The sequence below is a fragment of the Pleurodeles waltl genome, chromosome 5, assembly GCF_031143425.1.
Source record: "Pleurodeles waltl isolate 20211129_DDA chromosome 5, aPleWal1.hap1.20221129, whole genome shotgun sequence".
NCBI lineage: Eukaryota > Metazoa > Chordata > Amphibia > Caudata > Salamandridae > Pleurodeles > Pleurodeles waltl.
The window spans coordinates 1,131,500,687-1,131,644,865 of NC_090444.1; the positions used below are offsets into that span (position 1 = coordinate 1,131,500,687).

The 144,179-nt window shown below is 43.3% G+C and overlaps 1 protein-coding gene across 3 annotated transcripts; it reads right to left on the reverse strand.

Moving 5' to 3' along the window:
- Positions 1–21,050: 21,050 nt before the first annotated feature.
- On the reverse strand, positions 21,051–99,905 carry LOC138296312 (zinc finger protein 75A-like). Of its 3 annotated transcripts, XM_069235338.1 has the most exons (7): positions 99,582–99,905; positions 91,833–91,959; positions 83,069–83,179; positions 61,138–61,251; positions 49,790–49,900; positions 34,510–34,599; positions 21,051–22,137 (listed from the first exon to the last, which is right to left on the reverse strand). In XM_069235338.1, the coding sequence occupies exons 1-7, from the start codon at positions 99,624–99,626 to the stop codon at positions 21,542–21,544; spliced, it is 1,194 nt and encodes a 397-aa protein (XP_069091439.1). In that variant the 5' UTR covers positions 99,627–99,905; the 3' UTR covers positions 21,051–21,541. The 3 variants fall into 3 exon arrangements, with proteins under 3 accessions (XP_069091439.1, XP_069091440.1, XP_069091441.1); XM_069235339.1 differs by lacking the exon at positions 83,069–83,179 and having other exon boundaries at positions 99,582–99,892; XM_069235340.1 differs by lacking the exon at positions 61,138–61,251 and having other exon boundaries at positions 99,582–99,892.
- Positions 99,906–144,179: the final 44,274 nt, after the last annotated feature.

The following is a 144,179-nucleotide window of genomic DNA, read 5'->3' on the forward strand; positions in this document are numbered from 1 at the left end:
CACTAGCTGGAGTGTCCTGCTGGGTTGGCACAAAGGAGGTGAGCCTTTGAGGCTCACCGCCAGGTGTGACAATTCCTGCCTGGGGGAGGTGTTAGCATCTCCACCCAGTGCAGGCTTTGTTACTGGCCTCAGAGTGACAAAGGCACTCTCCCCATGGGGCCAGCAACATGTCTCGGTTTGTGGCAGGCTGCTAAAACTAGTCAGCCTACACAGATAGTCTGTTAAGTTTCAGGGGGCACCTCTAAGGTGCCCTCTGTGGTGTATTTTACAATAAAATGTACACTGGCATCAGTGTGCATTTATTGTGCTGAGAAGTTTGATACCAAACTTCCCAGTTTTCAGTGTAGCCATTATGGTGCTGTGGAGTTCGTGTTTGACAGACTCCCAGACCATATACTCTTATGGCTACCCTGCACTTACAATGTCTAAGGTTTTGTTTAGACACTGTAGGGGTACCATGCTCATGCACTGGTACCCTCACCTATGGTATAGTGCACCCTGCCTTAGGGCTGTAAGGCCTGCTAGAGGGGTGGCTTACCTATACTGCATAGGCAGTGAGAGGCTGGCATGGCACCCTGAGGGGAGTGCCATGTCGACTTACTCGTTTTGTCCTCACTAGCACACACAAGCTGGCAAGCAGTGTGTCTGTGCTGAGTGAGAGGTCTCCAGGGTGGCATAAGACATGCTGCAGCCCTTAGAGACCTTCCTTGGCATCAGGGCCCTTGGTACTAGAAGTACCAGTTACAAGGGACTTATCTGGATGCCAGGGTCTGCCAATTGTGGATACAAAAGTACAGGTTAGGGAAAGAACACTGGTGCTGGGGCCTGGTTAGCAGGCCTCAGCACACTTTCAATTGTAAACATAGCATCAGCAAAGGCAAAAAGTCAGGGGGCAACCATGCCAAGGAGGTATTTCCTTACACCCACTTTCCTGACCCCATCCGGGGCAACTAAAGTGATTTGGGCTCTGTTGTTTTTCAGAACGCTGGTCAGCAGAGGAAGTGGCAGAAACACATAGTCTCCTGTTCCATTCCACCTGGAAAGCATCTTAGCAAGTATTTGTGTGGAAACTAACAGGCAAAATGATTGATATTGTGCATTCTCAACTGTGGCAGAAAAATCTAGCCTCTCCTCACTGGTAGAAGATGCCCCATGCCACCACAGGATGCAAGCACCACTAGTGATCTGACAAACCACGCATGCTCAGTTCATCCAATTTGGCGTTCAGGGTCCCTGCCATGTGGTTGGCTACCAGAAAGATGACCTGGAACTTCAGCCACCTCCAGAGGCTCAAAGCCTTCTGGTACAGGACCAAGACCCTACTCCACTCTGCCTGTTGCAGTATTAAATGGCAGTGGTATAACCTGTACCAGCCTCCTCTTGAGGGATGGCGGTAACACCTTCAGGGCCAGACAAATGGTCTGCAGCTCCATATACTGATGTGGAACTGACCCTCCACTGGAGACCACACTCCTCCATCTCTCCCAGTGACCTCTGCAACCCAGCAGTGATGCGTCCATCACCACTGTGAACTCCAGGTGGGGAAATGAGAGAGGCCTGCTCCTGGCTCACCTTGAACTCCAAGTAATGCCTGTGGGATTGCTGGACAGGTGGATGAAATATGCATCCTGCAAGTGGAAGGAGACATCCACTTTCCCAGTTCCAGAGCTGAGGGGATCTGGACCGATTTCAGCATTTTAACTCTGTCATTCTGTAGGAAGTTATTAAGTAGATGTAGATTCAAGATATACCTGAGTCCCCATCCTTTTTCAGGACGCGCAACAGCTGTATCTCCTCTTTCAGGATGACAGATACTCTTTTGAAATCACTTCTGGCGTGAGTTGGATACTGGGTGGGAAGGAAAGAAAAAAGCTTAACCTTTTTGAATAATTTGCATGACCCTTCTGTTGAATGTGATGGATTGCTAACTGTAAGTAAATGCCAGACCTTGCCTCCCTCTTGGTGGGCGTGTGCTGCTAAGAGCCATCTAAAGTGGTTTGTTGGCCACTGTAGACGAGGAGCAGGGGAGCAGGAGATGGAAGACTTCCACCCTTTCTGGCCCACACATTGCCTGCTTAATCCGCATCCACGGCCCGTAAAGTCTGCACCATCTGTTGCATTCCTAGTTGGGATGGATGCCTTTGTGTAAATGCCAGCCCTCTGGAATATCCCTTAAATTTGAGAAACTAGTGTGGAAATTGTTGGGGAGAGAACATGGTTTCAACCAGGGAGTCATGTGAGTATCAGTGAGGGCATCAATAAATGGAAGTAAGGGCTCATATGTTGTTAGTCAGTGCTACAGAATTTCTTCAAAACCTTTGTTTTAGTGTCAAAAGAGGGTAAGTGTAACTAAAGCACCTCAGCTGCCCTCCGAACCACGACTATGAATGAGGCACTCTCTTCCATGTAGCAAGTCAATCTGAAGGCCTGATTTATACTGTTTGCACCGAATTATTGTAATTTGTCGTCATTTGTTTTACTCTAATTCGGTGAAAAACTATCTCCATATTTATACGTTGGCGCAAGACCCATCAAGTGCCAAATTTATGGAGTTAAAGTCATTTCTTGGACGTGGAAACCTACCTTGCCTTAATGGGATGCAAGGTAGGCGTTCCCGTGCAAAAAATGACTCTATGGCCTTAACGCCATATTTATACTCCATGCAAAAATGGTGACCGGGAGGGAGGAGGGGGTCAAAAAGAGGCGCAAAGCTTGCTTTGCCCCATTTTTTAATGCCTGGTTCAGGGCCGGCATTAGGGGATCTGTGGGCCTATTTCCATGGTGGAACACCATGAAATAAGCCCACAGGTGCCCACCCCAAGCCCCAGGGACACTCCCACCCACACCAGAGGGACTGCGGAGGATGGGGGACCCCATCCCAAGTAAGTACAGGTAAGAACAGGTAGGTATTTCATTTTATTTTTTAAAGTGCCATGGGGGCCCTGAAATGGGCCCCATACATGTCAGAGGGTGCAGTGGCCATGCCCAGGGGACCCTTGCACCTGTGCTGGCCAGTGGGGGGGTGGGCATGACTCCTGTCTTTGTGTGGATTGTTTTGCATCCAAAAATGACTCTAGGCAGGTTAGAGTCATTTTTTTGACTCTAACCTGCCTAACGTAATTTTTTGGGTTTTGCACAACCCCCTTCTTCCATACCGCCAGCCCCACCAGACTAACGTCATTTTTTTTTACACTAGCCTACCCTTTGCCCCGGCTCGCACCAATCCATAACTATGGTGCCTAGCTGGTGCACAGAAATGGTGCAAGCTGGTGCTAAACTTTTTGTTGAAAAACTGCATTAGTGCAGTTTTGCACCAAAAGTATAAATCAGGGCCTTAGTCTCAGGAGAGATGTCAAACCCCCTGGCATTCTGTAAATCAAGGTACAAGGCATCATCAGTGTAATGAGGGAAAGAAAGCAATCCCACTGACAATTATCATCATCAACATTCAGGGGTGCACCCTGCTCCAGCAGAGTGTTAGCGTCAGAACCAAAGTGATAATGAAGTACCTTCTGATAGCTGAACCAAGATAGAGGCACAGGGTTAGATTCAGACTGTATGACAATCAGTTGCCCTTTATAATTTCAAGCTCGGGCTGCCATTGGTTTAGGGTCTGACACAGGTGTTGGCACAGGGTCATCCATGGGCGCTGAGGTGGCAGGAAACAGCGCAGATGGCTGGGCCAGAGTAGGCATCTATACAGAAAACGGGACGAAGCTGGTAACATGTCCTAAGGGATCAGATGGTGCCAGGAAGGAGCCGGCTGGCACTATCCCAACTAGGGCCTCTTTGAATGCCTGAATGTGCCGGGTCGGTCAATGACAGCCTGGGAAACTCAGGGCATATCGGTATCAGCTGAGGAGTCGGCTCAGTGACCTGTGACCACAGTGAAATGCTAGTTACATCGTGGCGTCTTTGTGTCTTCTCCATGGAGCTGAGTGGCGGTATGGGGTTTAGTCCTGCTTTGCTTTCCTATGCTTATGTTTGGACTTAGATTTACTGGACGACTTCGAGGCAGAAGTGGAATGTCACATTTGTAGAGGAGTAAAACATTTGGTATAGGAAATAGGTGAACAACAACAATGGAGAGGGAAAACAGTAAATTGTCCACCAACAAAAAAAAAGTTATTAGCTTTTAGAAAAATAATAGATTAGCCTAAATCAGTGTCAGGAAAAAACAGAGGGTGCCCAAGTGTGCTATCATTGCCAGAGGGGGAAAGGAAAAAGTCCAGATTTAAGAAGGACAGAATGACACATGGTCTGGGGGGCATAATTATGCTGTATTGAAGGCAAATAGGTGCCATAGTAGTAAAAGAAAAATTTAAAAAGCACCTATTTATGGCAGTAAAATGGCTAGCAAAATTAAAGCCTGACCTGTTGGGGTACAATGGTACTAAGTTGGCAGTACTAAAATATAGGCAGTGAACTGACATAAGAAGGGCATGGGTAGAACTCATTAAACATCCTATGGATGAACCAAGGTGAAGAAAAGGAATTAAAAAAAGGTACAAATAGTAATGGCAGGTAATGCGTCAAACGGGAAGCACCAAATACGAATTGGGAGACGCTATTATAAATTAAATATTAAACACAGTAGAAGTCAGACTGATGAGAAATGGAAAGTCAAAGGAAGAAAAGTTGTAACAGTTCCTAAGGTGCTACCGAGGGACAAGAGTAATATTTAAAGTGTAAATGGGGGAGCCGGTAGTGACCTGTTTGTCATTATAATACTGCCATGTGGTGGTGCAGCCGTAGATGCTAAAAAAGCATGTTTATCAGAAATTGAGAAAGGACTAGGTTGATGTTGTCTCCATACCAGAGCTGAGTTGTACTGTGTAGGTATGGGGACGTGTGGATAATGGGTGATGGTAAAACAGGAGACAGGTAGTCAGTGATGACAAGCAGAGAGAAAAGGAGGCAGACCAACACAGTGGAGCAGTGCAATATTAGTCAGTGCATAGCCCAAGAAATTGGGAACTAAACTCCAAAGTAGCATGGGCAGTGCAGTGGCACCCAGCACAGGTTTTCCACCAGCCTTTTCATGGAGGGGTCCCTGCCATGAAAAGGCTGGTTGAAAGTGGGGTTATAATCAGTCAGGTGGCTCTGAGTTGAGCCCCACCCGGGCTGGATACAAGCCCGACCGCTGCCACCACGTCTGGAACCATGTTCCTTGTGAGTAAGGTGGTATTTAGGCGGGTCCGCCTGCCAATTTTGTAATGTGGCGGTCCAACTTCCACTGCAGGCCCGGCTGTCCTAGGACTACCAGCATTGTAATGAGGCTGTTAGTCATTATTATTTTTATGCTTAGTGTTCTAATGTTTGGCCAGGAGGACAATTCTCCCTGATTCTGACAACCCTAATATGTTCTTGGGTGCTCTTTTCTAGAAGAAGAAAGGTACTGCCTATATAAGTCTCTGAAGTAGTGACAAATAATGAAATATATCACAATTTGGGTATTGCAGTTAATTAAGTCCAAGATTTTGAAATATTTACTATAGTTGTATTGAAAAGTGGTGGTCTTGCACTTTTAGCATTATTCACACAAAACAAAATTCATAAATATTACTTCATATACTCTCTCCAGTGAACACAAACAAATAATCTGTCTGCTTCGGTCTGAATCCAAGTTCTTTCTGAAGTATAGCGGCTAAAAAGCAATAAACTGATCTTCAAATCGTCTTATGTGAGAGAATACCACCACATTTCGTTGTGCCCAAGAAGCTGCCATCCCGATGGAAAGTCCTGTGTAGTACGTTTAGTATCAGTCAGGGCCTTGAAAGTAAAACCCACATGCAGCAGCTGAAGCCTTTCTGAACATTGGTGAAGGATCCATTGTCGCGATCATGGCAGGTAAATTTCTCCACGTAATTTCCATGCAGAATTGTAAAATGAGTTCATGACAATGGATTTGAATCGGCTTACTGCAGTTACAAAGACAGCAATATTTTTTCATTTCTGTAAATACAAATGAAATGCCCATGTAAATAAACATTTAATTGATTCTGAGTATTTATTTTTTGCAGTTTAGTAGTGTGCAAACTAGACCCAATGGATATCAATGCACTATATATATGAAATTATAAATGCATTAGCACTTTAGTTTTGTTACCTTACATTCTGCGGAGGACAAATTTCAAATTGAGAGTTACTTATAATCAAGCATGAGCCATTTCTTAAAGGCAGTTTGGTCATTGGTTCCTAGATCTACAGTCGGTAAAATTAATTACTTCAGATACGTACTCCGCCCCTTTGTTAGGTGAGAACACCTGTCACATGGAGCTGTCACCAATCCTACCCTAGCTCGCTTGTAATTTAGCCCGAGGGTGTGACGTTTACAAAAAAGTGATGGATAGATTAATTTCAGGCACCGACAATTACACTGGCTGACACCAAATCATCATATTCATCACCATGCCACGCAATATGAGACCCAGCCATATGCAAATCAGCCTTGGTCCTGCTTCAATAGGAACAGTAGAGCCCAAGCTTCCTAACATGGTTCTCTCCAAACTGGAACATAAGCAAACCAAGACCAGTTTCAGCCTTTTTTGGTCTCTTCAGTAAGGTATAGGTTAGATCCTGTGGCACAGTGAGCACAGGACCTGCATCTTGGAATACCCATCGTACTGCGGGTGTCATCATGAGGAATAAAAAAAAAAAATGATGCTTGCAATGCTTGAATTAATCTCAAGTGCTTGTCATTACAGAAGCCGAATCCTAAGCTATTGTTTTTTCCTTCCTAAGGCACCTCAAATCTGACCCAGCCTTATGCAAATCAGCCTCGGCTCTGCTCCAAATGCAACAGGCCTGCCAACTGCCAAACTAGGTCCTCTCTGAACCAGAATGTAAGCAACCCAAGACCAGTACCGGGCCTCCGGATACGGGTGTAGCATGGGCGGAGTAGCACAGTGAACATGAGACCTACATATGGACACACCTGTCTTACACAGGGCATTAGAATAAAAAATACAAACAACTGATGAGTGGAATAATTGTATTAATCGCAGCCACTGGCAATTAGTCAGACCTCATCCTAATATATCAGTTTTTTGCTCACCAGGCACCTTCAGATTGTACCAGCCATATGCAAACCAGCCTTGGTCCAACTCCAATAGGAACAGTCCAGCCCGATCTGCCAAGTCAGATCCTCACTGAACCAGAACATAAGCGACCCAAGACCGGTTTGTGCCTATTTGGTCCACTTCAGTTGGACATAACTTAGTTCTTGTGGCACACTGAGAATGCTTGAATTTATCTCAGCTACTAGTCATTACCTGGGCCAGATCACATTTATGCATATTTCCCTACTAAATCACCCCAGATTAAGACCAGCCATAAGCAAATTGCCCTTGGCCAAGATCCTTAAGCAACAAGCAAGCCAACTGCCAAGCTAGGTCCTTTTTAAACAGGAACACAAGCAACCAAAGAGCAGTTTTGAGCGATATGGGCCTCTTCAATGGGGGTGTAGCATGGGTCCAGTGGTGAAGTATGAATGAGAACCACATCTGGGCATATATGTTGCACTTAGGACATCAAAATGAAAAATATGAGATGGATAGAATGCTTGTATTAATCTGAGCCAATCGTAATTAGTCAGGCTGCATCCTAATCTAATATTTTCTGCTCACCATGCCACCTCAGATTAGACTCAGCCATGTGTAAAATAGCCTTGATCCTGCTCCAAAACGACCAGTCAGGCCTGAACTGCCATACTATGTCTTCCCTGAACTGGAACCCAAGACCACTTTCAGGCTATTTGGCGTTCTTTGGTCTGGTGTAGCATGGTTGCAGTGGCACAAAGAGCACAAGCCTATATTTGAGCATAGTCGTCACATTTAGGGCATAAAAATGCAGAATACATAAAGTTGACAGATTGAATGCTTGAAATAATCTCAGCGACTGATAATTACTCAGGCCACACCCCAATCCATCATATGTTTGCCCACTATGCCTCCTCGGATTAGACTCAGCCATACTGAAATCAGCCTTGGTCCTGCTCTAATACGAACAGTACAGCCAGAACTGCCATGCTAGGTGTTATCTGAACCAGAACACGTGTAACCCCAGACCAAGTACAGCCTATATGGGTCTCTTTACTCAGGTGTAGCATGGGCCCAGTGGCACAGTGAACATGGGATCCAATTCTGGGCATGCCTGTCACACTTAGGGAATCAAAATAAAAAATATAAAAAGTGATGGATGGAATTATTTTAATAATCTGAGCCACTGGAAATTAGTTATGCTGCATCATAATCTAGCATTATTTTGCTAACCGTGCCAGCTCATTAGACACAGTCATGTGCAAATCAGCATTGGTCCTACTCCAATAGTAACAGTCCAGCTGAACTGCCAAGCAATGTACTCTTTGAACCAGAACACAAGCAACTCAAGACTGGTTTCAGCATCTACAGTCAGGTGAAGCTTGGTTCCAGTGGCACAGTGAGCACTAGACCCCAGTCTCAGAATAGCCTTTTCAGTCAGAGCATCAAAAGGAACACTTCAAAAAAGTGATGAATAGAATGCTTGAATTAAACTCAGGCACTGATAATTTCTCTGGCCTGTGTCCCAATACATCTTTTTTTGCCCACCATGCTAACTCAACCATTTAAAAATTAGTCTTGCTCCTGCTCTAATAGCAACAGTCCAGTCTGAACTGCCAAGCCAGATCTTCTCTGAAACAGAACACAAGCAACCCAAGACCGATTCCATACAATTTGGGCATCTTCAGTCAGGTGTAACTTGGTTCCAGTGGCATGTGAGTACTGAGCCGGTGTTTGGGCACACTTTTTCCAATTAGGGCATCAAATTGAAGAATAAAAAATATGATGGATGGACGGCTTTAATTAATCTCAGCCACTGGCTGTTTCCCTGGGCTATGTCCCAATTCATCATTTTTTTTTATCACCATGCCCACTCAGAATCAGTCTTGGTCCTGCTGCAATAGCAACAGTCCAGTCTGAACTGCCAATCCAGGTCCCCTCTGAACTGGACCACAAACAACCCAGGGCGTATTAGAGCCTGTTTGGACATCTGCAGTCAGGTAGAGCTAGGTTCCAGTGGCATAGTGAGCAATGGACCCAAATCTGGGCATACTCGTTGCACTTAGCATGTCAAAATGAAGAACAGCGATTAAAGATTAGATAAAGTAATATACTGTTGCTACTAGAGCAGGACCAACACTGATTTGCTTAAGGCAGATCTGTCTAGAATGGCACTGTGGAAATAAAATAGTGGTCTAGAATGCAGCACAGAGAGATTGCCAGTGGCTGAGATTAATTCAAACATTCTTTCCATCACCTTGATGTTTTTGCAGCAGATGCGCTAAGTGGAATGGATATGATCAGACATGGGACTTGTGCTCACTGTGCTAAAAGGCTTAAGCTATACCTCACTGATGAGACCTATGTAGGTCAAAGCGGATCTGGAGTTGCTTCTGTTCCCATCTGAAAGGGATCAGGCCAGGCACTTCGGGCTCGACTGTTCCTATTGGAAGATGACCAAGACTCAGTTGCAAAAGGCGGGCCTCTGTCTAGAAAGGCACAGTGGGCAAATTCAATGGTCTCGAATGCTGCCCAGAGTGATCATCTGTGGCTGAGATTAATTTGAGCATGACTGCCATCACCTTGGTTTGATTGTAGGGGGTCTGATGGAGCCATTCCCTATAACCTTGCAGTTTAATTACGAGTCTGGCCATCTGAGGACCGCCAGACTTGCGGTGAGGGTCAGACTGCCACACATTACGACCCTCGCAGTGTGATCGCCAGGGGACCGCCGTCCCCGCCCAGAACATGGTTCCTTACAGGCTGAAGGGAGTCTTAATTGTACTCAGCCACGCCAGCGCTGAGCTCACCGCCTTCTGGCTGATTACAACTCAGTTTTCGACAGCCTTTCAATGGCAGTCACCCCACCATGGAAAGGTTGGCGGAAAGTCGGTGCAGAGGGCCGCCCTGCCCAGCACCATCAGAGTGCACACTGTCAAAGCAGACAGATGTGCTACAATATTGGCCTCAGGTGCCTTAAAGGAGCCAAGACCAATACTGTAGCACTGTTCTCGCTGGTCAGCCCTGCAGGAACACATAATACAATCTTCCTGGCAGTCAGCCCGGAACATTTTAATATGCTTGGAGGGACACCACCGGTATGCCGGTGGCATCCTTCCCATGACTTTGGCGGTCCGCTTTTAGGACTGCCAAAGTTGTAATCAGGCCCCATGTCTTGGATATCAATGTTGGTATTTCTTATTTGTTGATCATTTATATTTTTATGACAGTTCCTTTTTTAAATTTTATGTTTATTTGCAATCTGTCCAAAACTGCAAAAGGACAAATTACCAAGAAAAGCATGAGACAGTTGTCAACTCAACAAAAAACCGTAAGGTCTGGATTGTTATGTTGCACTCACTACAGTTAAGTAATAAAGATACAATGCAAATTATTTACCACAAACACCTTTCACTGACTGATGATATTAAGGTGCTAACAAGGATGCTCGTCAGGGCCCCTCCATTTCAATTAGGGAGTGATACTTGCAATAGCTGTGAAGACCAGGGTTTACCAGACTTCAATAGAGAGAACAAAACTAAGGAAGGAGTAGTCATTAAGGATAAATGAGGAATGATCTGAGGAAAGAAAGAGCCACAGACTAGCAAGGCAATATAAATCACGTGACAAATCAGGAACATAAGGGAAGTGAGGTGATTATGTCAATTCTGAGGATTAGGTAACTGACCTAAATAGATAAACAACAGTAATCCTTTGTGATATAATTTGAAGTGCTGTGCTATAAGAAAGCAAGACTTTGAACTTTAGTTGGTTTTAATGTGTATTTTTAAAGAGCTGAAAATCAGAACAGGTACATGTTTCAATCAAAAATAACAAGTAAAACATTTTTATAATTAATGGCAGGTTATTTAACATCTTATGATGCACACGTTTAAGAGACAGGTGAGAGGATTTCTCATTTATATTTTCGACAAGGACTGGTGAGTATGGAAAGTGAAATTGGAGGACTGTGTCTAACGGAGAGCAATAGGCTCATTTGAGTGCCAAGAAATAGAGAACTGTGAAGTCAAGAGTGCAAAAAACATTCAGATAGACAATGCAAAATATTATATTGTAGCCTATCTGTCTTACTCTGGTCTGCACTTCATGTCCTATCCTTAATATGATGAAATACCCTTGCCAGCCACCAGAACATGCAAAGAAGTGGGCTACAAGAGCGGTTCATTCATGCAATGTTTGTATAGTGAGAGAACGCAAGACATTGGGAAAAAAAAGTATCTTGCTGTATAGTATCCTCTTCCTGTATTCTTTTGATCTGGTGTTAGCCTAGACCTTTTAATTTTACTAAAATTAAACCTATAATATACATACATACAGGGGCGTTCAGCCACCACTTTAGTTTGTTCTTGTCATTCACATTTGCTTCAATCGAGTACAGAGTACAACATGGGGCAATCAGTCAGCCTACTTCAAACACTAAAGCCACTTTGAGTGACAGCATTTAGCTCTTTCACAAGGAGCGCATCTGCACGTTACTTTCTTTTACTGCCAGTATTTTTGTGTTTACTTTATTGTTAATTTAGTATCACCTTTTGTGAGGATCCGGGTGTATTACATGGTGTGGCTGGGGAGACTTACTGTGAAATACACTCGTATAAACTGTCTTGGGTCCAGTCAGGCTCATTTCACAATCTTAAGCTCAACCCTGGGTAGCAACGGCTTACAAGCAGCAAGGCTTGCATGATGGAACTTTGTGTGTAGCATTTAACAGTACCAAACAACAAAATAAGAAAGTAACACAACACGAAAGAAACACACCAATTTAAAAAAATAAATGATATATTTATACATTTCTAGAGTCCAAGGTTAGCAAAATCCACTGGAGGGTTCCATAGATATGAATTTTCGAAGGTTTTATCAATTTTAATTTCAACCATAAACAAGCATTGCTCAACAAAATGTTTGGAACCTTTTCAAATGTTTGGAAACGTTTGTTCAGCTTCTCCGCCTGGCTTGGGTGAGCAAATCCAACAGGATGAAGGTCTTGAGAGACAATGGGGTAGATCTGGACAGGCACCTGGCCACTAGAGCATTTTCCAGTCCAGTTCCAAACTTTACAGCACGACCACCATAGACTTTAATGGAGTGGCCCTGATGCTGGAGATACAGGATGAAAATATGCTCAAAGATGCTCTGATTGCAGTATGGTCTATGGGGAGGCCTTTATAGTGATCCCTTAGCCCACGAGTGATGTGGGTGACTGTGACCACAGAAGTCGGGGTTCCACAAAGTCCTTGTTAACACAGTGGAAGGTCAGTTGCTGTTGGGCCACAGGTCTCCAGACACAGCAATTGGAGTGAAATATTTTAGTGGAGTCTAGTATCCCTCTTGGACGACCAAACTGAACTTTGACAGCACTCCCAGGTCAGATTGCCCAGGATGCAACTTTTAGCTATCGAAGATTGGTCTCTTGGGCTCCCAGCAACAGTCAGCAGCTTGTTTCCAGATCTGGCTACCAACTTGCCGGTTTGGGCTTCTTCAGCTCTTATGTCCCTATAGCTGATTCTAGGGGATCAGTCAAATGATCTGTGAAGTCACTGCTTTGGTCTTAGGCCAGAGCACAACTTTTCCCTGGGCCAGGGGCAACAGGCACAGTCTCAACTTTGCTAGCCCAAGATGCCCCAGGTGCAGTCCAGCAGATGGTTTAGCCTCTCATTGTGTGGTCTGGGGGTCAGCAGGACAGTCCTTCCTTGGTCTTTATTCTAGTTACAACATGATCTGAGGTTCAGGGAGCCATATTTATCTCAGAAAAGTACCCTAAGGGGCCACGTGGTCACTTGCCAATGGGCTACCAGGTCCTCTACCTTCTGGTGATGACTTTCCAGCAATGTGCGGCACCTAACGATCCCAGAGTGCACTATTCTGTCCACTCCCAAGATGTTGGCACCCTGCTCAACTGTTAGGACCTTGCTAGCCCACCCTTGAAGGGTGGCTAGCTGTGGGCCCCATGCCCATGGGAAAACCAGTTTGGGCAATGGTTTCCCCCTCTACCTCCCTGTCACCGGTCCGTCTACCTGAACAGAGGGCAGCCCCTCAGGAATGTGATTGCCATTTATCCACCAAAGGCAGCTTCTCATTTGAAGCTCGCCTTTTGGGCTAGTACCCAAAGTGGCTTTGTGCGAAGGGGAGGTAAGGCTTCACCCTGCAGTAAGCTTCTATTTTTCCTAAAGGGTGGGAGTCATTTATACTACTCCCCAGGTGGGCAGAAAGCTGTCTTTTGGCCAGTGCTCATGTGAGGTTACTGGACCAGCTGGGGCACAGAGTGGCAACTTTCTAAATGTTTCATTACCTTAATAGTGACATTAAATTTGACCTTGGAGGTATGCCAAATCTAATGCCATGATTTGATAACTTACAGTACCCAGGTAGACTGTCCCATTCAGAAGTTAGCCAGGCTGGGGTGCCAGCCGGTAACCCTGTACTAGACAACAGGGCTGCTAACTTTTCCACAGCAAAACAACAATTAGGAGGAATTGCTGCTAAGACATATATAAAGATTATATGACCTACTTAATAATATACAACTCCCTGCCAAAGGGCTCTCTAGATCTTCCCTAGGGAAGACTGATATATATTGTTAAGGGAAGTGGTGTCTTTGCCATTGGTTTGAATGGCAAAGTCGAACTAGCAGTGTGAACACTGCTCTTCCAAGTCTGCAGTGGCAGGTTGGGAGCCACTTTGTACTTTGTCACACACAGGGTGGCAAAATCAGTGCTGCTGCCCTTGGTGTATACCCTGCCTTACATACCCTGGGTACCATATACTAGGGACTTATAAGTAAGTCAATACTTGCCAACTGGGGATAGCCAATTCAATGTACACCTTGTAAGGCGTAAGAACACTGACACTGAGATGAAACACCAGCAGAATCAGTCCAAAAATGTGGGGGTGCAAAAGAGGCATTTGCTTACAGCCCTGATGCTTGCATCGGTTTTTCGATGGCTTGTTGGAATTGGCCCGGCTCACCTTGACCTTCCGCCATCTGTGTTCTTTTGCAGTTGGTGATTTAGGCTTGTCTTCTTGATGGCCTATCCCTCTCCTGCGACATTTCCTATTAGGATAGAGTGCACTTATCTATGATCTTCTACTGGCTGTCTGTGCTGCTGCTTTGAGCCTTTTCCTTTTTTTGTTGTCCCTTTGATCTGCAATATTTATGGTTATGGAGGGGGAGACTTATCTTTTTTCAAATGTTTGTCTCTGCCATTCTTGGTACTCTACTGTTGCACTCTAGTTCTGTGAAATGCATCCTGTACCTTTGTGTGTCGTTGGTTCCTGGATTGCATGTATGTCTCCTTGTCTATATCTTCACATTAGTAAGGGCTTGAATAAGGAAGTGAAAAAGAAGTTAATAGTTTGATTACTTACTGGTAGTTCCAACTTCCTCTTCACTGTCTGTATGGAATGGCCGACCTATGGCTCTGTCTTTTGGAAGCTTGTGTAGCCTACTCAGGAGTTGATGTGGGCTTGCTGTGTTTAGAACACATACCATTTCCTTTCTTGCTGTTAGTATGCCTATCACCTTGTGGCAAGGTTTTTACTGTTTACCTTATCCTTGTCATTCTGTTGGTAAGCCCTTTTTTAGGTCTGTCTTGACAGCACAACCGTTGGCCAGACACTTTATAATTATGAGAAAAACAGCTTTAAGAAGTGTTGTAAAAGAGAGGGCTTTGCACCTCTCATGTGCTGATCTTCTGCTCTACATTAATTTGAATGAGATAAAAAATGTGTGCTTCCACTCGAAAAGAGTGCTTGTTGTACCCTACTGAGCAAACGTATGCTAAAAGAAGTAGACTTCTTTACCATTTCATCATCACCATCTCATTATTTATTTACCTTGTTACTTTTATCTTACTGTTTTCACAATTAACCCTCTAAAACACATACCCCCTTAACCTTTTTTATTTTGTAAACAGATTTTATTGGTAGTTTAGCAAACAATACAAGATAGTGACGGCAAGACTGGAATACTCTGTCGTTTAATATAATGGTGCTGAATGTTCATGAGAATTGATAATTCACAGTCTTGTGACCAAAAATCTCCCCATCCCATAAGCTGTTTCCCGTAAAACCCTACTTTTCTACCCCTAACACCTTACTCATAACCCATATACTTAACACCTTTATATCCTTAACCTCTTATCCCTTGCTATAAAACCTTTATCCATAATCCTTAACGTTTTATCATAAAACTTCATCCTTACCCTGTTATTATACTACCTTGCCTTTATGTTTCACCTCTTAGCTCTAATTCTCACTCCTAATCGTGTTGCCAATTATCCCTAACCTTTACACCCTTAATCTATTGCCCCGTTCACTCACCATTCACCCCAACCCTTAGCCTTACCTTAATCCTTCATCTTTACACCCTTACCTTGCTTTATATCTTAAATCCCTAGCCATCTTACATTTGAAACGTTAGCCCCTCACTCTTATCACCTAACCTTGTTACCTTTAACCTTACCATTCTCCTTACTATTCCTCAAATCTTCTTATCCCATAACATCTCACCCTTACCCAATACCCTAATAATTTACCTTAATGCCAATATCTACCTGATTTACATTAACCCCTTTAACCGTATCCTTACCTGTACCTTTACATCATTAATCATATACTCGTTACCTTACCCCTGACCCTAGTATTATAAGCCCTTACCCCTACTCCAGACCCTTAGCCTTTTACTCTTATATTCAACCACTTAAATAACCCTAATATCTTACTATTAATGCAATAGTGAAATTACAAAAGATGGTCTATGATGAAGCTGTAGTCCGTATCTGTTAAACATTTGTTGCAAAACTGTATTCAAAGCAGTTTAACACAAGTCAGTTTTTAAAACAAAAGGTGCACTATAACATTAAGAAGGTTTCTAACTTCTAAAAGTGCTTAGAGTGGAAAAAAACATGTTGCCATAAATACCTTTGTTCTGCTTGTCACTGTAAATCTATAAAACAGAGAACAAGAAAGAAAAGCAAACTACACCAAGGATAACTATCTTGCTTTCTTTTTGTTGCAAAAAAGTAAGAGATGGAGAAACTAAAGAGTCAACTTAAAGGCTGACGGACTGCACATATGTCAGCATATGTACTAAGTTAATGTCTTCTGGAAACTGAGCAAAGTCTACAAGTTATTATGAGTGAGACATTTCAAACTGCTGTTGACCTGCAATGAAAATAGGCCCTAAAGGGTTTTGTCACAAAGCAGCTCTAGCATTTTTCTTTAGTAGGGCCTGCTGACAAGTAAGTGTGACTCTGAGGCTCTGGGTCAAACACATTGGGAAGCTCAATGAACAAGAAGAAATTAAAATGTATACTAGTGAAAAGAAAAAGAATCCAATGGTCAATTTCTATTTTGCTGATTTCATTTAACCTGACCTACATGGTTGCACCCAAATGTGGATGTAGAGCAGATGAGCAAAAACAGTAGTACTGTTCTAAGTATACTTCATGTGACCCTATATGCTGAAAGCACACAAAAGATCATACTGTAATATAGGTATGTACTCCTACAGTTCCCCACCACATGTCCTGGCACTTCCAAGGGCAACTGCATGGCCAGGTCCATGGACAGGTGCATTGCCTATCCACAAGTATATTTTTGTCAAGGTAAAGCTGCATAGGTCCAAAGTGATATTAGCAAGTATAATTGTTATAGCTGCAAAAAAGCCATCCTTAAGGACTGAATTTGCAAAGATATTCAAACTCTAAAAACATCTGCCTCCACATAAATGCACCACTGTAGGAAAGTGCCCCTTTAGGTATGGTCATCCCTCACTTTTTGCCCCAATGCTGATGTGTATGTGTATGACTCTGTTAGTGCACAGGAAGCTAGCTAACCAGGCCCCAGTGCCTGTGGTCTCTCTCTAAATTGGTCTGTCGACTTGGTAATTTCCTGTTTGGCAAAGATGTTTCCCCTTATAAGACCCTAGTAAATGGTACCAGGGCATAGGTGGTAAATGGGTCCCCAGGGCTGCAGCAAGAGTTTGTGCCACCCTAGGAGACCCAAACAAATAGCTGATGGCTGGCCTGTCTTTGCATACTGCCAGAGCGGTGCAAACTGCTTGAGTTTGATAGTGCCCTCACCATGCACTGTATGTCAGACACCCCTAAGGGAGGCCTCTGCAGCCCAGGAAGCAGGGTGCATTATTGCATATTTAAGGTGGAGGCATGTAAGCACAAGTTTAATGGCTCTGTAGTATCCTTTCCAATAAAGTTCACTGTAAGTGCAGGACAGTCCATAGGATAGTGTGGGACTTAAGCCTGGGAAGATCCGGGCTGCTAACTCCATTATTGTACCGCCTAGATATGTCAAGTTTGGTGTCAAACAACTTGCTTTCCCACTTGCCCCTCTCAAAACAGGTTTCAGATCTACTGCCAGGCAGCATGAGTGCTCCCAAGAGTCAGAGACAATGGCTGAGGCAGGAAGGAGTTCATGCCTCCCGCACCCCAGCTGGACTAGTGACTAGAGCCATTAGAGAGGTGAGCTTCAAAGGCTTCGCTGCCCCCGATAATCATCTGTGCGGTGCCCCAGTGCAGGAAACAGCCCTCCAGGCACATTAGGAATGCAGGTCAGTGCACACCCTCAGCAGGGTGATCACATCTCTGGGGTGAGCAGCCCAGTCTGTGCACTAAATTTTGATTCCTGCCATCTTAGGAGCGGCAGAATAGAGGGTTCTGGGTAGCTAAAGGTGACCTACCCCACTGGATGTGGTCACCTCAGGAGCAGATTAGCTGTAGGAGCTAGCTGTCCATTGGCCATTCGTCTCCACATCCCTATCTCACCTACACCAAGGATTTAAGGGACTTCAGTTCTGATCAACAAACCTTGAAGAAGGACCAGGAAGAGCTCTGCATCACTGACAACTGGACTTTGCCCACTGCACCTCGGCAAAAGAGAGATACTCTGCACCTAAGGCAACAGACTAGGAACTGTGTGAATGACCCTCGCCTTTGGCTGAAACTCGACTCTTCCTACCAGAAGGACAATGACAGAGGCAAGAACCACCCTCAGACTTTCTTGGACTAGTGGCACTAGACCCCTTCAATTTTCAGGCTGCTAAGTCACTCCCCGTGGTCCACGGGAAGTTCCCATGGGATGTTTGCATCTTTACCGCTGTCTAGGCTTGTTGATTGCCAGTCCCGTAACTAACCCCCACACTTGATGCTGCAAGTGCAGGGCACATCATGCAGCCTGCACCCGACATCTGCAACCCAGCTGAGATTTTGCATCCTTTTGTCAGCACCATCGTGTAAGCGGTACTATCAGCACCAGCGTGAGTCCTGTTCAGCACCACGGACAGCCAGGACAACTCTGGATCCAGACGCAACGGACCAGGTAGAACTGAAGTGACTTTCTTAGTCTAGTTCTAGGACACGCACAACCTTAACCTTGTAAGGTTTCCTTGCAGCTCGACCTCCAAGTGATCATTTGTCATCAGTGGCTTCCTGCCATTGACTTCAACGTGAGTCCTGTTCAGCACCATGGACAGCCAGGACAACTCTGCACCCGGACGTCATGGACCAGGTAAAACTGAACTGATTGTTATGATCTGTTATGATCTGGTCCTAGGGACTGCACAATCTTAACCCTGTGTGGGTTCCATACAACTCGCTTTCTAAGTACTGTTTTGCAACCAGAGATATTTCTCCATAGACTTCAGTTCAACATTTATATGCCAACTCTGCTGTGATTTAATTTGCTTCCAAAATCTACAACTCCGATTATATCGATTCACTTCTAAATTAAGATACAAATAAGATCCATTTTTATAAATTGGTGTCTGATTTCTTTTGAGTATTATCAATTACTTATCATCAATGTCGGTGATCTGAAATGCTTTACACATGTTTCTCTAAGTAAAGCTTGACTTCCCTTTGCCATACTACCAGGGCTGAGCTAAGGATTTACTAGTGTGAAAGCAAGGACCATCACTGGGATATTGTGAGAGTATTACATGGTGAGGACTAACCCCCACACCAAATAATACTCCACTTTCCTACAACTACAGTATGTTCCAAATAGAAAACATGACTGATCAACAGCAAACATCATCACCCAACCATCGTTCAAAAGGATTAAACATGGAGAGAGATCAAGAGAACTGACTGACCCAGTGCTGAAGGCAGACCACTTCATTTCGGTTTAGGAAAGGCGTAAAATCTAAGTGGTTTGGACCCAATTACCTCATCTCATTACAAATCCGACTGGATCATCCAGTCACAATAAGATTTCAACCCTTCCCACTAGCTCAAGATTCTGAGACTTTGCCCACCTGTAGTCATTATTACATATCGATCTATCTGTTATCCTGCTTTTTTCAACCTATAATTACCAATAAAACCCCACCAAAATGGAAATAGCCTTTATCAGGGTAAACATATAAACACTGATAAACACCTGCAGAGCCAAAAACTAAAATCCCATTCAAAGAAAGATAAGCGAGAATGAGACATTTGTATTTCTCCCTGAAGAGGCCAATGCAATGTTTGTTATACAGGGTAGCAAGCAGCAAGAAAGACTAAGGCTCATATTTATAGGACAATGACAGAACGCAGCGCCGCTCTCTGTCATTTTCACAGCACAGGGATGCACCGTATTTAATTGAATATGGCGCACCCCTGTGTTGTCCCCTGTGCTGGCGCTATATTTAGCTCCCAGCCCCAACGCTGGCATCCTTGCACAATCTTGCAAGGATGTCTGCGTTGAGGGTTGTGATTGTTTATGTGTGGGAAGGTGTACCTTCCTGCACATAGAAAATCATGTCTGGCATTTTTCCCTTTCTTTGCGTGCTGTGGAATGCAGCACAATTAGAAATAGCAAAAAACGAGGAGTATTCCTCCTTGTTGCGCCTTGCTAACGCCATCCCTGGGGTGGCGCTAGATTTTGGCGCTGCCTCAGGTTTACCAAAACTCATAAATCTATGGCAGCGTCAAAATGCAATGGGTGTTGCTGTAGTACGCCCACAGCAACACCCATTGCACTCCCCTTCCGTGCAAAGGGCTGCGTGTGAAAGTATGGTAGTTACAATGTGGCGTTGAGCCACAAAAAGTGGCCTAATGCCACCTTGTAAATATGGCGCAGGGCATAGCGCCACCATAGCGTCCTGAAAAGAATAGTCCAAGATTATTCTGCTTGAGTTCTGTTGTTTAAGGCTGTCACTAAAATAGAGTTTCTTCTTTCTTTTGTGTCCTCTAGTTTTGTATGCTCGGATTAAAAGGTGCAGGTTTTAGGCCTGATCTAATTTTTTTTACACTATAGAGAAGTTTATCATATGTGACAGAGGGTAATGAGATGTGAGCGTGAGAGAGTGCAAAACATAAATTTCCATGCCTAAAACAGTCTATCACACGACCCCTGCAAACACTACTAGTATGAAGATACTACACACCCTGCATTACTTGTCCTATAAATTAAATATGTGCTTTATAACAATCACTGCGAAAAAAACATGTTTTGTAAACACTGGACAAACACAGTCTTTCCTATTTTTTTGAGTTAGGCAGCTAAATGAACACAGATAAGCACCAATTTGATTTGATTTCAAATGGTTTGGAAAACACTGTAAACACAACTAAAATCCACACAAAAATAAACATTGAAAACAGGACTAGCAATCTCTATTAGATATATTAAAAAGAAGAGTAAAGGTAGTGATGCACATCAAAAAATGGTACGGACTCCTGCACTGTAGTGTTGTAAGTGATGATGATCTGAATCTGGGGGTCTGTTTTTAGTTGGATTTGTGTGTGTGTGGTAAGTACATCTGTCTGAGAGGTGTGACAAAGATTTATTAAAGGCGGCCTAACATAGTACAAATTAGCACAAATATCGAACTGTTTTAAATTACTTTCTCTAGTCATCTTTTACTACAAATCACTTCAATTAATTATATTATTTGAAGGTGTTCTGCTGTACTGGTAATGGGAATATTTTATTTTCTCTGCCTAAGGCATCTCGTTTACTACAACTTCTGATAATCTGGAACTACAATTGTTGTCAACAGAGGTTTATTTAGTAATAAAAATGTTGAGATGAAATACAAATCGAGAGAAGCAACACAGCTGTTAGCAATCATTGTTTTTCACCAATTCGCTTACATTTATTAAGCTGTTAGATTAAAAAGATGGTCAAATCTTGGGTGGGAACATTTTTCTACTGTATGTATATACAATAGGCACTAATTCAGTAGTACTGGTCTCCATTTTTCTGGAGTCTCGATGCTTTTCCTAGCTTTCAACTTCTTCATGTACAGTACTAATTGGCAATATAGAATCAACGTATTTATAATTCTAAGGACTGACTTGTGTTTTCTCAGTTTACTCTCTGTTGTGTCTTTTATTAAAAAAACACAAATGCATTGATGTTAGTCGCCCTGTATTCTAATGTCCTTCAAGATAATTTTGCAGAGAGATCTTACTTATGTTCCGTACAACAGGATTGTCTATCTTCTTAGATCCACAATCATTCTTTCAGGATAACTGCTACAAAATTGATTTTTTTTTAGAAAGGATCCCATGCATTCTCTGGTGTGTCCCAAGGTGCCACTTCTGACTGAAGCGTTTCCCACAATCAGTACAATGGTAAGGCCGTTCTCCAGAATGTGATCTCCGGTGTCTAATCAGATCTCCACTCTGAATGAATCTTTTCCCACATATAGCGCATTGAAATGGTCTCTCTCCTGTATGTGTTCTTTGATGCCTAGCAACACTCGTCTTTGCACTGAAGCTTTTCCTGCAGATTGCACATGAATATCGTGTCTTCCTTTGCGTTATCTCATTTTGGCATACAAGAGGATTTACATTCCTAATAGTGCTCTCATGCTCAACATAGTTGTCAGGTAGTTCTACGTGGTCACTATCAGGAGGTAAAAATGAATGTGGTGGATTATTGGAACTACTTTCAATTTCTTGTAGTTTCTCATCGTTTCCTGGCCATGGCTGACTTCTGCAATTGGAATCCTTCCCAGGGTCCATCACCCTCATTTTGATTTTTCCTAAACGAGCTCTGTATGGTGTTTTTCTTTTAGTGCTTTTTTCATTGCCTTCGTCTTTCCATTGTTTAATCATGCTTTCATTATCTGTTGAATTAAGGAGAAAAAAACAAGGTTTGTACATGAACTATTTGCTCATTGCATTATGAGATATTATAAAGTCCAACATAAAATATGGCCCTTTTTTTACTCAAGACAGTTTTTAACTGCAAGTTGGCTATAGAAGAGCAAAATGAAAACCCACACATTAAATGTGCTGCTATGCAAAGATATTGATAATTCATTGTTTCATAGTTCTTTAATACTGAAAGTTTCTTCTGATGTATTGTCAACAGCCTCTTGAAGGAGGCTGAATTCGGACGATCATGCAACAGTAAGCTGTTAATGGCTTTTGGATAGCAAAGTTGGTCTCAGACGATCATGCAACAGTAAGCTGTTAATGGCTTTTGGATAGCAAAGTCTGACGAAGGTCTCTCTTGTACAGTCATTCTTTTGAAGTTGGATATCGCAAGTGCTTGTTAATGAAGCACATGCATGTTAAAACGCAAACAAGAAAAAAACTAACTGTGTTGTAACCGCAAATATGTAACAAAATGTTACTTCACTGTTTTGGGACTCCTGCTCCTATGTCCCACCGCTCCTTCTAGAATTCTTGTAGAGACTACTGACTAGGTAACAAGGAAACACAGGAGCACCCATAGCCTACCTCATAGCACCTCCACAGGGCTATGTATAACCACAAACAATTACACACATTTGAAATAAGCATGGTTTTACACCAAAGTGATAGCACAGATCTTCAGCTGTCCCTCACTCGGTTGTAGGCACTTTGAAATTATACATGACACATTTTAACACTTAAAATATTTATTTTTCACTTTGACCATTGACATAAAGTAGCTGAAAGGAAGTCAGATCTGCTATCAACAACTTACATTCTCTCCAGACGTCTTGTATGGACTTAACTTCAATAAAATATTCTGGTGAATCTCTGTGAAAGTCTACCTTGTATCCAAGCTGGGACCCCAGGCAGCAATTAGATTACTTAAACTGGGCTAATAGTTGAAGACTAGTAGGCTTGTGGAAAAGTAATTTTATGTGAACATATGAAAGGTGACCCAAGTAGTCCACAATTTTCACAGTTATCTGTTGGTTGGGTGCAATATTACTGCATCAGAGACATAATAGTTCTGCATTCTTGCAACATCTGCAGGAACTCCTTCTTAAGAAGGCACAAAAACATGTACAAATGTTATTTCCACTGAATCTAGCCTGACCATCTTCGTACTCACACCAAATACATCACCAGAACCCTTCTAGGGAAATGAAGGCAACACCGGTTAACTTTCCACTCATCCTAAGCTTGTTGGCAGACCCTTCTGGTAGCATCTTTTTTGGCCAGAAAAATACAATACATGGATTCAGGAGGCCAGCAACTGTGAAAGTCTATTGCTGAGCATTAATATAAACTGAATTTTACATTACCACAGTCATAAATGGGCGGTGATTTAAGGACTTTATGGTCTTGAGTATTTTGCCTATGTGAACATATTACTTTCCTAGTTCTCCATGCTCATCACTAACGTAAAGAAACCCATCTACCCCAACAGAAAATGGCCCACACTCTTCTGAAGAAAGTGTAATGTCCTGCAATAAAGCAGTTTTGATCACCACATTTTACGTCTGACTTCAGTCTTCCAGTATTTTCATAACCTGAGCAATTGGTGCTGTTAGCCATCTCCTCTACTATGGCAGCTCTTCCTTAACCCCTTGGATGCGGGCGTCAGCCACTGGCCGACGCCCGCACTACCTCCCTGGTGCGGGTCACGACCAGTGGGCGACACCAGGGAGGAGGTTAATAAATCCTCGGGGGCGTCGCACCCGAGGCTTTTTTTTTTTTTGTTCCCTGGGAGACACGGAAGCTCTTCCGTGTCTCCCCCCACCTGCCCCTTTGTGACGTCAGCGCGCCGCGAGGCGGGCTGACGTCACTTTGTGGATTTCCCCATCAGAGCAGGAAGCGGCCTTACGGCCTCTTCCTGCTCCAATGGTGAAAACGGCCACAAACGGCCTTCTCCACGTTCGGGAAGGCCTCGTAAGAAAGGGGAGACTCTCCCCTTTCTTACGAGGCCTTCCTGAAAGTGTTTCCTGGCCCCAGATTGCAGCACAGCTGCGATCGGGGGCCAGGAAACACCACTAGACACCAGGGATTTCACTTGGGGGGGTCGGCCCCCTCGGAAAACGGGCCGCCCCCCCCCCCCCCGGGGCATATTTTTTTTTAAGGGGCTACATTATTTTTTTTTTTTTTTAAAGAAAAATAAATGGACAGGGGTTCGTCCGTGGGCAGGGCGACCCCCTGTGGGGGCAATATTTTTTTTAGTTGTTGTAGGGTTTCCCTGGGGGCCATTTAAAAATATAGATCTATATATATATATAGATCTATATATATATATATATATAGATCTATATATATAGATATATCTATGTAGATATATCTATCTACATGGATATATCTATAGATAGATCTATAGATATATATCTATCTATAGATCTATCTATAGATATATCCATGTAGATAGATATATATATATAGAGAGAGAGATCTATATATATATATATATATCACTTTTGTCAATACGTGTGTGGTTTCCCTGGGGGCTGTGATCGTCCCCCAGGAAAACCAGACCCACATATAAAAGTTATATATATATATATATATATATAGATTTGCCACCAGTTGTCTTGCAGTTGCAGCTTGCGTCTTCAAAGCAATGCACATACTTTAACTGACGCTTTTCAACTGTAGCTTTTAGGCAGCAATAAAAAGTCAAGTAAGTATTGTGATAATATTTCTGCTACAAAAGGGTCAGACTTGTCTAGTGGCAGTTTTAGTGCCATAAAGAAGCGCAGAAGGTTTATATGCCTACTGCAAAGAGCAAATCTGTATTTTATGTAAATAGATGAGTACATTAGTAAAGTCAGCCATTACCAGCGCTATAATACAAATGAAATGTATGTGCGGGGTTGAGGGCGGCTATGGAGAGATGAAGGGCACTTTTGCTGGGTGGTAATGAGGGAATCCAAGGAGGAGGGAGTGGGAGCACCAATAATGATTGTTGGACTGGGTGCAGGAGGTGCTAAAGACTGTTACAAATGGTATGTGACAAGGTGTTTTTTGAGTGTCTTGAAAGAACGTGCTGATTGAGGGAAGAAGCACAGGTAAGGTGGCCTCTACTGTTGCACGTATCTCACACACACCATCGATTTTGTGACTGTCTACGTAGGCTAGTGTTTTAGAGCAACAGTTTAGCCAATAGCAGAGATGGTATCTTGATGGATGACTGCTGCCGTCACTCGGGTTATAGAGGACAGCTCTGACATAGGATCAGAGACTGAAACATCAGATACTGAGACAGCATCTGAGGGATAGGACAATGGCGCAGACTCTGGGAGTGATTTTTCAGTCGGAGGAGTCCCATTCGATAACTCCTCTTCCAGTAAATTATGAGGGAGGTGATGAGGACAGTCCTGCTGTCCCTTCGCAAGCAGTCTGTGCAACGGGGTAATAGTGGGTTAGCCCAACCCAGAGAGCAGGTGAATGCGGCGGCAAGCAGAGAGAGAGAGTGCTCTCTTGGGAGCTCCCCAATTTAGTTCAGCCCCAAATTCCACCGCCCAAATCGTATTGTGGAGACATCAAAATAATCTATCGCAAAACAAACTGGTTTTGCAAGGCAGGCACCTGTGTTTTTGGACCTGGGTTCGGCGGCCATATAGAGAAACACACTAAACCCAAACATTTCTGGAACCTAGACATTCGGGGGAGTCCACAGAGGTGTGACTTGTGTGGATTCCCCAAAGTTTTCTTACCCAGAATACCCTGCAAAACTGAAATGTTGAATAAAAACTCTTATTTTTCTCGCATTTCTGTCACAAAACTACAGAAATATGCTGGGATCCACAAAATTCCTACCACCCAGTGATACCTCACCTGTCCTGATAAAAACACTACCCCACTTGAGTGCCTACACCTAGTGCCTGCGTCAGTAATGTATCACCCCAGGGTCAACAGCTGCCTCATGTAAGGGACCAACATTGATCGTTGTGTGATCTATTCCTGTCGCGGGCACCAGGCCTACCGACACAAGTGAGGTACCATTTTTATCGGGAGAATTGGGGGAACGCTGGGTGGAAGGAAATTTGTGGCTCCTCTCAGATTCCAGAACTTTCTGTCACCAAAATGTGAGGAAAATGTGTTTTTTTTAGCCAAATTTTGAGGTTTGCAAAGGATTCTGGGTAACAGAACCTGGTCAGAGCCCCACAAATCACCCCATCTTGGATTCCCCTATGTCTCTAGTTTTAAAAAACGCACAGGTTTGGTAGGTTTCCCTAGGTGCCGGCTGAGCTAGAGGCCAAAATCTCCTGGTAGGCACTTTGCAAAAAACACCTCTGTTTTCTGTGAAAAAATTTGATGTGGCCACGTTGTGTTTTGGGCCATTTCCATTTGTGGGCGCTAGGCCTACCCACGCAAGTGAGGTACCTTTTTTATCGGGAGACTTGGGGGAACGCTGGGTGGAAGTAAATTTGTGGCTCCTCTCAGATTCCAGAACTTTCTGTCACCGAAATGTGAGGAAAATGTGTTTTTTTAGCCAAATTTTGAGGTTTGCAAAGGATTCTGGGTAACAGAACCTGGTCAGAGCCCCACAAGTCACCCCATCTTGGATTCCCCTAGGTCTCTAGTTTTAAAAAATGCGCTGGTTTGCTAGGTCTTCCCAGGTGCCGGCTGAGCTAGAGGCCAAAAACCACAGGTAGGCACTTTGTAAAAAACACCTCTGTTTTCTGTGAAAAAATTTGATGTGTCCACGTTGTGTTTTGGGCCATTTCCATTCATGGGTGCTAGGCCTACCCACGCAAGTGAGGTACCATTTTTATCGGGAGACTTGGGGGAACGCTAGGTGGAAGGAAATTTGTGACTCCTGTCAGATTCCAGAACTTCTGTCACCGAAAGTGAGGAAAAGTGTTTTTTTGGCCAAATTTTGAGGTTTGCAAAGGAATCTGGTTAACAGAACCTGGTCAGAGCCCCACAAGTCACCCCATCTTGGATTCCCCTAGGTCTCTAGTTTTCAAAAATGCACAGGTTTGGTAGGTTTCCCTAGGTGCCGGCTGAGCTAGAGGCCATAATCTACAGGTAGGCACTCTGCAAAAAACACCTCTGTTTTCTGTCAAAAAATGGGATGTGTCCACGTTGTGTTTTGGGACATTTCCTGTTGCGGGCGCTAGGCCTACCCACACAAGTGAGGTATCAATTTTATCGGGAGACTTGGGGGAACGCTGGGTGGAAGGACATTTGTGGCTCTTCTCAGATTCCAGAACATTCTGTCACCGAAATGTGAGGAAAATGTGTTTTTTTAGCCTAATATTGAGGTTTGCAAATGATTCTGGGTAACAGAACCTGGTCAGAGCAGCACAAGTCACCTCATCTTGGATTCCCCTAGGTGTCTAGTTTTCAAAAATGCCAAGGTTTGCTAGGTTTCCCTAGGTGCCGGCTGAGCTAGAGGCCAAAATCTACAGCTAGGCACTTTGCAAAAAACACGTCAGATTTCAATGTAAAAATGTGATGTGTCAATGCTGCGTTTCCTGTCGCGAGCATTAGGCCTACCCACGCAAGTGAGGTACCATTTTTATCGGGATACTTGGGGGAACACAGAATAGCAAAACAACTGTTATTGCCCCTTGTCTTTCTCTACATTTTTTCCTTCCGAATGTAAGACTGTGTAAAAAAAGACGTCTATCTGAGAAATTGCCTGTAATTCACATGCCAGTATGGGCACCCCAGAATTCAAAGATGTGCAAATAACCACTGCTTCTCAACACCTTATCTTATGCCCATTTTGGAAATACAAAGGTTTGCTTGATACCAATTTTTCACTCTTTATATTTCAGCAAATGAATTGCTGTATACCCGGTATAGAATGAAAATCCATTGCAAGGTGCAGCTCATTTATTGGCTCTGGGTACCTAGGGATCTTGATGAACCTACAAGCCCTATATATCCTCGCAACCGGAAGAGTCCAGCACACGTTAACGGTATATTGCTTTAAAAAATCTGACATTGCAGGAAAAAGTTACAGAGTAAAACGCGGAGAAAAATTGCTGTTTTTTTCAGCTCACTTTCAATATTTTTTTATTTCAGCTGTTATTTTCTGTAGGAAAACCTTGTAGTATCTACACAAATGACCCCTTGCTGAATTCAGAATGTTGTCTACTTTTCAGAAATGTTTAGTTTTCCGGGATCCAGCATTGGTTTCACACCCATTCCTGTCACTAACTGGAAGGAGGCTGAAAGCACCAAAAATAGTAAAAATGGGGTATGTCCCAGTAAAATGCCAAAATTGTGTTGAAAAATGTGGTTTTCTGATTCAAGTCTGCCTGTTCCTGAAAGGTGGTAAGATGGTGATTTTAGCACCAGAATCCCTTTGTTGATGCCATTTTCAGGAAAAACCACAAGCCTTCTTCGGCAGCCCTTTTTTCCCATTTTTTTGAAAAAAAACTAAACTTTCACTGTATTTTGGCTAATTTCTTGGTCTCCTCCAGGGAAAACCACAAACTCTGGGTACCATTAGAATCCCTAGGATGTTGGAAAAAAAGGACGCAAATTTGGCGTGGATAGCTTATGTGGACAAAGAGTTATGAAGGGGGGAGGGGGGGAAGGCCCAGCAGCTAAGAGGTTAATTGAGAAGCTCATTACATGTTGACATAGCAACTCAGTTCAATGTTACATTTATTTAACAGGAGTTGATATTTTGCAGCCAGCACTCTGTCTTAGTCTTCCCTGTAAGCCCAAAGGCTTTCCCTTACAAAATGGTATTGGAATGACACACTTAGGCCTCTAATGCTCCAAGCTCAACATATTAGCATCACAATGTTCAGCAACGTCATTACAATGCCAACTCTCCTAAGTGAAGGAGTGCCTAACATTTTCTCTAGTGATAGTCTTATTGAGCCAATGGCTGCTCAGAGGCATATCTTAGGGTCTGTGATCCAGGAGTTGATCATTGTTGTGCTGGCATTTGTCTCTGAGCCAAGTCAATTAGAGGCCCTCTACAAACTCATTTCATAGATATTCTACAGTACTAGAGAGACAACACAAGGTACACTCTTAAGGATACGAACCACTTTATACACGGAGAGTTTTCGGCTTACAAAACCTTTCATAATGTAGGGGTCATCAACTTAAAGCAATAAATGGACGTTTTCACAGTCAAATCTGATGGTTCTTTTCAACTCCATTAGGAGGCAAGAAGGAAAGTTGAAGAGGAGGACTAAGCAAACATTCATTTCTTTGTTTTACAACTATTTTTATTGTTTTTTGCTGATAAACCAACATATGTACTATTCAAAACATCTGTAAAATGCACAATAGTTGGGTGTATATTGGCATTGTATCAAAAATTCCAATCATTCTGTTTGAAGGCATAGTGCAGGAGAGAGACATCTACCCCATATCTTTAAAGCACAGCATTACCTGGGCCCAGGTCTCCCACACACCTCCCCTCCGACCGCATTATTAGCTCCAACAGGGGCACCTTTTATCCCATATTTTCTCCCACTTCTGCATTCATCCATTTCTTGATCAACACTTAATTATCCAACTTATGCTGCCTTATATTGCTTTTGAGAATAAATGAATGTGCACATTTTGACTTGAATTTATTTTCTTTTTTTATTTTATATTCTTTTACATTTGTTCTAAATAAAATAAATTCCCGTTTTATGCCAAGATATCGAGCACCATAGAACCATCTACATGCTCTATTACATGCTTACAGCGAGTGTTTTTTTGACATTCAGCCATTGAACATGAGAATCACAATCCTGAGCGAAATTATGATCAGATTCTGCTGTCTCTGCCATCTGCTTTCTTTTTTCTAAGCACTTTCAGCTCTCCATGCTGAGTAATGTGCTTCTCTATGAAACAACTTGTGAAACTGCCACGTCTGTTTAAATAGGGCTGCTCAGCAACACCTTCATGAATTGAAAACCTATAAAAGAGATTCCTTCTTATCTCTTAAATAAATTGATTATTGGGCATCAAGAAGTGAGTGATGTGTGCCAGCATTACCACGGATATCACTAATTTATGCTCCGGTATCTGAACTGAGACACATACCTCCTTAGAAATGTGACTCTCCAAGTGATGCAACACACAATTATAGCTCTATAAAATGAAATATACATTTTTAATTTTAATTTATTCCTTTACTGTGTCCGATGTGAAGAGGAAAGAAATCAGGGTGTAGGAGAGGGTGGAGCAGGGAATTATGAGTATGGGAAATATCAAGACTAAGAATGGAAAGTAAGTGTAAGGGAAGCCTTTCTTCCAAAGAAGTAAATAGTGTTTGATGCCCATCACTGAAGGGGAACTCTAAATAAGTGAGGACTGCGATAAGGAACACTGGTGAGGAGGTAATGAAAGCCCTTATTTTACTCAGTGTGAGACTAAAATTACGAGTGTTAGCAGAGTGTAGAGGAATTAAGGATGATATGGGGCATGTGTTTCGCCCTGAAAGGCAGCCGTAGTTTGACAGATTGAACAAGTTAAAAAAAATAGAAGAAAGTCAGTGCAATAGTTTTTCTAGATAATTGGTTCTTAACCTGTAGACCTAGGACTCCAGGGGTCCAGGAGATCTACTCTGGGGCCTGAAAATGTTTTTCAAATTTAAATATTATTAAAATTAATTAATTAAAATTGATAAGGTACATCATACACATAAAGAAGCAAATCAAACATTTATATTTAAGCACTATTTCCCCATCTGGTTTTGAAATAAGCAAAATATTACAACATTTGGACATTCGTTTGGTGTATCCTTATTTCTATACTTTTGTGTATTGTTTTGACGTTCAAATCATAGAAATTCATGTGGCCTGGGGTCCCCGACTTCTAGTAATGGCTCCGTGGAAGCCTCCCTGGATTTCATTGTTAATTCAGTGGGGGCCACTGAATTCTAGTAATGACTCAGTGGGGGTCCACAGAAGTCAAAAGGTTAGGAACCACTGTTGTTGATGTTTGTAATAGCTTGTGCATTTTAAGATGATTTTTCATTTCACATGGGGAAATTCAGTACATTGAATTTCTTACGACGTACATACAACTTGGTTATTACTAGTTTCGCATTTTAGAAGCTTTGAGAATCTCTGCTTTTGAACTTGGTGTTTTGTTCTTTCTAGTGTTGACATTGATGTGAAATGTTTTTCAATTAAACGTTTAGCTACATTTTTGCAATAAGACATTCTTTAACTTTATTTTCTAGCACCGATCCTGTTAGAGGTTCAGACTTGCGTTCTACATTATGAAGCTGCATGGAGGCCACTTGGAGAGGCAGATGGATTTCTAATGCAGGGATCATAAAATCTGAGGGAGCCCTAGAACGGTGAGGGTTGTCTAAATGAACCATAAGTTCCCTGGTAGGATAGCGTCACAAAGGTGAATTCCATATTTCGAGCATTTTCCGAATTCTCCTATGGGGTATATTTGCAGTGAGACACATTTAACCGTTCCAGCACGAAAAAGGAATTAAGGGGTTTGCCACTCTTTAAGCTGTCGTCAAGTATGACTGCTCTGGGACCACGTGCAGTGTACTTTACCTCCCACACGTTCTTAGCCCTCAATGATGGCCAAGGAAGGGGTGGGTTGTACCAATCCTTCTGACTGGCTAATCAGAGCTAATACGAGTCACCTACACGCAGGCTCCAACAGTGAATGGTAGAACACAGAACGATCAGAATGGCTGAAAACACCTATCCCCCCCAGATTTATATTTTTTGACTCAAACCTGATTAAGCGCAGGTTTTCATTAAAAAGTATGCCGCTGGCTAGCGCCATTCCTGGACGCCAGCTGGGCGTCATATTTAAGGAATGATGCTATCTGGCAGTAAGGCCCCATTAGCGTCAAAATAAATTACGCTAACCAGGTGGGGGAGGTGTAGGGGAAACAGGAGGTTGTGCGTTAAGGAATCGCTCTAGTGAGGCTTAGTAAAGACAGGAGTCATGCTCCCGAGACCAATGGCCATGCCCAGGGGACTTATGTCCCCTGGGCATGGCCAATGGGCACATTGCCATGTAGGAGGGGCTCAAGTTAGTCCCTCCTACGGCACTTCAAATAAAGAAAATGTATACTTACCTCTACTTACCTAGGATGGGGTCCCCATCTTCCGCTGTCCCTCTGGTGGGGGTGGGGTGGGGTGGGGGTGTCCCTGTGGCCTGGGGAGGGCACCTGTGGACTCATTCTATGGAATTCAACCATGGAAATGAGCCCACAGGCCCCCTAACGCCTGCCCTGACCCAGGCGTTAAATAATTGTGCTAAGCAGGCTTACCGCCCTTATTTAGGCCCGCCTACCTCCAGTGTGCTATTTCTGCACGGGAGGATAAATAAGGCCTAGGGCCTTAGAGTCATTTTTTGCCTGGGAACGCCTACTTTGCATCTCATTGACACAGTAAAAAAATGACGCTAACTCCATAACTTTGGTACCAGATGGGTCTAACGCCAAAGTATAAATATTGAGTTAGGTTTAAGCCGGATTTGTGCAAACAAAATGACACAAATCTGCCGCAAATATAGTATAAATATGCCCCCTAGTATGGCATAAGTTCCACAAACCCTCCAAGACCACAATGAGTTCCTGGAAGTTGCAGGCTGTCACAAGCATGAAAAGCAAGATGGCAGACAACTGTGGAGTATCCGGATCAATCACACTAGGTTCTGTGCCTGCGGAGTTGCACTTAAAAAACACAGACATACCAGAATCCAAACCCACAATCTGAAGACACGGAAAGTAGGACTTCACCTACCTTTAGTAGCAGGTACTTCTGAAAGTTAAACTGTGTTCAGTGGAATCACACTAAAGTTGATCTGTCTATATCTGGCTGAGATACCATTGACTCTGGAATAAAACCAATACTAACAACCTCTACTTTTGTGTCAAATCTCTGGTAGATTGGAGCTACTGCCTGCAAAAAATTAAGAAGCCTAGAACAGATTCACAGGCCTCAGAATGCAGTATTATGAGGTCAAAATTAGAGGAAGAAGTGAAATGTAAAACCAGTAAAAGATGCAAATGAAAAAACACGTGGGTAACCAACCAGATGATTTGATGCTTCTAACAATGTTCTGTGAGGGCAGTAACTCTTGAAGATTCTAGTTTTGGGGAAGCCTTCATTAACATTGTCCACCAGCACAATGCAACATTACTTTTCGGAACCAAAGACTGCAGTAAGATAAGGCACTTGATGCACCCTTCGACCCTAAATGCTCACTTTTTCCAAAGTTTTTGTACTGAATGTATGTGTGTATTTTTTTTTTGTTCTATACAGCGCGAACCTGGCCCACAGATCGCATTTCAAAGGCACCAGAGTAGGTAAATTTGTTAAAGGAACAGAGAGATTAAGGGTCTGACTACGACCTTGGCAGATGGGATACTCCGTCACAAACATTACAGATATCCCGCCCGCCATATTACGAGTTCCATTAGATCGTAAGGAACTTGTAAAATGGTGGGCGGGAATCCATCACATTAGTGACGGAGTATCCCATCTGCCAAAGTCGTAATCAGGCCATAGTTCCCGAATTCCAAAGCTGGTCAGCTCTGGTTGTAAGGCCACAACTCTACCGATTAAGGATGGCAAAAAGCAATTACAATGTTTGTTAATATCACACCGTTCAAGTCAACTATCTGATTATTCATACTTTTTTGTTTTATCTGTATCCCAAACTAGTCACACAGCCTAATTCTATGACTCAAGTTCAATCATTTCTGGTATTTGATGATCCTTTTACCTGTCTGCATAAAACCTGAAGGCGTAAAAAGGAATGAAAACCAGGCCCACTATAATAATCCTCTTACGTTTTCCCTTGTTTTGAAATTGTTTTTTGTCAATCATCTGTTCCCAAGAATTCATGCTCTTTCAACCTAACAGGTATCTGTTTTTGCCACTTTGATATTGATTTATGCCCACTCTTCAAGACTAAGCCACATTTTTATTTCATGTTTTTTTTTTTTATAACTACTTCCCTTAGGAGATATCCACCTTTATGTGCAACACAGTTGTACTTTAACCACACAGAGGATATGAAATGTTTTACATTTGCCTCTCTCCTTTTTAGAACTAAGGCTAAAAGTGTAGAGTTAAGATTATAAATATGTTCCTTTGGTTCATAGTTATGAAGTGTGAAAATAGGTACTGAAAACCACATGTTAAAAGGGCATGGTGCTCTACAGACCAAGAAACCCAGACAAAATTACTGAGATTTCCCTGTGAATTTTGTCACTGCTGAGAATAAATGATTGTGTCTTGAAGATATACACAGATGTTAGTAATTACATTAAATGTATATCACTGAGTCTATAGGCATATGCATGGAATACTACAGCAGTAATCAGCAAGTAAATACTCATTTCTCACCTAAGGGCGTACTGATGATTTTAATTCTCCTTCCATTCTGATAATCCAATGAATATCTCTCCTCCTCATCCTTTATGTGGAAAGAAGTAGCTGAGGGATCAATAAAATGTGTTTTTAAAAAAGACATTCAAGTATAATCTTGAAACATGCAGAAACATACACTTTTGTTCAGCCTTGTGTACTCCTAATGGAGACATGGATCCTGAAATGAACAAAAAGTCTTGTCAGGGGATGAAAGCATTGCTATGTGGATTTCTGTCTTGCAAATAACATCAACATTAGGGAAAAAGCAGCTTTTTTATATAGGAATATTAGTAAATGTTAGCTAAATATTGTGGTAGCAAATAAACGTGTTGAATCTAGTGCGATAGCCTGTTCTGGGTTACTGAACTAAACAGTCTTTGTGTTCAGCAAAATACCTGTATATGTGAGATGGTTGAATGACGGAATATCAACCACCAAAATATTATCTTTATATATATATATATATATATATATATATATATATATATATATATATATATATATATATATATATTTATGTATAGTTTATTTGTTAATTAAACCATAAACAACAATGGCAACAAATATAGCATCATTAATCACACGATTTGCATTACACCATATTTAATTGATCCATGCAATATTAAAAAATATAAATAAGAACTTCCAATCACCCATTTAGCCCCTCCCAGTGTTAAAAAATAAAAATAAAACAATAATAAAAAAATAGGTAGAAAAAGAGGCATACTAAAAACACAAGGTGCTAAAAGGGTCAAGACTGAGGACGGCAATAACCCAACTATGGCAAACTTCTAGCAACCAGCCTCGTCCAAGATGACAAATTAACATGTCTTATCTTTTAAGCAGCAAAACGTCATACAAAAATTGAGAAAAATCTAAATGGGCCATTATAGAGGACAGCATTAACCCAGCAAAAAAAGGCAAACTTCCAGCAACCCGTCCCTTTCCGGATGATAAACCGGCATCCCACATGTTGAAAGGAAAGGGCAATGCAAAGGTGCATGTGCAGTTATATAAAATCCATAAAAAAACAGTCAAGGGAGTTAACATATATAACATTTTTGTAAGGCTGAAACAGAACCCAAATAATGAGATTTGCTTTTCTTTTGCACCTATTATGAACTGCTGATATACTTTATTAAAGGAATGTGTGAAGTTCAAGGAATTTTGTTGTATTCTTGTAACTTGCACATGGCAGCGAAACCTTTAGAGATTGTCAGGGTTGCTCTTTGAAAATTCTATAGGGCGACTGAACCAAAAAGGATGTTGTAAGGCAACAGCCATTTTTTGAGGTTATGGGCTGAGTGCACATTTATATGTGAGGTATATAATTACAATTATGTGAACTAAATGTAATCTGGCATACAACTCTGGACAAACAATTAATATTTGTGTTTTTGTAGTGACCATTTATGATTGAAGACAGTAAACCAGACCAGTGAGGTCCTCAACCAGTCCGAAAGGGAGGTATACTAAGTTACAGAGAGACTAAAAGCTGGAGATTCTTTGCTATTCCCAACCCCTTGTCCCTTGGCAGATTGACCTCAGATATTACGTGTTCAGTACTAGTGTTGGTGTTGTTCCCTGGAATACTGGGATACAAGTCTTTGATTCTACTGAATCTGAACACTCTAGGTGAGTGAAATCCTGACAAACTATGTGCATCATAGATTCCTCAACAAGCTTGCATAGCTGGCATGCTTTGTTCACAGGATTGTCAACTTCCAACCACTTTAGGGTATGATCCAGGGTTGGAACTGACCCTAGTGGCAGAGCCATACATTTTGTTTTGATTTGTACAGAATAACAGGCCCCCATACACGGTTTCTCCAGCATGTCTGTGTAAGGATTTAGTGCCAACCATCCATGGGCCTGTTTTTCAAGTTCCCTTTTGTCCTCCAACTGACTTAGCTTCTGAATACATTTGCTCACTGTTTTTTCAAACCCATCTTGCCTTGCTGACAACAGCCATAGCTCCCCAAGGTTTTCAATGGATTTCTCTAAGAATTTCATGTTGCTGACCTAAATATCGACTTTACTGGTATATAATATAAAGTATCACAAAATGGACTACAAATATATCCTGGAGCAAAATATGGACATTACATAGGTAAGTATGAATTTAAATGTGATTAATTTTTAGAAAGTTACATTAATTAAAATAATACTTTTTTCTGAAATGTATAATAATAATAAGTAAATCATAAATAAACACCTGGAAACAATGTAATTCATACAAAATGAACATGAAATTTTAATGAAGCATTAACAAATAATATAACTGTAATATTAAATTAGGAATTGAAATGTATTTATTATGTGAATATGTTAATTTATTTAACATATTAATATTTAATATAAATAAATACATTTGTAAAGTGTTAAGGAAAATACATTTTTAAATGTGTACGAAATGATTCATAAAATATTAAAACATACAAAAATCATTAAAAAACAAAACACAAATAGGAATGAAAAAAATATTTTTTTTAAATATATATAATTTTTAATAAAATATCCTTAAAATACTTTACATAAAATACAGACTTGAACAAAAACTAACTAATAAAAACAAATACCCAACACCAGTGTAAAACACTATTAGAATAAAACACAATTCAAATACACTATTTTAAATACAAGCATTAGTTAAAATACATACAGTGTAGGGGGGAGTCAAATTTACCATTCCAAATCCATTCTAACTGACATTAGGGAAATATTCTTAACCCTGTTTAACAAACATTGAGAAAGGTACATATACTGGGCTGAGGTCAGATTTACTGTTCTAACTCCAGTTCAATAAACACTGGGGAAAGCACATACAATGGGGTGAGAGGGTTAGGCAAACACTGGGGACAGTGCATTTCTTTGGAGGGGGCAGATTTACTATTCTAATACTAGTCCAACAAACCTTGAGTGCAATTATTTTGGGATGAGGGTGGAGGGATGAGTAACAAATGTAATACGATAACTGCAATCTAACAAACACTGGGAAAGAATATGTATTTCGGGAGAGAGGGAGATGGGGCTACGTGTACTATTCTAATTGCAGTCCAGCAAACACTGTGTAAAGTCTGTAAGTTTGAGGGAGTTAGATTTATTAATATAACACCAGTCTAACTAACATTGAAGAAAATACATGTATTTTGGATGGTCACATTCCATTCATTACACCCATATAAACAAAAGATACAAATATTTCCAAATAATCATACAAATATAATTTTTAAAAAAAGTTAAATTATTTTTAAATGAAACTAAACATTATTTGAAAAATTAAATGAAAAAAATGAAAAAGCATGAAAGTGTTTTAAAAGGAATGGGAAAAGTAACATGGGGAAAGCAATATGGGGGCTGGAGGGGAATGCAAAACAGGTGGGGAAAGCAATACAGGATGCAAGGGGCTTTTTTAAACCAGTCAGTTGGGAATAACACAGGGGCATGAAGGTGGAGCAACATGCGGGCAAGTTACAGAAGCACCACAGGAACACTGGTGGGGGGATCAACCGGGTGAACGAGAGCAAAGTGAGACGGCTGGGAGAAAGCACACAAGCAAGAAGGCAATGTTGGTGGCATATGGAAATGTACCTAGGGAAGAGAAAGGAACACAAAGGGTGGCAAAGGTGAGGGAAAAGAAGCACATGAGGGAGGCAGCAGGGAAACACATGCCGTCCCAAGGTTGCTTAAAAAGAAAGAAAAGAAATTACAGACTGAAAAAGCAAGGAATGGAAAGGTATGGTCATGGATTAAACACAAAAAGAGGAAGGAAAGCCCAACACAAGCTAATGAATAAAAAGCAACAAACTGAGTGACAATGAAGCCAACTAATAGTAATCAATGGTTGTGTTCTAAGTCCACTATGAGAATATGTCTCACAACCGATAGTGCACGCACTGTCTTAGGTAAGCCCTAAAAACAGTGGATAAGCTACTGACAAACAGAATATGGTGCATGAGCATTCAGCCCACTCCCGTAAACAAGTTAAGGGTGTCCACCTCTAAACATGTAGGTCCCAAGACATAAACACCACTCTCATCCTCTAACTCAAGAAATGTACTATAAAAAGGTTATTTAGTGCACCAATAATTGTGATATTTAATGTTAAGGGTTCAAATAGTTTACACAAGTAGCACAGAGCTTACCGGTCAAGAGCCCTCAACCCAATCAGACGCAATACTTTGCACTAACCAAGAACAGTATTAATAAGCTTTTAGTTCTCATATTAGTAACATTGGTGCAATCATGATAGGATTTAATAGGAGCAAGATGTACACCAATAACCAAATGTGACAATGACACAAATTAAATTTTAAAAATTAGGATATACGTTAACGCCGTCTCTCCTTAAATGGGCCATGTAACCCCAAAAAATAAAAGTAAGTAATTCAGACGAGGGAACTGTTTCTGATGTCCTTGCCAATCTCACAGGTACAGATCTGAAATGCTTGCGTTGGCTCTCGGTGACATCCTTATGGCATTCTGAAACACATGGCTTCAGCATAGCAGGTGTCCTCAGACTAAAACACTCAAGTACAGCAAAGCAGGATATATATGTATATATATCCATATCCTATAGTGGGGTGTACATATTCAGACTACTGTAGGCACTGACTGCCTCTCATATTATGCTATTGGCTTTGTGGTCTGTCATCCCACCTTCTATAGAGTGCTTACACTGCAATGTTCGAGGGACTATTTTGCCATCACAAAAGTACTCAGTGTCATCCTACATTAAATTAATTTAGTTGTAGAAGTATTGTGTACAGAAAGCAATATTTTTTGTTTTGTTGTACAGTTCTGTTTTTAAACATTTAAAATGCAAGCCAGACCTATTGGGTTTGCCAATACTTTTCTATTTATTATTTACTACTGTACCACTTGGGAAGAGTGCTGTTAGGGTATGGGAGCTGATTGGCAAAGCAAGACTGTTGAAAAGTTGACCGTAAAAAAGCCTTACGTTATTTAAACTAGTTATGTTTTAAGAGCAGATTATAGATTACTGATTGTTATGTTTCAGGTCGTGGGTAGACTGTGAGACCATGAGAAAACATCATAGCCCATCTTATTGTTAGTGATGGGAGAGCCTACTCAAGGTTTGAAACATATGTATGCTCAAGTGGCTTATTAGAAGAGTCTTGTTGCCTCAAGCATGCAACATAAACATCATGATTCATGACTGGCTAATGATCAATTACACACAAAGGGAATGTTGTAAAAGTGCTACATGTAGTATCTAAGGGTTAACAGTGTGAGTACAATAGAAAACATACTGGAAGTATTAAAACAGTCCTTCAATATTTTTCCAAATGTTTTTATTGCATTTTTTATTGAACACTTTGGTCAGTATTTTCTCATGATAATGATATCACATTTGGTGTGCACATTATATGATGGCCCATATTAGCCCCCCCATATCATGGATGGTCCACATTCACAGCAGGTGAAGGTGCTATAGGGGTCACTTTCATTGGCAGCAATAAAACTTTCATCTTTTCATTTAGAATCAGAAATGAATATCAGAACAATAACTCTTGCTCAGCCCAATACTAAGCTGCTCTACATTACAGCAAGGTTTGCACGTGTGGTGCTCCCAGGCAGCAGTTGCTTTAAAGTCCCGGATTCACAAAGTCGAGTTTCAAGACAAACTGCAACCGATTCAGCTTGGAGCAGTCTCCTCAAATCACATCAAGACAGGTAATATTGCTCTTCGTTTATGTGTCAGGTCCCGATAGTCCTTTAATCACTATTACACTATATTGCAATGTCACATGACTGTGGCTCAGGTCTGACATGAGGAAGCCGGTATCTGAAAGCGGGTCTCATATGCACAGCACCTCTTTGGCCCTCTCATTAAAGCTTGGGCATGACTAAGTTCACCACTGAGGGACTGAAACACCTCTTTGCCCCTGATGCACAACACCCCATTGCCACCTGCAAAGCATCACTGTAAACCTAATCTAATTTCTACCAACAATGCACAACAATGGATTGCTTCCCTATCTGACCTGCTTTGAGGCATTGACATGGGCTGAAAATCTATACAAAACTACACACTTGGTTGAGCAGTCTGTTCAGGAAACAAATGCTTGCCTCAGTGAACTTTTGTGGACACATTCCAAGGTTTTTTAAGTCTAAGACAGAAAGGCACGCCCCTCAATGCAAGTCAACAGTGCTAGAACATTCTGTGTGAGACAGCATCACTAGGTTAGGGATCAGCCTCAGGAATTAACATCAATGGCAATTTATGCTTCACACAATAAGATGGGAGACTTAACACACCTCTCATTGAAAATTTTGCACTGAATTTACAAAGGCCCAATTGTTTCAGCAGTGCATGAATGCTGCTATAGGTGAGTGATAAGCAATAAGGTGGGCTATAGTTCCTTTACTTCTACAGGCATCTCAAAGCGCTGTCAAATAATATTATGCTATGTGGAGCACACCATTCCTTCAGCAGGACTGTGACTGCCACACAACATGGATTACATGGTGGATTTTACTCAAATTAAACCAGTCAAGCAAAACCTTTACAAGCAACTCTTAGAACTAAATACAATCAGAGATTCCGAAGTGAAAATACAATCCTGAAAAAACAGGCCATCTCACATGTACTTCGAATTTCTGTTTTGCATATTGATATTTCTTTCCTAATAAATCAGTACAGCCTGGCTGCCGATGTCAAGTGAGCCTGGTTTCTTTTCTAAATACAATTTGCAAAAACTGTGATGATCACTCACTGAAAGCAGCCCTTTCTATCAGAGAACTTGCATCCTCTACTGCAAAAATGTACTCTTGAAACCTACTGAACAGAAAGGAAACCATGTAGCTCGTAAAGTAATAAACACTATGACTGGCAATAACCATCTCTAGCCTCAAAAATAGTTTGACTGCAGTACCCTGAATCTACTTTAAATGGGGACATGTAATGTCTTACTGAAATGTCACTCAAATGGCTCCCTTCTCGCTCCTCTCACAAATAATCCTCACTTTCTACACATGGAATAAATGAGAAATGCAGAGAGGGGCGAGAGGCAGGGCTTCCGACTTTGGTACTGAGGAACCATTTTTGAGGCCAAGGGTCAGCTCAACATCCTGTCATTCTGACTAGAAACATTTATCTTCCCATGCTTAAAAAATAAAAATGACCTTGTATAATTTAACTAGTGCTCAATCAAAAGCATTCCAATGCACCAAAAAAAAAGCATTAGAAAAAAAAGCAATAGAGAGACAGGTCGGGGGCACAGAAGCACTGTGGAATGGAGCACAACATGGGACAGCAGCATGGAAGGGCAGGATGGGAGAAGCTTACAAAGGAGAAAGCTCAATAAAACATGTACACTCTTGGAGTGCTGCAGGCAAAAAGGAAAAAAAAAAAAGAGTTCCTGAAAAGCAAGCAGTTGTGGAAATATAGAACCTGAGATGACAATGGTCCAGAGATTTCTTCCTGTGTAAATGCCCTTTAAGGGTTGGAAATGGCTGGTGGTGGGGGCTCAAACTGAGGGTATGGTCCAAAAACCCCCTTATGTTGAAAAGTCCAAGATAATTGAGAGTGAGAACCCACTTGTAATTTTGTTAAATAATATCCAAATTGGCTGAATTGAAGACTTGCAGACTGTCCTTGATATTGAATCATTTATTCAATTATTCAAAATAGATACAGCCGACATGTGTTTCACCCTCTATGGTGCGTCCGCCTAGGGCTTTCTCAAGGCTATAAATAATCAAACACAAGGCAATCAAATACAAACGGCTAAAGCTAAAATGAAAGATCAAGGAGAAAAAGAGAAGGAAAACACCACTTATAAGTGAGGGGCATGCTGAGTGCTAATTCATTTAGCTTGCATGAAAAACGAGAAGAGAAAAGACACCACCATTAGAAACCTAAGTTGACATGATTAGATTTAATAAAACAAAAAAGAGAGAAACCCCAAGAGGTTGCAAGATTCCAGGCAACCAAATCACATTAGTGAGTTAATTATCATAACAGACTAATACTAGACGAAGGAAGAACTCATAAATTGGAAGCGCATAAAAAAATTATAAAGGGGTGCTGGCACATCCACCGAGATAAAGTTACATTATTAGTGATAATACTAGTGATAATGTAGAAACATGCTCATGCAAATTGTCATGCTCCAAAAGGTCATTGGTGAAATAATACAGCAAATACCATCATAATAATCAATCAGAAGATTTGAGGATGTCTAATCATAACATTATTTCATCTAGAAAGGTGCATCATACAATATGAGGTCTGCTTAAAAAAGAAGGAAACGATCATTCTTGTTGGGAATACAATATTTAGAAAGTAAATGAAAATGACAGAAGTGAAATAGTAAATCGATGAGTACACCAGCTTATGTTCGAAAGACGTGCTAACGCTTAGTCCTTCATCTATTTTTATAACTTAAGGGAGAGACGAAGTAGCTGGTTGTCGGGGCCCCATGTACAGTTAAACAAAGGGACTATCCTACAGAGGTCTTAAAATTAGATGTAGGAAAGCAAAACTTTGCCTAGATAACAATAACTTGTAAATACAATGTTGACTAATTATGGAACAGGTAATAGTTTAACGGTAAGTCCTACCTTTATTTTTATGGGGAAATGAAAAGACTTGATTTCGAGGCACCATATTGGATCAGTTTAAAATAAATATTGAAAGTGTCTTGATAGCAATATAAATAAGGCACTGTTTTGCCCTAAAATAAATGAATTGTGAGAAACGATAATAATTTAATGATTATAGAGCGGCGTTCAGGAATTATGGCCGCCTCCAATTCAAAAGAACCTCTCCGGGGGGGGGGGATGTGTTATTAAATGTAACTATAATACTAATACGCAGGACCTTCGTTTTCAGTTCCTACTCTTATTTAGAGTGTCTTGAAAGGAAAAATAATATAGTAATGAGAGTAATAAAATTAAATTGTTGCTGACTACCAAAGATTCTATAAACTTAGATTACAAGAGTTAAATAGTCCAAAGTTGCGAGTGCTACGTGATATAGGGAAAGGAACGCAAATGATGTGAGAGTTTTATAAATTGGAAATAAGACGTTTAAGAGAGGGAAGAGTCTTGATCATAGAAAACTAGAGGAGGTCTTACAACTGATTATATGAGGTCCCCCTAATACATCCAGTTACATGTTATTCTAAAGTAGCCAATAGTGCCATTCAGGATCCTTATTTAAACCCCGTCGTACAGTGTCATAACGGATGATAAGTCGACTTTCATTTTGACGTAGCAATAGTTCCAAATTACCACCTCTAGGATGTGGTTTCAGTTGTAGAAGGCCACAGAAGGTAAAAGTACGAACATTCGGATGATGTTCCACAAAATGAGCCACCGAAGGCAGTTGAGTATCATTTTTTTATATACTGCGATAATGTTCTTGAATCCTAGTTTTCAAAGCTCGAATAGTACTACCAATGTAGGCTTTTTTGCATGGGCAAATGATGAGGTAGACTATGTTAATACTGTCACAATTGATAAAGTCACGTATTGTAAAAGGATGGTCATTGATCAAGATAGATTTGGATTTAGAAAGACCAAGTTTGCAAATTGAACATTTTGTACAGGTATAGAAGCCTTGGGGTCGTTGTAACATATGTTGGTTAGGGGGATTTTTCAGAATAAAATGATGAACAAAATTTATCTTTAAGATTAGGAGCTCTTCTAAAGCCTATTTGTGGATAGGTTGAAATGTATTGATTGATAGATGAGTTATTCTGAAGAAGGTACCAATGCTTACGAAGTAGTTTGCTTATCAAGTGGTGCCCATTGTGGAAGTCTGTAATAAATCGAACAACAGGATTCTCATTTGTGGTTTTAGTTTTGTTCAGTGCCATGTTGCGATTTAATCTCGCAAAGTTTTCCTTGTTTTTCTGTAGACTTGAAGTGTTGTAGCCCCTGGTTGACAAATGTTGTACAATTTCTGAAGAAACTATTTCATATTCAGACATGTTACTGCAATTGAGTCCAGCTCTCCTGAATTCACCAGCTGGGATATTGCGGATTATGCTGGCGGGATGACAACTGGAAGCATGTGAGATAGAATTTGCTGCAGTACTCTTTCTATAAAGACAAGTGTGTAATTTATCATTCTCAATATAGAGTGTAAGGTCTAGATATTCTACTTTGGTTCTCGAAATTTGATACATAATGTCAATGTTCCATCTATTGGGTGTGAGTGACTCAAGAAAAGAACGAAGTAAGAATTCCTGACCTTGCCAAATTAACAAAATGTCATCTATGTAACTTCCCCCAAAAATTATATATTGAGAAAAATGTTCAGAGTTCTCGTTTCATAGACATTCTCTTTCTATAGCTCCCATTAGAAGACACGCATAGGGTGACGCAAATTTCGCTCCCATCGCCGTCCCCTGGAGTTGGAGATAGAATTGACCTTTAAAAAGGAAAAAGTTGTTTTAAAGACAAAAGGATAACATGTCTATTAACATCTGATTGCGTTCAAAATGTTGAGCCGATCTTGTAGAAAGATAGCTTCTAACTGCTTCAATTCCATCTTGATGTCTAATGGAAGTGTATAAACTAACCACATCTATCGTGGCAAGGAAATAGTCTGATTGCCAATCAATATCATGCAAGTTTTGTAATATGTCCTTAGTGTCTTTTACAAAGGAAGGTAAGTTCTGCATGAAGGGCTGTAATTCAGAATCAATTAGAGTAACAATATTATAGCAAATGGAGTTAATTCCTGAGATGATAGGTCTACCTTTAGGGGGGTGGCCTCCTTTATATATTTTTGGTAGTACATATAGGGTAGAATGGTCGGATTTTTTATGAAAAGAAAATTCCTTTCCTCTGATGAGATAATTTTTTTCTCAATATATAATGTTTTGGGGACGTTACATAGATGACATTTTGTTAATTTAGCAAGGTCAGGAATTCTTACTTCGTTCTTTTCTTGAGTCACTCACACCCAATAGATGGAACATTGACATTACGTATCAAATTTCGAGAACCAGAGTAGAATATCTAGACCTTACGCTCTACATTGAGAATCATAAATTACACACTTGTCTTTATAGAAAGAGTACTGCAGCAAATTCTATCTTACATGCTTCCAGTTGTCATCCCGCCAGCATAATCCGCAAGATCCCAGCTGGTGAATTCAGGAAAGCTAGACTCAATTGCAGTAGCATGTCTGATTATGAAATAGTTTCTTCAGAAATTGTACAACGTTTGTCAACTAGGGGCTACAACACTTCAAGTCTACGGAAAAACAAGGAAAACTTTGCGAGATTAAATCGCAACATGGCACTGTACAAAACTAAAACCACAAATGAGAATCCTGTTGTTCAATTTATTACAGACTTCCACAATGGGCACCACTCGATACGCAAACTACTTCGTAAGCATTGGTACCTTCTTCAGAATAACTCATCTATCAATCAATACATTTCGACCTATCTACAAATAGGCTTTAGAAGAGCTCCTAATCTTAAAGATAAACTTTGTTCATCATTTTATTCTGAAAAAATCACCTAACCAAAGTATGTTCCAACGACCCAAAGGCTTCTATACCTGTACAAAATGTTCAATTTGGAAACTTGGTCTTTCTAAATCCAAATGTATCTTGATCAATGACCATCCTTTTACAATACGTGACATTATCAATTGTGACAGTATCAACACAGTCTACCTCATCATTTGCCCATGCAAAAAAGCCTACATTGGTAGTACTATTCGACCTTGAAGACTAGGATTCAAAAACATTATCGCAGTATACAAAAAAATTATACTCAACTGCCTTTGGTGGCTCATTTTGTGGAACATCATCCGAATGTTCGTATTTTTATCTTCTGTGGCCTTCTACAACTGAAACCACATCCTAGAGGTGGTAATTTGGAACTATTGCTAAGTCAAAATGAAAGTCAACTTATCATCCGTTATGACACTGTACGACGGGGCTTAAATAAGGATTCTGAATGGCACTATTGGTTACTCTAGAATAACTTGTAACTGGATGTCGTAGGGGGACCTCATATAATCAGTTGGAAGACTTCCTCTATTTTTCTATGGTCAAGACTCTTCCCTCTCTTTAATGTCTTATTTCCAGTTTATAAAACTCTCACATCATTTGAGTTCCTTTCCCTATATCACGTAGCACTCGCAACTTTGGACTATTTAACTCTTGTTATCTAAGTTAATAAAACCTTTGGTAGACAGCAATAATTTCATTTCATTTTAGTACTCTCATTACTATATTATTTTTCGTTTCAAGACACTCTAAATAAGAGTAGGAACTGAAAATGAAGGTCCTGCGGATTAATATTATAGTTACATTTAATAAAACATTCCCCCGCCCTCCGCAGGAGAGGTTATTTTGATTTGGAGGCAGCCATAATTCCTGAACACCACTATATAATCACTAAATTATTATCATTTCTCACGATTTATTTATTTTAGGCAAAACACTGCCTTATTCATATTTCTATCAAGACACTTTCAATATTTATTTTTAACTGATCCAATATGGCGCCTCAAAATCAAGTCTTTTCATTTCCCCATAAAAAATAAAGGTGGGACTTAGCGTTAAACTATTACCTGTTCCATAATTAGTCAAAATTGTATTTACGAGTTTTGTTACATAGCAAAGTTTTGCTTTCCTACATCCAATTTTAAGGCGTCTGTAGGATAGTCCTTTTTGTTTAACTGTACATGGGGGCCCGACAACCAGCTACTTTGTCTCTCCCTTCAGTTATAAAAATAGATGAAGGACTAAGCGTTAGCACGTTCTTTCGAATATAAGCTGGTGTACTCATTGATTTACTTTTTCAAGATGGTGCCAACTTAAGATGCGATCCCGGCATACGGCTGCCCTTTTCCTCAATTAACCGATTCTAAATATGGTATTGAAGTAAGTGTTTGTTTTTCAGTAATTTCAGGACTCGGATTCCGTTTGGAAGACGATTTAGCCTTTAAACTTAGGCTACTTGTTAAGCTTGATACCTGATTCCGTATTTAAAGTTATCTAAACGCAGGACGGGTAACTAAACATCTTTTAACTTTCCCAACTTTCTCATTATGTAGAGATTGTTTGGTAATTATTTCTTCGTAAACTATTTATTGTCACTGTTTGAATTTAAGAAAATTACAAATATAATGGCCCTTGATATCTGATAAGTTATTCAGTCATCTTGTGTAGATGGATTTTACTTTCACTTCTGTCATTTTCATTTACATACTAAATATTGTATTCCCAACAAGAATTATCTTTTCCTTCTTTTTTATTGCAGACCTCATATTGTGTGATGCACCTTTCTATATGAATTAATGTTATGATTAGACATCCTCAAATCTTCTGACTGATTATTATGATGGTATGATGGCATTTGCTGTATTATTTCACCAATGACCTTTTGGAGCATGAACATGTTTCTACATTATCACTAGTAATTTAACTTTATCTTGGTGGATGTGCCAGCACCCCTTTATAATTTTTCCAAGCGCTTCTAATTTATGAGTTCTTCCTTCATCTAGTATTAGTCTGTTATGATAATTAACTCACTAATGTGATTTGGTTGCCGGGAATCTTGCACCCTCTTGTTGTTTCTCTCTTTTTCGTTTGATTAAATCTAATCCTGTCAAATTAGGTTTCTAATGGTGGTGTCTCTTCTCTTCTCGTTTTTCACGCAAGCAAAATGAGTTAGCACTCAGCATGCCCCTCACTTATTAGTGGTGTTTTCCTTCTCTTTTTCTCCTTGATATTTCATTTTAGCTTTAGCCGTTTGTATTTGATTGCCTTATGTTTGATTATTTATAGCCTTGAGAAAGCCCTAGCCGGACGCACTATAGAGGGCAAAACACGTGCCGGTTATCTATCTATTTTGAATAATTGAATAAATGATTCAATATCAAGGACAGTCTGCAAGTCTTCAATTCAGCCAATTTGGATATTATTTAACAAAATTACAAGTGGGTTCTCACTCTCAAATATTTTAGTTGTGGAAATATAGAAGGAACCAATCAAAGAGCTGGTAAAAAAGGCTATGCACCAAGGGAGAGATAAACCATGGTGGAGGGGGCTAAAACAAATAAAACCAGCGAAAACAAAGCAACCAAATGTGAGTATCAAAAGACAGAGCCAATGGTAAGCGACGCACAGAATGCGTCTCCTGGTCAGCTTCAGAAGTACCCAATATGTGTTTACAATAGACAGCTGCGCTATCTGTTAGACTTTGACCTAATAAACAGTATATCTTAAATTCATCCATAAAACAAACACACAACTAAAAATATCTCTAACATAAAATAATTATATAGAGCATAATCTTTTTTTATTTAATATATACATTTTAAATTGTATTACTAAATAACTTTTGAATTAAAAATACCTCAACCAAACCCAAATTATACCCTATAATCTTTAAAAGATAAGCATTAAAAAATACCTTTAGAAATATTTTTAAATTGGAACATTAAGTATACAAATCATTACCAATTTTACAAATTAGTATAATTAATGTCAACTGCTTTATCTAAAATTGTAAATATTTTAATTAAGTAACCATCCACAAAGTCCTCAATAAACACAGCAAGCCAAAAATGTAATACATAATTTATGAAACGTTTTACATTTAAACATATAAAACAATTTCAAAATTTTAAATTAACATACCCCAATTTATAATTGTGATTCTTTTTAAAAACACAGCCTATTCAATACCCCAATAAACCACATACCCAAAATTAAACATTAATATATCATTTTTAAATGTTTTAAAATGTATACAAATAAGTAACAGTTAAAACAAAATAAACATTTCTTCAACATTATTTAAATGCATTTAAAAAGCACCAGCCACCCAATCTCTCAATAAACCCATCAACTTAAAAAAACATACATTTGCATATTTATAAAAAAAACAGTAACAATACAAATAATTATTCAATAACACCATCATAAAAACAATATTAAGGTAAATGTTATTTTAACCTTGAACATTATAGTAAAAAGCTTAAAAAGATACCCTTGATGTTTTGAATCACAGTATATTGTAATCTTAATATATTTTGATGACAAGCTTGTGAGATTAAGTAATTTGGATGATCCTCTCACATTTGATGACATTTTTCTAGTTTGGTATACTGCATATGTGAGACATAGTTTAAGCGTAAACTTATCAAACTGTAAATAAATATGCAATAACATAAAAGGGTATTTTATTTTCACAACATTTTAAACATTTTCCAATATAACAAACAACCTGAATTTAATTTTGTAATTTACCTGGGTTGGAGTCGATGATGCTTTCTCTGACTTCTTCACCCAGATCATCAATGAAAATGGAAACTGGTTCTTCTTTTCTCAAACACATGCCAGTATTTTTGAGTGAAAAAGCTTTGATCAAAATAAAACATTATTTCATAGAACAATCATTTACAAATTTCGAACACTGCAATGCTTCAATGTTAAACCAACAACTTAATTCACAAGAATATGATGAATGGGCATTAAAATGAATCTTTATGATAAAGTCTATTCAATTTACTGAATGTGAGAACAGCCTGATGTACAGATCTAAATATATCCAATACACTTCAGAGTACAATGCTAGTAAGATGCAATAAGGACAAGATAAGGGACAACTTTGGGCTTTTTTGAGGGGAGATCCTCCCCCCTTGAGCCTCCAAGGACTCCTGTGGACCCGAGACCCTATCTTGCAAAGTGCCATAAGGCATGGTTGCTGCTTCGTGGCTTCTGAGGGGCAGGGCCTCTGCCAACAACACACTCAAAAGCACTTTTGACATCCCGCTGCAAGGGACGTACCCTGGCGAAGCCCAGACCAAGGGCGGGCGGTCCTGTGCCTGTCGGCGACAGATGGAGGCAGGGCATGGCCATACCCCCCTGGCTTGGCATTTTAACTGATGTGGTGCATGGGCACAAACTCCCACACAGGATCAAGGTATGCTGTTTGAGCCACTGCATGACTTCAGCTGCTTTTCTTATGGCTGGGGATTGTTAATCTTTGTATTGTGACCATCCATCTGTGTCGGCACGTGTGTGAGTAAGCACCCATTTTAAAAGTCAAGTACTGATACCTGGTGTCTCCTTGTCCCAGTGGGATAACGGAAAGCTACAGAAACTCTGCCTGGGAATTAAAAGAAGAGTTACAAGCTGGCTGCTGTGATCTGGTGGTTAACCCTCCCTCTAATACAATGCTAGAAGACATTGACGGTCTGACTGAGGAGATTAAAACATTTGTAGGGGGTACGGAAACGAAAGGCATGGTCCAGGGGGATGGGGGCGATAGTGCCCACATTTTCAAACAAAGGGAGTAAGAATGACCCAGCTTGGATGGTGGTTACATTGCCGGATATACCACTGGAAGCCAACAGCTATAATTTTGTTGACTGTAATCCTAAGGGAGCTGAGGCTTTACCTATTGATACTCCCGTAGCATGTGCCATGCTGTTCTTGCTGATTAGCATCTGGGTATTGGGCATGAGGGGTGGAAGGTATGGAGCAATCTAGGGGCTGTACCTCAGTCTCTGGTGTTGGATCTCTTAGAGGCGGTACCCCAGTCTCAGGTGTTGGATCACTTGACTCTATGAACACAATAGATATTGCTGAGTTGGTTAAATCATTGTCCATTGAGGTACATACACTAAAACAACAGGTGTCGGTTGACACCTGTTGACACCTTGTCGGTTGAGGTGGGGAGACTGCGGCAGCAGGGGTGCACGCAAAGTCCCAAGGTCCTTTTAAGGAGACCGAGTAAGGTCTTATGACCACAGTCTCCAAACTGAGCCCAGGGGTTAGAGAGGAGATGGACACACTCATTGATAAATGCATCCATTACGCAAGGTCAGTCCACCAATGTCACTTCCTAATTCATTAAGACATCCTGGAAGCCAAAAGGCTTAGTGATCCATTAACAAATCAGGGAGCCTTTGAATATTTTGAGCTTAGTTGACAGCACAGACAGTTGGCAGAGGGGCTTGTGGGGATGGAAGTGCACAAAGACCCCGATTGGTTCCATAATTCATTTTAAATTAGACCAAGTGCCCCCTGCTGCCTCAGTCCACCATTCAACCTTCAGTTCCTACTGATGGTTTGGAAACGTCAATAGTGGACTGACTCAGAAGTAGTAGTGTGCACTTTCAAGCAGGAGGGGTGGGAGATTCTTCTGGGATCGATGATAAGCCACCCGAGAATGCTCCTTGTACAGACGGGACCCTCCCTGATCTCTTGTCACCATCATAATTGTCCCTTGCGGAAGCCAAAATACAACAAACGATCAGGAATAATATAAATATTTTGTCTTGGAATGCTGCCGAGAATGTTCCTTGTACGGGCGAGGCCCTCCCTGATGTCTTGTCACCATCACCATTGTCCTTTATGGAAGCCAAAATACAACAAACGTTCGGGAATAATGCAAATATTTTGTCTTGGAATGTGGCCGATGTTAGGTCTAAGCCTGGAGACCCTGTTTGGGGCCTGTTTATTGACCAGTTTGACATCTGCCTTTTACAAGAAATCTGATTATAAGGACCAGTCTTTAGGGCAGGCTTTGTCAATATTTTTATTTCAGCTTGTTACAATAGGAAATGGGCGCCCCGCTGGGGGCCTCTTACTTTGGGTGCATACAACACTTAATATCAAATTGTGTCTTTTTGATGTTGCTTCCCCCTGACATCCTAGGTATAACCACTACGGGAATGGATAACCACACATTTCACATCTCCAATATGTGGAATTGGGGGTTGAGAGTGTGAGCAGAATCACCTACATTGAAAGCTTTCATGGCCCACAGGGAGAGATTTGACACACGACAACCTTCATGTTGTAGGTGATTTTAACACCACCTTTGAGCCACTTGACAATCTATGCTTTTCTCTCACTAGTGTTGAAGATGAGGAGTGGTGGTCCCCTCACTAGACATCGAACCTGTTAAGCGCTGGACAGAGGTAACTTATCAACTCCTCTCGCTCACACTTTTGCTTAGGCTTATGGTGTGCAATGGTTGCACGATATCGGATCTGCAAGTATCTCCTATTTTTAATCGTTCAGGACAGGCCAACAAGATCAACTACATTCTAGTGGGCATCGCACTGTGGCGATACGTAGTTGATATGGTCGTCTCAAGAAACAATAGCAATCATAATGCGATGCATTGTATGCTGTCTAACCTCTTTATCCATCTGGAGGATGTTCCCCTCTCGCTTTCCAATGGACTTTCCCCCTCAAACAACAGGCACAAACTTAAATGGCCTAAGACAGAAATAGATGTAGGGCCATTATGGACAAAGCCCTCCTAGATGCGCTGGAGCACTTAGCTATACTACAGTCCTAATCGGACAGAAACTCTGTGAGTATCCATCCATGCTAATCTTTACATTACTACTGGCCAATGTTTTTGGTGGAAGCCACATTGGAGACCAAGGCAACTTAAAATTGGTAATATATGGTATAACAAAGGTTGCAGGCAGGACAAAAATGCATAGCGCCACACCATTGAAAGTAGCAACACTAATGATATCAGGCTAAAGAGGAAAATTATAAGCAGACGAAGGCAACAGTGCAAAGAAATTGGGACAAACAGATCTTCCAGAATTTGGGTATCCCAGTAATCTGTCCCCTTCATTACCATTTGAGCTACAAGACACTAAGGAAGCAATCAGTAGTATTGCCCCTGGTAAAACTGCTGGACATAATGGGATCCAGGGAGACCTATTTCATGCTGAGCTTGAAAAGTGGACTACTTATATTAAGAAGCTGTCAATTGCAATTTTGGAAGGTGAAGAAATGCCAGCTAGTTGGAAATCAGCACAATATAGTACCAGTCTATAAGAAAGGCTCTAGGGACGCCCCTCTTAATTATTGACCTATCAGTCTTACTGATGTGACACATAAGGTCTTCTGCAGGCAGCTCCTGGATAGACTTGAAGTTTGGATTGAAGATCATGGCGCCAGATCCAACTTTCAAGCGGGGTTCAAAAGAGATGTGAGCACCGGAACCGCCAATCGGCCGCCAAGCGGCCAAAAGACCGCTGCCGGCATTCCAATATTCCCGCTGGGCCGGCGGGCGCTAACCAAGTTAGCGCCCACCGGCCCAGCGGGAATGAGGCCGCAACACAGAAGCCGGCTCCGAATGGAGCCGGCGGTGTTGCGGCCGTGCGACGGGTGCAGTTGCACCCGTCGCGCTTTTCACTGTCTGCTAAGCAGACAGTGAAAAGCTGGCCGGGGCCCTGTTAGGGGACCCCTGCACTGCCATGCCAGTGGCATGGGCAGTGCAGGGGCCCCCAGGGGCCCCAGGACACCCCTTACCACCAGCCTCTTCCTGGCAGTGAAAACCGCCAGAAACAGGCTGGCGGTAAGGGGGTCAGAATTCGCCCAGCCGTGGCAAAAACGGCGGGAAACCGCCGGCCCCAGTTTTCCGACCGCGGCTTTACCGCCGCGGTCAGAATGGGCTTTGAAGCACCACCAGCCTGTTGGCGGTGCTTCCGTCATTCTGCGCCCTGGCGGTCCAAGACCGCCAGGGTCAGAATGACCCCCTAAGTCTTTAGATTTCCTACTAGCTGTTGGAAGATGGTTATTTTGTAGAGATCACATCTCTATTTAGTGTTTGATTTGAAGTCTCCATTCGACCTATCCCCCCGTCAAAAATTATGCACAACATTGAAGGCGAACAGTCCCACAACATGACCTGTTGAGCATTATAGTGCGTTTGTATGAGGATACCTCTGCCCAGATTCGGTGGGGACCTCGGGAGAAGTTGACAGAGCGTATTATGATTCGTAATGGTTTCCGGCAGGGGTGTGTATTACTCCCTAGTTTGTTTTCCATATATCTTAATGACATGATTGCTTATATTGAAGGCTGTGACAATGACGCACCAATGCTAGCTGGTATAGAAGTCCCTCTGCTTCTGTTTGCAGATAACACTTATTTCTAAGACGCTATTTGTCTTGCAGACTTTGGTTGACCGGTTTGCCACCTTTTGCACTGATCGTGGGTTGATAATCAACCATGCAAAAACAAAATTTATGTTCATCAATCCCTTATAGGTCATTGAGGGACTTCATCATTCTTGACGGACGTAATCTTGACAGGTTCACCTCTTTTGATTATCTTGGAATAAGGCTAACTTAGTCTATGCAATGGATTCCCCAAGTCAAGAAAAGCAGTCTGAATTTATGCCATCATGGAACTGGAACCTATTTTGTGCCTCAAAAGTGAGACCCATTTCACCAGTTCTTAAGGTACATAGGGATGAGTCTGAGGGTAGTGCCCTATTTGGGGCCGATCTATGGGGCATATCTGTCCTGGGATCGCTGGGTGTAGTGGAGAATAATTTTCTACGGTCCCTGTTGTGCCTTCCAAAAAGTACACCTCTCTTTCCTTTAAGGTGGGATATGGGTATTCAATCCATTTCTTCTAGGGCCCAGTTAAGCCCTTTACTGTTTTGGAGTAGGCTCAAGCACACTCCTGCTCTTGCCACATATTACAATGCACATAAAGACATAATTGAAGCAGACAAAACCCATAGAATAAAGTGGCTATGTTATGCCAGTGATATGTTGATCCAATTGGGCCTGGAAGCCTATTGACATGATCGTGAGGGTTGCCTGCCCCTCTCTAAGCAGGTTTTAAAGGATTTCTATTGGGCTCATGTGTGGGACGGTGAAGTAGGTTTTAGGTCCTATGAGTCACTTACTACAAAATTTCTTGATATCAAACTATCTTCCCAGTTTGGAGTTTTTTTTTTTTTAGATTTTATCCCACTCCACGCTGCCAGTCTTGTACATGAAGTTTTCGCATTGGTACTTTGCCCCTTTTGTCTTTTTTCTCAAGATGGAAATCAAAAACCCAGAGAGCACTATCTGTCCAGTGTGCTGCTACGCTGAGGAGACATTATCTAATTTCCTCTTCTTTTGCTCAGGATACTCCATACCACAAAAGACCTGGGTCCTCCCAATATGCAGATTACAGGGGGTAAGGCAGTGCCGCAACCATTCTTAGGATTTTGCGCGCTGATACCAAAGCACTTATCACTTGTACTGTTGCTAAATATTTGCATTGGAGCTGGTGTATAAGACTCAGAGTACCTGGGCAGAATTAGTTATATGATCAGTTTGGTATTGAAAATTAATCACACAAGAGTCATGTCAATTCTGTATTAACTCTACTTACTTTTCTTAACTGATGGGACTTGACCCTTTTCTTAACTTTAGCATGCCCTTCAAATACCTTTATTTACTGTGATCATTGGCATGCATTGTAGATGCTGTAAAATTTTACCCTACTAATTTTAATGGATTGTTTTCAGAACGTTTTAACCTTGCTTTGGGTATGTTCTATGTTCTTTTATGGTTTGCATAAACCAAATTAAGTATTTTTGATGCTGATTTGATGACTGGTACAATAACGTCTTTGGTTATTGTACTTGCGGGAGAGATCATTGTGCAATCTCTAATCATGAGTTTGAATCCTCAAAGAACAGCTTAAAGCTCGGAGGGCTACTTTGTCTGCAGTTAAGTGCTGGTCAGAGATTTGTATGTATGATAGCTCACTGGGTTCGTGGTTTTGTTGTAAAGATCCTTGTGCAACCTGCAGGCCACAGATCACAATCCTGGTAAAATAGTTCAGTGGTGTTGGCGTTCTAAAAAGGCTACTTGCAATCTGCTACGTGCGAGTGTACAAAACTACTTGTGTGTGATGATGTTAGAGTGTTGTTTATGAAAAGCTATGTTTACATCCAGCTTTAGCAATGGGAGTGGAGCCATGTCCTTTGGCTTTCCAGTTAAAAATCCTAATTCTCAGCTTTTTTAACCATTCAGTGGCAGAGAAAATGGTGTGTTTTGGATGCCTGTCCTCTTCTGGCTGTGTTTTTGTTGTCAGCCAAATGGTCTCCCATTAACCCAAAGCTGCACTGTTATAGAGAGAAAATCATTTTGCACTCAGTATTTGTGAGATGTCCTGGCCTCTGGCTGCAAAGCAAACCTAAAACATCACTCCTCTACCACCATGGTCAGCAGTTAGCATGATGGTCTTGTGCGGTCATGCATTTTTAGGTTTTTCCAAAGAATGCTGTTGCTTATTACAGCCAAACAACGGCACTTTAGTTTTATCAGTCAGGACTGCAACGTCTTGAGTAGTGTGGTGAACCTCGGTTGATGCGCCCTAGTGGGAGCTGGTAGAATGAGGCTGAGAGACCTTTGCCTGAACTTCTGACTCAGAAATGGAAGAAGAGGGAGAAGTGGAATAGGACAGGCAAATATTCCTGACCAGTTCCATCCATAGAGCATTGCTAGATAGTGGGTGTGGGAACATGGAAACAAAGTCTGGGCATTTTGCGTTGTCAGCGTTTGCAAACAGGTTTATCTGTGGAACCCCCCACTTGTGGAAGTATGGGTGGAGGGCTCGGGGTGCAGTTCCCAGTTGTGGACTTGTTGCCGCATCCTGCTGAGGAGGTCAGCAAAGTTGTTGTCAATCCCTGAGCAGTGGACTGCTAGCAGGTGGATGTTGTGACGTACTGCCCAACGCCAAATCATCTGAGATAGGCATGATAACTGTAGAGAGTGACCTCCCCCCCCCCGTTTTTCGAGATAAAACATGGCTGTCATGTTGTCCGTTCTGACGAAGACAACCTTGCCTATCAGGTGAGTTCTGACAGGATGTAATGATTTAAGGTTTAATATGGGCCGCAGTGAGACGTCTTTTTGGGGATCAAAAAGTATAGGAAGTATACTCCTCAGTCTTGCTGCAGAAGAGGGAAAGGATCTATGGCTCCTTTTAGCAACAGAGCCTGCAGGTCTCGTTTCAGCAGGTTTTGCTATTCCTATGAGAGTTTGTATTTGCAAAGTGGGATGTTTGGAGTTGTGGTGATAAGCTCCAGACAATATTCATGTTGGATAATTTCCAACACCCACTGATCTGATGTTATGTTTTTCCAGGTAGAGAAGAAATGTTATAGTCATCCCCCAACAGTTGTTAGATGGTCGGGAGGAATGAGAAGAGGGTCACTTCTTGGAGGTTGAGTGTACGGTGCAAGCGGAGGCACCCCTTCCGCAACCCTTGGAATTGTTTCCTCTGTATGTGCCTCTGTAATATGCCCTAGAAGGTGAGGTCTGCTGTTGCTGTCCCAAGGATCTGTGGGCTGTTGATATGAATCATCTCCACACCAACCACCCATGATCCCCGGTGAATTATGGAAAGCCCTGTGGTGTGATGTCCCCTATATCAATCTATGAGTGGCATGGTGAAGGTGGTGGAGGTGGAGAGGAGGTGGTGGAAAAATAGGAAGAGGAGGCTGCAGATGACTGGTTGCTATATCCTTCTTTTTACTCCTGGGAGGCACCAGTAAGTCTATAGCCTCTTCAAAGTAGAGTTGGAGCTTCTATGGTAGGGGTGCTGGCTGCACAGCTTCAGCTAAAATACAGCCAGTGAGAGGCTGTATATGCAGTTTCTTCAGCTTTGAATCAAGTTGCTCCTGCATGGTGTGGAGGAATGGTTCTGGAGCCAATTTTGGTGCCGGTGTGGTGCGTTTCAGTGGCAAAAGTGATTTTGGTGCTGAGGTGCTCAGGGCCAAAGCGGTCGATGGTCGGCTCGGCACTGAGGCTGGTCGGCTCGGTACAGACTGGAGTGGTTTCTGCTTCGCTTTCGGTGCCGAGCCAGAGGGCAGGGAGTCTGCAGCAGATGGTTAGTGCCTACCATGGCCTGCTGGCAGTGGTGGCCCATGAGATGTAGATTTGGTCAGAACCGAGTGTCTCTTGGGCGGCTGGACAGGGGCATTGGTAATCATGGTAGTCTGACCTGGAGGAAGGTCCTGCATCTGCAAACTCATCTCCAGGTCAGAGTCGGTGTCCTGGATAGAAAAGGCCTCTTCTTCAGCTGCAGAGGCTTCATGCTTCCTCTTCCTCCTTGACATCTTGTTGGGTGAAGATGTTGGGCGCTTCGTCAATATCCTTGTGCTTCATCTCTCTGCGATGTGCCCAATGGTCTTGCAAAGTCTTCTTCGATTGAAAAGATCGACAAGCCTCACAGTCCTCTTCCTCATGACCAGGAGACAGGCATAGGTTGCAAACCTGATGGAGGTCAGTCCACTGGTATTTCGCGTGCATCTGAGACGGGAGCAAAATAGAGTCCGTTCCATTAGCAGCACATTGTTGGTCAAAGCAGATGAGGTGAAGAATAGGCCCAAATGGGGGGCAATTTTTTTCTTGGTGGAGATGGAATTTGATCGAGAAGAATACCAACGAGTTTGGTAGTAAACAACAAACAGAAGGGGGCCCGAAAATGGTCTTGAACCGGAGTGCTGGAAAACATATCTGAACCCGACGCACAAAAAAAAAAATCTAACAAAGGAGTTATTGCCAATTCACATTATCACCAAGAGAAGGACCCACTTTGGCTTGTGACTCGAAAAACTTGTTTGAAGAAAAATAACTTGCACCCATCCAGACCCAACACTAGATGGAGGAAGTATGCAGAGCATGTGTATCTACAGCCACACATGCTACAAACACTATATTACAACCTCACATTTGCTTGCTGCTGTTGTAAAATAACAACTATATTTAAAGCCTTTTCAAAAATCTCATGTTTAAAGATGCCGGGGTGTCAACATTGTTATTTTTACAATCCTATCTCTAGAACGGTTTTACATACTTTGCTATTTTCTGACTAATCCCTGCTATAGAGAACGCTTTCTAGTGAGCACTGAGATGGCAATGCAGTTATGTTTTCCGAGCATGTGTGGAGTGATCTGCAATACACAATTTGTCAGATAACCATGGGTACCACTAAAAGAGCCAGCTACAATGAAGTTCTATTTTTTTTTTCAGTTGCAAATTGGGTCATTCTGAAAAAAGAATAATGTAACAGACATGGATTTCATATTACATTCTCATAATTGTGGACACACTAGCAGCCTGAGATATAATTTATGGTGGTCTGGGACGTTAAGGAGTGGCCACTGAAATGAATCAAAGATAAATTCTAAACTAGAAAAAACATTTTAACCAAATATTGTCACCTTCTCTGGATAGAATGCTTTGTCATCACACTACAAGTCTCTTTAGTATGCCTGATAGATTGTAAGGAGCACCTGCAAGATATGTTTTTCATAAACTGGTCCAGGATGACAACAGATATTTTCCCAAATTTCTGAGAATGTAAAAAGTTACAAAAAAAAGCAGAACACTGAACACCTCTGTTTTGCCAAGCCAGTTTTTGATTGCTGGCTTTCTGTTCCCTCTCAAGAACTAGGTGCTAGAAAATACATGTTCTGTCAATCAATACTGCTGATGATCCAAAATCTCTTGTTGTAGATGAACAACACATACACACACCCCACAACAAACAACATTACTCTGGACCTCAAACAATATTTCCTCCAGATGATGTTATTTCCTTAATCCATCATAGTCAGTAAGAGTTATTTACCAGTACATTATCTGCAGTGGGAGAATACAAAAAAAATGTCTAAAAGCAAAATGCCTGTTGAACCTAGGCCAACCTGTGACCAAATGTTTGTCAGCTGAAGTATTACTTTTATTGGTAGGTGAACAGGCTAATTTGAGCCTCTTTCAGCCAATGATCAGTATACTGTGCCACAAAGGAATTACATATATCTCAAAGTCTGAAGGTTTGCATTTGTTGATTACAGGATTTGTTACCTTTGTAGATTATGGGTTGTAATATGCTGCCATAATCAGGGGGGGATGTTAGTATTGACCAACTACATGCTACTCTTTTATATAACTCCAAATGCAAAAAAGCTGTGTCATCGCTTACAAGAATTGGAGCCTGTGAGCTACAGTTAAACATAGGTTTCCTTAGTGATCAGACTGTCAGCCTATGGCTTCTCACATATTCACTATATATATGGTCATTCTAACTCATTTAAATTAGGGAATATGCTTCTGTATTTTTTCAAGGACATTCTTTATGTCCTGCTGACAAGTCTCTTCATTACCTTCATGCCACACCAGCCCTTATATTCTCTATTGAGTAGAGCATTTAGAAGCTTGTCACAATTCTTCATCACATATCAGTCAATTAACTTTTAAATACTACAGCCTCTAAAACGTCCACAGATAAATACACAGTTTACTTCATTGATTATAATAATGTCCTGCAGTAAACACAATTGCCTCTTATCTCCTATTCAAACCATACTTTTTCCATTAATGCTGCAGCTTTGCCTTTTTACACCCCACTAGGAAAAGCAGCTCTTACAAGTAATGGGAGGCCACATATTTGGGAGACCCCATAAAGCCAACATTTCATGTTTTACTTGAGGGGTTTCAGAATGTTTATTTTTTCCCTTTTGGAATAATTTATTTGGACATCTTATACTTTCTCTGAAAAGGAAAGCTACGTTCTTTAATCTCAATTACCAGTAAACATAATTTCTCATATTAAGTGTGTGCATGGTGAAGGGTATAAAGTATTTGAATTGTGTTGGGGTCAAGGATTAGGAGAAGTCATTTTGTTTCACTGCAACTCAGATGTATGAACATTTTTCTCTTTGGGAGAGGATAATGTTCTATTACTGGAAGACTTGTAATGAGCATTTTACAATGATAAATATTTTAATTTGAATTAAGGCAGCATGCTTTTTGTATTACCAGGGCCAAGATAACCATTTGTTTCTTTTCCTTCAGGGTTCTCTATATGTATTAGATGCAGTTGTTCCTCTCGATTCTGCCTGAATAATGCATCAGAGGTGTTAACTGTAGCACCTGTAAAACAAAGACAGGAATCTATAACACAGACTTTCATGTTTTTCTCTTTTTGTCCTATTCACCCATATTTATGTTTGTGCCCAATATTCATAACTCTAGGCTCTTAATTGTATACTTTCTGTATCTAGCTTGTACCTGAATTTATTCAAATTGTCTTATATCCGGTTTGCACAGCTGCAGCCACAATGTATGACCCAAAGCACATATAGTATTAAGATGTTCTATAAAAGTAGCTGATTTCCTTCTGTTTCATCTAACTGGCCTCAACCCAACGTTAAGTTATTAAGAATAAACATTGATTACAATAACACCTACATAGAAGCAGTGGGGATACCCTGGTGAGACATTGTCATAGATGAGTTTTTCCACATGGGGCTTCCTTTTCGTCACATGATTTACCTTTTGTTGTTTTTTTAAATGACCAAATGTATGGTGTGCTACTACTACATTGTTCTGCATAGCTAGAAGCGGGTAGGATGTCAGAGTCATGCAAAATGTAAAGCAAGAGACTTAGGAAAATCAAATTCAACCCAAATATAACCAAATATAACCAAACAGCATCACAACCTTTTCAGTAAAACTATGATTGGAGAGTCAGAAAGTCCAGCCACCTTCACAAGGTCATGAACATTTGAAATAGAGAGTGGTTACGAGTGGTAGATTGTGATGGGCAATACAACCAAGTGCCAGATCTAGCTGGTTGACCAGTTCCTAAAAGCTCAGAATGTATACTTTCTAGCAGGGGAAAACGTTTTGTTGGTTGAAGAAAGTGCAAAATAAGTCATAAGGTTAAAATTCAGTGACAAACACAATGGAAGTATGCTCTGTAATACAACTTTTATGTGGGAAGTTTAAAAGTAGCAATATATTTTATATTAACTACAAGTCATAAATATGAAATATTTACTGTTCTTGTTCTAAAGCACTCTATGAAGTGTGCCAGTGCAGCATAGAAATCCCTGTCAATGAGTATCTGCAGAGTACAGTGGATGTTGGGAACTGTAGCCAGTTCAGATTCAGAATCAGGTATTCTCTCCCACATGACAGCCATTTCTAGCCATGCAGTTATAGAAGTGCCTCCTAGTATACTGCACTGTACGTTCTATATCTCAATATAAATATTGGGACAGGGATTGGGAAAAGGTTTACTGGCAATATGAGAGGTATTTTCCGTTTGACCGAAAGACTTATAGCATATGTGTTAATATGGCCAGCAAGACATGTGCAGATGATCTGGCCGTAGCACATTTAATTGGAAGTTAGGAGGGCTATGAGGAATAATAGTAGGATGAAAATTTACCTGCACATTGCCGGGATCAATATTCAATGGACTGAGAAAGCCAAGAAGTAAAAAAAAAGACCTTTATGGCTGAAAGTGGAGTAAGAATCAACAACTCTTTAACTAAAGGAACCTTTCCTGTAGACCTGAAAAAGGCATACATACAACCGTTATTAAAGAAACAAACCTACACCTGCAAGACCCCAACAACTACAGACCAATCACAAACGGACCTTTCCTGGGCAAACTGACAGAAAGAGCAACATTCACCCAGAAGTCACAATTCATTGAAGACAATTCCATACTTTCAGACTACCAAACTGGATTCCGCCCAGGAAGAGGCACTGAATCGGTACTCATGGCAATCTGGGATGATCTTAAAAACACAGTCAACCGCAATGGAGTTGCTGCACTACTTCTCTTGGACCTCTCGGCTGCCTTTGATACGGTTGACCACAACGCCCTAATTAAAAGACTCCACGAAGCCGGCATAGAAGGGACTGCTTTCGACTGGATTGCATCCTAGCTTCAAAAAAGAACTAATATCATCTATTCTCCCCCGTTTACGTCCAAACCCTACTTCACAAAAGCAGGGGTCCCTCAAGGATCAATCATCTCACCTTTGCTTTTCAACATCTACATGATATCATTACCAGAACTGATCAATGATTTTCATCTCACATGCTACAACTATGCAGATGACACACAAATACTACTTAAATTAGAATGCCCCAAAAACATTGAAAACTCACTAATGTTCAGTTGCCTCAGAGCAGTTGAGCAGCCATCTCAAACTAAATGCCTCCAAAACAGAAATACTCATATGTGGTGAGTGGAAAAATTATGACCAACTGTGCGCCTGGCCTGACGATTTCAGACCACCTCCTCAATTATCCAAGGAAGTTCAAAACCTTTAAATCACCATGGATTCCAAGTTAACAATGAATGCCCAAGTGGACAAATGAGCACAAACAAGCTTCATCACCTTGAAGACTCTATGACGCATCTTCCCCTACCTCTAATTTCCACACAAGGTGCAGGCTACTATCTCGCTTGTACTATCCAAACTGAATTATGCCAGTGGCCTCAACCATGGATCATCCTTATCTATTATGAAAAAACTACAACGTATTCAGAACTCCGCAGCCAGGCTACTATTACATGTGAAGCCACAAGCCCACATCTCCCCTGCCTTGAGAGCACTACACTGGTTACCCGATGCCAGAAGATGCATCTTCAAGCTGCTTTGTATCACCCACAAAGCTATACCTGGAACAGGCCCACTGTTTATGAGAAACAAAATAACCTTACATTCAACAAAGAAACCTAGGCACAAGATTGGCACCCCACCTTAGAACACCACCATACGAGAAAAAGACTATAGGTGGTACATCCTTCTCCGTTCAAGTAGCCAAACTATGGAATTCATTAACCCCAACTATAAGATCCACAGATAACTATCTTGTATTCAGAAGACTACTCAAGAGTTGGCTCTTTCCGTCATAACCACCATATTCAAACAGCTATGGACTGCATATGCCTGTGTTGATAAATATTTTTTATCTGATTATGTGTATATTCCAGATATATATAGGGGGTCATTCCGACGGGGCCGGGGATGCGGGAGCACCGCCAACAGGCTGGCGGTGCCCCGCAGGGCATTCTGACCGCGGCGGTTTGGCCGCGGTCAGACAAGGAAAACCGGCGGTCTCCCGCCGGTTTTCCGCTGCCCTGGGAATCCCCCGTAAGAGGGCCCCACTTTGTATTTCAGTGTCTGCTGTGCAGACACTGAAATACGCGACGGGTGCCACTGCACCCGTCGCACATACCCACTCCGCCGGCTCCATTCGGAGCCGGCTTCCTCGTGGGGAGGGGTTTCCCGCTGGGCTGGCGGGCGGCCCTCTGGCGGTCGCCCGCCAGCCAAGCGGGAAAGCCAGAATGGCCTCCGCGGTCTTTCGACCGCGGAGCGGCCATTTGGCGGCTCCCTCCAGGCAGGCGGCTCCCGCCGCCCGCCGGGCTCAGAATGAGCCCCATAGTTCTTTAGAAAATATGTATTGCTACTATGTCGTAACAATAAACTACACACATACTCTTTAAACCTGTTTAACTAATGTATATTTACTCACGGTTTATGTATATGTATGTACATATATGTGTGTATATGTGTGTGTATTCATGTGTGTATGTATGTATGTGTGTGTATATATATGGAAAATGTCATTTACCCAGTGTACATCTGTTCGTGGCATGAGACGCTGCAGATTCACATGCTGTGCATTATCCTGCCATCTAGTGTTGGGCTCGGAGTGTTACAAGTTGTTTTTCTTCGAAGAAGTCTTTTCGAGTCACCGAGAGACTCCTCCCCTTTCGGCTCCATTGCGCATGGGCGTCGACTCCATCTTAGATTGTTTTTCCCCGCAGAGGGTGAGGTAGGAGTTGTGTATATAGTAAAGGTGCCCATGCAATGGATTAAGTATGTATGTACATAATGTGTCTAAAAGTGATATATATTAACAAATGTACAGGTTTTATCAACATATAATATACAATTTTCATCAACTTATAACGGCTACAAGCTCCCGGGGAGGCGGGGGCGCATGTGAATCTGCAGCGTCTCATGCCACAAACAGATGTACACTGGGTAAGTGACATTTTCCGTTCAATGGCATGTGTAGCTGCAGATACACATGCTGTGCATAGACTAGTAAGCAGTTATCTCCCCAAAAGCGGTGGTTTAGCCTGTAGGAGTTGAAGTTGTTTGAAATAATGTTCGTAATACTGCCTGTCCCACTGTGGCTTGTTGTGTTGTTAACACATCTACACAGTAATGTTTTGTGAATGTATGAGGCGTAAACCATGTGGCTGCCTTACAGATTTCTGTCATAGGGATATTTCCTAGAAAGGCCATTGTGGCGCCTTTCTTTCTAGTGGAGTGTGCCTTTGGGGTAATAGGCAGGTCTCTTTTTGCTTTCACATAGCAGGTTTGAATACATTTCACTATCCATCTGGCAATGCCTTGTTTGGATATTGGATTCCCTGCATGAGGTTTTTGGAAGGCTACAAACAATTGTTTTGTCTTGCGAATTTGTTTTGTTCTATCAATGTAATACATTAGTGCTCTTTTGATGTCTAATGTATGTAAGGCCCTTTCGACTACTGAGTCTGGTTGTGGAAAAAAGACTGGGAGTTCCACCATTTGGTTTAGGTGGAACAGTGATATAACCTTTGGTAAAAATGTGGGATTTGTGCGTAGAAACACTTTATGTTTGTGTATTTGTATAAAGGGTTCTTGTATAGTAAATGCTTGTATTTCACTTACTCTTCTAAGAGATGTGATAGCTATTAGGAAGGCTACTTTCCAGGTTAAGTACTGCATTTCACAAGAGTGCATGGGTTCAAATGGTGGACCCATGAGCCGTGTTAATACAATATTGAGGTTCCATGAGGGAACTGGTGGTGTTCTTGGAGGTATGATTCTCTTTAGACCCTCCATAAATGCTTTGATGACTGGGATTCTAAAGAGTGATTTTGAATGTGTAATCTGCAGATAGGCAGATATTGCTGTGAGATGTATCTTAATGGATGAAAAAGCTAGATTTGATTTTTGTAAGTGCAATAAGTAGCTTACAATGTTTTTTGCGGACGCATGTAGTGGTTGAATTTGATTATTATGGCAGTAATAAAAAAAAAATTCCATTTATTTGCATAACAATGTCTTGTAGTAGGTTTTCTTGCTTGTTTAATGACCTCCATACATTCTTGTGTAAGGTCTAAATGTCCAAATTCTAAGATTTAAGGAGCCAGATTGCTAGATTGAGCGATGCTGGATTCGAGTGTCTGATCTGTTGTTTGTGTTGAGTTAACAGATCTGGTCTGTTTGGTAGTTTGATATGGGGTACTACTGACAGATCTAGTAGTGTTGTGTACCATGGCTGGCGAGCCCAGGTTGGTGCTATTAGTATTAGTTTGAGTTTGTTTTGACTCAATTTGTTTACTAGTGGGAGAGGGGGAAAAGCGTAAGCAAATATCCCTGACCAACTCATCCATAACGCATTGCCCTTGGAGTGAGGGTGTGGGTACCTGGACGCGAAGTTTTGGCATTTTGCGTTTTCTTTTGTTGCGAATAGGTTTATTTGTGGTGTTCCCCAGCTTTGAAAGTAAGTTTGTAGTATCTGGGGATGAATTTCCCATTTGTGGGTTTGTTGGTGATCTCGACTGAGATTGTCGGCTAACTGGTTTTGAATTCCTGGGGTGTACTGTGCTATTAGGCGAATGTGATTGTGAATCGCCCAATGCCAAATCTTTTGTGCTAAGAGACACAGCTGTAATGAGTGTGTCCCTCCCTGTTTGTTTAGGTAATACATTGTTGTCATGTTGTCTGTTTTGACAAGAATGTGTTTGTGAGATATTAACGGTTGAAATGCTTTCAATGCTAGAAATACTGCAAGTAGTTCCAGATGATTTATATGAAGTTGGCTTTGTTGAGCGTCCCATTGTCCCTGTATGCTGTGCTGGTTGAGGTGTGCTCCCCTCCCTACCATGGAAGCATCTGTTGTGATCACGTTGTGAGGTACAGGGTCTTGGAATGGCCGCCCTTGGTTTAAATTTATAGGGTTCCACCATTGAAGCGAGGAGTGTGTTTGGCGGTCTATCAACACTAGATCTTGAAGTTGACCCTGTGCCTGTGTCCATTGTGTTGCTAGGCACTGTTGTAAGGGCCGCATGTGTAGTCTTGTGTTTGGGACAATGGCTATGCATGAAGACATCATGCCTAGAAGTTTCATCACAAACCTCACTTGATAGTGTTGGTTTGGGTGCATGTTTAGTATTACATTTTGGAATGCTTGTACCCTTTGTGGACTTGGAGTGGCAATCCCTTTTTGTGTGTTGATTGTTGCTCCTAAGTATTGTTGTATTTGATACGGTTGTAGATGTGATTTTTGGTAGTTTATAGAGAACCCTAGGTTGTGAAGCCTTTCTATGACGTATTTTGTGTGTTGAAGACACTGTTGCTGAGTGTTGGTTTTTATTAACCAATCGTCTAGGTAAGGGAATACGTGCATGTGCTGCCTCCTGATATGAGCAGCTACTACCGCAAGGCATTTTGTGAATACTCTTGGTGCTGTTGTTATCCCGAACGGTAACACTTTGAATTGGTAATTCACGCCTTGTATTACAAACCTTAAGTATTTCCTGTGGGAAGGATGTATAGGTATGTGGAAGTAAGTGTCCTTGAGATCTAATGTTGACATGTAGTCCTGTTTGAGCAAGGGAATCACGTCTTGAAGTGTCACCATGTGAAAGTGATCTTATTTGATGTAAAGGTTCAGTGTTCTGAGGTCTAATATGGGTCTCAGTGTTTTGTCCTTTTTTGGAATTAGGAAATACAGGGAGTAAACACCTGTTCCTTTTTGATGGTTGGGTACTAGTTCTATTGCCTCTTTTTGTAACAACGCTTGGACTTCTAGTTGTAACAGATCTAAGGGGGTGATTCTGATTCTGGCGGGCGGCGGAGGCCGCCCGCCAGAATTCCGCCCCCATTATACCGCTCCGCGGTCAGAAGACCGCGGAGGGTATTATGAGTTTTTCCCTGGGCTGGCGGGCGGTCTCCAAAAGACCGCCCGCCAGCCCAGGGAAAAACTCCCTTCCCACGAGGATGCCGGCTCGTAATCGAGCCGGCGGAGTGGGAAGGTGCGACGGGTGCAGTGGCACCCGTCGCGTATTTCAGTGTCTGCAAAGCAGACACTGAAATACTTTGCGGGGCCCTCTTACGGGGGCCCCTGCCGTGCCAATGCCATTGGCATGGGCACGGCAGGGGCCCCCAGGGGCCCCGCGACCCCCCCTACCGCCATCCTGTTCATGGCGGCTTTCCCGCCATGAACAGGATGGCGGTAGGGGGGGTCAGAATCCTCATGGCTGCGGAGCGCGCTCCGCAGCCATGGAGGATTCAAACGAGCAGCGGAAAGTCAGCGGGAGACCGCTGACTTTCCGCTTCTGACCGCGGCTGAACCGCCGCGGTCAGAATGCTCGTTGGAGCACCGCCAGCCTGTTGGCGGTGCTCCCGTGGTCGGTGGGCCTGGCGGCCACCGGCCGCCAGGGTCAGAATGACCCCCTAAGTGTTGTTTGGACATGTTGTGTGCTCTTGGAGGCACGACTGGTGGTATTTGTAGGAATTCTATGCAATAACCATGTTGGATAATGGCTAGGACCCACGTGTCCGTAGTTATGTGTTTCCAATTCTGGTAATAATGTGTGAGTCTCCCCCCCACTGGTGTTGTGTGTTGGGGGTTTGTGACGTTGGAGTCACTGTTTAGTTTGTGGGGTTTTTGGGCTTTGGAATTTCCCTCTTGTTTTAGGGAACTGTCCACCCTTATATTGTCCCCTAAAGCCTCCTCTTTGGTATTGGCTTTGGTATGTGGGTCTGGCTTGTGAGGTCGAAGGCCCTGTGCTTTGGGCCCGAAACCCCCCTCTAAAGTGTGACTTCCTAAAAGTGCCTCTGCTCTGTGGGGAGTAGAGCGCGCCCATGGCTTTGGCCGTGTCAGTGTCTTTCTTTAGTTTGTCTATTGCTGTATCCACCTCCGGCCCAAACAATTGTAGTCCGTTGAAAAGCATATTCAGCACAGCCTGCTGGATCTCTGGCTTAGATCCGGAGGTACGTAGCCACGCGTGTCTCCGAATGGTGACCGCCGTGTTTACTGTTCTGGCAGCTGTGTCTGCGGAGTCCATTGCTGACCTTATTTGATTGTTGGAGATGGTTTGGCCCTCCTCTACAATTTGTTGTGCACGCTTTTGGAACTCTTTTGGAAGGTGTTCAATGAAATGTTGCATTTCGTCCCAATGTGCCCTGTCGTATCTTGACAATAGAGCCTGTGAATTGGCAATTCGCCATTGATTGGCTGCCTGTGCTTCTACCCTTTTGCCTGCAGCATCGAATTTCTGACTTTCTTTGTCGGGTGGTGGTGCGTCCCCAGAAGTTTGTGAGTTAGCCCTTTTCCGGGCTGCTCCTACTACCACTGAATCAAGAGTCAGTTGTTGAGTAATGTACACAGGGTCCGTAGGGGGAGGTTTATATTTCCTTTCCACCCTAGGTGTGATGGCTCTGCTCTTGACTGGGTCTTGAAACACCTGTTTGGCGAATTTTAGCATGCCTGGTAACATTGGCAAACTCTGATATTGGTTATGTGTTGATGACAGGGTATTGAATAAGAAGTCATCTTCTATAGGTTCGGATGTATGTAAGCCGTACTGTCTTCTGGTGGTGATGGTCTTGCCGGGTAGCAATCCGGACTATTATCAGAGACTGGTGCATCGTACAGATCCCATGCATCTGGGTCATCTTGGCTCATCCCTGTGTGCGTTGGTGACTGCACCATTGGGGGTGTTGCTATTGGGGACAGATGTGGTGAGGTTGATGGTGATGGCTGTGGCGAAAACTGTGGTGGTGTCTTTTCTTTAGCCACTTTAGCTTTTGGCTGCATTTCCGCCTCATGGAATGCGAGCTTCTGCTTCATCTTAATTGGGGGAAGTGTACTTATTTTCCCTGTGTCCTTCTGTATATGCAGCCTCCTATGTGTATGGTCTGGCTCTCCCATCCCCAGTTCTTGTTCAAACCTGTGGCCATGTAGTTGTGATGAAAGGCCATGTTCGTCTGTATAGGAGCTTTGTTTCGACTCCGAAGCTGGGTGTTTCGGCACCAAAACCTTTTCAGCAGTCTTTTTCGGCTCCGAAGAACCCTTCTTGGATTTCGGTGTGCCGATTTCTCGGTGCCGGTTCTGGTCGGAGCCGGTATCTCAGTGCTGAGTATATTCAGTGCCGGTATCTCGACCGGAGTCGGATGTCTTTGGCTGCTGTGAGGCCTTTTTCGGTGCCGATGCTTGGTCACTGTGCTTTCGGGTAAAGCCATGGCCTGTCGGCAGTGGCGTCCCCTGGGCCTTCATAATTTTCGAGTGAGTTTTAGCCGGGGCAGGTTTACTCACGGTTTGTTGCCTCGTCGGCTGCTCACTCTCTGGCTCGTCCGAGTCCGAATCTGGAACGGAGAATGTCTCCTCTTCTTCGACGTCGGTGTGCCCGGCCGGTGTCGACGCCATTTAAAGTCTTCGAGCTCTCCGGTCCCTCAGCGTCTTCTTCGACTGAAATGCCCGACAGGCCTCGCACGTATCCTCTTTGTGTTCGGGGGATAAACACAAATTACAGACCAAATGTTGGTCTGTATAAGGATACTTAGCGTGGCATTTGGAGCAGAAGCGGAATGCGGTCCGTTCCACGAGCCTTGAAGACGCACGCGGTCGGGCCGACCAGGCCCCGCCGAGGAGTGGAAGCCCGGAAGGGCTGCCGGAGCTCTTCTTTTCTTCGGTGTCGATTTGCTATCACTAACCCGATACCGAGCGCAAACAATACCGTCAAATTTTCCGATTGTTAACTAACTTTTCCCAACCGAAACACGGAGCGAAGAGGAACATGTCCGAACCCGATGGCGGAAAAAAAACAATCTAAGATGGAGTCGACGCCCATGCACAATGGAGCTGAAAGGGGAGGAGTCCCTCGGTCTCGTGGCTCGAAAAGACTTCTTCGAAGAAAAACAACTTGTAACACTCCGAGCCCAACACTAGATGGCAGGATAATGCACAGGATGTGTATCTGCAGCTACACATGCCATCGAACATATATATATGTATGTATGTTATTCTATGCTTAACATGTTCATAAGTCATTGCATAGCTCCTAGATAAGTTGTTATATTAGATACTTATGAATCCCTGCTCTCATTTTATATCACACTGATCAAATGTTTATTATCATAGGTATTTAGCTATTCAGAAATTGAGTAAAGATAAATAAATGTTAGAACAGTACACTTATTAATTAACTTAAAATATTACAAATCTTGAAAGTCTGTGTTTATACAATACAACTTTTCTTCTCATATTATACCCATTATTATATTCCTTGGACATATATTCCCTTACTATGTACTTACATATCTATTTATTTATTACTCTAGGCCTACTGTACTAGGGAGAAAATAAATTAAATACAAATATAATAAAATATATAAATAAAATTCAAATTATAAATAAATCTAAAAAACATATATATGTATAATAATAAAGAATAAATAAATTAAATAAAACTAATGATCAAAAATAAAAGAATTATAAATAAAAAATATTATATTTTTACTCCCTTGTAAGCTTTACTTTGTCTACCCATCACCATATGTCATGTCTCTATCAATCTATCCTTCATTCCCACTCTGACTCATCCCAAATCCATTTTACTACTTTCATCTCCTAAATAACCCTGCCTAAGCTCTTCCCTCCTCTTCCACATCTAACTGACCCAAACCTCAGTTTACTACCATGATCTCCCAAACAACCCTACTAAATTCTCCCTCATTTATCTTACCTTTAACTCATCCAAAACACCTCCTGCTACTATGATCTCCCTAACCCTTTCCACAGACTCTTCCCTCCTCCATCCACCCTTTACTCATCCCAAGCTGAAATCCTATTACTATAAACTCCCAATTAACACTTCTGGATTCTTCCCTCCTCCACCCCTCCATTACTCCAGACAATCCAACTAACAAACTCACATATCCACGGCTCAAATTAACTCATAATAATACTAAAACTGTACTCATATTTTCCTATACTAATCCACCACTAATTCCTTTTGGGTTCCGGAGTAGCGTGCTTCTCGCCGAAAAGCACTTTGACGCCTCGTCAGGGGTAGTAAGCGCTATATAAATACTATTACAATACAATACTTTTCAATTTAGGTTCTCACATGGTGGGACACATAATTTCCCCAAGGCCAGTACATTCACCTTTCTCTTGCCACGAATAAGGATAGGGAAGAACACATTCACCTCATGCTCAGGTAGTTATCAATAGTTATGCTTCCTAGATGTATCACGCCCTTTTGCTGCTCAGGACTGGTGGGGGCAGGGGGAGATTGCACTTTTTACAAGCTGTAGCACTGGCCTCTGCTGCATATAGCCAGTAACTAGCAGGAATTTTCCAGTAACTAGCATGTACTTAACCAAGCTGTGCATGGTATTTTCTACAAAGAGCGAGCCCTCTGCAAGCAAGTAATGTGGCAGGGCACAAATGACAACGGTTGCATACACCTGGCCTCTTCTCACTCACTATTGTTTTCTCCTCTAAGAATTTCTCTGTAGTCATCCCCAGTGTGTTTCCCTCAAGCTGTGGGAAGTATGACATAGGTTTGTAAGACAAAAATGAAGACAAACACCACAGACATTTAAAATAAAGTAAATGACTGACAAAGGAGAAACAACAGAAGCAGACACTTGTAGCTTAACACTTTTACAATCTTAAGTGCATTGGCAGAATAAGGAACTTTTTACATTTTAGTTCCAAAATAAATTACAAGATTTAGAAGAGCTAGCAATGACTTCTTAACAGAAATTATGCAAAAAAGAGTTTGTAGAAAAAAAGAAAAATATGTAGGTAATCAGACTCAAAAGTAGATAAAATCTTTAAATGCAAGTAATGAAAAATAGCTAGCAAAGGTGAACACGCTATTGTAAATATGCACTGTCACACAGCTGGGACTGAGACTGAGCTAGAAGCAGAGTAGTTTGTTAGTATTTTGCGCAGGACAGATATGTAGTCCCTCCTTCCTCGCCCATGCCTAAACAATCATTTCTTTCTCTTCCATTGGAGTCTACTGCATTGATCAGCTGTGCATGTTCCTCTCTACGTATCCGGACAAGCAAATCAGGACTGACCATTGTGTCACCTGTGAAATGATAACACCAATCCAGAATAAATCTCACAAACAATTTCTTTTATTTTTTTTTAACTTCTACTGAAAACCTCGAATGTCCTCCTAGTCGGAGTCCTTCTGTCAAAACATCTTCAAATAATGTATAAAAGATCTCTATTGGCTTTTACTTTCTTTTTTCTAAAATGTACATAGAGCCCTGGAGACATGATCATTACATCCACCACCCAACAGGCCTGGTCATTATTAAGCCAGCTTAGAGTCTAAGGGCTCAGTTCACAAACTGCATTTGTTAACACCTAAATTATCCCTACAGCAGTACTAATCACACAATATAAAATATAATTTACTTATGACTGAAGAACTCTACCTCAGCCTTTGCTACCTTTTCTGCACGGAGATCTCCACGAATATAGATATGTGCTTTAGCGGTTAATGTAGGAGGGACCAGAAAAGTGGTGCGAAAATGGAGAATATCCACTACTAAATCAGAGGTGTTTCGGGAAATTTAAAGCTCTGTTTTCAGAGAGACATGCTGATACATAACCCCACAAAAAAACCACCACAAAAAAATAAGACCATTGCTATTCACAAACTACACTTCTAACATACAACATGTACTCCAAATGTACTCCAGATCAGGCTTAGAGTAAAGCAGGTACCACACATGGCCAACCACTGATACTGCAAAGCACTCCCATAAAAAAGAATGGCGGCATGGAAATAAAATAGCTCCAAGGAGAATTAATATTAAATGAAATTGGTTTGACATTTACATTTTTTATATATATATAAATATATATATAATATATATATAAGCAATAAAACATTACTTAAAGTATTTATTATTTTAAAATGTAATAGTAAACTTAAGTAGGTTAAACTTTTATTAGAAAATGAAAAATTATTTAAATTATATAAACACTGTTTAGCAATATTTGCTACATATAACATACTAATAAGCATTTTAGTGTCGGTAATTCTTTAAACTATTGTTTAAAAAAATGTATAAGTTAAATTAATATACTTAAATTAATTTATAATTTAACACTCATTAAACTTGATGGTTTAATTTGCTGTAATATTTTAATAGTTGTAGGTTAATAATTTTTTTTTAATTAACTTACAATTCCAATATACATCAAAGTATTCTTCATTTTATCTAAAGAATACACATTTTTCCGTATATTTTCCCATCGGGAAACCTCTGACACAGTGGCAGGATCTCCACCAAAAAGTGTAAAGGTATCAGAAGTATCTTTCTACTCACATCTTTTTTGTAGGAGGTTTCACCCCTGATTGTAAGAAGCTGGCAACGTGCAAAAGTACACCTGGGTGTAATTCTACACTGGGAAATGGTTATCAGCAAATGGAGAGTTCATCTAGTTTTAGAACTAAATAATAAACATGAGTAAACAAACATGTCTATGTCCACCTTTGTGAACTAGGTTTTAAGAGTTTAGTTTCGTGGAGGAGTGGGTGGCCATTACAGAAAGTAAAAGCTTTTGTTAGAGACGTTTATGAGCTTCTTCTTTTAGGGCTAGCTGTACGAATATAGAAATATAAATTTCCTAATTGCCATTTTTTGTGAATCGCAATTAGGAAATCACTATTCCCAATGTACATAACTCTTTTGCTTTTCATTAGCGATTCATAGTGGGTCTCAAATAGATGTACCTCATGAATATTAATGAGGTACGTCGCAATTTGTGACCTACTACAATTCATTGCCATCACCAGGAAGGTGGCCTGCTGCGGTCAGCAAATGACCATGTCTCTGAGCACTTTTAAATAAAGCAATCTTTTCTTTTTTTTAATGCTTCCTATTTTCCTTAAAGGAAAACATGATTTATTTGCAAAAAAAATTAAACTTTATTTTTTAGGGACAGGCAGTGGTCTCATGAAAAAGAGTTTTCAACCATTCTTTAAGGGAAAGGGGTCCCTAAAGGACCCCCTCCCATTTGCAAAGGGGGTCTACCATTTTCAAATGGCGGTAAATTGTGAATGTTTTGCGACCGTATTTCAGTCACAGAACATTTGTACCTACCATTTCAATTCGGTATTTGGAAGGACAGGCCTCAACATGCCCCTTCCAAATATGAATCGCAAAACTCAATTTGTAATTTGGTAACAAGTTACCGAATCGCAATTTGCGCTTTCTACATCCTCAAAAGCATTACTGCTGTCACAAATGGTGCCATTCTGCGAATCGGGCGATTTGGGGTCTCAAAAATTCTCTGTGTATCTAGCCCTTAGGCTCCTGCTTCTAAAATTGGATTTTCTATCTTGTTGCTGAGTTTCATGTGCTATGATGCATCAGCTAGTGGTCTTCGGTGACAAACACATCTGCCTATTGATGTAAATGTGTGATTTGCTAAACTTAACTGCCACATTTTAAAAGTCTGTAGAGCATGAAGGAGCTTGTTATTAAAATGTAAGCATCATGTAGGTCCCTATCTCATTAACATTTCATAAAGATATAGGTAAGGTACTGATAGAAGGAGCAAAGCAGAATGAGGAACAATCTCTTTATCCTGAACTGTGTGTATATCTCAGGTTCTTTTGTTTTTTGGGGGTCATTGTAAATTGGACTAGCTGTGAGATGTCACCCCAAAGAGGGATAACAACAGAATAGCCAATCAGAAAATGAAAATAAGTTGATCCTGCTGTGTTGTTTTGGTGTTTGAAAAGCCTCTGCTCCTATAAAAGGAACAAAATTTCTCTAACAATAAAAATCTTAATAGCTTTAATGCAGTGGACGAACGTTATTATCCACTGCATTAAGAAAGCTCACTAGCACCAGGGATAATAAAAAAAAAAGAAAGAATGGGTTGGGGCAGCCCACCCGTTGGGGCAGCCCACCCAGACATTGGGCTGTATCCCCATTCAGTAACAGTTCCAAAAGATTTTCTTCTCTCAATTTGCCGTTTGATGGGGTTGGAGTTGGGCAGAAATTCTGCTAAACCACCAGCAATACATTTTAAATAAAAAAAAATTTGGAGGCAGCCCACGTGGCAACAGGCCATGCCCAACTAACAATCTTTAAGCTTGTCTCAGGGCAGACGGGATGGAGTTACCTCTAATCTGCCTTCCCCAATGAGGCTGGGTGGGAGTCAGCTCTTTCTAACATTACGTCAAGTCCACGCTCCCAAAGACCCAAAAATATTTCTGCATTTTTTAGCCCAGAGCATCCCCACTTCCATGGCCAGCAATAGAAAATTAATATTATTTTGGGCATAGTTTTGATAGATGGGCTGGCAGAGAAAGGTGTATCCCAATTTTCTCTTACTCTTACACATACTAAATGAACATACTGTTCAGGCTCTGAGTCAGCTGGCAAAAAGGGAACCCAAGCATTTCTGAAAACTAAAGACACAGGCAAATCCAGTGTTGTGTGACCTGCATGGATACTACTATGTTCCTCACCCAGAAAGCCCAGCAAATATAAATCTTTGCCACAAATGTGAGGGAAAGTTCCAGAATCAAAATTCCTACCCATTCCCATATTTCTCCTGATAAAAACAGTACCCCAATTGTGTGGCTCGGCCAATTACCTGAGACACAAACAGACCAAACCAGCAACTTAGCATATTTTATATTAATATTATATGGTCAGAGTTTTCATTCATTCAGTCCTGTCGTGGGCAATAGGTTCAGCCTCACAAGTCAGGTACCATTTTTAATCAAGTGAAGTGTGGGGACGGTGTTTACTGCAAGTTTTTTGTTCTCCGCAGGTTCTGGAACTTTCCCTCACAAAATGTGTGGAAAATGATTAGATTAGAGTCCAACACTGTGGTATTCACGCAAGTCAGGCACCTGTTTCTACCATAAGCTGCAAAACGTTTCTAAAAAACATAAAATAGGAAAAACTATTGTTTAGTAAAATGCAAAAACTTTAGTAACAAAATATTTTTTACAACTCTGCTTGTTTCAAATAGCTGAGTGATCTCAGCACAGCAAATATGCTGTTGATGCCATCTTTCAAAAAGTCATACGCTTTCGCCCACCACACTTTTTACTTCATTTTCTAACAACAAAAACACACCCAAAATACTGTCTTTTTTTCTCGGTTTCCTCTAGGTGTATCTGCAAACTCTGGGTACCGTTGGAATATACATGTGGGGAAAATGACACAAATCTGGTATAGATACCTTTTATGGAGAAAAAAAATGTTATGAAGTTATGAAGAGGAGGGGAGGAGCGAGCTAGAAGAGAGAGAAAGAGGACAAACTTTGGCCGGCAATGACAAGAGAAAGTGGAGAGAATAAACGGGAGATGGACTGGAAGAAAGGGATGTCCTGAGAAAGGGTGAAGCGATGGGAAAGGTCTGAAGGTTGAGCAATCAAGAGTGGAGTATGAAAGCCAAGATGGGGAGGAAAAGCCACTGTCAGTGATGGCCCAAATGCGCCAGGCCAGTGTCCTGCAGGAGAGAGGCGCAGGGTCAGCCTCAGGCATGGCTGATGTGGGAAATTGTGACTTAAGGCAAGTAATTGAGGAATGGTGGGCAGCTTAGAGGTGTAGCAGTGACAGGAATTAAGGCACGCAGGCATATGGTGAAGGACGGCAACACAACCTACCTGGTTAACCAATTGTGATGGGACGAGGAAAGTTACTTTGGATGAGAGAGCACTGATATTGAGACTGGGGAAAACAACCATGAAATTCTTAGAGCTGTATTTTATTATTTTGAGGAGCTAACTGGGAAAGATCTCCTGTTGGCCAATACTTATGAAAAGTGACTGTGATCTTTCCAGAATAGACCAGAGGGAGGACCTAACAAAATCTGAGTACAGGGAAAGACTGCGGTCAGTATAGCTTTTGCTACGAAGACAAACATTTGAAATTATCCCTTTTTATGCAGTAGAGGAGAGGTCCTCAAACTGTGTGGTATGCTCATGGGGGTACGTGGCTGTATATGCAGGGGGGAACTGCGTATAAAAATGCACAAACTTTAAATGGTGCAAATGCAAGTCAGACTAATCAGTGAAAAATTCATTTTTTTTTATATTATGTAACCTCAATTTGCTAATGTGATCACTGAAGACATTAGTGAGAATAGTGAGATCAGAAAATCACACACCTGCATATGATTGGCACCATGGTGAACAGTGAACTGTGTTTTTATAATGCTGGGAGGTCCATGCTGGAAGCAGAAGCCACTGTGAATTTCTAAGCCAATATTTTAAATTTGTATTACACCCAGTAGAAGAAAGGCTGTGCAAAATGTTTTAGTGTTTAAGAAACAAGTGCTTTAAAAGTATATATTTTAGTAATAGGTAATCAGAGTGTACATGATACAAACATTTTTATAAATATCCATTAAAAGCATGCTTTCCACAACTCAGCTGATTGCACCCTTACATTACAACTCAAAAATAATAGATCTTCATCACCATAAAATTTCAAGTGGATCCACTGATTAAAGTTTTTACTGGCTCTCAAGTAGCCTTTGTATTTGATGATTAACCAACTGCACACATTTACATTTCTTTTAGGCAGCAGGCAGCCTAGTGAGAAGGTATGTCTTTAGCTCTCTGCCTCGCTTTGCTTTATAGCATAGGAGAACCCATGTAAAAAAGCCACAAAGGCAGCCTGCTTTGCTGTTTTCTCTGCCTAGGTCTCAATGGCCAATTAAACCTCAATTGTAGCTCTTTTATTTGTGCCTCTTTAACTATCCTTCCTTGCGTGCATTAGGGCTTAGTGCACCCTTGGTGAGCCAGTGTAGTTTTGGCCTCAACCAGTGGTCGAGGGGAAAATGAAGCAGAGGAAACACCTTAATTAGGCCTCAAAGAGATGGCAGAGAGGAGGATGAGGCAAGAGTGGGTCTTTGTTTTTAACAAATGGCAGAGGAGACTGCCGCTTTGCAAGGCACTAGCTATCATTTGTGAATTAGGTTTAATGGCACTGGCCAATGGGTGTAAGAGGCCCACTGCATCACAATTATGAGGGTGTTACTTTACAAAAGAGACATAAGGACTGATTTTCTATTTTAGTGTTAAGGCCAAAGGCACCATTGCTGCAAAGAGGAGGGGCAACACGTGGGAGCTCATTTTTTTGTGAAAGGTAAAGGAAGCCTGTTTCGAGATTGGAGTGATAGCCAGGTATGGTGGGAAAGGGACTGAGGGAGGCAGAGACAGGCTGGTACTCAGGGATGCAGCAATAATTAATGCAGCAGGTGCAGCTGCATTGAGGCCCTGGAGTGTGACAGACTACTCAATTATGGAGATTGGTATTAGTAGGTCTTGCCTAGGCAGCCTATGCGCTGTCTGTTCGAGACATGATGTACTTACTTTTGCTGGCTTGGAGCACGCCCATTGCTTTTCATTGTTCCTTTTAGTGGCCTTCGTAAATGTGTGCTTTTCTTTGGTGAATCTGTTTTATTTGTCCTGCCTTGTGGTGTTTTTTTCCCCCTCCCATGGTGGCTGGCCCTAATACATGTCATCGTTCTGTTCTCTGTATTTATCTTTCTAGTGGCACACAATTTTTTTCTGTTCCCTTGGCGCATGATTTGAGAATATTCTTTTGTTTAGCTTTCTATAAAAAAAATGCGCTCAGGTGACAGTACTTTGTTTGTAAACACACATGGCATTCACGCTGAGATAGGGCATTTTTAGTTTAGCAACACACATCATTTGATTGCCTTGGCTTGTGTTTCCAGAATGTTTTTTGTTTGTATTTCCTAAAACAACCAGATCCGATGACGGCATATCCGTTTCTACATACAAACATGGCATTCACACACAGATGTTGTCATTTTACGTTTTGTTTACGGGGACCTTTTTTTTTTTTTCTATTCCCTCGGCTAGTGTTTTGAGAATGTTCTTTTGTTTAATTTCCTATATAAAATGTATTCAGATGTCAGTACTTTCTGTTTTTAAACACAAATGGCATTCACACACAGACACTGGCATTCCTAGTTTAGAAATACACGTAGTGCTTGATTATTTTGGGCCGTGTTTCTAAACACACACAGCATTTTTAGTGTAAAAACACACCCACGGCATTTGATTGCCTCGGCTTGTGATTTCAGACTTTTTTGTTTATCTTTACTAAAAAAACACAATCAGATGACAGTATGTTTGTTTCTAAACACACACGGCATTCGTGCTCAGATGTGGGCATTTTAACTTTTGTTTGCATCGCATAATTTGTTTGTTTTACATTGCCTTGGCTCGTGTTTCGAGAATGTTCTTTTGTTTGGTTTTCCAAAAAAATATGCTCAGATGATGGTACTTCCTGTTTCTAAACACACATGGCATTTGCACACGTATTCTGGCATTTCTAGTTTAGAAACACACAGAATTTGATTGCATTAGCTTGTCTTTTCAGAATGTGTTTGATTGTCAAATGATGGTATGTTTGTTTCTAAAGACAATATTTTCGGTTTCTAAACACACAGATGTTGGCATTTAAAGTTTCACTCCCTTCTAGACATTTATACTAGTTGTAGCGCACTATCTTTTTTTATTGCCTCAGCTCGTGTTTTCAGAATGTTTTGTTTTTTGTCTTCTTGCACTGGTGGTGCAATGTATATGTATTTGTATCTTTGTTTAAAGCACGCTGTCCCTTAACATTATGGGCCTTATGCTGTTGTTTTATTAAAGAGTGTAGGTTCTCTCTACACATTGTTATGGCATGCTCACAGCAGCAGTGGCACAACCATTCAGTTATCTCACTCACTGGTGACGCATGCCGTGAGACTTCATGACTTACAAATCTTTAAATTAATAATTATCTGTACAAAATTTATGGTGCGCTTCAGTGTTGCCCTCTGGGTAATAGAAAGGCAACTAGTGGATCTACATACAACTTGGCACCAAGTTCCACAAGGTATATGACCACAGGTACTTATAAGGCAACATGCTAAAGAGATGCCAGCCCTTTGTGAAAAAATACTATGCTGAATGGTGATGATTACAAAACATTGTGCAAGGAGATTTCTGAACTTTTTAAGTATTAACGAAAACTAACCACTACTGAGTAAGTGATAATAATGCAAAAAAACTTCTTCTACCATAATCCTTGCCTGAAGAACTGGTGTCAGACTTTTTAATGTATTTTTTTTTAAATCCCCATTGATAACTTTGCATCCAATTTTTCAAGATCACATGTAGGTAGACATATTTAGTTTTTAAGTAGCTTTATTATATGGACATCTTGCAAGTAGTCATTTTTTCTTATTTTCTATGGCAGCATGCAGTATCTTACTGTACCAGATTCAACTGAACTCAGGATGGAAAATGATGGGGCCAGCCCTGGGCATAACAGACTCTTGCACCAGTGAAGTGTTAGGTTAGAGTCTTGGGTACATGGAAGGGATGTTTATGCCATATAGAGTATGGCAGGAACATTCAAATGTGTTTTGTAATTATGAGTTGTGCACCTATGACTAAGGTTACAGACTTGGGCCACATGTATTCATTATTTCTGTTAAAATGAGAATTGGTGCAAGCCTGTTGCAGGGAGGAGTGCATCCACCTTGCCCCTATATTGTTCCAGATAAAGTTTTATTGCAATAGGATTTAAATATTAGTTTGCATTCTGAAAACTGGGAAATGGTTTTCAGAGTTACAACCATCAGTTCTCAGCCAATCAAATTTCAAGCTCAGATTCAAATTCTTGTTTGTAATCTAGTTTATGACCCCAATTTGAAAAATACATTTACATTTGTTTTTTTTAGTTCACTCAAAAACTACTAAAGAGATTTACATCAACTTAAGTATAGGCAATTCCATAAAGACTAGTTTGTTTTTTTACGGAAATATGGAGCCATTCTTTTCGCAGTTTTCACTATAGCAATAAGGCAAGATCCCTATGAGTATATAAATGGAAAATGCACACTGTAGGGTTCGATCTCGCTTTACCCATCTGAACAACTCTTTAAAGGATTCTACTTACAAGCATGTACACATTTTTTTCTAATGTCTATACAGTTTTACCTAAGGAATATAAAGCTGTGGGCAATAAAAAGTGACTTTTTCTCTGAGCTAATCAGCTCAATCATAACCTCAAATAGGCCACTGCCCCATCGGTAATGCTGTATAAGCACGTAAGCACTTGCATACAAGAATTAAATTACTGAGAATAAATGTAGTTAGTAAATTAAGTTATTGTGTCAATGTGTTACAAGAAAACACTTTTTGTACCAGTTGTAGATCCAATGTATTCATGTATCAGGGTACTGATTTGGAAAAGGTATTGCATGAATTAGCTCTGTGGCATGTCCCTCTGCTAAGTGATTTATGTAATGAAAAATACATATGAAAATCTGAACATGTAATATATGTTGTATGACATGATATACTGGCTTGTGTACGAGAGGGAAATATATTTCCAAGTACACACTAAAGAACTAGTATTTACAAATGACATTCCTCATGCTATTTATTGTGTTCTCTTGAAACACAGTTAGCCATGTGTAGCCCATGGAAAGAACAACTTAATTCTATACAATACTGAAGAAGAACTTCTCTTTGTATTTTATGAATGAAACACAACTACAACACACATATTTCCCACTTCTTAATTTATTTACATGGACTAATAAAGACTACAGACCTTAGATTGTCAAAAGTTGGAGGCAGGCGAGCGAGGCCTATCCCCAGCATTCTTCTCCATGACTGTTTTGAGATTAGACAAAAGATGCATGGAGTTTGGTGTGCTTTCTAATTAGGTTCTATGGACCTGTATGTGTCTTTTTGCTGAAAAAGTAGCTTTGAGGAAAACATTTCAAAAACTTACTATCAGGTTACAATTATTACCAATTTAGGAGTTGTCACTCACTTGGAGAACAGTTGACGTTGTGCCTTCTCTGTGAGTCTTCGCTACTCATGGGGCACAAGCCTTCATTTTCTTTAGCTCTTAACGAAAAGACGGTTGTGAGTATAAGAGGACCTGTTAATAAAAGGATTCAGAAAATACTATTGGCCTACAATCGTCCTGCAGTTTATGAGGAATTATTCCAACATTATGCTGAAAAAGTTCTTGAAAATAATTCATGCACTTGTGCAAAAACATAGGCTAAGCAACACATTAAGAAGGTGAGAATAAGCATGAGAAAATAAGCATGCATAATGAAATAGAGACCAACAGGGAAAATGCTGTGTAGACAGTGAGGCAGGGATGTCAGTAAATAATTGAACTGCAAAAACTATCAGGTGATGGATGAAGTGCTTTAATAAATCCCAGTCACTGGCAGTCACTGGGAACCTTACTCCAGCCCATTGTTTTTCACCCATTATGCACTTCAGTTTGGGCCCAACCATATACAAATCAGTCTACAGCCTGCTCCAATGGGAATAGTCCAGCCCAAACTGCCAGGCCCTCTCTGAACCAGAACACAAGCAACCCATGAATGGTTTGACCCTCACTGGGGCCATTCAGTCTATTGCAGCTTGTTTTCAGTGGCATAGTGAGCATGGGACCCACGTCTAGATATACTTTTCACACTAAGGGGGTAACTACAACAAGGTAATGGATGGAATGCTTGAATTAATCTCAGCCACTGGCAATCGCTTGTGCCGCACTCCAGTCCATTGTTTTTCACCCACCATACCACCTCAGTTTGGACCCAGCCATTAGCAAATCAGTTTTAACCCTGCTTCAACAGGAACAGTCTAATCTGAACTGCCAGGCAAAGTCCTCCCTAAACTAGAACGCAAGCAAAAACCAAGACAGGTGTACCCTAATTGGGGCTTTTCAGTTGAGTTCAGTTTGTTTTCTGGCCTGGCAGTTTGGGCTGGAATGTTCCCATTGGAGCACTGTTAAGACTGATTTGCATATTGCTGGGTCCAAACTGAGGTGGCATAGTGTGCGAAATAACAATGGACTGGAATGTGGCCCAAGTACTTACCAGTGGGCGAGAATAATTCAAGCTTTCCATCCATACTTTTTTATATACTTTGGTGTGTCACGCTAAGTGGTACGGATATACCCAGCATGGGTCCATTGCACACTGTGTTACTGGAACCAAGGTATGCCTGGTTGATGAGCCCTAACTAGGGTGAAACAGTACCAGATTACTAGTGTTGTGGTTCAGGGAGGATCTAGCCTGGCAGTTTGGGCTGGACTGTTCCACAACTGCAGGGTCAAGACTGATTTGCATATGGCTGGATCTTAACTGCGGTGGCATGGTGTGCAAAACAACAATGGACTGGAATGAGGCCCAAGTAATTACCAGTGGCTGAGATTAATTCAAACGTTCCGTCACTTTTATAGTCTACTTCAGTGTGTTGCCCGAAGTGGGACATATATGCCCAGAAATGGGTCCCTGCATACTGTGTCACTGGAGCCAAGATATACTTGGCTGATAAGCGCTAAATGGGGTGAAACCGCTCAAAGCCTGCTTGTGTTCTGGTTGGGGGGGGGGGCTGGCCTGGTAGTTGGAGTTTGACATTTCCCATCTGAACAGGGTCGAGACTGCTTTGCATAAGGTAGGGCTAAACTGAGGTGGCATGGTGTGCAAAATAATGATGGACTAAATTGATGCCTGAGTACCTGCCAGTGGCTGAGATTAATTCAACCATTCCAGTCATCACTTTTTTGTATACTTTAGTGTGTCACCCATCACTTTTGTATACTTTAGTGTATCACCCAAAGTGGGATGGGGATGCCTTGATGTGGGTCCCTTGCACACTGTCTCCCTGGAATCAAGCTACACCTGGCTTATGAGCCCTAACTAGGGCAAAACTGGTCCAAGGTTGGTTGTGTTCCAGTTCAGGGAGTAACTGGCATGTCAGTTCAGTAAGACTGTTCCCACTGGAGAAGGGTCAAGATTGATTTGCATATAGTATGGTCCAAACTGAGGTGGCATGGGGTGCAAAATAACGATGGACAGGAATGCAGCCTGAGTAATTACCATTGTCTGGGATTTATTCAAGCACTTCATACATCACTTTTTTGCATACTTTACTAAATAATTTAAAGCATACAGATGTGCTTCCCGGGAGACCTGGGCACAGGGTGTTGAGGGGTTGTGTGTATGCTCAACCTAGAATGATAAAAACATGAAGAAATTCACTAGAAAAAAACAAAGGAAAAGTGATGTTATACTTAGGTGTTGAAAGGAGATAAGAACTAACAGTTAAAAACAAAAAAATAAAACCTGAAATTCACCAGTTATGTATTAACAAACTGACTATACCTTTGCTTATAACCTCACATATGATCTCTCATGACATGTTAAATGACATCACTGATGGCTTCTCAAATGATATCATTGATGACACCTCAAATTAAAGTAGAATAGTACTCCGTGTTAAGTAAGTCGTGACTTAAAGACAAAGCCTGATGCAAAAAAACCTGAGAAAAAGCCAAAGCTTCTCTTGACAATAGATTATCCACCAGTGGATGTCCAGGTGCTTGCCCATTTTAAATAGTTGTAATAGAGTACTACAGACAATTTCTATGTAAAGAAGGCATTAATGAGATGTAAATGTTTATTTCCAGAATCTCACTGAAGACTTGAGGCACTACAAACTGTATAAAAATGTAGAATGCAGGGATGGCCCATCTAGAGGTGGTTTAGCATACTAGGGTTGTAAGCATGGCTCTAAGCTTTTATGTCACTGTGCTCTTCTCAGGAATGCTTGTAGTGTATTTTAGCAAATTATGGAGGGTCGACCATGGGGCCTGGCAGAAAGTGTATTATCAGTGGCAAATGCATACCTGTCAAATTCTTCTCTTACAATTGCAGGCCATGTGAAGTTTTGAAGAGGGGGTGATCCTACTAAGGTGAATAGAGTAAAAACTTTGTTTTTTGGAGGGTGCTCAAAGTTCAAAAGGGGGTGATCTCTTTAACGTCTATAGAGGCATTTGTTGTTAAGTGGGTGGGTAGCAGTAAAAAAAGGTAACATCCATCTCACTCATAACATGTAAAATGATAACACTGATGACATCCCAAATTACAACACTGATCACGTCACTAATGACATCAGCCAAGCTACTGCTCTTCAAACGGAAACAATGTAGTACAACAGACTAGTTTCATTCAGTATGGTAAAGGTTATATGGTGCACACTTTAGCTACCAGTGCGTTTTTAAGTGCAAGAAGTACATCATCAAAGAAAGGCAGAGATGGAGCACAACTAGTGTGATTTGCAGAAGTGGTTTCAAACAGGTTATGCCTTAACTCAAAGGCCTCCTACCAGAAATATGCTGTAAAAACTAGAGTGTACCCTTACAATACATTATTGTCCTGTAGATTATTGTGTGCATGCTGGCATTAAAGAGTTGTCATGTAGTGCTATACAAAATGCCTATATAAACCAGAGATTAGAAGTGCAGACCTGTATTTCCAAATGTTTAGTGAAAATGATGAGACATCATAAATTGTTTAATGAATACATAATCTATGGGCGACTCACTTACACAAGGTTCAGGTCACAGTATGATTGCAAGCATTTTTAAAATGGTGGCATACCATTCTGCTCATTTGGGCAATATGTTTTGAGTAGTTTTACATTCTACACAGGGTTGTCCACAAAGCCCAGTAGTACATGCCTTAAAACTGACTAATGTACAGAAATTAACCTGTTCTTTTGCAATTGTAAGGCAAATTAGGTATTTAACAAGCACAACTCATTAAGGTAAATAATAACCAAACAATGTTTCTGAATGGCATTCAAGGTATAATATGTTGCTGATCTGATTAATGTCTAGAGCCATTGCTTTTCTTACACACCTCAATACCAATCCAAAAGAGCATAATATCTATGAATTGGTGGCAATTTCACAGATATGATTAATATTTTGCTTGTTGCAAAAGGGTACGCTGATTAGTGCTACAAATGTTATAGAAAATTGGGTCTTGGTGTACCTTGCTAAATACCTTCCAGCATGAAGAGCTTAGAACAAACTGTCAAATATGTTGGATGATGTCATTATTGATATCACTTATGTCATCTGAGGTGTTATCAATTATGTCATTTAACATGTCATGAGTGATGTAATATGCGAGGTTATAAGCAGTGCACAGTGGTGGTGAAAGTTATACTTAGTTCTGTAAACTATAACTGGTGAATTTCAGTATTACCTGTTTTCTAACCATTTGTCTTTATATTATTACAACACCTTACCATGAAGTCACATTAACATTTGTTTTCTTCAATGACGTTCCAGGGATTTTTTTTTTAGAAGTAAGCTAAAATCTTATTTCTTCACCTAACTATAAAATCACTTTAACTTTTGTTTGTTTCAATGAATTTCTGAGGTTTTTTTCAACGTAAAGTAAACTTTTATTACCAGGTCTAACTATAATATCACTTTAGCGTTTGGTTTTTTTCGGTGACGCTCTGTTTTTTTTTTTTAACGTGAAGCATGAACTTATTAGAATATCTAACTATAACATCTCTTTAACTGTTGATTTTTTAGTGAAATTCCAGAGTTTTTTTTTTATCGTCACACAACTCCCTCATTGAGCGTGGCTTTAGGCCACAGGAGCCATAGGGTTAGGTGCAATTCTCCTAACCGCTCCGTGAGAGGCCAAACACCACGCCTTTGGACATGAGTAAAATGGGGTTGGCAACAGGAAAGGGCTGAGGTCCAGTGCTGTGCCCAACTACCGGTGCTAGTGACCAAAACTCGCCACACACGGCCTTCATCTGTGTGCAGCAGGCCCAACCACAGGGATAGCTAACCCTGCGCAAGCAGACAACCTCCATGAACCACCATCCCACACTTTTTTCTAGTTTTTAGGTACTGCAGCTCACGCGTCACCTTCTGTACTGCTGTGCAAGCCTCACTTATTGATGCTTGCGCAGTCTCACCATACCACAGCTCCTGTGGTATTTTCCAGGTGGCACAGGTCCCACAAAATGAAAACATTGTTTTTTGATCCGGAAGGTCTCTCTGGGTCCAACTGAAAAGTGCCGGGGTGTCAGGGTATCCCTACCTTGCCCCCTGACGTGTTAATTCTAACTTCTGGACACGGGGGAAGAGTCCCTTAGTTTTGTAATTACTGCTGCAACATTTTTCTTCACATTGCTGCCAGCAAATCAGATGGCTTAGTCCCACTGGAGAGTACTGCTCCCATGGGACTGAAATGACAGATGGAGAGAGAAGCCTATATAGTCAAACAGATACTGTATTTTTTTTAATTTGCTGTACTGTGAGAATCCCATAGGAGCCCCATGGGTTCAACTGTCCATATATCACTATAATTTATATACATATATTTCAAAAAGTGCTGAACAGGCTTACACCAAATAATAAACATGCATTGGTAAAGCCAATAGGTCTCACCTTAAGGACAAATTTGCTTTGCTAATGGTTTCAGTCACTGTGCACAGCATCCCTGGTGCTGTGAAACATTGCTAATAAACAAGGTGAAAAAACTAAGCTGCCAACTGCATTATTTGATAGGCGTACGCACGAAGATTGTGAATGCCTACAAAATAACACAAGCAGTTTGCTTTTTTTTTTTTTATACTGATCCCAGTTGGATCAGTGATAAATAAATAAATAAGTTGAGTCAGTGGGAGGAAACAACATGGGCAGGGAAGGGACGCAGTTGAGAAAGCAAAACGAAGGGTAGGCAGAAAACACACAGGGATGCATGGTGAGGAGCAACACCGAGGGTGCAGGTGGAGAGGGCAAAACAGAGGTTACAGTGAGGGAAGCAAATGGAGTTAGAGCAACCTGGATGGGGGAGGAAGTGAACCAATAATAAAGGGTGCACCATTCAGTTAAAACGCAAAGGCGAGCAACATGAAGCGTAAGCTGTATAAATGAGAAAACGTGTGTAAGAGCAGCTTGAAGGGCAAAATTGTGCAATTTTACACTTTTATAGTGTTGGTCATAGAGACATTCGAACGGCTCCCAAGGATTGACAGCAAGCCCTGAACAACAAGCTATTAACATAATGTACAACTGTCAGCTATGCCTTAAGAAAGTTGTTGCAATTTTAGTGGCCATTTCAAAGAAAAACATTTTGTCTGTAGATGACAGTGCGCTGCCATATCAGTGCTTAGAAATGCACTGCAGTCTACCACATCCTTACTACTCTCCTGCTAAATTGGTGTGGTTCATTTGCTACTTGTGTTTTTGTGTGATGCTTGGACTTTTCACAATCCTTTTAACTTTAGTGATGCAACATTAATGGCATCAGTCCCACTCTGAAAGTTGTTCCAGCATCACTGGGAAGCAGTGGGGTGCACTGGAGCAGGCGCACAGAAGAGCACAACTCTGACAGACGGCTTGTCAGCGTGCATCCAAGCAGGCACCGGTGGATTCTCTCTGCATCATCTAACTAGCAAAATAAGTAACCTTTAATATTTTTTTTTATGTCTTCTTACGTCATAGTGCCAATCACAGACCGACTACGTGCTTTACAGCGCTACGCAAATATTTTCAAGATGTTCACAGATTCAATCAGGCAGAAATGTAAAAACAGTGACATTACTCACTGCAGTAATGCTGGAACTATTAAGTCACAATTTTCATGGTTCAAACAGTCAATTTTTTATTGAGGTGCTCACCAGCTATGCAGTGCGGCAGGCATTCTCAAAGGGCGTTTCGAAGTGCTATGCGCAGATCTGTGCATAATATAGCATGGATACAATAATACTGATTCCTTGAGTGGCGCACAACGCAAACTGAAATGCCACTTAATAGGAGGCACTATTGCCTTTCTTATTGATGGTCACACTATCTACCTCTGATGGATGGAATGCTGGGTCAATTCCTAAAACTGCAGCCAGCGCCCAGATCTGCTGTAGGAGCTGTCTGTAGGCTATCGCCCTGTTAGACACTACAATGTGCTGTTCTTAACAACGTGTGAACTGTGTTGCACTAAACTATCCCTTTGCACAATGCTATGCAGGACTGCCCATGTGAAGGCCCCTTTGCAGAGGCCTCAGTGTCCTATACTTAGTTGCCCCCAAATGACATTTTCTCGAGCATTCCCACAATTCGATCTTTGTTTTTTGTTTAGAGCGAGAGAACAATTACAATGGGCCCACTAGCCTTAGAGAGACTTGTAAATATGTTTGCAATATGAACTAAAGAAATGCTTACAAATACAGAAGAGATGAGAACTACAGCATCATAGCGGCATGAAGCTAAGTGGGAAAAGATATGGTTTAAGATTTTAAGAAGATTTGAAAGGGGCGAGCTTTGAATTTCCTCGAGGAGGTGGACAGTCTCTCGTGTAAAGGGAGGTTCGATCCAGCGTGTCTGTACATATGCAGAGCACGCCTGTGGGCATGATCTATCCTAGAGCTGTCAGTGTGGTCTGGCCTTAGCCACATGGTAGGTCCTACAACAGTATGTCCATGGACAAGTACCAGACAGTCCGTACCTTTACATTCTTAAGACGGAGCACAACAGCTGGTTTATGTGCTGCAGCCACACAATCGATTTCTTTCTTTGATTTATCTAGCTCCAACTTCACCCAACCTGGTTTCAGAGCAGTGTATCTAACGAGGGTGTGACCACCCCAGCGTTCTGTTCTGCTATCCCCATGTACCTTGAAAACAAGAAATAAAACACTAATAAGGGAGCAGCAGGCAGTGGGAGAGGAAGAGAGGTAGTAACAGTACCTCAATCATGTCAGGAGCAGTGGACGGGCACTAATTAAGTTAAATCAATCAATGCTTTGTCCCTGCTGCACGGACTGCACTGGAAATTATGCCAGGACTGAAGTGCACGAATTACGGGCCTGTAAAGAAGGGTGCCACACAAGCCAACAAATGGTAAATAATAGGCAGGCTAAAAGCCCTTTTCTAACTGCAACAGTGCCTCACAAGCGATACACATGCAATAGTGCACGCTATCGCAGTCTCGACCCTAAAAAAGTGGCTGAGTAAAGTAAACCTTCTGCCAAATTTGGTGCAATTTCCTCCAGCCATTATTTCTATATCGCTTCACAAAATTTCCTATGGGAATTAACATGGGAAAACAATGTTTTAGGACGTTCCAATTTTTTGCGGCCACTGCTTGCCAGATCAACCCAAAACTTGACAACGTTTCATGAAGATTTGTCAAATGGCACCCAAGTTATTGGCAAAACAAAAAACGGTCATCCTATGGAAATTCTGATTTAGCTATAACTGTACAGAGGTTATATGTGCCCTCAACAGTGCACTTACACCTACGACTCCAAATGGACCTTAATATCCAAAGGGATCCCTCGAATAAAGCAATTTCTGAACATAAATTAATATAAATCACCATTAATGAAGTGTGATGAACTGATTTGTGTCTGCCCTTATTGGGAGAGTTTTCACAGACTAAGTAGTAGGTCACAGACTGTTCAATTTCAAGATGTAAATTCAATATATAGGCAGTATGTTTGTTATGGTTACTGAGGAATTCTGCAATTGGGGCACTATGGCACGCACAAACGTATGCTCAACCCTTTCACTCCCACTCTTGTTGACGACTACAAGTTTCACATCTCACAATAATTCTATGGACAGCAAACTGCTTTCTGCCTTCAGGCTCTCACTCCTTACAGGAGAAAAGAGGCAAAAAGGTAATACCTCAAAAGCAAACTTTGCAATCCATTTCGAAGGCTTTACAGCATTAGGAATAGACAGTGTACATTTACCTAGAGAGGTCAAGGCATGGTGAATTTCTCTCATTATATTCTTATAAAGTTCCTTCTGCCATTCTTGTAACATTTTCCACTCAGCTTCAGGGAAACAGGCAGCGACATCAAACAGTAACGTTGATGGCTAAAGAAAAGAAAACATTGTTAATTCAAGCAAATATTCCCAGACATTATTTAATCGAGATATGTTTCAGTAGTCCAGTAGGCCCAATCTCCTCTAAGCTCACTGCAACCACTCCAACCTACTAACCTTCAAGAAACTTTTAGCCACTCCTGTTCCCTATACCACTTCAAATGTGGTTTTATAACCTCTGCCAGGAAATCACTCAGTTGCCCCTATATAGTTTCAGCGCCATATGAGTAACTATAATAATTCTGCCTATCTGCCTGGTCCGTTAAAATTCTCTCCTCCGCCATGGCCACGAGCATGCAAGTCCACTGCCACTGAATCCCGCATCTTCTTATCCTTTTTCCGTAGAGGGTATACATTGGTCATGAACTTCTGAAAGGAAATCTTATCCAGGTCACTCCACGCCAAGAAAATTACTTCTCATACATGTTCATGTACAGGTAAATCTAATGAAGAAGCCTTTTTCTAATTGCCTTAAAAAAGGATTCACTTAAGTACTGTGAGTCTCATCTACAGGGAAAACCTTAGTGCTCCATTATTGTCTCTGCGCACTTTCCCACTGCTGATCAGTGCTAAAGTGCAAATGCTCCCTATGTAAATTGTACTGTTGATTGGTTTATCCATGATTGGCATATATGATTTACTGGTACGTCCCTAGTAAAGTCCACTAGAGGTGCCCAGCGCCTGTAAATCAAATGCTACTAGTGGGCCTGCAGCACTGGTTGAGCTACCCACATTAGTAGCCCTACAAACATAGCTTAGACCTGCCACTGCAGTATCTGTGTGTGCAGTTGTAGAACTGCCAATTCGACTTGGCAAGTGTACCCGACTTGCGAGGCCTAAACCTTCCCTTTTGGTACATGTAAGACACCCCTAAGGTAAGCCCTAAGCAGCCCCCTCGGGGAGGGTGCAGTGTATTTAAAAGGTAGGACATGTACTGGTGTGTTTTACATGTCCTACCAGAGAAATACTGCCAATTTTGGGTTTCACTGTGCAGGGCCTATCTCTCTCATAGGTTAACATGGGGGCAGCCTTTAAATTTTATTAAAGTGCAGATTCCCTTCGAGAGCAGAGGAAAATATGGAGTTCAGGGTCTCTGAACTCACAATTTATAAATACTTCTTTTGGTGAGGGTTGTTTTTGAACTGTGTGTTTGAAAATGCACTTTTAGAAAGTAGGCATTTTCTTGCATAAACCATTCTGTGACTCTGCTTGTTTGTGGATTCCCTGTCTGGGTCAGTTTGACAGTTGGGCTGTTTACACCTCTCCTCTAGACAGTGACTCAAATGGAGCTGAAGTGTAGCCTGCATGTCCTGATGAGCCATCTGAGCTAGAGTGGAGGGAGGAGTGGTCACTTACACCTGAAAGGACTGTGCCTGCCCTCAAACAATGTAGTCCCCAACCCCCTGGTGTGTGTCTGGGGCCTGACCTGGACAAGGAAGGATATTGCAAACATGTAAGACTTTGCTTTGAAGTTTGCCAACTTCAAAGGCAGAAAAGGGTATACGTATTGGACCCAAACCCACAGACTTTTAGAATCTTTCTGGAATCATGAGGAACCTCTGCCCAGGAGAAGAGCTGGAGGAGGAGTACTGTCCCTTTGCTGTGTTGCTTTGCTGGACTGGCCTGCAGTTGCTGCTCCTGCCTGAAAAGAGTGCAAAGGGTGAAGCGCCTTGAGACCCTACCGGGTGAGTAGCGCGCTTAACAAATTACTGATTGTTTGACTGATTGATTGCTGTGCGTCCTGCTTGAGAAAGTTCTCCAAGGGCTTGGAGGAGAGCTTGCCTCATGTGGGAAGTCTCAGGGACACCAAAGACTTCAGTTTCCTCAACCTGCAGCACTGGGAACTGTGTGTTTTGTGCTGCTCAAGACGAGACACCACTGCGATGCCGCCAATGATGCCGCTGGCCTCCAGTGTGACCTGACGACATCGCATGGAGCTGCACTGCCCAGCTTCGCACTGCGACCCTGGTCTCACCGACGCCGTCATCGGACTTCATTGAGCTGCTGCTCGCACCCTGACCTGTGGGCCCCACACTGCGGCATCGCATTGCTTACACCGCAGCCTTGGCATTCCAGATGCCGCTGCTCCTGCTGAAACTGGTGTCACTGCCTGCACTGTCACTGTGACCTATGGACACCGCTCGTGAGGTACACGAAGCACCGCGCCGTCCCTTAGCCCCAGTCCACCGATGCGAGCACCATCGACTCCAGTGTTGTCACCAGGCATCCCTGCCTGCACTGTGGGCTGCGGACACCTCACTTGAGGGTCACGAAGCACTGTCCCGTACCGCCGGCTTGGGCCTACCAACAACAGCGCATCAGCAACAACGACGATGCTGCCTGCACCGTGACCTGGTGGCATTGCACGTGTCCACTTCACACAGCAGCCCTGGTCTCACAGATGCCAAAGGACGCCATCACCGAGCTGCTGCCTGTATTGTGATCTGTAAGCGCCACACGTTGCATCGTCTGCTTTGCACTGCAGCCCCGACGCCATCCACGCCAGCACTCCTGACTTCATCAGCCCGGAGTTCGATCTGCAATGTGTGTGACTTCAAAGGCCCGACGACTCCCGCACCGACTCCAGAACTGACACTGCGACGCCAGCGACACTGCTCTCCCGACACCCTGCAATTTCAAAGGTGCTGTTTGCGGGTTTTCCCAACACCGGAGCTGGCCTGCGATGCTTCGGCCGCCCTGAACTGTTGGTTTTGTTGATCACGACACCACAATAGCTCCAAGTGGAGCTATCGACTCCATGGGACTATATTTTTTAGTAAATCTGGCAGAAATCATATTTTTATTACTGTACGTTGGATCTTTATCATAGTTGAAGTTGTTTTATATAGATAAATATTGACTATATTTTTTTAACTGGTGTGGTGTACTTTTGTAGTGCTTTCACTTGTTACTGTGTGTTATGTGCAAATGCTTTACATATTACTTCTGAGATAAGCCTTACTGCTCATGCCAAGCTACCAAGGGGGTGAGCAGAGGTTATCTTAGCAGATATCTCCCTTATTCTGACTAGAGTGAGGGTCCCTACTTGGACAGGGTGCAAACCGACTGCCAACTAGAGACCCCATTTCTAACAGGGAGGGACATTAGAAACCAGAGTGCAGCATTGGTCACTTCCCTCTGTTCTTGTTCCAGTCATTAAGGCAAGAGAAAGAAACATGATGTTGCCTAGGGGAAGCTAGCTTTTAGCACCCTCAGTGGGTGGGATTTTGCTAAGTTCTCATTCTTTTACCCTGGAGGAAGGGAAATCACCTTGGCCAGGGACAACAGGCAGTTGTACTGCCCACAAAGACTAGTTACTCCAGGCAGCTGAAGCCATGACCAAGCTGATCACAACAAGGGACACTGCAGCCACACACAGACCAATCACAAAATGTTCGTAGTGGTAGCTGCAATTAGGTCGAACACAAGGTATTGGCAACAGTGGACATGCATGGGCCGATCACAGCTCAAGGAGGTACGCCATGCACAACAGGAATATTCAGCTGGCAATTGGGCCATACACAGGCTAACTTCCACATGGAATCACAGCCCAACCAGGCCTCAGCAACTGTAGTCACAGGTGGCAGTTACTGCCAGGTACCAGTACTGAAATGAAAAACTGTAGGGAGGCCAATGCTGTAAACCAGCAGGACAGCCTTTCCAGCCCTGACCTTTTCAATCCTCTCCTCTAAGTGCACGAATTACCTGGGACATATTGTACCTCATTCCTCCTGAAGTCATTCCTCCCGCACGGCTGCCAGGCTCCTTCCCTTCTCAGGAGACAGGCAGGATTTTAGGCACTTCAGAACAGGTACACAGCTCTTCCAGTAAGCAATCCAGACTCTGGTGATATGCCCTCACTGCTGTGAGACTAGCTGTTAGACACATAGCAGCCCTGGTTGCACAGCAGTCCCCTCAGTACTCTGTGGAGCACAGCCTTTGTTGACCATAGAGGACCTGAAACAAGAACAAGAAGTAGGGTCCCACTTTTGTACACCAAAATCAGACAGGAGATGTGTATCCTCCATATGCACCTGTACAAATGGTTTGAGGTGGTTTTCCTTTCAAGTGTACTTTCCAGGCTGTTCTTCAGACACAGCTTTTGTGTAGAGTGACGCTTCTCACAGCTGAAAAGTCCAAAATGAAGCACCCACAACAATGGTACAAAGAGCTGCAATGTTTCTGCAAGGAGTAAACCAAGGGGAAAACAAAAAGGCTGGTCTAACCAAAAGGTTTCCTCCCTTTGCACAACACAGTCTGCAATCCTACCCCTCTCTTCTACCATCCACCAATGGCAGTGTTCAGGAACACTAATCAGTAGTCCCTTACTACCAAAAGGCCTAATCAAATTTCTAAAGGAGTCCCGTCTCTACTCCCGAATTCAGTCTCCTCACTCCAGCTTCATGAATGTGAGGAATATACTTCTCCTGTAAGGGAAAGCAACTCTCAACATCATCTTATGCAATGGCCAGGGCATGGATACCCAAAATGTATCCCACAGGCCTCCATTACTCTGGCTCATTCACACACATCATACATATATCACAAAGGCAATGCATATTAACACACAAAATATACTTGGAATGTTTACGGTAAAAGTTGGATGGTATGCATAGTTGTAGAGTGCACTATTACCTGGAAGGGTATCCTGGCTCTGAGCAGGTGTAAGTGCAGCCAAACATAGGGTATAGTGGGGCTTCTCGAAAAGCCAGATCTTCAGCTCCTTGCAGAATTCAAGAAATGAGGAGGAGGCACTTATGTGTAGCAGCAGATCGTTTCACGCTTTAGGAGAAGACTTGACTGCTGGATTTGGGCTTCCATGTGTGCAAGTAGGAGTCCGGATGAGCAGCGGTGTCTGGAAGGTTTGCGGAAGCAGATGCAACTGTTGAAGTATGCAGGGCCAGTGATATGTAGTGCCTTGAATGTGTGAGTGAGGAGTGTGAATTGTGCTTGTTTGTGTATGGGACTCAGTGTATCTCCTTTGTGTATGGTGTGATGTGAGAGCAGCATGGGAGGCTAAGAGTGATTCTGGCTGCTGAATTCGGAAAGGTCTGCACCCTGCTGGTGAATTATTTGTCGACACTGACATAGAGGATGTTGTCTTAGTCCACTGTGCTTCTGACGAGGGTGGGCGTGACGGTATTTCGGGTGCTGAATAGAAGTCATCTGAAAATCTTCCTCAGCATCTTCAAAGTATGGAGGCATGAGACAGTGACGATGTTAACAAGCAGTCAAACCGAGTTTGCTATTGATGACTATCCCGAGGTTCTTTGCGTAAGTGGTGGGGGCGGTGCCAGTCCTAGCTCTGTTGGCCACTAGGTGGAGTCCCACAGAAAAATAAGTGCTCTTCCTGAATACCATGATTTTGTTGTTGTCTTTATTCAGTTTTAGACACTTGATCTTCATCCAGTGGGTGATTTCAGTAATGCAGGCATTAAAATTGACCAGGGTACTGGGTGTCTTGCCCCTGAGAGAAAGACTTGTGTGTCGTCGACGTAGGAGAGGATGCTGCAGTTGTGAGAGTGGATGATGTTCGCTAGAGGGATCGAGTATGCATTGTAGAGGGTCAGGCTCTGGGAGGATCCTTGGGTAAATCCGCAGATGAGGTTACGGGTGACCCAGGTTTACTGTCCCATGCTAACTGACTGGGTCCTTCCAGTCATGAATGAGCAGGTCCATTGCAGCTTGTTCTTGGATTCTGATGTTGTGTATCGCTGGATGAGGACGGTGTGGGAAACCATGTTAAATGCTGTGAAGGGCAAGCCTCCAGAAGTGGAATTATACGCAAGTGGGGCAGTAGGCCTCTGCTCCAGTGATACTGATAATAAGATCTGGTCACAACTATGGATTCACAAAAAAAACTAAATCTCTCACCACTGCTCCAAGTGCTAAACCCATGACATAGACAATATTCCAGTGTCAATTAGGGCACACTTAGTGCACCTCTTTAGGTCGCAGTACATGTTCAGAACCTTACTTATGTCAAGGGACAGGCCTAAGTCTCTATGTGCACACTAAAGTAGAATGACTCAAGGGCCGAAATCAACAATCCCGATACCACATATATGCAGTCGGCACGAAGGGCAGGGGAATATGACTACACACCATGTAGGGGACTTTCATTCCCCAAATCACCTTTTTTGAGTTAGTGGGATTTCTTGATTTGGGAGGTAACATGAGTTAATAGCCCAACTAGGGTTCTTGGTTGTGCAATATTTCTTCATGTGATATTACTGTACCAAATGAGTTTTCTGAGGACAACGTTGCCAGGAATATGTTCCTAGAAGTACTTGCAGAAATTAGGGTGGAAACATCTATTTCCTTGGTAATTGCTCATTTCATACATGACAGCACGTAGTGGTGAAGTAATTTTGGTCCCCAGAATTCCCATCCCCAAAGCATTAGCAATTTCTGATGTGAAATTAATTTGATGGTATTAATGCACAACTCAGAATGGCCTCTTAATCAGGAGCATAGGACGTGCATACACACGCCAAAGTTGACAGTGATTAAAGAATGGACACATTTAGAAAAAATATTTTAAAAGTACAGGCGCAAAATGCTTGATACCTTTGCCATGGAAACTAATCAATGTAAGTAAACAGTGTGTGTAAAAGTTACAATGAGAGGTGGGTTTAGGAAGGCACCTTTTACATGTACTTGGAGCAGATTCATCAAAAACTGACGCAATGCAGCAACTTGCTGTGCTGTGTGACAGGAAGTGAGCAGAAATGTGCCATCTCTACTAAGATATGCTGCATTCCTGCTCTTTCCTTACTCTGGCATGCCGAGTGCTGCCTAGTGCCAACGCGGGCACCCTTGCCCTATGGTGCAAGGTTATTTATGTGGATGAAGATGCACTTTCTTGCACATAAACAATCCTTCGAGGCAAATTCCTCTTTGCAGAATGCACCATATACGTAGAAAGAAGAACTACAAGTGAATAAAGATATTTCTCCATATTACGCCTTTGTTGGGAAGGCATACTATTTTAACGCAATCTCAGGTTTACTAACCTTAGTAAATCTAGGATTGCGTAAAAATCCATGGGTGTTTGCATGGGAACATGCATGCTCCACCCATGGAACGCCTTCCCAACGCACAGTAACCCACCTCGCTGATTTGTGCTACCTTGTGTTAGTTGCTCTGGATTTACTTAGCCACGCAAGGTGGCTTGGAGAGGCTTGTTAAGTCTTACTAAAGAGCTTGCATTGTTTTGCATTACCTTGTGTGACACAAGGGCAAAGAAGACCACTTGTAAATCTGGGCCTAAGTGTTTGTGACACTGATCAACTCTTTTCACTGGACCTTAAAAAGATACACAAAGTTTAAAGGAACACCCTTAAGCTAAAAAGAAAGTCTACAGTTTGAACATTTCTGAGAGAGCTCATTTTCAAGTTCCATATGGAGTATTTTACACCCTAAAACGTCACTCCCAACTGCTCCGCTTATTATTACAATAATAGACGCGGTACGTATTTGTCACACGTGTAGGACTGTGTGTGTAGGGTACAAGCAGACAGTGACCGGACTGCATTCTGCTTATGAAAACACTCTCGGCATATTGACAGTTACTGGCAAAACTCGTAGGGCCTGCAAAAAATATGTCTCACCTGCTCTGAACTGTTCTTGGACATTTCGCTTTTCTTCGTGAACATCGAACAGAACCTTTGTATACACGAGCAACGTAGCCCGACAACTGAAGAGGAAGAAGAATCTCTGAGACGCGCAGCTTTTGTTTCTGCGAAGCAGCAGCGCACCAAACTGGGAAAAAATAACCCTGGTAGGCAAAACTCTAGGCCTCACTACAAGCAGTGAGCAAAGAATGAGCCCAGGTATACAACTTAATTCTGTATAATAATAAAAGTATATTCCCCTCTGCAAACTGCCTAGTCTGACCTATTGTGCCAGACAGGGCAGACTACTTTGCATGTACTGGGCATGCGCAAAGCTCAGACGCTGTCAAAGCCCGACGCTTAGTGTAACACTGACACCCTAAGTTTCTGCGCACGTTCATTTTAAGTAACACACGTTGGCCGTACGTGCTCAGAGGTATCGCTGTTCTTTGTCGCTCCTGGCAGATGTTCAGAAGTAGTGCTCAAAGAAATCATAAAGAAACTTCCATTTTTGTATTGTACGAAACGGTTGAAGTACATTAACTGCAACGTGGCCGGGGTCAGTTAATGGGGTTGAGTCAAAACGCGTCTAAAAATAACAAACATATTGTGCAACTATTTTGAAGGTCTTCCATTTCAAGGTAACTATTGATAATAACACACACCCCTTCAATTTAATATAAATGGAAGTTAAATGAATCAGTGGAAAAACATTTGATTGGCTTGCAGGTAGCAGGCATCTTGGTGAGCAGGCTGGCTGCAAATTCTTTTTTTTGCTTAGCTCTTTATCCCTCTCTTGAATCACGAAACCTTCGCTTTTTCCCTTTTAGCTGAGACATCGCAACTTTTGACATTAAGGGCCATATGTACGAAAGCTTTTTCCCCATAGACACAGAATGGGTAAAATATTTTAGTACATCTGGCCCTAAGCTTCCCAGAATTTTTTTTTAAACAAAAAAGTACTGGAACTGGTTTTATTAAATTAAAAAACAAAGTATGGGCACGTTGTTCCCCCCAGACCTTGCCCAGTTCGACCTCTGACTTTACGTTCTAGTTTCATACATTATTTTCAGACAGAAAGCAAAGCATGTGGTTCAAAAGGTTAAACAATTTAGGGCAAGTCACAAAAGCATTCATGAGTACAGAAATGGTAGTACAGGAATTTTGCACAATTTTAGCTCAATTTTATCTGCATTTGTGAAGGTGCAGCCCGGAATATTCAAACTCCCTATTATTAAACGTGCAAAGAGTGCACAGTGCTTTTTATTTGCACTAATGATTTAAAAAAAATCTGAATATTCCATTTTAGATGCGTTGGGGTAAATTTACATAGGCATGTAAGAGTAAATAAAAAGTATTACAGGAGTATTACTTTATATACTCCAAAAATGCTTTGATGACGAAGGCCTTTGGAATTCTTCTAATTGAAATAATACAGACCCAAGCAAAGAAGAAAAAGGGGTAACAAATTAGAGAATGCAAAACGCATTAACACCTTTGTCAAAATAAGCTTGGCCAAATACGGACCAATTTAATGAAAACCGCCTGGTGGGATGGAGGGTTGTAATATGAAGTTTACTATAATCTGAACATTTTCTCATGTAGTTGAGAGACCATTTCTAGTAGAGTAGTCCCAGGTCAAACTGGCAAATACATTTTTTTCTAGCTAACCTGTCCAGAATTTTATATTCTGTTAAGGACACGGAGGCGAGGATTATGCTTCTCTTTCTTTACTGAACCGTCTACAGCAGCCAATAAACTTTAAGAGAACAAAAAACTACATATTCCATCACCCTCGGTAGTTTTAGTATGCCCAATCCCAGGCCTGCATTGCCTATAAATGTCATTGACACAAAAGTCCTTCCTCTTTCTTTGAACCAACTTGAAACTTGATCTTCACACACTGGATCCAGCAACTTTCCAACGGAGAACTTAACAGCGGCCAATTGCAACGAACATCAGTCTCGGTGATAACAGCGAATGTTAAAACGTTCTTATTAATGGAACCTATGAATGAGAGAAAAGTTCAATAATACTAACATGAAGTGAACATAAAAAACCAAGGGAGGGAACAATCATTAACATGACAGTCAATAAAATATCTCATCATCTGTAAGGATATCTCTTAACAAGCAATAACAGAACAAATTATCATAAAAATCACACAGATAACCATAAGGGTGGGATAATCCTCGCCTCTGTGTCCTTAATAGAATTGAAATTTCTTGTCGAGTTAGCTAGATTTTTTTTAATTCTATGTCAGGACTGGAGGCTTTGGATTATGCTAGTTCAAAGTTGATCCACCACAGCATACACTACATCAACAATAGGTTTATGATAAAACACTTTAAACGAATTATCAGAAGACCAATCTGCAGCCGCCATGATATCTTCTAAACGAGAGCCATCTCCAAATGACTTGGATGCCATGGCACCTCAAACTGAATGTGCTCCAAATATGGTGGTGTCTATGCCAGCTTCCCCTATTAACCATCTCACCCATCTAGCTAAAGTAGCTGATGACACTGGATTGAATGTTTTTTTTAAATTAAATTAACAACTGTCCTCCCACATCTCTGCGAATCTCGCGACTACAGCTTTCATAAGCTTTCCAACATTGTACCACACATACGTTTTTATTGTGGGGAAAGGACAGACAGGAAATACACCTAGTTGAGGTTTTAGTACGTCTAAGAATGAAACCCCAGTCAGAATAAATACTCTACCTGTCAAATCCAGAACGTGCACATCAGAAACACGTCTACAAGATATTAGACATAGGAGTACCGTAAGCTTGGCCGATAGTTGTTTACGAGAAAGATTCTCATTACATGGCCAGGATTTGAGAAAATACAAAACAATATCTACATCCATAAAGTGGAATATTTAGGTTGAGGGGGTTTGGACATCCTAATACCCCGTAAGAGTTTAGATATCAAAGGATGCTCACCAACTGGTTTGCCCTCACAATGAGGATGACCCGCAGAAATGGCAGATCTGAAATTATTAATGGTCCTGTAAGCTAAACCTTGAGATGCCAATTCTGACAAAAAAAATAGAAATCATGGTAATTTGGGCCCCCATGAGATCAAAACCTAATTCACTGCACCAACCCACCCATCGTTTCCAGGAAGCCTCATATCATTTATGGATGGAGGAAGCCCAGGACTGGGATAAGAAGAACATAGCATCCTTCGAAACTCCCGGCACCTGCCAACGTTTCCGGAAAGTCTCCATGCCATGAGAAACAACTGCCCCTGAACTACCAGGTGATGAGGGAGACCCGATGGATCCAGGAGCAATGAAGGGAAACAACGGAATTTGAACCGGCAGAGCACACAACAGTGACATCGCTACTTGAAATCACGATTGAGCTTTCCATAGAGGGGTCACCAAAATGATCTCCGCAACTTGCCTCTTGACTTGTGCAAGCAATCTCTGAATTATGGAAAATGGAGGGAAAGCATAAAGGAGCGCATGAGGCCATTCCTGAAGAAAAGCATCCAAACTCACCAGTAGAGGATCCAGTTTACAACTGAAATTTTTTGGAATTTGGGCATTGAGTTGAGATGCAAACAGATCTATCGAGCATGAGCCCCATCAATTGATCAGACTGTGAAAAACCGACTGATGCAGCTTCCAATCGCTGCCATCCCTCAGAAACCGAGAGTTCCAGTCTGCTACGACCAGGAATGTACTATGCTATCACTGAAATTTGATGACAGAGACAAAAATGCCAAAACTCCTTGGCAATCTCCGCCAGAAGGTGAGATCTGGTCCCACCCAGGCGATTTATATATCTCACCGCTGAAATGTTGTCCATCCGCAACAGAATACAACAACTGGCTTTGAGCGGGGACAGGGAGCGAATTGCAAAAGCTCCAGCGAGAAGCTCTAAACAGTTGATGTGAAGATTCCACTCTTCTGAAGACCAATGGCCCCCATCTCCACTGACCTGCAACAAGCTCCCCAGCCCCACTGACTGGCATCCAACTCAATTACTACTTCCGGTAAGGATGCAAAAATGGCCTTGCCGTTCCACGCATCCATGTGGTCCAGCCACCAAGAGATCTCTGATCTGGCCTCCTCTGACAAAAGAATCTGTTCTGAATAAGTCAGACCCTTGCGGAGGTGCATAATTTTCAGACGTTGGAGAGCTCGATAATGCAAAGGACCTGGAAAGATTGCCTGAATAGAGGACGCAAGAAATCTGACTAGGCAAGTTAAAGTCCTCAGTGATATAGTCAGAGAGGCAAAGGCTTTCTGTAATTCTCTCTTGATCGAGATACGTTTTGTCAGAGGTAACTTCAGCTGAGCCCGAATGGAATCCACCTGAAAGCTTAAGACCTCTATACATTGCGAGGGGAGAGGACTCTGAATTCGTACCTTTGGTCTCTCCAACAAAACAGAAGAAATCATTGATGCAGAGAAAAAAGTGGCACCGTTAGATAGGCGTCCTTGAGGTCCAGACGTACTAACCAATTTCCTTCTAGTAAGAGGTCTCTTAATAGATGGATACACTCCATCTTGAAATGATGGTATACTATCCAAGAATGGAAATCTTTTAGATTCAGTATGAGGCGAAAGCCTCCGCCTTTTTTCTGCAGCAAAAACATTGTACTGACAAAACCTGTTGGATGTGGATGAGACTCGATTATCGCTCACTTGTGTAGAAGCGTTACTATCTCTGCATCTATAAAAGAGCTCTCTGGGAAAAAACGAGATGAAGAGGGGGCAGACTTTGTTGGGGAATGGAGTAAAACTCTAGTCTGTAACCCTGTACTGTTTGCAGCACCCAAGGATCTTGAGATAAGCGTGCCCAAGCCTGAACATGGTGTTTTAACCGTCCCCTAAGGATTACGTCTGCAAAATGGACTATCCTTACCTGAAGCTGAGGCATCTGAGGTGTTGTCAGCACCTCGTCCAACACCTCGGAAGCCACGACCTCTTCTGGATCTGGATGGGTAAACTCCTGAGGTGGCTTGATAGGAACCTCTGCCTTTTTGGCCGTAGCCAGTAGAGGTCTGATAAAATCCTTGGCCTGACACCCGACCTCAATAGCATCCGGCCCTTGTAAAAAGGTTACTGTTAAACATTCTCCTCATTGAGGTTTGGGCTTTATCCAATGCTGAAAAAGTGGATACATATTTACTCGGGTCCTTAACAAATTTGTCTCCAAAAAGCAGGCCATTAGCCAATGTTCCTGGTTCTGTAGGTGCGAGTTCAGCTAGTTTAGAGTCTATACGCATCAAAAAAGACTTCCTTCGTTCTGTGGACATAGCACAGTTAGCATTACCTAAAAGGCAAATGGCTCTCTGAGCCCATTCAAGAACAGCCTCCGGGTCCAAAGGCGTGTCAGTTTCCTTGGGCTGAACCGCAAGTTCTAAGATTTTTGTAATGGATCCCGAAAGGTCAAACAGTTTGTCCTGGCAACCCTTTCAGGCTCGATCCAGACCCTTCTTGGGGTCCTTCGCAAATTTCTTAAGAAATGTAACCACAATGGGATCGAATTCCGGAGTATCACTCACCTTGCCCAATAAAGAGGGTCGAGGACATTCAGATCACAGAGTACTGCGCACGTCTTTATCAAAACACTCTTTCTTGGACATAATATGCTACTTCAACACATGGAACCCACTCAGTAGATCTGTGATGAATAATGTTTTCAGGATCAAACAACAAATTATTTTGTGTTACCGCCTCCCTAGCGGCGTGGTGGGTTTTGCGCTTGCGTTTGCCGGATAGTTTGGGCTCTGAAACAACCTGATCGGACTCCGAATGTGAAGCTAATGACTGGGACTCCTCTGCGAGAGGAAAAGACTGAATTGGAAAAGAGCCACACTCTAACGTTATATTCGACCATATTCGTGGTCTTGTAGGACCCCAGTTGCCATTTGTGAAAATAATTCAGCAGAGGAAAAAGATCTCAAAGGAGCTCTCAGGCCCCTATCATCAGCTTGAAGGCCTTTATTCAGGGACTCCGAGGATGAGCGTCCCATTAACTCTCTCTGCCCATATCTGATTAGAGGCTGTGTAAAAGATTTTAAGGCCTTAATCAGGGCCTAATTTACTGAGTCCTGCACATGATGGCCAAAGGCCTGTATCAATCTGTCCTCCATTTGATTTTCGAAGGGCACCTCTGCCTCTTCCTGAAAATGTTCATCCTCTTCTGCAAAATATGCCATATTATCAGAGGTAAGAAGGAGTTCAACAAGGGAGGGAAACAACCCCAGAAGGCAGAAAAAAGGAGAAAACTCCTAGTCAATTGCAGAGACACAGTCTCTTCAGGCCTAGAATCACAAGTGGAGGAAGCAGCTGCTAATAATCCCTTTGGGCAAAGCCCTACCCTGTTTTTGCGCCCCGTTGGGCGTTCTGGGAGCACAACTGGCAAATACTCAGCTCGCGATGCACGAACGCCAATCTCAGACACTGAAAAATCGGAAATCACCGTCCTCACATGCGTGGCCATTGAAATAGAAAGAGGACAACGTTCTCTATGCAGCGCTCTGGAGAACCGCCACCGGCAGCTCGTATTTCATGAAAAAATCAATACATTAAATGGGGGCATACATCGTGACCCAATGCGCTCCCAAAGTTCAGAGCGCAGTGAGAAGACGCTCCGATGCAGAGTGAGTGTGACGGACAACAGAGGCAGCAGCCCACAAAGGAAATGAGAAAAAATGCTAAGTGCGTGTGCCAGTTAATAAGTAAAGGGAACACCCTTTAGAAAGAGCGGCTCTCATCTCCACTCCCACTCCACAGGCCACAATGCAAAACAGTGTAAAACAGATTCCAACAGCAAATACAATGACAAGTACTTATCTTCAGCTGCGCCGCAACAAAGAAAGAGGCAGGACTTTTGTGTCAATGACATTTATAGGCAATGCAGGCCTGGGATTGGGCATACTAGGAAAACTGAGGGTGATGGGATATGTCGTTTTTTGTTCTCTAAAAGTTTATTGGCTGCTATAGAAGGTTCAGTGAAGAAAGAGAAGCATAATCCGAAGCCTCCGGTCCTGACAGAGAATCTGGAAATGCAATGAAATGTGATACTTAAATATTTCACAAACATAGATCCTGACCTCTGTGGGGCAGCAACACTGAAAACTAGTAACACCCTGCCCAAACCATTTCCAGGTACAGACATATAACAATTTTTGGAGAGTAACACATACATTATAAATCATTTTAGAATGCTGCAGTCATAATTAAATGCTTTAATAGCTGAATGAATGTTGGACATAGAGCTGTGAAATATATCACAATTGACACTGGGCAAAATTGTGCTACACAAGACACTCCACACCTTGTATTGGAGTAAAATGCTGCTTTAATAGGACAGATCTGCAATTCATCAACAATTAGCTAGGCCAAGTGGTTTACGAAACTAGTAAAACCTCACTAATACAAAAAGAACCACCTAACCCCACTCAGCTTTAGCAAACTCTTCTTTTCCCTTCAAATGGCCTCATATCCCCTTACACCCCAAAGCTGTCATAGTCATCCTGCACCCCCTGAAATCACCTTTCTCTCCCCTGTCCTCTTTGCCCAATCGATCCCCTTGCTCCATGACCCTATCCCGCCGTCTGTGTGCGGTGGTCACCCACCCTGAGATTTTCCCCATCACCAAGAATTGCCCTGACATCGCCTACTCGAAAAACCAGGCCTGTCTACCAGCAGCAAAAACAAACCAAATCGACCTGCCCTGTTAAACCAGCAAAGGACAATAGAAACTTATAACATGAAGGGAGGGAGGGATAAAAATTCACTTGCTGACCTGCTGCTGGTTGTGACGACGGTCAAAGAGGCTCACAAACCTATACCCCCTAAAATCCTTCCCTAGCCCCGCCACAGCTAGACACCTTGTTGTGTTCCTAGGTAGCACCACTCGCCCGAAATGCCTGGAGGGATACCGCGTTCCTGGATCCCCCACGGGCCCCCATCAGGCAAAACAACACTACACAAGACACTCCACACCTTGTATTGGGATAAAAGGCCTCTTTAATAGAACAGGTCTGCAATTCATCAACAATTACGTTGGCAAAGCGCCTTACAAAGCCAACTAAACATCACTAATACAAAAAGAACCTCTTAAGCCCAATCACCCTTAGTAAACTCTTCTTTTCCCCTCTAATGTCCTCGTACTCCCTCACACCCCAAAACTGTCAGTCATCATCCACACTCTGACATCACCTTCTCTCCCCTGTTCCCTTCGTCCAATCGATCCCCTTGCTCGACGACCATACCACCACCATCGGTGTGCTGTGGCCACCCCCACTGAGAGCCCTCCATCACCAAAAATTGCCCTGACACTGCCACCTAGGAAAACCCAGGAGTTTTCCTGCTCCACCCAAAAAAAGTTTTTCCAGAAAATAATTAACCAGTCCTTAACGCCATAACTGTTTGCCTAACAATTGAGCCACCAACAATTGTAATTCCATCAAATAATAATCCATCCCTAAAAGGGATAAGTGTACACCATCCTGGCAAAACAGAGCAGCATCTTCTTGCACAGACTCTTCAAGGTATAAAACAGAAATACCCAAAGAATGAGAAAAAACCCTCATCTCGCTGTTCACCTTCTGTCACTGCCTTGCAATGGTACTAGGATTTATTGCACATTTCCATACTCTCCCCTGAAACAGTTCTTTCAACAAACATGTGTACCTGCCCTGGCCTCTTTAATACGAGAAAGATCCATCTTCATCATCTTCAATAACCCAACACCTGATGATATCTTCATTTAGTCATTCTCTCCAAGATGTAAAACTAAAAGATCAGGACAAGCCCTCCCAATAAGATGGCTAGATACAAACCCAACAACTCCCCCCATCGCATAACACTTTTATGCCACCAGTAAGTCATCACCCTGGCACCATCCAGTCCTAGCTGCCTTCCATAGATTCTTTTCTCTGCTTCCTTGGCAGCCAATCGAACAAATTAATGCCCCACAATACAGCCCATCGAAAGACTTTAGTGAGGGCCGGTGTGGTATCCTGTAAATAATACAGAGTATAGCAACCAGCAACATTGGTCACTGGAGAGAGACAGCAGAATGTTATTGTGATGTAGGCTGTAGAATCTTCTGTGAGTCTGTGGCAGCTGAGTGGTGCAGGAAGGCTCTGCTGGTGGATGGGGTGTTTCTCGTTTAAAGAACCTACTAAACTCCAACAGATTACTCCATTATTACTGCTGGATATAGAACCTAAGAAAGAGAAAACACTGTTGTTAAACAAAAAACTGTGTGTTAGACCTGACAGCCCTAGGGTGGTCATCCCCCAACTTTTGTCTTGCCTCCCTCCACTTTTCTGACAATGTTTCTGCTGGTTTTAGGACTCTGCGCACTTTACCACTGCTAACCAGTGCTACAGTGCATATGCTGTCTCCCTTAAGGTAACATTGGTTCATACCCAATTGGCATATTTAATTTACTTGTAAGTCCCTAGTAAAGTGCACTACATGTGCCCAGGGCCTGTAAATTAAATGCTACTAGTGGGCACTGATTGTGCTACCCAAATAAGTAGCCCCTTTACCATATCTCGGGCCTGCCTTTGCAAGGCCTGTGTGTGCAGTTCACTGCCACTTCGATGTGGCATTTAAAAGTACTTGCCAACCCTTAAACTCCCCTTTTTCTACATATAAGTCACCCCTATGGTAGGCCCTAAGTAACCCATAGGGCAGAATGCTATGTAGGTAAATGGCAGGACATGTACATATGTGTTTTATATGTCCTGGTAGTGTAAAAAAAAAACTACATTAGTTTTCCACTACTGTGAGGCCTGCTCCTTTCATAGACTAGCATTGGGACTACCCTCATATTCTTTTTGGGTGGTAGATTATGATCAAAAGGGGTAACCAGGTCATATTTAGTATGGCCAGAATGGTAATAGAAAATCCTGCTTATTGGTGAGGATGTATTTTATATTACTATTTTAGAAATGCTACTTTTAGAAAGTGAGCATTTTTCTCTGCACACAAACACCATCTGTGCCTTACAGCCTGTCTCCAATTGGTGTCTAGGCTGGGCTGGTTGCCAGCTTCCTTGTGCATTTCACCCAGACAACCACAAACACAGGGCACTCAGTCACACCTGCACTCATCTGCATACTGAATGGGTCTTATTAAGCTGGGAGGGTGGAGGGCCTGACACTTACACTTCAAAGGCTGGTGGCCTGCCCTCACACAATGGACTGCCAAAACCCCTCCTGGGACCCTGGCAGACAGGCCTAAAAGGGGAACTACTGCACTTCAAAACCACTCTGAAGTCTTCCCCACTTCAAAGGCATTTTGGGTATATAAACTGGGTCTCTGACCCTACCAATTCAGACACTTCTGGACCTGAACCTGCAATCTGTCAAGAGGAACTGCCTGGCTGTCCAAAGGGCTCTTCTGGACTGCTTTGCTGAGAAGGATTGCTGCCCTGCTTGCCTCTGACGTTGCTGAGAAGTGCTCTCCAAGGGCTTGGATTGAGCTTGCCTCCTGTTTTCTGAAGTCTCATGGCCAAAAAGACTTCATCTCTTCAGGAAACTCCTGGTGCTCTAAAAATCTACGCACGGCCTGCCAGAAACGACACATAGCCTGCCTTGCATCAGAGAAATCAACTCACAGCCAAACCGAAACGACACAGCCTGACTTACCGAGTGGAAATTCGAAGCAGCACCAGCCTTGCAACGGAAAATGTGATGCATTGCCTACCGGATCGATGCAACGCCCGTGTCTCCTTCCAGCTCGCCCAGGATTTCTCCTCATCGTCCCTGGGTGTCAAAAAGATCCCCGAATCACAGTGAGGGACCAAAACTGTGCGCCGAAAACCTACACAAGCCCCTTGCAGCGTGGAAATAAACAACGCAACATCTGTGCCACATTGGAAAATCCTATGCACAGCTTATTTTTCCGCACATCTCCTCCTCTGCGGTTTCCATGCATGTTATTTTTTTACGCAAACAAGGTACTTTGTGTAACCAAGAGACAACTATTGATTTCTAAGATTTAAGACTCTTTTTAAACTTTCAAAAGTGATATTTCAACTTCTGCTTATTGAATCTTTGCCGTTTTGACTTTATTTTATTCAGATAAATAATCTGTATTTTTCTAAACCTGTGTGGTGTATTTTTGTGTGTTACTGTTAGAAATGGGGTTTTTGGTTGGCAGTCAGGTTACCCTCTGTCCAAGCAAAATCCCTCACTCTAGTCAGGGTAAGTCACACACTATCCAAGATTATCCTGTGCCCACCCTCTGGTAGCTTGGCACGAGCAGTCAGGCTTAACTCAGAAGGCAATGTGTAAAGTATTTGTGCAATAAATCATACAATACCACCATATAGCACCACAAAAATACACCACACAGTGTTTAGAAAAATATATAATATTTATCAGGATAATTGTAGGTCAAAAAGAATAAAGTTGCAATGGAAAATTGTAGAAATATCACAGGGAAGTGATATAAAGTGTCTTAAGTCTTTAGAATGCAATAAAGTGTCTTTCAAGCACAAAGTACCTGGTTTCTGGTGGAAAATCTCCTCAGAGGGCCACAGGACAAGAGATGCGTGGAAAAAGGGTATGTGCGTCGATTTCTCCTCAGCACACAAAGACTTGCGTCGTTCTTTTCCACGCGGGGAAGTCGGGCGTCGTTTTCCGGCGCGCAGACAGTCTCTTTTCGTGGATCGCGGGGACTACCAGATGTCCCGGGTCTGTGCGTGGATTCTCCTACTTGTTTTCCGGCTGCGCGTCGTTCTGCGGGACTGCGCGTCGAAGTTTCGATCTCACGGTAGGCGTCGCGTCGATTTCTCCTTGGAAGTCGGGCGGCGTTGTCCTTGCGAGGCCGTGCGTCGAAATTTTGGTCTCACGGCAGGCGTCGCGTCGATTTCTCCTCGGAAGTCGGGCGGCGTTGTCCTTGCGAGGCCGTGCGTCAAAGTTTCGCGTTCACGGTAGGCGTCGCGTCGATTTCTCCTGGAAAGTCGGGCGGCGTTGTCCTTGCGAGGTTGTGCGTCGAAGTCTCGATCGTCCCGAGAGCGTCGTGTTGATCAGCGTCGGTGTGCGGCGTTTTTCTCGCCGCGAAACAAGCTGTGCGTCGAAATTTTCGGCGCACGGAGCGTCCAAGTGAAAGGAAGAAGTCTTTTTGGTCCTGAGACTTCAAGGAACAGGAGGCAAGCTCTATCCAAGCCCTTGGAGAGCACTTTCACAGCCAGACAAGAGTTCAGCAAGGCAGCAGGGCAACAGCAAGACAGCAGTCCTTTGTAGAAAGCAGACAGGTGAGTCCTTTGAGCAGCCAGGCAGTTCTTCTTGGCAGGATGTAGTTTCTGGTTCAGGTTTCTTCTCCAGCAAGTGTCTGATGAGGTAGGGCAGAGGCCCTGTTTTATACCCAAATGTGCCTTTGAAGTGGGGGAGACTTCAAAGAGTGGCTAAGAAGTGCACCAGGTCCCCTTTCAGTTTACTCCTGTCTGCCAGGGTCCCAGTAGGGGGTGTGGCAGTCCTTTGTGTGAGAGCAGACCCTCCACCCTCCCAGCCCAGGAAGACCCATTCAAAATGCAGATGTATGCAAGTGAGGCTGAGTACCCTGTGTTTGGGGTGTGTCTGAGTGAATGCACAAGGAGCTGTCAACCAAGCCCAGCCAGACGTGGATTGTAAGGCACAGAAGGATTTAAGCGCAAAGAAATGCTCACTTTCTAAAAGTGGCATTTCTAGAATAGTAATATTAAATCCGACTTCACCAGTCAGTAGGACTTTGTATTACCATTCTGGCCATACTAAATATGACCTCCCTGCTCCTTTCAGATCAGCAGCTGCCACTTCAACGGTGTATGAGGGCAGCCCTAATGTTAGCCTATGAAGGGAGCAGGCCTCTCAGTAGTGTGAAACCGAATTTAGGAGTTTTACACTACCAGGACATATAACTACACAGGTACATGTCCTGCCTTTTACCTACACAGCACCCTGCCCTAGGGGTTACCTAGGGCACACCTTAAGGGTGACTTATATGTAGAAAAAGGGGAGTTCTAGGCTTGGCAAGTACTTTTAAATGCCAAGTCGAGGTGGCAGTGAAACTGCACACACAGGCCTTGCAATGGCAGGCCTGAGACAAGGAAAAAGGGGCTACTTAAGTGGGTGGCACAACCAGTGCTGCAGGCCCACTAGTAGCATTTAATTTACCAGCCCTATGCACATAAAGTGCACCTTACTAGGGACTTATAAGTAAATTAATAGTCCAATCAGGTAGGATCCCAGGTTACCATGTTTTAAGGGAGAGAGCATATGCACTTTAGCACTGGTTAGCAGTGGTAAAGTGCGCAGAGTCTATAAACCAGCAAAAACAGTGTCCAAAAAAAATGGAGGGAGGCAGGCAAAAAGTTAGGGGTGACTACCCTAAGGCTGTCAGGTCTAACATGTGTCCCCCCCAGCTGAAAGTGGGGAGAGCTACCCGACCTCCTGGGAGCTCTCATCGCTAAGGCGGAAGTACCTGGAGAGACCATCAGCATTGGCGTGGTCAACCCCTGGGCGATGTTCCACCGTAAAGTCCATCCCCTGTAGGGAAATGGACCACCTCAAGAGTTTTGGATTCTCACCCCTCATCTGCATGAGCCATCTGAGGGGCCTGTGGTCTGTCTGAACCAGGAAGTGAGTCCCAAACAGGTAGGGTCTTAGCTTCTTCAGTGCCCAGACCACAGCAAAAGCTTCTCGTTCAATAGCACTCCACCTCTGTTCCCGTGGTAATAGCCTTCTGCTAATAAAGACTACCGGTTGATCTCTGCCCTCCTCATTCAGCTGTGCTAGGACTGCCCCTATGCCATGCTCTGAAGCGTCTGTCTGCACGATAAATTCCTGGGAGTAGTCAGGGGCCATGAGTACGGGGGCCGTGCACATGGCTTCCTTCAGGGCGTCAAAGGCTTTCTGACAAGCCTCTGTCCAATTCACCAACTTAGGTTGCTTCTTGGAAGTGAGTTCTGTCAAGGGTGTTACAATGGTACCATAGCCCTTGACAAATCGGCGGTAGTATCCTGTGAGGCCTAGAAAGGCTCTCACCTCCGTCTGTGTTCGGGGTGGTTGCCAGGCCTTGATAGTTTCAATCTTGGCCTGGAGTGGCTGCACCTTGCCACCACCCACTAGGTGTCCTAAGTACACCACGGAACCCTGCCCAATCTGGCACTTACTGGCCTTGATGGTCAGGCCTGCCTGTTGCAGGGCCTGAAGCACCTCCTTGAGGTGAAGCAGGTGTTCCTCCCAGCTGGAACTGTAGACAGCTATGTCATCCAGGTAGGCTGCACAGAAGGCATCCTTGCCAGCTAGGACCCCGTTAACCAACCGTTGGAAGGTAGCGGGGGCATTTTTCAACCCAAACGGCATCACCCGGAACTGGTAATGGCCATCCGGGGTTGAAAATGCGGATCTTTCCTTGGCCCCCTCAGTTAGGCCGATCTGCCAGTACCCTGAAGTAAGATCAAACGTACTCAGGAACTTGGCAGCGCCTAGCCTGTCCACGAGCTCATCAGCTCGGGGGATGGGGTGAGCATCAGTCCGTGTGACTGAGTTGAGACCCCGGTAGTCCACACAGAACCGGAGTTCTGGCTTCGCACCTGGGGCAGTAGCCTTAGGGACCAATACCACTGGGCTGGCCCAGGGACTACTGGATTTCTCAATGACCCCTAGAGTCAACATCTTGGAGACCTCCTCCTTGATGCTGGCCTTCACCTTATCCGACAACCTGTAAATTTTGTTTTTCACAGGGAGACTGTCACCGGTGTCAATATCATGAACACAGAGGTGGGTCAGCCCAGGAGTAAGGGAGAACAGGGGGGAGAACTGCTCCAACAGCTCATAACAGTCTCCTTTCTGATTTAGAGTCAGGGAGTCAGACAGAATGACCCCGCTTACTGACCCATCACCTTCTTGGGCAGAGAGGAGGTCGGGGAGAGGTTCACTCTCCTCTTCCGTTCCTTCATCTGTGACCAGAAGCATGTTGATCTCCGACCTCTCAAAATGAGCTTTTAGTCGGTTCACATGGAGCACCCTTAGGGGATTCCTAGGGGTTTTGAGGTCCACTAGGTAAGTGGCCTCCCCTTTCCGCTCCTTTATTTCATATGGGCCAGACCAGCGGTCCTGGAGAGCTCTGGGCTCTACTGGCTCCATTACCCACACTTTGTCTCCAGGTTGAAACTCTACCAGGGTGGCCTTCTGGTCATACCATTGTTTCATCACCTCTTGACTGGCCTCAAGGTTATCTTGGGCTTCTTTCCAGAAGCGGGTCATCTGGTTGCGGAGGGCCAACATATAGCTGACCACATCCTGAGGGGGTGTCTTTGGAGCTTTCTCCAATCCCTCCTGGACAATGCTTAAGGGTCCCCTGACAGGGTACCCATAGAGAAGTTCAAAGGGACTGAACCCTACCCCTCTCTGGGGGACCTCTCTGTAAGCAAAGAGAAGGCATGGTAAGAGGACGTCCCACTTACGCCTCATGGCCTCAGGGAGGCCACCAATCATGCCTTTCAGGGTCTTGTTGAATCTCTCCACAAGACCGTTCGTCTGGGGGTGATAGGGTGTGGTGAACTTGTAAGTTACACCACACGCATCCCACAGAGACTTCATGTATGCAGACATGAAGTTAGTGCCTCTGTCAGACACTATTTCCTTGGGGAATCCCACACGGGTAAATATCCCCATCAGGGTTCTGGCCACCACCGGTGCAGTTACTGTCCTTAGAGGGATTGCCTCTGGGTAACGGGTGGCATGGTCCACCAAAACCAGGATGAACCTGTTGCCTAAGGCAGTTTTGGGGTCCAAGGGACCAACAATGTCGATGCCCACCCTTTCAAAGGGGGTGCCAACGACAGGAAGTGGAATCAGGGGGGTTTTAACCCTTTTTCCTGCTTTACCACTGGCCTTGCAGGTAGGACAGGATCTGCAGAACTTGTCTGAGTGTGTCCTCATTTTGGGCCAATAAAAGTGGGTGACAAGCCTGTTAAAGGTCTTGCCCTGCCCCAAATGTCCTGCCAGGGGAATGTCGTGAGCCAGACCCAGTAGGAAGGTTCGGTAACATTGGGGGACCACCAGCATACGTGCTGCCCCAAAGCCCGGAACCTTAGGCTCACTGTAGAGGAGATCATTCTCCCAATATAGGTGGTGATCGCCAGAGGCGTCGCCGGCTGCCTGGTTTGAGGCTTGTTTCCTCAACCCTTCTAGAGTGGGACATTCTTTCTGCGCCTTGCAGAATTCCTCCCTGGTGGGTCCACCCTCAACTTGCCAGCCAGCAAGCTCAGGTAAGTCACCTAGGGCGGCAATGTCTTCCCCAGTTGGCTCGGAAGCCTCCTCCTCAGGAGCCCCGTCAGCCACTGTGGGAACAGCGGGGGCCGGTTTCCCGCACCCCTGGTCCCTCCTCCTTGCAGCTCTCTGGGCCATCGTTCCAGGCTCCAGATGCCCTTGACTTCCCTCTCGGTCAGCCATGGACCGTGTGGTCATGCAGACCCACTCAGGTAACCCTAACATCTCCAGGTGAGACCTGAGCTCCACTTCTTTCCAAGCAGTGTGCTCAAGGTCATTGCCTAACAGACAATCTACAGGCATGGCAGGACTCACAGCTACTTTCAGAGTACCAGAGACCCCCCCCCACTCAAAGGGAACCAGAGCCACCGGTAGGTGACTCTCGCGATTGTCAGCGACTCTGACCTGGTGGAATGTATTAGGTACTATCTGCTCTGCTGACACCAGCTGACTCTTGATAGTAGTCATACTGGCTCCTGTGTCACGCAGAGCCTCCACCCTCTGCCCATCAATGGTGACCCACTGCCGGTACTTGGAAGTATTTCTGGGCATGTGGGCCTTGGGCACCATTTCTCCTTCTCCCAGGGACACTAGGGAAATCTCTACCTGCTCCCCAAAGCTAGTTGGGTCCATCTCCCCCCCGAGTGCTACACTAGTCAACCCAGGTGCCTGTCCGGTAGTGGACGGTGCCCTCTTGGGGCACTGTGGATCGCCTTTGTAGTGACCATATTGGTAACACTCCATGCATTTGGGGCTAGATTTTCCTGACCTGTCAAATGTCCCTGGCTTTTTCCCAAATTTGGAAAAGGAAGGGTTGCCACCCCCTCCCTGGGAATTCTTTTGGGGGCCTTTAGAGAGTTCCTTATCTGTAAGTTTATCTCCCCCCTCTTTCTTCTGTTGGGAACCCTGACCACCCTTGTGGGAGTCCCCCCCAGGTACCTTTTTGGACACTCTGGTGCTAACCCAGAGGTCCGCCTCCTCAGCAAGCTTCCTGGGATCAGTCAGCTTACTATCCACTAGGTGCTGGCGCAAATCGGTATAAGTAACATTAAGCATATGCTCTCTCAGGATCAAGTCATATAAACCTTTATAATCTGCTACTTTGTTGCCCCGCACCCATCCATTCAGTGCCTTACTAGAGAAATCAAAGAAATCTACCCATGTTTGTGTGGTTTGTTTGGTGCTGTCCCTGAACCTCTGACGGTATCCCTCAGGGGTCAGCCCAAACTTGGCAAGTAAAGTGGCTTTCTGGAGTGGGTATGTGTTTTGATCCGGTGGATCCAATGTGAGAAGTGTGTCCCTCCCCAATGGCGGCACATAACCCCACATAGCTACCCCCCATTGCCCTTCAGGAACCTCATGAGCCCTTAGTGCAACTTCATAAGCAGCTAACCATTTATCTATGTCATCTCCCACCACAAAACTGGGCACCACATTTTTGGGTATACGAACCTTCTTTTCTCCAGCAGGTCCTGTCTGTATGCTGCCACCATTATTGCTGGATTCAGACTGTCTTGCCTTGATCTCCAGCTCCTTGAGACTCAGTTCATGAGCCAACAATAGTTTCTTTTCAGCCAAAGCTCTTTCAGCTTCCACTTGTTTGGCTGCTCTTTCAGCTTCTGCTTGTTTGGCTGCCCTTTCAGCTTCTGCTTGAATCTGTTTGGCTGTCCTTTCAGCTTCAATCTGTTTGGCTGCTCTTTCAGCCTCAGCTTGTTTGGCTTCTCTTTCTGCCCTCCTCTCCTCCTGTTGCGCCTCAATTTTCAGTTTTGCCATTTGCAATTGGAACTCCCTTTCCTCTCTCCTTTCCTCTGCGGTCAGGCTTTGCATGGAGACACTGCTCCCTGGTCTGGAAGGGTGCACAATTGCAGTGGTAACACCATCCATAGATAGTGAAAATCCTTCTGAGGGGCCATTTTCTGGCTCCCCTTCCTCATCATCCTCTAAATGGGCTTCTGCCCAGGCCCTCAGCGCCACTTGAAAGTCCTCCTTTCTGGAGGCCCCTTGGGTGGGTACCCTTAATGCCCTGCAGAATCCTCTTAGTTGTTTGACCGTGTATGTATCCAACTGGACTAGGTCAAAGTCCCCTGTCTGAGACCCAGTCAGAGACATGTTGAGTGAGGATTTAGTTTTTGAAAATTGTCAGGAAAAAACGGATTTTCAAAAAGAGATAAAAACCAAGTTGACCTTCAACTGTGGGTAGGTAGTGAGATACTTAGCTACTGTATGTCACTGCACAAATACAAGTCCTATCCTCACCGCTGATCACCAATGTTAGAAATGGGGTTTTTGGTTGGCAGTCAGGTTACCCTCTGTCCAAGCAAAATCCCTCACTCTAGTCAGGGTAAGTCACACACTATCCAAGATTATCCTGTGCCCACCCTCTGGTAGCTTGGCACGAGCAGTCAGGCTTAACTCAGAAGGCAATGTGTAAAGTATTTGTGCAATAAATCATACAATACCACCATATAGCACCACAAAAATACACCACACAGTGTTTAGAAAAATATATAATATTTATCAGGATAATTGTAGGTCAAAAAGAATAAAGTTGCAATGGAAAATTGTAGAAATATCACAGGGAAGTGATATAAAGTGTCTTAAGTCTTTAGAATGCAATAAAGTGTCTTTCAAGCACAAAGTACCTGGTTTCTGGTGGAAAATCTCCTCAGAGGGCCACAGGACAAGAGATGCGTGGAAAAAGGGTGTGTGCGTCGATTTCTCCTCAGCACACAAAGACTTGCGTCGTTCTTTTCCACGCGGGGAAGTCGGGCGTCGTTTTCCGGCGCGCAGACAGTCTCTTTTCGTGGATCGCGGGGACTACCAGATGTCCCGGGTCTGTGCGTGGATTCTCCTACTTGTTTTCCGGCTGCGCGTCGTTCTGCGGGACTGCGCGTCGAAGTTTCGATCTCACGGTAGGCGTCGCGTCGATTTCTCCTTGGAAGTCGGGCGGCGTTGTCCTTGCGAGGCCGTGCGTCGAAATTTTGGTCTCACGGCAGGCGTCGCGTCGATTTCTCCTCGGAAGTCGGGCGGCGTTGTCCTTGCGAGGCCGTGCGTCAAAGTTTCGCGTTCACGGTAGGCGTCGCGTCGATTTCTCCTGGAAAGTCGGGCGGCGTTGTCCTTGCGAGGTTGTGCGTCGAAGTCTCGATCGTCCCGAGAGCGTCGTGTTGATCAGCGTCGGTGTGCGGCGTTTTTCTCGCCGCGAAACAAGCTGTGCGTCGAAATTTTCGGCGCACGGAGCGTCCAAGTGAAAGGAAGAAGTCTTTTTGGTCCTGAGACTTCAAGGAACAGGAGGCAAGCTCTATCCAAGCCCTTGGAGAGCACTTTCACAGCCAGACAAGAGTTCAGCAAGGCAGCAGGGCAACAGCAAGACAGCAGTCCTTTGTAGAAAGCAGACAGGTGAGTCCTTTGAGCAGCCAGGCAGTTCTTCTTGGCAGGATGTAGTTTCTGGTTCAGGTTTCTTCTCCAGCAAGTGTCTGATGAGGTAGGGCAGAGGCCCTGTTTTATACCCAAATGTGCCTTTGAAGTGGGGGAGACTTCAAAGAGTGGCTAAGAAGTGCACCAGGTCCCCTTTCAGTTTACTCCTGTCTGCCAGGGTCCCAGTAGGGGGTGTGGCAGTCCTTTGTGTGAGAGCAGACCCTCCACCCTCCCAGCCCAGGAAGACCCATTCAAAATGCAGATGTATGCAAGTGAGGCTGAGTACCCTGTGTTTGGGGTGTGTCTGAGTGAATGCACAAGGAGCTGTCAACCAAGCCCAGCCAGACGTGGATTGTAAGGCACAGAAGGATTTAAGCGCAAAGAAATGCTCACTTTCTAAAAGTGGCATTTCTAGAATAGTAATATTAAATCCGACTTCACCAGTCAGTAGGACTTTGTATTACCATTCTGGCCATACTAAATATGACCTCCCTGCTCCTTTCAGATCAGCAGCTGCCACTTCAACGGTGTATGAGGGCAGCCCTAATGTTAGCCTATGAAGGGAGCAGGCCTCTCAGTAGTGTGAAACCGAATTTAGGAGTTTTACACTACCAGGACATATAACTACACAGGTACATGTCCTGCCTTTTACCTACACAGCACCCTGCCCTAGGGGTTACCTAGGGCACACCTTAAGGGTGACTTATATGTAGAAAAAGGGGAGTTCTAGGCTTGGCAAGTACTTTTAAATGCCAAGTCGAGGTGGCAGTGAAACTGCACACACAGGCCTTGCAATGGCAGGCCTGAGACAAGGAAAAAGGGGCTACTTAAGTGGGTGGCACAACCAGTGCTGCAGGCCCACTAGTAGCATTTAATTTACCAGCCCTACGCACATAAAGTGCACCTTACTAGGGACTTATAAGTAAATTAATAGTCCAATCAGGTAGGATCCCAGTTTACCATGTTTTAAGGGAGAGAGCATATGCACTTTAGCACTGGTTAGCAGTGGTAAAGTGCGCAGAGTCTATAAACCAGCAAAAACAGTGTCCAAAAAAAATGGAGGGAGGCAGGCAAAAAGTTAGGGGTGACTACCCTAAGGCTGTCAGGTCTAACAGTTACTATATGATTTATTGCACAAATACTTTACAAATTGCCTTCTAAGTTAAACCTGACTGCTCAGTGCCAAGCTACTAGAGTGTGGGCATAGGATAATTTGGATTGTGTTCGTCTTTCCCTGAATAGAATTGTGGTCCCTACCTGGACCCCATTTCGAACATTGGTGATCAGCGGTGAGGTTAGGACTTGTGTTTGTGCAGTGACATACAATAGCTACCCGTACACTTGTCGTAGTTGGACTCTTGCTCTAGGCAAGACTGCTGGTTTAAGGATGACAGTACTTATGTCTGTAGGCGACTATGCCAGTCCTACAACAAGTCACAACTGTCATCCCAACCTTCCCGGCTCACAAGCAGCACCTCACCAAAAATCCCAAACAGTAAAAGGTGATTTGTGGCAGTTTTTACTCATGGACTCAAAAGTGTGACATCTCAGGGAGTGTCGTGGTTAAACGGAGATTACCCCTTTCTCACATGAACACCATGTCTCAATTAAACACAGGTAATGAAGAAGATGCAGTAAAGGTTCAATAGGTTTTATTTAGCAGAACTGCATTTTGCGATACGTTGCATGGGCTGCAATGATTGGGATAATGAACAGTGCAAGAAACAGAATGCTAAAGACAAGAGTCATTAATACAAAGACCCCCACCATCTTGCAATAACATGAGATGACATGAAGTCTGAAATATGTCCTAATACCCTAGCATGATAGGCCTAACCTCTAAAGTAAAAGAGAGCTAGGTATGCCAAACCTAATCTGCCAATGCCATGTCCATAGGAAAAGCCCCCAACCCTCGTTACCTTGAAATGAGGTCTCTAGCTCAGACTCTGTAGGGTCACGAAGACTGGGTCAGCGTCAAGGCGACGTGCAGCATCGATAGCAGCGATGGCAACTGGTTGGAATACTTCAGACTATCTGTTTAAGTGAGGAATATTTATACAGATCTACTTGGACCCCTGACGTAGATTTGTTCCCAAACAATAGATAACTAGGCATCCTTGGGACGGTAATTTATATAAACAATTCCCTCGAAAGCGTGACGAGGGAAAGTACTTAAAGTGAACACCTACAGTTTGTTTATCTTTGTTGCTTGTTATTGACGCCTTAGTGCGGTGGCACCCGTAACGCAAACTAAAACATGGGGTTAACTAAAAACAAGGCAGCCATCGTAAAATATTTAATTAAATAAATGCGCTAAAAAAGAGCAAGCTAAGTAGGGTAAAAGTCACTAGGTGACAGGGGCACGAGTCTGCAAGCCAAAGGCTGAGCTAACTCCTGTAACTCATTAAAACAAACTAGGAATCACTACACACTACCTACCCACAGTTAAAGGTCAATTTGATTTGTTCTCTTTTTGCCTCAATTTTCCTCCTTGACATTTTAATCTAATCCTATACAACATGACTCTGGCTGGGTCTCAAGGAGGAGCTGGAGACTTTGACCTAGCCGATCTGGAGGCATACACTGTCAGCCAGCTATAAGGGTTCTGCAAGGGGATGGGTGTACCTACCCAGGGAGCCTCCAAGGCGGAGGAGTACCAAAAGGCACTGAGGGCCTGGGCAGAAGCCCATTCACAGAGCATGTTGTGTTGGGAGAGCAAGGGGATGGCTCTCCAGATAATTTGCCAACAGCAGTGGGGGTGACAGAGCAGGAGCTCATGTCTAGGCAGTCTGAGTCCAGCAGTGATGGTGGCAGCTTACGTACAGGACCTGCTGGAGATAAAAAGATTTGTATACCCAAGGATATGGTGCCAAGTTATGTGGTGGGAGATGACATTGATAAGTGGTTTGCTGCATATGAAGTTGTCCTAAGGGCTCATGGGGTTCCTGAAGAGCAATGGGTAATGGGCTTATGGAAACACATGCCAATACCTGGGAGGGACACACTACAGGTTGGGGATCTGAACAAGTATGCCCATATGAAGGCCATTTTGAGTGCCAAATTTGGACTGACCCCTGAAAAGTATCACCAAAGAGTCAGGGACAATACCAAGCTCCCCAACCAAACCTGGGTATACTTTTTTGACTTTTCTAGTAAGGCACTGGATGGTTGGGAGCAGGGCAGTAAAGTAAAGGATTACATGGGTTTGTACAATTTAATCCTGAGAGAGCATATGCTTAGTATTTGCTTTACATAGTTGCTCCAACACCTAATTGACAGTAAGCTGACTGATCACAGGAAGCTTGCCAAGGAGGTGGACCTCTGGGCTAGCACCAGTGTCCAAAAAGTTATCTGGGGAGGACACCCACAAAGGTGGTCAGGGTTCCCAACAGAAGAAAGAGGTGGGAGAAAAACGTAAAAATAAGGAGTTTTCAGAAGGCCCCCAAAATAATTCCCAAGGGAATATTGGTAATAAGTCCGAGTCTGAGTCTAAAAAGAAAGGGTTCTTTGACAGTAAGACAGTGTGGTTTGTCCCCATTGCATAGAGTGCACTAAGTATGGTCACTGTAAGTGTGACTCCAAGTGCCCCAAAAGGGCACAGCCCACCACTGGAGGGCAAACACCTGGGTTGGGTAGTGTAGCACTTGGGGCAGAGGTAAACCCAGTTAGTTTTGGGGAACGGATAGAGGTAACCCTAGTGTCCCTGGGGGATGCAGAAATGGTGCCAAAAGCCCACATGTCTGCTAAAATGTCCAAGTATAGGCAGTGGGTCACCATTAATGGGCAATGGGATGGAGACTGTGCGTGAAACAGGAGCCAGTGTGGCTACTGTCAGGGGTCAGCTGGTGTCAGCAGAGCAGGTCCTACCAAACACATTCTACCAAGTCATAGTCGCTGATAATCGTGAGAGCCACCTACCACTAGCTCTGGTTCCCTTTGAGTGGGGGGAGGGGGAGGTGGGGGAGTCTCTGGTACTCTGAAAGTAGCTGGGAGTCAAGGGTGTCTAGAGCCTGGAAGAATGACCCAGATAGCTGCCAAGGAGTGGGGCAAGGGGTGTGGGAAACCAGTCCCAGAAGTTCCAGCAGTGGTTGATGGGGTCCCTGAGGAGGAAGCCCCTGAGGCAACTGGGGAGGACATTGCTGCCCTAGGGGACCTACCTGAGTTTGCTGGCTGACAAGTTGAGGGTGGGCCAACCAGGGAAGAATTCTGCAAGGTGCAGAAAGAGTGCCCCATTCTTGAGGGTCTGAAGCAACGGGCCTTAGCCCAAGCAGCAGGAGAAGCCTCTGGTGATCACCTAATCTATTGGGAGAATTATCACCTTAACAGGGAGCCTAAGGTACCGGAGGCTGGGGCAGCACATGTGCTGCTGGTCCCCCATTGTTACCGGGCCTCACTACATTCTCCTGGCAGGACATTTAGGGCAAGACAAGACCTTTGCTAGGCTTGTCACCCACTTCTATTGCCCCTGAATGCAGACAGCTTCAGATGTGTTCTGTAAGTCCTGTCCCACCTGCCAGGCCAGTAGGAGACAGGGAAAAGGCTCAAGGCCCCTGTGATCCTGCTCCCTGTCGTTGGCACCCCCTTTGAAAGGGTGGGCATCAACATCATTGGTCCATTAGACCCCAAAACTGCCCTAGGCAACAAGTTTATCCTGGTTTTTGGTGGACCATGCCATCTGCTACCCAGAGGCAATCCCTCTGAGGACGGTGATTGCACCGGTGGTGACCAGAACTCTAATGGGGATCTTTACCCGTGTGGGGTTCCCAAAGGTGAATGTGTCTGACAGAGGCACAAACGTCATGTCTGCATACCTGAAGTACATGTGGGATGCGTGTGGGGTGACCTACAAGTTCGACACACCCTGTCATCCTCAATCCAATGGTCTTTTATAGAGATTCAACAATACCAGGAAAGGCATGATCACAGGCCTCTCTGAGGCCATGAGGCGTAAGTGGAAAATCCTTTTGCCATGCCTACTCTTTGCTTACAGAGAGAGTCCCTTTGAACTTCTCCATGGGTACTCTGTCAGGGGACCCTTAAGCATTGTGAAAGAGGGGTGGGAGAAAAACTCCCAAGGCACCGCCCAAGATGTGGTCAGCTACATGGTGGCCCTCTGCAACCAGATGCATCTCTCAAGGCCAGTCAAGAGGTTATAAAATGCTGGTATGACTAGAAGACCACCCTGGTAGAGTTTCAGCCTGGAGACAAAGTTTGGGTGATGGTGCCAGCAGAGCCTAGAGCTCTCCAGGACCCCTGGACTGGCCCATTTGAGACAAGGGAGCGTAAAGGGGGGCCACTCACTTAGTGGACCTGTAGTCCCCTAGCAGCCCCCTAAGGGTGTTCCATGTGAACAGACTGAAGCCTCACTTTGAGAGGACTGAATTTAACATGCTTCTGGCGACAGATGAGGGTGTAGAGGAGGAGGGAGTGAACCTCTCCTGACCTCATCTCTCCCCAAGAAGGTGATGGATCAGTGAAGGGTGTCAATCTCTCTGACTCCCTTACCCTGGACCAGCGAGGGGACTGCTACCAGCTACTGAAGCAGTACTCCTCCCTGTTTTACCTCATCCCTGGACTCACACATGTCCTTGATATTGACACGGGAACATTCTTCCTGTAAAGAATAAAATGTACAGGTTGTCAGACAGGGTGAAGGCCAGCATCAAGGAGGAAGTTGCCAAGATGCTGGCTCTTGGGGTAATTGAGAAATCCAGCAGTCCCTGGTCCAGCCCTGTGGTGCTGGTACCCAAGGCAGCTGCACTTGGTGCAAAGCAAAAACGTAGGTTTTATGTGGACTACCGGGGTCTCAATTCTGTCATGAAGACAGAAACTCACCCCATCCCCGAGCTGATGAGCTTGTAGACAGGCTAGGTGCTGCCAAATTCCTCAGTACTTTTGATCTCACATTAGGGTACTAACAGATTGCCTTGACTGAGGGGGGCAAAGAGAGATCCACTTTTTCAACTCCTGAGGGACATTACCAGTTTAAAGTGATGCCCTTTGGGTTGGAAAATGCCCCCGCTACCTTCCAACAGTTGGTTAATGGGGTCCTAGCTGGTAAGGATGCGTTCTGTGCTGCCTACCTAGACGACATTGCTTTCTATAGTTTCAGCTGTGAGGAATGCTTGCTCCACCTTCAAGAGGTGCTCCAGGCCCTTCAAAGCATGGCATAGAGGTGGTTCTAGCACAGATGAATGAGGAGGGCCTAGATCAGCCAGTAGCCTTTATTAGCAGAAGGCTAGTACCATGGGCACAGAGGTGGAGTGTCATTGAAAGAGAAGCATTTGCTGTGGTCTGGGCACTATACCTGTTTGGGACTCACTTCCGGGGTCAGACAGACCACGGCCCCTCAAACGGCTCATGCAGATGAGGGGTGAAAATCCTAAACTCTTGAGGTGGTCCATTTCCCTACAGGGGATGGACTTTACGGTGGAACATCGCCCAGGAACTGACCACACCAATGCCGATGGTCCCTCCACATTCTTCTGACTTAATGATTAGAGCTTCCAGGGAGTTGGTTAGCTCTCCCCACTTACAGCTGGGGGGGACACATGTTAGACCTGACAGCCTTAGGGTGGTCATCCCCCAAATTTTTGCCTGCCTCCCTCCACTTTTCTGACACTGTTTCTGAAGGCTTTACCACTCTACGCACTTTATCACTGCTAACCAGTGCTAAAGTGCATATGGTCTCTCCCTTAAACATGGTAACATTGGTTCATACCCATTTGGCATATTTAATGTACTTGTAAGTCCCTAGTAAAGTGCACTACATGTGCCAAGGGCCTGTAAATTAAATGCTACTAGTGGGCCTGTATCACTGATTGAGCCACCCACATAAGTAGCCCCTTAACCATGTCTCAGGCCTACCATTACAAGGCCTGTGTGTACAGTTCATGGCCACTTCAGCCACAACATTTCAACCCTTAACCCCTTCGCTGCCAGGCCTTTTCCCCCTCAGGTGCCAAGCCTTTTTTTGGCTATTTGGGGCAGTTCGCGCTTAGGTCCTCATAACTTTTTGTCCACATAAGCTACCCACGCCAAATTGGCATCCTTTTTTTTCCAACATCCTTTGGCCTCTGACTTTGCTGCGAAGTACTCTCCAATGGCTTAGATTGAGCTTGCCTCCTGTTTTCTGAAGTATCAGGGCCAAAAAGACTTCGGCCCTGATTTATACTTTTTGACGCAAAACTGCGCTAACGCAGTTTTGCATCAAAAAGGTTAGTGCTGGCTAGCGCCAATTGTTAACACCACTCGGGCATCAAATTTATACTTTGATGATGGGCAGAGCTAAAAAACAATTTGAGTCATTTTTTCCCACAAGAACCATTATGCCTTATTGTAAGGCAAAATGACATTAACGGAGGAAAAATGACTCTAATCCGGTTTACGACATGTAATAGCGTCAAAAACAGATGCTAACGGAGCTAACAGTGCAAAGAAGCCCCAAAATGCATCCCAGAAGCCAGGAGAGACCCCACGGAGACCCCATTCAACCAGGAACCAGCCAGCAGGACACAGACAAGACTCAGGGGAGGAGGAAGAAAAAGAGGAAGTGTTGTTTCAGCGCAGAGGAGCATGAAATACTGGTGAGAGAAGTAATGGAGCATCAAAACCAACTCTTTGTCACCTCTAAATTGCCAATTGGAAGGAGACAGGAAATCTGGTAGCAGATTGTGGATGAGATCAACAGTGTGGCAGAGGTCAGGAGAACTGTGACGGAGTGCAAGAAACACTGACGTGACTGCAAGAGAAGGAGCAAGGAAAAAATGGCACGGAACAGGAAAGCAGCACTGCAAACAGGAGGCGGGAGTCCAGTACCGCAAGAGGGCCTGGATGAGATGGAGGAGATGGTTGCAGCGGTCATCCCGGAGGAAATCGTCACAGGGATACAAGGGCAGGACAGCGCAGAATACTCGGAAACACCACAAATGCAGGGTAAGTTGCATAGGGGAAATGCATGCTTAAATGTCAAATGCAAGAAGGGGAGGCACATAGGACTCACACAATGTATGTCAAAGGAGCGCAGAGGGTTACAATGCACATTAAGCAAGTTGCACCATGCCAGCGTAAGCTTACCCATGTACCTACACCTTGGGAGTGCCATGCATCATTGACACATACCCAACCTGGACACATTAAGAACACCATGCCGAAATACCTACATGTACAAATGCAGCACATGGAATGGATGGCATGTATAATCACTATGCCACTGGTTGTGACATCACAATATCCCTTGCATGTAGTCACATCAACACCACTAACATGACCAAGACCTCAGAGACCAGGTAGTCAGTCAACACAATTCATGGGGTTACTACATAGTGGTGTCCTTTGCTGTAACATTTTGCAACAGCCTTGCCTCATTGCCCAAATGCATGTGTGCTGCATCTCACAGCACACTTGTCATTGCAACTGTCCCAACAGTACCCAGGCATGTGCCGGTAGCACCACCACATCACATTTAGACAACATATCCACATGAGGTGGCCATCCCTACATCACGCAGTCAGGGTGTCCCCTGGGTGCAAGGAACAATTAACTCAACAGGTGCTGGGAGAATAGCAGGCTGGAATGATATTATTGGTAACATACCACTACCCAGACCAACTAAACTGAAGTTGTGTTCAACCCCACATATTGATGCTGAATTGAAATGTGCCACTACAGAAAATTTGTAACACAGATAGAAAACAGTAAGTAACAACAATCACAGGCTGACCCAACAACTATTTGGACACAACCATCTCAGACACATGGGAATGGGGAAATAAACACACACAACACATGGGATATGGCTGTCACATAATGGCGTTAATTCCACATCAACGGGTGGGGGATGGTGCATGGGCAAGCCCGGTGTTGGTAAGACTGCCAGTGCAGTGTACACATTGCACTTGGCAGTATGAGTCACACGTTGGGATGGCGGCTAGTAATATGTTTGCACATGGTAGCTCTGTGGGGTACTTACTAGAAATTATAGATGGATCAAATAGAGTGAGTGCCAGTTTTGGCCTGCACTGGGTGTAACAGGACACACTGTACTCAGCCCTGCAAACAAGGCAGTAGAAAGGGCAAAGGGTCAAGGTATAGGACACCCTGGACTGCCCATGCCAAGTGAGTGGGCTGTGCTGGGGTCCCCAGCGGTACACCACACCACACCACTTCACCAACAACCATTTCATGGGAGTTACACCGTCATGCAAAGGCTTGATAAAATGTGGAAACATACCTCGAGGGTAGTGTTGAATGTATCACTTGTCTGGTGTCACAGGACAGATGCCATAGCCAGTCTGTAAGCTGCTGGTAACTTGCCATGTTCAGGTCATTGGCCCATGGGGCATTACACATTGACAACAGTTGCCACTACGATCTGTGCTGTAGGGGGTGAACAATTACACAGTGGCAGACAGGTGCCCCTTGGACTGATGCCCATGAAATATGAACTTGCCTCAGGCCCTGACCTAAGTACAACTCCTGTGAATTGGCAATGTCCATAGACACATTTGCCATCAGGCACTGTCACATACAGAATGATGTACACAGCAGAAATATCATACACAATGTCCATCCTTGGGTTCAACCCTGTGCTTTTGGCACATGAGCTGTACTGTCACCATGCTGCACTCATGTATCATAGTGCAAGAAGGGCTGCGTTGAAGGGGAGAAACAGTACTCTGCCAGGTCCATGAGTGCTATGCAAAGAAGCACACAAACACAAATGACAAGATGAGGAGACATCAATGGCAACAAGAGCACGGTGTCCTGACTATGCCATCCCTGGGGTGGTGCAAGGTCTCAGCACAGCGTGGGTGTATGTGAAACATGTAAGACTGGGACAGGTGAAAATTGCCATGTGTGGTGCTGTGGCATGAGCACAGCAAAACACATTGCAAGGCCTCACCATGCAAATTGATGCAAAGGGAGGGTAGAACAAGATAAGAGGGCGTCAAGACAAAATAACGATAGACAACACACTTAGAAGATATGACGCAGCTAATAGTGGCAACTGGGCTTCCATTCATGTGACATGTAGGTGAGGAATAGGGCTGTAGACTGCAGCCATGATGTACTGGAACAACCCTTTACAACTAATGGTCGCATCATAGGCCCCTAGCCCCACTGGAGCATCACTTTCAGTGATGCTCCTGTGGTGCTAAGCACTGCGGTGTATTGACTTTTTGTGGCATTATGTCACCTTGTAAATACGTAGCCTCCTGATCATGACTGTGCGTGGAAGGTGGTGCAATGCTTGTTGCTGTGGGTGTGCCACAGCAAAACACATTAAATTTAGATGCTGCCTCAGATAAATGAAATATTGTAAACTTGAGGTAGGGCCAAACCTATTACGCCAGCCCCAGGGGTGGCATTAGCAGGGTGCAACAAGGAGGAATATATTAATACCCCCTTCATTCTGCAGCATGCACAGGAAAAGCAAAATGCCAGAAATGATTGTTTATGAGCATGATGGTGTTCCTTCATGCACATAAACAATTATATGTAAATGACGATTTGGTTCTTCTGAGAGTGCTGCATTCTACAGCTCACACAGAGGCGCCAAAGCGCCATTGGTGATTCTTAATGTGCAGGAAGGGACACCTTCACGCACATAAACAGTCACACCCCTCAAAGCATACATCCTTGTACGATGGTGTAAGTATGCCTACGATGACGCTGGCAGCTGAATCTTGCACCAGCATGGGGGACAACAGAGGGGTGGCCCGTATTCACTTACATAAGGTGCACCTTGTGTCACCAGAGTGAAGCAGTGCGTTGCTGATTATTTTTGCACAGCACCGTGCTGCACCACATTTACATCAACGTGGGCCTATTATGACAATGAGCCTCAAATATCAAGTTAGTGACGTGACTTGTCAACTGCCACAACATAGACAGACTGATTTTACACCGTCTCATTGCAGAGGGTGATGGCTCTCCTGCGGATCTGCCTATCCTGGAGTACCCTGATGACGATGAATGTAGGAGGCTGGCCTGGCTTGTAGTGGGTACCAAGGGATACTTACACTCTGTACCAGGTCCAGTTATCCCTTATTAGTGTAGAAGAGGTGTTTCTAGCAGCTTAGGCTGATAGAAGGTAGCTATAGCAGAGCAGCTTAGGCTGAACTAGGAGACATGCAAAGCTCCTACTATACCACTGGTGTCATATGCACAATATCATAAGAAAACACAATACACAGATATACAAAACATAAAGGTACTTTATTTTTATGACAATATGCCAAAAGTATCTCAGTGAGTACCCTCAGTATGAGGATGCCAAATATACACAAGATACATGTACACAATACCAAAAATATGCAGTAATAGCAAAAGGAAGTAATGCAAGCAATGTAAAGTTACAGTAGATTGCCATAGGAGCACATAGGTATAGGGGCAACACAAAACATAATACTCCAAAAGTGGAATGCGAACCACGAATGGACCCCAAACCTATGTGAGCTTGTAGAGGGTCGCTGGGACTGTAAGAAAACAGTAAGGGTTAGAAAAATAGCCCACCCCAAGACCCTGAAAAGTAGGTGTAAAGTGCACCTATAACCCCACTAGAGCACAGAAGTCGTGATAGGGGGTTTCTGCAAGGAAGACCAACACCAGCAAAGCAACAACAGTAGATTTCCGGACCTGAGTACCTGTGGAACAAGGGGACCAAGTCCAAGAGTCGCGACAATGTCGAGGGTGGGCAGATGCCCAGGAAATGCCAGCTGAGGGTGCAAAGAAGCTGCCACCGGATGGTAGAAGCTGTGAATTCTGCAAGAACGAAGAGGGCTAGAAACTTCCCCTTTGGAGGATTGATGTCCCACGTCGTGAAGAAGCTTGCAGAGGTGTTCCCACGCAGAAAGACCGCAAACAAGCCTTGCTAGCTGCAAGGGTCGCGGTTAGGGTTTTTGGATGCTGCTGTGGCCCAGGAGGGACCAGGATGTCGCCACTTGGATGAGGAGACAGAGTGGACGCCCAGCAAGTCAGGGAGCCCTCACAGAAGCAGGCAGCACCCGCAGAAGTACCGGAACAGGCACTTGGAAGAGGAGTGAACCGGAGTCCACCCGAAGATACAAAAGGGAGTCCCACGACGCCGGAGGACAACTCAGAAGGTTGTGCACTGCAGGTTAGAGTGTCGGGGACCCAGGCTTGGCTGTGCACGAAGGAAATCCTGGAAGAGTGCACAGGAGCCGGAGCAGCTGCAAATCACGTGGTACCCAGCAATGCAGTCTAGCGTGGGGAGGCAAGAACTTACCTCCACTAAACTTGGACTGACGAGTCACTGGACTGTGGGAGTCACTTGGACAGAGTTGCTGAGTTCCAGGGACCACGCTCGTCGTGTTGAGAGGGGACCCAGAGGACCGGTGATGCAGTCTTTTCGTTGCCTGCGGTTGCAGGGGGAGGATTCCGTCGTCCCACGGGAGATTTCTTCAGAGCTCCTGGTGCAGAGAGGAGGCAGGCTACCCCCAGAGCATGCACCACCAGGAAACAGTCGAGAAGGCGGCAGGAGAAGCGATACAAGGTTGCAGTAGTCGTCTTTGCTACTTTGTTGCGGTTTTGCAGGCGTCCTGAGCAGTCAGCTGTCGATTCTTTGGCAGAAGGTGAAGAGAGAGATGCAGAGGAACTCTGGTGAGCTCTTGCATTCGGTATCTGAAGAATTCCCCAAAGCAGAGACCCTAAATAGCCAGAAAAGGAGGTTTGGCTACTTAGGATGGAAGATAGGCTAGTAACACAAGTAAGAGCCTATCAGTAGGAGTCTCTGACGCCACCTAATGGCACTGGCCACTCAGAGCAGTCCAGTGTGCCAGCAACACCTCTGTTTCCAAGATGGCAGAGGTCTGGAGCACACTGGAGGAGCTCTGGGCACCTCCCCTGGGAGGTGCAGGTCAGGGGAGTGGTCATTCCCCTTTCCTTTGTCCAGTTTCACGCCAGAGCAGGGCTGGGGGATCCCTGAACCGGTGTAGACTGGCTTATGCAGAGATGGGCCCCATCTGTGCCCATCAAAGCATTTCCAGAGGCTGGGGGAGGCTACTCCTCCCCAGCCCTGACACCTTTTTCCAAAGGGAGAGGGTGTAACACCCTCTCTCTGAGGAAGTCCTTTGTTCTGCCTTCCTGGGCCAGGCCTGGCTGGACCCCAGGAGGGCAGAAACCTGTCTGAGGGGTTGGCAGCAGCTGCAGTGAAACCCCGGGAAAGGCAGTTTACAGTACCCAGGTCTGTGCTAGAGACTCGGGGGATCATTGAATTGTCTCCCCAATGCCAGAATGGCATTGGGGTGACAATTCCATGATCTTAGACATGTTACATGGCCATGTTCGGAGTTACCATTGTGACACTATACATAGGTAGTGACCTATGTATAATGCACGGGTGAAATGGTGTCCCCGCTCTCACAAAGTCCGGGGAATTTGCCCTGAACGATGTGGGGGCACCCTGGCTAGTGCCAGGGTTCCCATACACTAAGTAACTTAGCACCCAACCTTCACCAGGTGAAGGTTAGACATATAGGTGACTTATAAGTTACTTAAGTGCAGTGGTAAATGGCTGTGAAATAACGTGGACGTTATTTCACTCAGGCTGCAGTGACAGGCCTGTGTAAGAATTGTCAGAGCTCCCTATGGGTGGCAAAAGAAATGCTGCAGCCCATAGGGATCTCCTGGAACCCCAATACCCTCGGTACTTCAGTACCATATACTAGGGAATTATAAGGGTGTTCCTGTATGCCAATGTGAATTGGTGAAATTGGTCACTAGCCTGTTAGTGACAATTTGGAAACCAGAGAGAGCATAACCACTGAGGTTCTGGTTAGCAGAGCCTCAGTGAGACAGTTAGTCATCACACAGGGAACACATACAGGGCACACTTATGAGCACTGGGGCCCTGGCTGGCAGGGTCCCAGTGACACATACACCAAAACAACATAAATACAATGAAATATGGGGGTAACATGCCAGGCAAGATGGTACTTTCCTACAATGGACAGCTGGCAACTATCAGCCTGAAGACCCTCCAAGAAGCCCTTGTGAACCTGCAGACACCACCTCCAGTTGCAAGGAGGAGTATTGAAGTAGCAGACATCCCACAGGCCCCACTGAGCACCCCAATAGTACAACCTGCCAGCACCGACACAGCAGAGAACTCCGAGGACCCAGGTACCAGCTTTGAGAGGACAGTGGTAGGAGTCCAGCGTGAACTGGCCAAGGATGTGCGGGTGGGGATGCAAATGATGGCAGCCAGCCCTGAGGGGATGTGGACATGCATGGTCACGGCAACAGAACAGACTGCAGCCAACCAACAAACACACTCCTCAATGTGTGGTGTTCTGGAGTGTCTAAGAGACATATCTGCTGCCATGAGGGAGAGGCCACAACAACTGCCCTCCCAAACTGGCAGCAGTGTGCCTGAGGACAATGAGGACTCCATGCACCAGGAAATAGTCTCCCTCAGGGCAGACTTGGCTGCCTACCACAGGAATGTTGCAGCAATACTTAAAAACCAACAGCTCCTCCTTGCTGCAGTGATGCCATATGTAGTGCCACAGATGGCAGCTGCCGGGAATTGGGAGTCCACATCTGCAACCACTGAGGTGTGTGTGGCCCCCTTTATTGCCCACTACCACCATCAAGGGTAGAGGAGGCACCACACACATCGGAGGATAAAGATGTGGAACAGATCATCGTCACCCGTAGGAGTTCACGGTAGCACCAGCCCATGCCACCTGGGCAGTGTTTTCCTTAGTCCTATGCTTGACATCATGCCAGTGTTAGCACTCTGACAGAGATGCACTCCTCCTCAACACACTGTTGACCTTTCTGCTATGGACTGCTATTGTCCCTAACTTTCTGTTTGGCAATTTATATTCTCCTGCACTGAAAGACACTTTACCCAAACATGTTCCATGACATGTCCCTCAACTCTGGATTTGTGTTGTGTCCCAATTGGATGGATTTCACGAATGGGGTCACAGACCTGGATACTGTATACACTTAGCACTGTTACACTTGTAAATAAACACCACCTACACAACCAGCATGTTTATGTGTGTTGCGACAATTCTACTATGCCTAGTGTTTGTGATGTGTGTAACATGTCTCAAGTCACAGAGTGTCAGTACAAGAGTGCATGAATATGTGGGCACATATCTATGAACATGGTACCTACATGTTGTACGTCGATGTTGTCCTCATCCCCTACAAGCAGTTCACTGAATATGTGATACATGTTCAACACATGTATGCTACACCCACTACATATTTCAAGAATGCGTGTGAAACAGTAATTGCGCAATATCGCCAGCTGGGGGTACCAGTAGAACACATTGGTGTGCAACAGAGGGACTCAAACTCATCCATTATTGCCACTGGTCAGTTTAGTAGGATAGGAATATGTCAAGAGAGGGATTTGGATGCAGGACGGAGTCTCCAGGACAACACACAATTGGAATTGTACACCCATGGGAAGATCCTGAGACCCAAGCATATGACACATGAAGTATGGGAGTACCCAATAATATTTATTATAATGATGAAATAAATAAAAAAAACAGTTATTAACACCTATCCTAATCTAACCTATTCTAACTATACATAACCCACAACACACCCTAACTACTCTATGCTACACTTACCTAACACATTTAACGACACACTCTAAACATTCCCCTCCACCCCCACCCAGCTTATATTACAGGACACATACACTAAATACACATTTACTGACTATTACTAAACAGCCTCCCAGCTCCTCCTCCCCCATTCCAGTCTGCCTCCCTCTGCTAGATATTACACTGGGGTACAGGTTGAAAAAATGTAAAATGAAACAGAAATAATGAAAGGAAGCTTAACACCCAAACGTTCACTAACCCACCTATAGAACTAACCCAGACAGACACCCCACAGCACAGGTATGAGGTAAAATACCCTAGACAGACAACTTCACAGACAATGGGACTAACAACAATCAAATACAACAGAAAACACAACAGGAGGAACAGCACAAGATACAATAAAGAGCAAGAATACACCACCAACTCCAAAACACAACCACACAGTCAAAAGAGGCACAGACTGTAAAGAGAAAGTGAAAGTACACCCACTGTACTATGGCTGTAAACAGGATTTCCTATTACATCACTTCCTGTGCCCTTGCGTCACGTTTTCTGTTATGCGTGTATTTTTTTACATCTGATATTTGCGTGCCTATTTCTGATGCATTACTCACATGCATTTATTTATATAGACACATTACCCTTATGCATCAAATTAACAGTAAATCAGCATTGCAATGAGTGCAAAGGTGGAAAATACGCTAAGGGCCCATGGGTCATGCACTTTGCGTTTGCTGATATTTTCTACGCATTTGCGTCACTTTGTTTTACTCTATTCCTCATTGCGTGTTTTTGACATTTGTTAATGTTTGCACCTTATATAAAATACAAATTGTATGTGCTGGGCTGCAGTATGGCATTTTGTGCATGGCCACATGCGGTAGTCCATTGTACAATGTGATTTGTGTGTGATTGATGTGTTACACCAATGTGTGTGTTACAGAATCAACAGCATGCAAATGTATACACATCATGCATATGTCTATATGTGTGGCAACAGTGTATCCACATATGTATGGAAGTCAGTACTATGCAAGAGTCATGGTATGTGATTGTGAATTGTGTTCACTTATGTGCTGTGTGTAGTTGTCTTACAGAACATCACATTTCATACAACATTCACAGCTCAGGCATTGATGATGATGGCTGATGAATGCAATCTGGCAAATGTTACCTGACAAATGTTTCCATATGTTGATCTTGAGTATATGGATGACACCTGGTTGGACTACACTTATGTCTGACATGTGTACATATTTGCTACATATTGTGATTGACACACACTGCCTACATTCCAACCATATCATGTACTGAACACAATAGACAGTTGAAAATCATAACAGTTTGCTTTGTAATTACAATTACGTTGTGGTAGACTTGCAGTCCTAGCTGCACATGTTCTCATCCATTCTGATGTGCATTCCATAGACATGTCTGTGCAAAGTGTGAGCTCATGTGTACCCTGTGACAGGATTGGGCCCCATAGAAGCGGCAGGAGTGATTTCCAGGGAAGTTCAGTGCATGCTCCATATCTTCCATTGCTTGTCATACCTGGGCTAATCATGTTGAAAATTGTCACCAATGATGTCTCTACCTTGTCACACATGCTCCATGCAGCCATTGCAACTCTCACACTGAGTTGTGTTAGTGGTCTCTTCAAACATTACAGTCTCACCATAATTTGACAGCCGCTGCTTCATGTGTGGGCCCCTTGTTTAGCTCATTTTTAGACATGTTGTTGTTGTGTGTGATGAGCTATTGTTATACAAGTTGGCAACGTGGATGTAATTAATATGTTGTGGTCCATAAACTGTGTCCTTCAGTTGTCACAGTCAAGTGATGGGGCTAAATGTGATGGTAGAAGTTCACTTTTACAATTCACATGTGATGTTGCTACAGTTCTCTTCTGATTTGTATTTCTGACATGCTCCCTGAGGTTAGACTCATAATCCAAGGTATATGTTTAAGAGATTGAAGACACCAAAGCTGGATTGTGTGAATAAGTGAGATGTATATTGACAAAATGTATAAGGTGAGTTACGTGATGACTATGTGAAGAAGTTCTGTACAATGTGCAGTCTGTGGCGTATCCCATCAGCTGTGTTGTGGTCTTCCCCTCATTTTCTTCACCACCATCCTCCTCCTCCTCCTCCTCCTACTCAGGCAGATCATCAATCTGCTCATATAATGGTACGTTCATCCGTACACATATGTTGTGCAGGATAGCACAAGTCAATATGATCCTGCCAACCATTTGTGGGGCATATAGGAGACTGCCTCCTGTGATGAGCAGGCACCTGAATCTGGACTTCAGGATGCCAAATGTCCTCTCCACAATGGTCCGTGTCCTCCGATGTCCCTCAATATATGCACGCTCTGCTGCTGTGCTTGGGTTATGAAATGGGGTCATTATCCATGGCTGTATGCCATAACCCAGATCCGCTGCAAAAGATTACAGGAGTAATTTGTTGTTAGGGCTTGCAACAGGTAAGTCATGTAGCGTGGCAGTTGATATTAAGAGCTGGTTGTGGTTCATATGTATTTGTGTTTTGGTGTGAGTTCCTTGTGTGTTCTTTCGTCAGCACTAGGTTGTTGGACATGACAATCATGTTTGAGTCAAGGACCTGGAACATTTGATTTGGATTCCACACTGATAGTCATTATGTATGTACCATGCGTTGTGTAGTGCTCCTTTGTATCAGTGTGCTATCACTAGAGGGGACATGACACATCCTAAGAACACAATGGGGTCAGATGTGGTGGCAACATGGTAGCACTACAGTGCCTGGACATCCCATCCCTTTTGACATGTGTCATTGCAGATGAGGTGTGACACTTAGGGCCTATGAAATTGGTTAGTGTGAATGCACTACATTTCTCCTAAATTGGCTGCTGTGTCCTGCAACATTTAAACTATGCAAGAATGCCCCATGTGTGACATGTTACTTGGCAACCCTTTGTTGTACCCTGTGCCAGATGCTCATGTGTAGCCATGCACCAACGCTTCCTACACTACACCAGGGTACTTGGCTATCTGCCTTGTGGAGGTGGATGTGTCTGTGCAGGACAGTACGCCGCCCTGGACATATGCTTTTTTGATAGACAATTGGCTCTTTTTGTGTGTGCAGCATGTGCAGTCTATTTCCTTTTTGCAACCTGCATACTGCACCCCTGGGGTGGAATTTGTTGTTGGCACTTCCTCAGGTTGTAGGGGACAGCTACATGTGAGTCTGCACCATCATGCGATGTATCTTGCGGTGACAGACCTGCAGCAAAAAACATTGCACACCCTTTTCATGCTATATACAGCATGGGAGGGTGGCCAATTTATAATGTGGCTTCAAGTAATGATGAAATGGTCATCTGCTAAGATGTACATACAGTGCAGGCCATGACTATGGAACTGTGGGCTATTACATTGTTCCTTTGGTGTTCTTGAGTGGCAGCTCATGTTTGTGTCAGCCATGAGGTGCCCCAAGGCTGTGTATCCCATTGTTACAGGATGATCAACATCACTAGCAGTGTCTCTCCTATCTTCCAAAACATCATTGTGCATTTCTGTTGTCGACACATGCACAGTGCAGGCTTTGGGATGTAGCTCAGCTACTTAGCAAATGTGTCACTTGGCACAATACATGTGAGGTGAGTGATGTCCTGTTATCTCCTACTGGGTCCCACTATGACATCCATGATCTGCAATATCTGACTGTGTCTCTGCTCCCTGTTAGGCCATTTATTGTATCTGGTACAGACATGATGGTGTTGTGAGTGTTGCATGTGAGGTTGCCCTACAGTAACTGTGGTTCTACTTCTCACACATCTGGCACATGGTATGTGATGGGCATTGATCATGTATTCCTATGTGTGTGAGCCAATGTGTCAGGCAGATGTCTGTGCACACTACAGGTAAGTTAGGTATATGTTGATGAGATGCAGTTGATATAGGCGGAAGTTGTGTGGTGTTTGATATTTGTTCTGGCAGTGATTTGCATGGCATGACTTGAGACATCTGTACCTATTTTGAAGTCACATGACATGGGCATGGTGTATGCCTTTGACATGTCTGTGCTATTGTTTGTTTGGTGTAGTGTGTGTGATGTGTACGTAGTGGGCAACCTGAGGGCACTTCTGGTGGTCTGTGTAGTTCTGCTGTTTTCAAAGGTTATACGTCTGCACCTGTCCTTCCTGTGGTGTGCCTGTCAAGTTGTGGGTGTGTTATGATCATGTGGGTGTATGTATTAGTGTTGTGCACTGATTGTGCTGTACTGCAGCGTGGTGCATATGTGGTATCACCTGCACATGTGTGGAACTCTGGCCATATGTTACTGTAGTGGTGTATGTCTTGTGTGTCAGACAGGGTTGGGGTGTTGTGTGTACATTACTAGATTTGTAGACTTACCCACAAGTAGGCCATAACCAAATTGTCCATGCTGGAATTGTTCATTGATCGTACGTACTGTGTCGGAATATGTAGGCTCCTTGTGCGACGAAAATCGATGCGCAGCCTGCCGGTAATGATGCACAGCCAGCCTTGCGAGAAGTCGCCGCACAGCTGAACCGGAATGATGCAGCTCGTGTTCCCGAGTGGAAATTCAACACAGCGCCTGCCTTGCAACAGAAAATTCAAAGCATCACTTACCAGATCGACGCAATGCCCGTTTCTCCTTCCAGTGCGCCTAGAATTTCCCTGTATTGTCCCTGGGCATCAACAAGATTCCTGCATTGCAGTGAGGGACCAAGACTGTGACGAAAAATGACGCAAGCCCCTTGGAGCGTGGAAATAAATGATGCAACGTCTGTGCTGAGTCGAGTAATCCGACGCACACCTTATTTTTCCACAAATCTCCTCCTCAGCGTCTCCGTGCATGTTATTTTTGACGCAGACCAGGTACCTTGTGTAACCGAGAGACAACTATTGATTCTAAGATTTAAGACTCTTTTTAAACTTACAAAAGTGATATTACAACATGTGCGTATTGAATCTTTGTTGTTTTCACCTTATTTTATTCAGATAAATAATCTCTATTTTTCTAAACCTGTGTGGTGTATTTTTGTGGTGTCTCCATTGTGTTACTATAGGATTTATTGCACAAATACTTTACACATTGCCTTCTAAGTTAAGCCTGACTGCAGAGTGACAAGCTACCAGATGGTGAGCATAGGATAATTTGGATTGTGTGTGACTTATCCTGACTAGGATTGTGGTCCCTACTTGGACAAGGGTGTATACCTCTGCCAACTAGAGACCCCATTTCTAACACAATGCAATAAATAGTAAAACAAGAAACTTCCTCCAACCTAACATAACGCTTATAACATGTAGATCTCCACCTTCCTTTTGCTTTGATATTATCATCCGATAAACCCAAACTTCTAGCTTCAGTAGCTGCCCACTAGGGAATGAATGAGTCCGAAAAAAGCTTAGCGAGCATGGGCTAAGTCCTCCCTGAGTAGAAAAGAAGCTTGCTAGGACCGTTTTCAGGGTATCACCCATCATAAGGCAGGCTAGCCTGAATCCAGTGGCACAGCGAGAAAGGGACCCAGGTCTAGGCATACCCCTGCCACTTACAGCGCACAAAGCAACATCACAAAACAAAATAAAATGATGGACAGAGTGTTGAAACTTTTAAAACACTTACCCACAGTCACAGATCTGGGTTTAATCCATAATTATTTTGCTCGCCACATGACCCCAGTTTGGACCCAACCATATGCAAATCAGTCTTGACCCTGTTCCCCATGGGACCAACCATACCACTGGGTCCAAACTGGGGTGGCATAGTGAACAAAATAACGATGGATTGAACCCAGATCTGTGACTGGGGGTGAGTGTTTGCATTGTTCAGCACTCCGTCCATCATCCTTTTGTGTTCCAATTCATCATCAGCACAGAATGAGCAAAAGGACTAGAAATTCTCAAACAAAACAGAGCATGTCTGAGGACTCTTCTCTGCGCCTATGGGATCAAGAATTATACCAGAATCTCAAATGGTGTAATGCAGAGAAGAACTCCAAAATAGCATCCCTCTCGCTCAATTACTGCATCCCTCTAGTGATAAGGTATTACAAAACAATGGTGATAGCCCAATATTGTGGAAACCGATGGGCAATTTCCTCAGTGCAATAATATAAACAGTCCGTCTGCAAGCAGACAAGAGGGAAATTCAAATTGAGCTACAGTAACTGGCTTTCTACACATTGGTTATAGATTCCAAATTGGACAGGTTAAATATTCATATTCACTGGGCTCAGGAGGAAGTCAGGAGAGCAAGAGAGGAGTGCAGTTGTGCACCACTATTTGGATAACTAGCTGTCTTAATGGACTCTATAATTCAACATTTAGAACAGGATGTGGTTAAGAATAGTGGAGGAATAATCATAAAACAAAAGGCATATATGACTACCCATCAGAGCTGCCAACGTCTCTACCACAATAGGTAGAGCTTATGCAATTGACAGTAAAAGCAGCCCATGAATAAGCAGGCGACAATCAAGACCAAATACTTTCACAATCTTTGACATCAGTAAATCTGTCCACTACTTTAGCTCATCCCTTGTCTGGTCTATCTACAACTAGTTTAAGAAAGAAGAAATAAAGAAATTAAAAAAGTCAAATCAACCACTCCTCCTGCAAAAAGGAAATTACTTCACAAACACTATGGTGTTTCACTTCTTTGAACAAGCCAAAGAATCAATTGCACAGAAGCCCAAAATATGCCAGACAATATGTCATAAATATACAGAATGATGCTAGCTGCGATGGCAGACCACAGGGGCCTTATGGCGCAATGGTGCAAGGATGCCTGCGTTGGACTGGCAGCTAAATTTTGCGCCAGCGCAGGGGGAAACGCAGGGGTGCGCCGTATTCCCTTAATTACGGCACATCCCTGCATTTCTAAAGTGACGCAGCGCGGCGCTGCCAATTTAGGCGTAACACCGCAATGCGCCACTTTTCTTTAACTCTGGTCCCAAGTGTGCAAATGCAAACATTTACATCAAGACCCTAATATATGATGACTTCTACTATAGATGACAACAGGACTATATTAGGCAAGAAAATCAAAGATAGTAACAGCCTGCAGTCATCCTTTAAGGGTCTGGTGACCACTAGAACTGCTGATAAGGCTACATCCAGAGTAAAGACCATCCATATTTAGTGCAGAGATAAGAGAAGAGCTGATTTTGTTTCTCTCAAGACATCTGCAAAACCAAGCCCAATTAATGTTATACACAAAGGACAATACAGAAAGTCATAGTGAAAATACCACACAGAACCATATGAAATATAGTGATTTGTAGAATAGAATTGAAGTTCAAACCAGAGGGCAGCAAATTAAGGTGCAGTTTTGGTATAATTATCATCATAAAAATGCTTAGCAAGGTGATACACAGCAACATATGGCTACACACACCAAGTGGGATGCCTGCACTTCACCTGAGAGAGCAACTCGCTCTACAAGAATGCAATATGAGAAGAATAAAAATACCTGCAGCCAAGAATATCTTTTCAAGAAGGTGAAAGGGATGCACACTAAACCTAAATTAAGCAATAAACCAAGCGATTAGATACTCAGGGCCCGATTTAGATGCTCGTGAAAGGGTTACTCTGTCACAAATATGACAGATACCCTGTCGGCTGTATTGCATATTTCAAAGGGTATAATGTAATGTAATTTAACAGGCATTTATATAGCACTCTGTGACTCTGGGGAGTGTCCTGCACTCTGCATCTCAGGTGTGGACTGTCTAAGGAACCTCACAAACATTCTTGATTCAAAAATCAGGTTTTTTGTTTCTTCCAGAACTGGGAGGTAGCTGAAATGTTCCATAGCTTTAAAGGTAGTTTATTCCAAGTTGAGGGTCCTAAGAATGAAAAAGGACCTACCTCCCATCCTGGACTGACGTATTCATGGAATATTGGCCAGAGAAAGGTTGGATGAGCACAGGCGCCTGGTTGGGATATGAAAGCAGATCCTTGCTTTAAGATAATCAGCACCAGGCTGATGTAAGGCTCCATGTACAAGCAGCAGGGTCTTAAAAAGGATCCTTATCCTGATGAGAAGCCAATGCAGTTCCCTAAAATATGGGGTAACGTGCACACAAAGGCAGGCTGAGAAGGGTCCGGACTGCTGCGTTTTGAACCACCTGCAATTGCCTATTTAGGTAGCCAGACAGGCCCAGGGATAGTGCATTACCGTAATCAAGCCTAGATGTTATTAATGCCTGAACTACCTGTTTCCTTGCTGAGAAAGAGAAAGGGAAGAAACTTTCTTAGCACACGCAGCAGACCAAAGCAAGTCTGTACCACAGCATTAACCTGAGGCAGAAAGGACAGTTCACCATCCAACTTAATACCTAAATTCTTAACCAAACTGGCCTGGGGTAATGGAGGAGAAACATCTACCGGCCAGAAGGATTGCCAAGGCCTTTGTGCCCTTACGCCAAAGAAGACTATCTCCATCTTGTCAGCATTACATTTAAGCTGAAGATGTGTCAGCCATTGAAAGACAACTGTTGAGCGAGTTCTGATGTTTTTCACTCATAAACATCTCATCCCTGTCCCACGGAAATAGTAGCTGGGTGTCATCACCAAAGGACATTATTTTTGCTGCTAGGACTTTTGTCAAAAGAGCAAGAGGGGGTGAGATAGATAATATAAAGAGGCAGGCTCAGGACAGAGACGTGTGGCACTCCCACTTTCAGCTCACAAGACCCAAAGAAACAAGGTGGACACCTGACCTCCTGACCTCTTCCCTGAAGAAATGAGGCTAACCAGTCCCACACAAGACCCCCAATTCCAGTGGCTTGCAGATGGGCCAGCAAAGTGGAGTGGGGTACCATGTCGAAGGTCGCTGACAGATCAAGCATAATCAGCACACCCTGTCCCCAACAGTCAAGGCACCCCTGCTGTAATCTACCGCTTCTACTAGTGCCATCTCAATACGGAAACTGGGACAGAAGCTGGATTGGCTTGGATGCAATAAGTTTTTACTTTCCAACTATTGGGAGAGCTGGTAGTTAACATGTTTTTTCACCCCTTTTGAGAGGGCTGGGAGCAAAGAAATCAGTCTGTAATTAGAGGGTTCACCCAGGTCAGTCTGGGGTTTCTTCAGAAGAGGCAACATTTTTGCCTGCTTCCAAGCACCCATTGTTACATAACACATATTCATGTGAAACTCAATTACAATCTATTTAGATATTGTAGCAGAATAATCTTGCTACTGACTTAATCATACCACAACTTCTGGATAAAGATGTAAATCATGTATTTCAAACATTTAAAAAAAAAAGGCTCCACTATATCCAGTTTGCAAACCTGTGTAACAACATAT

Bases quoted from the DNA above. Each gene is read 5' to 3' on its own strand.
- LOC138296312 (XM_069235338.1), bottom strand. From the start codon at position 99,626: ATGTTCACGAAGAAAAGCGAAATGTCCAAGAACAGTTCAGAGCAG. The intron at 34,600-49,789 runs GTAAATTACAAA...TTGATCCCTCAG, and splicing joins CATCATCGACTCCAACCCAG to CTACTTCTTTCCACATAAAG. The intron at 22,138-34,509 runs GTGAGAAATGAG...TTAATTCAACAG, and splicing joins AATCATCAGTACGCCCTTAG to ATAATGAAAGCATGATTAAA.